At 48.4% G+C, this 139,639-nt stretch overlaps 6 protein-coding genes and 1 non-coding gene across 14 annotated transcripts; 5 read left to right on the forward strand and 2 right to left on the reverse strand.

The window, feature by feature from the left end:
* Positions 1-13,518: 13,518 nt before the first annotated feature.
* CUNH12orf71 (chromosome unknown C12orf71 homolog) lies at positions 13,519-14,886 on the reverse strand. Its single transcript, XM_040987418.1, has 2 exons — positions 14,236-14,886; positions 13,519-13,836 (listed from the first exon to the last, which is right to left on the reverse strand). The coding sequence occupies exons 1-2, from the start codon at positions 14,884-14,886 to the stop codon at positions 13,519-13,521; spliced, it is 969 nt and encodes a 322-aa protein (XP_040843352.1).
* A 15,785-nt stretch (positions 14,887-30,671) lies between these two features.
* Positions 30,672-71,635, forward strand: PPFIBP1 (PPFIA binding protein 1). Of its 6 annotated transcripts, XM_040987408.1 has the most exons (29): positions 30,672-30,735; positions 33,659-33,864; positions 37,206-37,292; positions 37,489-37,602; positions 38,051-38,182; positions 41,903-41,995; positions 42,305-42,397; positions 43,814-43,928; positions 45,483-45,515; positions 46,912-46,973; positions 47,774-47,849; positions 50,052-50,206; positions 53,936-54,048; positions 54,401-54,457; positions 55,657-55,717; positions 56,101-56,130; positions 57,163-57,334; positions 57,777-57,809; positions 60,197-60,341; positions 60,639-60,767; positions 63,160-63,310; positions 63,959-64,070; positions 64,186-64,274; positions 66,933-67,055; positions 67,924-68,049; positions 68,828-69,016; positions 69,797-69,976; positions 70,867-70,932; positions 71,069-71,635. In XM_040987408.1, the coding sequence occupies exons 1-29, from the start codon at positions 30,672-30,674 to the stop codon at positions 71,153-71,155; spliced, it is 3,093 nt and encodes a 1,030-aa protein (XP_040843342.1). In that variant the 3' UTR covers positions 71,156-71,635. The 6 variants fall into 6 exon arrangements, with proteins under 6 accessions (XP_040843342.1, XP_040843344.1, XP_040843343.1 ...); XM_040987410.1 differs by lacking the exon at positions 42,305-42,397 and having other exon boundaries at positions 47,774-47,858; XM_040987409.1 differs by lacking the exons at positions 45,483-45,515; positions 57,777-57,809.
* Positions 71,636-71,834: 199 nt separating this feature from the next.
* Positions 71,835-97,965, forward strand: MRPS35 (mitochondrial ribosomal protein S35). Of its 3 annotated transcripts, none has more exons than XM_040987455.1 (8): positions 71,835-72,585; positions 79,937-79,980; positions 80,916-81,083; positions 81,348-81,408; positions 85,339-85,478; positions 89,883-89,992; positions 91,294-91,363; positions 97,594-97,965. In XM_040987455.1, the coding sequence occupies exons 3-8, from the start codon at positions 80,940-80,942 to the stop codon at positions 97,861-97,863; spliced, it is 795 nt and encodes a 264-aa protein (XP_040843389.1). In that variant the 5' UTR covers positions 71,835-72,585; positions 79,937-79,980; positions 80,916-80,939; the 3' UTR covers positions 97,864-97,965. The 3 variants fall into 3 exon arrangements, with proteins under 3 accessions (XP_040843389.1, XP_040843387.1, XP_040843388.1); XM_040987453.1 differs by lacking the exon at positions 71,835-72,585 and adding an exon at positions 77,088-77,213; XM_040987454.1 differs by lacking the exon at positions 71,835-72,585 and adding an exon at positions 77,091-77,207.
* Positions 73,425-74,303, forward strand: REP15 (RAB15 effector protein). Its single transcript, XM_040987456.1, has one exon. It carries the CDS (start codon positions 73,528-73,530, stop codon positions 74,236-74,238), a length of 711 nt encoding a protein of 236 aa, XP_040843390.1. The 5' UTR covers positions 73,425-73,527; the 3' UTR covers positions 74,239-74,303.
* On the forward strand, positions 95,342-95,478 carry LOC121161164. The gene has a single exon (XR_005884647.1). It is a non-coding gene; the product is annotated as a small nucleolar RNA SNORA2/SNORA34 family (small nucleolar RNA).
* A 5,042-nt stretch (positions 97,966-103,007) lies between the features above and the next one.
* MANSC4 (MANSC domain containing 4) lies at positions 103,008-108,223 on the reverse strand. Its single transcript, XM_040987419.1, has 3 exons — positions 107,838-108,223; positions 104,961-105,095; positions 103,008-103,645 (listed from the first exon to the last, which is right to left on the reverse strand). The coding sequence occupies exons 1-3, from the start codon at positions 108,064-108,066 to the stop codon at positions 103,008-103,010; spliced, it is 1,002 nt and encodes a 333-aa protein (XP_040843353.1). The 5' UTR covers positions 108,067-108,223.
* A 5,888-nt stretch (positions 108,224-114,111) lies between these two features.
* Positions 114,112-132,664, forward strand: KLHL42 (kelch like family member 42). The gene is made up of 3 exons (XM_040987457.1): positions 114,112-115,086; positions 126,056-126,249; positions 130,722-132,664. Exons 1-3 carry the CDS (start codon positions 114,215-114,217, stop codon positions 131,171-131,173), a joined length of 1,518 nt encoding a protein of 505 aa, XP_040843391.1. The 5' UTR covers positions 114,112-114,214; the 3' UTR covers positions 131,174-132,664.
* Positions 132,665-139,639: the final 6,975 nt, after the last annotated feature.

The following is a 139,639-nucleotide window of genomic DNA, read 5'->3' on the forward strand; positions in this document are numbered from 1 at the left end:
GGGCAAGTCTTTGGGTGACCCTGAGGAGGAATGCACAGCCTGGCCTGCTTCCTGCCCTGGGTGCTTTGTGGCTCTTTGCTGCAAGGAATGCTTCAGCCCCTCCTGGGCATCACCGAGAAGTACCCGCTCACATGTGAGTGACCCAGGAAGCTCGGACTAACGGATGGTGGTTTCCCCGTTCCTCCTGCTAAGTCATGTCTATAATTTCTTGAGATTACGGCAAGCATGTGAGGAATGTATTTCAGTAGTCACCGCGCATCTGTGTTCTGAATGTTTGCCATGTGCCAGACGCTGCTGTGCCGTTGTTTCCATGATCTTGTGGCAAAGTAGGAGCAAGATCAGTGTGCTAGAGAAGGCTGAGGCCAGAGAGAGGAAAGGAGGTGGGCGGCTGGTCATGTGGCTGGTGAACTCGGCGTGGCCCATGTTGTGTGCTAGCCAAACCTTAAAGGCTGTTGAATGCTCATCCTGGCAGGGTCATCAGAAGGAAGCTGGTTCCTTCTGGGTCATGTTCTTAGTACTGTGTTCCCAGTCCTTCTAAATGAAGAAGCTACTTGCAGAAACCTGCTCCAGCAGATCCCAAAGGTTGAATGTTCAATTCCAGCCCTTACTGTGAGTTCCACTGTGTGGTACTTGAGCTCCTAGGCTAACCAAGGAGAATGAATAGGCGGGCTGTGTTCAGGGCGTTCTAGATCGGCTCCTTGTGGAAGTGTCCTGACACACAGGAAGGTGTGTATTGTGAGTGTGGATGGCTTGATGACCTGTGCACTGTCACCAGCACCTCAGTTATCAGAAAATTACCAGCACCAGGTGGTCCCAGGCATAACCCAAGTCCCGACTTGGTAGTGTTTCATTGATTCTGCCTCTTCAGATTTAAGTAGGATCGTACAATCTATATTCCTTTCTGTCTGGCTTGTTTTGTCAATGCTAATCGTGAAATTCACAGGTACTGTTCCATGTGGCTAACTTTTTTTCACTCTTCTAGTACGAATGATATTCTGTGTGTCTCCTATAGCTGCTATTCCTTTCGCTGGTGTCCCATTTGGACGTACCACTCATGGTGCCCTGCGGATGTCTTGGTAGCTGTCGACTGCTGATGTTTGCCTTTGTTTGTTGAAGGACTGCTTGGTTGTTTAGATTCAATAGCCCCAGGGAGTCATGTTGAATTACAGTGAGTGAAAATGGAGAAGCTGACTGAAGATGGCGGTGTGGTTTGTGTGACACTGGTGCAAACCTGTGTGCTCACTCTTTCCCTGGACAGGAGAGTGCTCTTGTATCGAACGCCGGGGGCAGGGCCAGATGGAATCCCTCTGTAGAATGGGTGTGGTCATTGTTGTTCTCTTTTAATTCATTGTACATATTTGAAAGACAGATATAAACAGATGGGTTGTCCATTTGCGGGTTCATTTCTCAAATGTGTATAACTGTGGGGCTAGGCCAGGCTGAGGCCAGGAACCCAAACCTCAGTCAAGGTCTCCCAGATGCGTGGCAGGAGGAACCCAGGTACTTGACCCATCAGCTGCTTGCTTCCCTGGGAGGTGCATCATGAGAAAGTTGGATGAGAGGCTAAGCTGGGGCTTAAACCCAGGCACGCTGGGACAGGATGCAGACTTCGCTAGTGGGGTCTCAACCTCCATGTCCAACGCCTGTCCCCAGGGGAGTTTTGGTCGCAAAATACAGGGAGAGACTACAGTAGAGGGGAGAAAATGGATCCAGAGGAGAGCTGCATCTGGGTCCCTTGAGGAACTGTCAGGCCGGCTTGCCAGCTCTGCCCAGGGCCTGGAGAAGTGGCAGCCCAGCTGCCGGAGACCACATGAGTTACAAGAGATGAGTAGAGGAATCAGCGCTGGCTGGGTGAAGCAGGCTGGAATTCCAAAGGAGCTCTGAGTATCTTCTCAAGCCATTCATCATATGTCTAACTTTTCTTTCAAGAACTCTTTGAATAACCAGTCCCTCAAGTATGAATCTTGAGATGAGATTTCATGTAGTGAGCCAAATTACCAAACCTGGAAAAATCTGTTTCCAGATAATTGGGATAAGTAGGCTGCTGGGCTTTGCTGGGAGAATATTCTACATTCGGATTACAGCTCTAACGCCTTTCTGGCCTATGGCCTCTTGGGTCAGCTCCCTCATCTGTGAAATGGGGATATTAATACGCCCACTCATGAGATGCCCTCTAAGTTTGCTGTGACTGTCTTCTGTAAAGGCGTTGGCAGTGTGCTTCTGGACACAGTGTCATTTAGCAACTAAAAGCCAATTGTTATTATTTTTCTCATTCTTTTTTTTTTAAGATTTATTTTATTTTATTGGAAAGGTAGATTTATGGAGAGAAGGAGATAGAGAAAGATCTTCTGTCTGCTAGATCACTCACCAAGTGGCCGCAGTGGCCGGAGCTGAGCCCATCCGAAGCCAGGAGCTTCTTCCCAGTGTCCCATGTAGGTATAAGGTCCCAAGGTTTTGGTCCTTTGTCTACTGCCTTCCCAGGCCACAAACAGGGAGCTGGAAGGGAAGTGGAGTAGCCAGAACCCAAATTGGTGCCCATTTGGGATCCCAGCACATGCAAGGCGAGAATTTAGCCATGGAGCTATTGCACCAGGCCCTATTTTTCTCTCATTCTTGTAACTGACATGACCTGTTTGTCACTAATACTTCATGAGGATCATCATGTTTTAAAACCACGAGGCTTACTGGCTTTGTGTTTGTGTTTTCTCAAGTGTGGTGAACACTAACAAAAATATTTTCCTATTTGCCTCACCTTACATTGAAACTCAGAGGAGGGAAGAAGGGAAACATTTGTTTCTAAGTCCCTGGCATAATCCCTTGGCAGGGTGAGTCAGGGACGCCACTCGTGGTTGGCAGAGCTGGTGGATATGATTTGTTTGTGACCAGAGTTGCTGAGCTTAGTGGGAAAGTCGTATCACTTTGCACAACAGAAAGCAGTCATCTTCTACATAATGTCCTGAACTCTGGCCAGGCATTCTGCAAACATGTGTCCTAGTTTATCCAGGTGTCCTGAGAGAGGCTCAGAAAGTCACGGCCACCCTCGTAGGGTGTGTTCCAGCGGCTATAATCCGTGATCCCTCTCCACCTGTTGGTGCTCTGGACCCGCTCTGGGGGCTTGTGGTGCACAAGAACCTTGATTTTCCCCGTCATTGACATACAATGTATGCAAAGGGTAGTCTAGTAATCTGAAAAGAAATCATTGGAAGAATTGTGTGTTTAGTTGCGTTTATTTACTTGAGATGGAGAGACAGACCGACCACTCCTGTTTGTTGGTTCCCAGGGCTTGGGGCAACCAAAGTTGGGAGCTAGGAGCGCTCACACCATCACCTGCTGATTCCCAGGATGCACATTAGCAGGACGCTGCAGCTGGAAACAGAGCTGGGTTCCAACCCAAGCACTCTGCTCTGAGATGCAGGCGTCTTAGTCCTCGGGCCAAATGCCTGCCCAAAAAGTGGTCAAAGAATGCAACTTATGTTCACAAAACAGTCAGTGCTCATAGCAGACAAAGTTCCAAATGAGTAGAGTGTTGTGACTGAATGAATGCGGTGTTGAGTACATATAGATTCACTTTCATGCAATTTTTACTTTACTTGGCACTACTGGACATTGAAGTGTTCATTATTGTGTGTGTATGCTGCTAAGTTGTGCGAATAGATATTTAAGACATTGTGCAGAAGTCTACAGCATTGTTGGATTGTGGAAGCTTCATGGGACTTTAGATTTTCGCTTACATTCTCCACATTATAAGCCCAGTGGGGAATATCTCAAACACAAATTGGGACTGCCATCATCCCACAGGAATCTCCATTCTAGTCCCAACTGCTCCAGTTCCAACGCAGCTGCCTGCTAATGTGCCTGGGACAGCAGTAAGAAATGGATCAACTGCTCGGGTCTCTACCAGCCGAGTGGAGCCCTCAGTGGAGTTCCAGGCTCCTGATTTTAGCCTGGCCCAGTCTCAGCTTTTGTGTTACAAGTTTGAACCAGTGGATGGAAGATTTATGTCTCTCCATCTACCATTTGAAAAAAAAAAAATGTCTTTAAAAACCCAGTCTTTAAAAGGTAACATTAAATGCAGGCTTGGCGCTGCAGCCTGGCACCTAAAGTCCTCACCTTGAACATGCCAGGATCCCATATGCTGGTTCTAATCCCGGCAGCCCCGCTTGCCATCCAGCTCCCTGCTTGTGGCCTGGGAAAGCAGTCGAGGACGGCCCAAAGTCTTGGGACCCTGCACCCTTGTGGGAGACCTGGAAGAAGCTCCTGGCTCCTGGCTTCAGATTGGCTCAGCTCCAGCCATTGCGGCTACTTGGGGAGCGGACCATCGGATGAAAGATCTTCTTCTCTGTCTCTCCTCCTCTCTGTATAACTGACTTTCCAATAAAAACAAATAAATCTTTTTTTTTTTTTTTTTTAAAAAAAGCAGCACTAAATGCATCCACAGAGAAACCTTGAACGACTTGCTGATGTTCTTTTGTTTTGCATTAGAATGTGAAAGGATCTGGAAACCTGGCAAGCAGGACCCTCAGAGCATGCCCCACATCAGGGACTTTGGGGTGGTCTCACGTGGCTGTGGCTGCCGTCCATCAGGGTGCGGAGGCATCCGGGAGGCTGGGTGTGGCTTTTCTGCTTGTCTCCCCCTTCTCCAGATACAGGAAGGAAAAAAAAGAGAATGGTGGGAATGCCAATCTCACCCGCCTTCCTGTAGCCCTTGACCCAAGTCACCCTAATCAGCTATGTAAAAATTGTCAAAAGTAAAAATAATTTTTAAAAAGAATGTGAAAGGAAAAAAAAGCCCCTACACTTTCAGTTTTTTTGTGGTGGCATACATTGAACTGGAAAGCATCTGTACAAGAAAAAAATTAAATGTTTGAATTAGCGTAATTAAAACAAGTAGGTAGAGGCTGCAGGCGTTTGGGACCTGCAGTCTCCATTTGGGATGTGCCTAGTTCAAATCCTGACTGCACCGTTTCTGGCTGATGCTGTATCTCCATGACTCAATATCGAGCCCCTGCTTACCCACCGGGAAAACCTTGATGGAATTCCTGGCTCCGGGCTTCGCCTGGCCCATCCCTAGCTGCTGCTGACAGCGGGCGAATGAACCTACACAAGTAAGTCTCTCACCTCTCTCCTTCCCCCACTCAAATGAAATGAAAATAACTAAGTCTTCAGCAGTGTCATTCTTTAATAATTCCTTTTAAATCCTGCCCTGTGTCCTCATTCCCAGGGGTACCCATGCTATGTTAGCAGAAGCAGTCCTACAGGAAGGAATTAAAAGGAACTGAATTGTGCAGGCTGAGTCTGTTTTCACCCCTGGGAACACTGGGAAGTGACACTGCTCACTTGCCTGAGAGTAGAGACACCGCCCTCCCCTCCCTCCCTCCTCCCATGTTGTTCAGTCCCCCGGGACTGTGGCAAAGCTGGCTGGTTAGCCCTCCTTGTAGGCTGACTGGACGCAGGCCCAAGGATGAGGTGGGGCTCCTGTCTGCTTTCGCCTCTGCCTCAACCTCATTAGGGCCGGCAAGCCTGTGGGGTTGCGCAATTAATGGTGTGCTCAGTCCGCCCCGCAGTGTAGTAGTTTGCAAGCAAGCAGTAGGTCGCCTCCTCTCTTCCCATCCCCCTCGCCGCGTGTGTCACTTCAATACTGTTAAGTGCCAGTGCATGTTTTCTGCCTCCTGTCGTCTGTTGCGGACCAATTACTGTTTATTTTAGGCAGTCGATCCTATAAAGGCCTGACAGTACTGCCTGGGCGTGGCTGGCCGACTGTGTGTCACATGTGTTAGTTGTGTACCTAATTGGCTTGTAAATCGGGTTAAGATGTAAATGACTTCATTTCTGTCTGCCACTCGCCACATTTTTCCTTTGGATTTTCGTTTCCCTCTTCCGCTGGTACCAAATGTCAAGGTTTATCTTTAGCAAGCCAGTAGAAGTTGGGTCAGGTCGTCTGGGCGCTTCCTTCTGGATGTGGATGAAGACAGAGGCGCTGCCGCCAGCTACTTGCTCAGAATACCTTGCCAAAGCCACGGCCGTCTTTTAAATCTCAGTCGCTTTTGTGTCTTCTCACCTCTCCGTAAGCTGGCAGTCAGTCAGCGACTCTGACTTTCTTGTTTTCTGTAAGAGACCGGTTGCTGGAGCGTGACTGGATTAGGAGAGAAGGGTTGTACACGTTGAGCCGGTAACTGAATCTGTCATCTGTGTATGTGTGTGCGTGCTTGCTTGCCGGAGCCGGCGCTGTCACTGGACTGGACGAGTGAGATTTTCGCTCATCACCAGGTATTTATATATTTAACGAGGAGGCTTTAGCAACTAAGATGGCTCACAGGTGTTTAATTCCAACAGTTTTTTTTTTTTTTTAAAGAAATGAGATGCGAATCTAAGGCAATTTTGTCCTTTGTGCTTCTGCGGTTTCCTGTGATGGGTTCCAAGGAAAGCATTTCAATGAACCGGGGTCTCAGCTCTCTGCTGGGCGTGGAGAAGTTGGGGGAGCGATGTCAGGATCTCCTTAGCAGTAGATCAAGGCTGCATAAATCACAGTTGCAGAGATGAGGCTGGACCCCAAGGCTGGGCACTGCGCTCCTTGCGTGGCCGGAGGCCGCCCAGTCTGTTGTAGCCAGCCCTCAGAAGCTTTTTGCTGGGGGGGGAGACGTCAGCTAGGCATATGAGGATTTGTAGCCACTTGCTCATGCAAGATTTACCCACACCATCTCCAGACCCATCCTGTTCTGAGCTGTGTCTATAGAAACCGTAGCTGCTTCTCGATTCAAGCAGTCCTGGTTTCCTTGCCTGCCCAGCGCAGTCCCCCAAGGACAGTAACCATCTTTGTCTTATTTTGTCCTTTCACTTGCGCCATCAGCTCAGCTTGTGTGAGTTGTGTGATTTGCTTTATTGCTTTACCTTAGTAGCTCTCACGATGTGCCTGGCTTTTGGATGCTAGGCCATTTGATACTGTGATGTAACGAGATGCTTCAGGAAAGGTCATCCGATGTCTTTCTGGGCTGTTCCAGGCATTTCGTGCTATTTTTATTTGGATCTAAGTTTCCAGGCCTTTGGTTTCTGATGCACTTGGTTCTCCCTCATGGCCTTGGCCTCTCAGCTTGCTGGGGAGCCTTTCAGCAGCCCCGCATGACTGTTTGGTTCCACATAGAAGCATCCTTTCCACCTTCAGCGGCGTCAGAAGGTGCGGGACAGGGTTCTGCATTCCCACTGCTGGTTCTCCCGGAGCAGAGAAGCTTCCAGAATACCACCCTTCAGAAGTGACCTCCTGCTTGCAGGGGATGACAAAATGTGATTTCCAAGGTGTTCTAAAACCTTGGAGATCTTACTCAAGTAATGATCGAGCAGAATGTGCACTTTACTTAGAAAAGTGGTACTCTGAGTTCTTCAAGACCTGTGTTGGTATGCTTCTGAGGCCTTTCACTCGGTCAGATGTCCCAAGGGTTTGGGACAGTTAAAACCTAGCCATCAAGCAGGGAAAAACAGGAGTGGCAAGTGCCTTATGGGAAACACCATCACTGAGGCCGGGGGTGACCCCTGCAGGAAGTCACACGCCCTCTGCCTAGACACCTCTTAGCCTCATGACCCCATCCCCTCCTTTCCCTTGGGAGCCAACAGAGCAAGTTTATCTTTGCAAAACTGCCAGTGATATTATCAGGACAGAGAATACCAACCTCAGGAGCAATGCGGGGATTCCAGGCAGGTGGGCAGCTTCCCAGCTACAAAGTGTGATATACGCAAAGTAATCCCAGTGAGTGTGGCAGGAAATCCCCGGCAGTGCAAGTTTACCACATACCTGGGGATAAAACTTATGCTCTCTGCACATGAGGGGATGTCATGCTGGCTGGGCACGAAAGAGCACGAGACCCTTTCTGCAAAGGAGCTTGCATTGCACCCGTGCTTTAGAGGGTGCGTTGGAATGTGGTATGGAACAGAGCAGATGGAAGCAAGGTTAGGACTGCTCCGAGGGGAAGGCACAGGATTAGCAAGAGCTTGGGAACAGGAACCCTTGGAGCAGGACCCTCAGTGGTCTAGGTGAGAGGAGTGAGGGTGGGGTAATGTCGGATATCAGGATCCTGTTGTGGGGTCTCCTTGAGCTATATTCTGTACTAAAAATGCAGGGATTGTGTGAGAGCCGCCACCAGCAGAGAGGTCTGTGCTACGGACCGGACCGGTGCTGCTACTCACTCCTCACTCTTACTCTCTGGGGTGGGTGTGATGGGTAGATGAAAAAGAGAAAGTCCAGAGAGGTTAAGTGGCTTCTCCAGGAAGTGCAGGCCTGGGATTTAAGACCAGGAAGTCTTATTTAAGAACTGTGTTGGAAGAGCATGTGGTGTGGTGATTAAGATGCTGTGTGGGACACATACACCCTACGTGGAGTACTTGGGTTGTAGTCCCAGCTCTTTTTCTGATTCTAGCTTCCTGCTAGCGCAAACCCTGGGAGGCAGCAGGGTATGCAGTATTAGATCCCCACCTCTCATGCGAGAGGCTTGGCTTGATATCCTGGCACCTGACTCCCACCTGGCCCAGCCCTACTTGTTGAGGCCATTTGGAGAGTGAACCAGCAGATGAAAGATCTCTTTCTGTCTCCCTCTTTCTATGTCTAGTAGAGATAACTCTTTAAGAATAAGAAAGGAATTTACAGGAATTACTAGTCTCTGAGTTATGAAAACAAAAAATGTACAAATAATTATTCTGCAGGTGCATATGAAATATTCAGGCCTGTATTTGTGACAGTGGCCTTGGGAGCAGGCAGGGGACCTGGCCCCTATCTGGGAAGGGAAGGAGATTCTTTTAGTCTCAACAGAAGCCAGATAAATTCTGGAAATCTTACACATTGTAGAGCAGTGCCTCTGATAGTCTGTTTTCAGCATGTCCGATTTGCATTTTAAAACTTGGAACTTGAAGGGGAATATTTACTAACTTATGGGATTGAACATTTTCTGCAGTTGGTTAGGAATCCAAAGCCTGGCGCTTGGATGCGTGAGTAGATCCGGATGAAAGTAAAGTTACTATCAAAGTTTTGTTTAGAGTAGATGTTCTATTTTAAATATGGGTCTTGAATATTAGAAGCACATAGTATAACAAATATGATCTGAATTCTCCCATTATTGGGGTTTCTCCAAATAATTATCCTGATTTTATTTTTGATCCTCTTTCTCTGTCTTTCCAATCCATCTGGAAGTTGCAGATATCATAATACATTCCTTTTAAATATTTTACCTTAAATTCCCTGTTAGCTAAGAACATTGTTACCCATAGCCATATTTAAGTTTGTGGAAAATAGGATTAAAAAGTAAATTTCTCATCATGCAAAACCAATTGAAATCTTTGCATAGGAGAGGTCTTTAAAAAACATCACAAAAATGAATATATGCAACTATTGAGGGTATTGACTTTCCTTTCATCAAAATAAGCATCTTTTAATTCCATTCCCACAGCATTTGTAAAGTATCCTTGTATATCCCGCCAATATTCAGGCTTAGGACCTCATGTGCCCTCTGTACTCAGATTTCTCCATCTGCTACAAACAGCGTCATTTTACTGTAGTTTTGTTTTGCTTCGTGGATGAGATGAAGGATTCTGTCAAAAACCTTGAACATCTGTCATCCACATGGTTCTTAAGTCTCCCTTATGAACCACGCCGTCTCCTTGCCTTTTTTGTTTTCCTGACATTAACCTGTGTAAAGTCTAAGGCAGTCTATCGAGGGCGACGTCCTACACCTTAGACTCTTCATGGCATTGGTTCTCATGTGAGTCAGTTTAAATTAAGCATCACCAGCAAGTGTGGGGACTAACCACTCTCTTGCCGAAGTGGGTGATGGTAGCCAGACCAAATTTAGTCACTTGGCTAAGAAGTTGTTCGCAGACCTTGCTGTGGTGACGGTACTGAATCCTCTGGAGAGCTAGCAGGTGGGGTGATTCTTGAAACTTGTGTACGTGCCTTGGGCCCTGGCAATCAGTAGTTGGACATGCCTTTTCCAGCGTTCTGTGGATCAATTATGATGTTGGTGGTTGCAAGGTGATGCTAACTGAATTTCTGAAGTTGTTTCACTGAAGAAATACTCTTCTTTCATTCCCATCCCATGCTTGGAGAAAAATTTCAGCCCCAAAGACAAATGAGAGGAGGAGCAATGAAAGTGAAAAGGGAACACAACCATCCAAATATATGATAGCCCGAAAGATGCATGAAGAATTTGCTTTTCATTTTGTAAGTAGATTTGCTGACAGGTTCTTTGAGAGAGAGCAAGTGAGTGAGAAAGAAAGCTCTTTTTTTGGAAATTTGCACTTAAAATGCTAAGTCTTTATTGATGCAGGTGAGAAAAAAAAAAAACTAAGTTATTTAGCCGTTCTGATTTTCTTCTGGACTGAAAGAATTCTCTAGTCTTGAGATAAAGTTCCTTTCAACAGCCACAATCTACACAGATATGTTGATCCTTCCATAAAGCATATTATATTGAAAACAAATGGGTATTAAAGCTAAGGGACTCCTTTGAAAGGTGGGATAAAGCGGAAATTGTTTAGTAGGAGGGAGAATTTGTGATCTAGGCTAATAATCATTTGGGGAATTCATTTGAAGGCTTTGTACCCACTCTACTGGTGACTGGCTCACTCAGTGAGTATTATCTGATGAGGATCTTATTTCAAGGCTGAAAGCAGAGCATTGTTCTGTTTGTTTGGATATTAGGGAGTAGATGTTAGGGGAAAGATTGAGTCCAGCCAGTGCAACATAACACCCACTCACCCATCTTGAAGTTAGCGATCATCCTGCATCCTAGGTCCTCTCCCTTGCATCTCAGAAAGAGAAGATTTCTATATTTGACGCTATTAACTGTCCTTCCTAAGTAAACATAGCTCTTCTTTAATATTGAAGCAAGAGTCTCACCGCTCTGAGAGTTCATCTTCACTTGCCTCCTGCCTCTTTGCATTGTTCGGTATGGGTATTTTCGACACTGTATTAGCTAGACTTGGCTAATGCATCCTGAGTCCTGCATTTACAATCTGTTCTTTTAGCCTCTGATTGGCATGGTGCAATTACACACTTTTTCTTTTCTCTCATTGGGGTTCTGCTGAGCAAGAAGTTGGCATGGCACAAATGGTCTAGAATGCATTTACATACAGCAGCCTCCTGTTCAGTGTGTGGAGGTAGCTGTGAGTACCGCTGCATTTACCTGGTAAATTCTCACACCGTGTTTCGGCTTCTATTACAATATTGGTTTGGCTCCTAGAATAAGGATCATTCAGTTGATCTCTAGCAAGTTCAAGCAGCTGGGCTTGACGAACCTTATGGTTGAAGAACTCACTGGGAAATGACATACTATATCCCAACATTTGATGCTTAATGAGCTGGGTGTATGTCTAGCAGTTACAGCAGTTGTATGAGAGGTTATACGAAAGCTGCTATCTAAGTGAGTACTTCTGGTTGGCCCTCAGTGAGTCTACTGAAACCCCACCTCTGATAGCAGAGGGCCTGTTTTCCTTGGAGCTCCATCGGGGTCTCCCACATGGGTGGCATTAGCCATCGTCTGCTGCTTTACCCAGATATGCTAGCAGATAGCTGGATTGATATAGCCAGAACAGGACCCGGTGCTCATACTGAATGGCAGTGTCAAGACTGTGGCTTAGCCTATTCTGCCTACCCTAGAACCTGATCATAGTTGAACAAGCAGCTAATAGCTTCAGAACAGCTCCATTGAGAGGCAGAGGGAGAAAGAGTGCACAAGTGAGCTGTTGTCGTTTACTCCCCGGGTGTGCAGTGTCCGATGCAGGACAGGCTGAAGCCAAGGACTCAGTCAAGGTCTCCCATGTGGGTGGCAGGAGCACGATGACATGTGTCATCTCGGACTTCCTCCCAGGGTCTTCCTTAGCAAGAAGCTGAAGTCAGAAGCTGGTGCTGGAACGAGAACCCAGCCACTCCATTATGGGATGTGTGCATATTAACTAGCATCTGCGCCACTATGCCAAATGCCTGCTCTTTGCTTATTTATTATTCATTTTTAAGATTTGTTTGAAAGGCAAGATTACACAGGAGAGTGATAGGGAAGAAGGAGAGAGGGGAGCAGAGAGAGAAGTGTTTCACTCTTGAAATGGCTGTAAATGGCCAGTCCAAAGCTAGGAAGCCAGGAGCAGCTTCTGGGTTTTCCACATGGGTAGCAGGGCCCAAAGATGTGTGCTGTCTTTGGCAGCTTTCCTAGGCACATTAGTAGGGAGCTAGATTGGAAGTGTAACAGGCAGGACTTGAACTGGTACCCACATGGGCTGCAGGCATGTCAAGTGGCAAGTTAACCCTCTATGCCACAACCCCTGCTTCCCAACCCGCCTGTTCTTTTAACTCCGTTGTCTACCTTTGACATTCTTATTGCACAAGACCCTTTATAACTGTGCGTTTATATAGTTTTTCTCTTAAATAAGAAACCACTTGAGTTCAAAGATTATTCTTTTGGGGGGGGGAAGCTAAGAAATTATCTGGTGCTTCTCTGTGCTAAGTATTTGTGGAAGGTGGCTAGGAAGAGATGAAGGGGTTAATAAGCACATGGAAATTGAGGGAAGGAAGGAATTGGAGACTATGGAAACTCATGCTTTTCCATGTGAACTTAAAAACTGGGGGAGGGGAAGGGACAGTGAATCAGCCTGTGGGTGGAGGTGACAGTGGTGCCGGTGGGGGGAGCAGCGAGGGATCAGGTTGTTGTCCATCGTAGGGAATGTCAGGGCAAACATGGGGAAAGGCTGATGACAGTTCTGGAGGAATTCCGAGAACGCAGTGGAATGGGTTGGGAAAGGCATCTGGTTAGGTCAACATCAGCCCATAACTTTGTGCTAAATACATTGCTTCTGCTGGGAAAACTGTTTCATTGCAAACTGACTCAGACTCTCCCTTGTGGATGTCCTGGGACTCACATCTCGTGGGCACATCCTCAGGAGAATGGTTGATAGCAAGGGCAGTGATCTGGATTGCTCATTTCTCACAGCGGCCCCAGGGGTGGGGTGATTGTCCCACCTTATGAATGAGGCTTCGAGTGCTTAAGTAGCATCCCGAAACCTCTCATTCCTCCTAAGTGGGCCACTCATTGCAACCAATGTGCCAGAGCATGCTAGAACCAGCCAGTGTGTACTAGCGCCAGTGTGGTCTTCCAGGACAGTCGGAGTTGTTGATGGGAAATTCCCGAGACTTCAGCCGTGGAAATGAGCTTGCTGGGACTCTCAGTGCCTACTCCTACCTGCTGCATTCTGAGGAAGTTCAGCTAAAACCACACCAACATGGGGATCGGACAAATTGTACCGCATTGTGAAAAGTGGATAAAATAGAACGGTGAAAGGAGATAAAGTTGGATGAAATATCGGAAGAAGAGGGGAGAGGAGAGAGAATTTTTGAATATCTCCAGCTGAAGAAGCATAATGCTACCTGTAATTACCCAAGAGTACTTGTTAGCCCTCCGGACAGTGCACGCCCCTTGAGCTGGAGCCAGGACGGAGCGATTCTGACAGATGTGAGAACAAGAGCACCCCTTCTGTTCACCGGGGGAAGCGGACCTATGGAGCTTGTACAACAGGAGCTGACAGAACGTTGAGAGATGCACAGGAGCCTTCTTCGAGGAAGTCTTGAGGTTGGATTCGCTTGCTTCTACAGCAGAGACTTTTCCTCGGCGCCTTCTGCTGGGGGCTCCCGGCGACCTTGGCGGGCCGGTCTCGCCTCAGCAGAGGAGAAAAGAGCTGCTGCCTCAGCCAGTGGAAGATCCTCCCAAAGTGCAGGCAGAAGAAGGTGTGAGCACCGCGGGGCGTGCCCTCCGTCTCTGGCTGTTCCAGTGAGATGCTTGTCCTTCTGCTGCAGGTCACCTGGGCTGCCCTCTGCTAGGAAGGCAAAAGATGAATCAGGTACACTTGTGACAGCGGTGGAGTCAGGACTTAATTATGTAGGAAACTCAGATCCTTTTGCCCAGAACAAACTCACTGCAAATGAATGGTGATAATACTCGTCAACGCTTGAACACATAATTCTGTTTTGGTATGATTTGTTAGCCCTTTTGTCTGGTCCTGTCCTTCTCCCTCCTCTGTCACTCTGTAATCCTCAGAATTGTCCCTCCAGCTGCACCCTGAATCCTTGGTTTGCTCTTAACACACACTCTTGTTATGTCAGGCACCCAAGGGGCCCATCCTTTCCCCACCACCAATAAGAAGGCTCCACGCAGTGCACCTGTTTTATGCCATACCTGTCCCTTAATCTCCCTGAGGGGACATCTTCATGCTCACCTGAGCAAGTTCATCTTCACTAAGCCTTAGAGAGTTCTCTGGGGATCGAGTGGCATCTTTCGCTTCTGAGCCTTTGAGCCTGGCCCAGTCTTGGCTGGAGTTGTGTTCCTGTGGACTGACCCGAGCCAGGTGTGGGGAGGTGCTGGACCCCTGGGAATCTTCCTCCTCAGTAGCCGCGGGGAACACCGAGTCCTTATCTTCATCATCTTTCCTATTTTCCAGGAGTGTCTCCAGCTTTTGCATGAGATTCCCCAGTTTGCTGAGAGTCCGTTTTGTACTCTCTACCGGACACTGGTCTGTCCACTGCTGCTCACCACTTAGAACCCAGTCTGTTGTGTCTTCAGGGTCGGAGTCCACATCCATGTCCCAGGCTGTAGCAATGCTCAGCTTGCAGAACTGCTCAGGGTTGTCGGGAACTTGGTCTCGTCTCAGCATTCGTCTCCTGGTGCTTTCCGTCTGCCACGTTCCCTGGATAGGAGGCAGCAAGTGCACGGAGGAACCCACGGAAGATGTGTCCGTGCAGGCGGTGCTCTCTGAGTAGCAGTCGTCCTCACAAGGGAAGTACCCTGTAGAGAGGCTCACGTTGGACTTGGATTCTGAGGTGTCGTTTTCTGAGTCACTGTAGTCGCTGATGGGCTGGGAGCACGCCATGGTTCAAGGGCTGGAAGTCACAGGATTCCCTTGACTCAGAAAGCTTCAGAGAAACAAAACAAAAACGTGGGTACTGGGGAGGAGAGGCACGACACTTAAGCACTGTCACCATACACCCTATTTTCTATTCGGGTTTCCCTGCATTGAATGTCATCCTGTTTTTACCATCTTTGATGAAGAGCAGAAAAAAGTATTGCTGTGTCTTTAAAAATTTACTTCCTGGACCTGATGTGGTAGCCTAGTGGCTAAAGTCCGTGCCTTGCATGCATTGGTTTCCCGTGTGGGCGCTGGTTCATATCCCTGTTGCTCCACTTCCTAACCAGTTCCCCGTTTGTGGCCTGGGAAAGCAGCCGAGGATGGCCCAAAGCCTCAGGACCCTGCACCCATGTGCAAGACCTGGAAGAAATTCCGGGCTCCTGGCTTTGGATCAGCTCAGCTCTGGCCTTTGCTGCCACTTGGGGAGTGGACCAGCAGACAGATCTTTCTCTCTGTCTCTCTTTCTCTGTAAATCTGACTTTCCAATAACAACAAATCTTAAAAAAAAAAAAAAAAAGCATCACTTCCTTGTAGAAGAACCCTCTGTCCTGGGCATCTCCACCCAATTCTTCCCTTTATTGGTGTGTTACTGCAGTTGGAGGAGCGTGTGCTGCAGAAGAAAAGGCTGAATGTGTTTAAAATTAGGAAAATGCAGAGAAGTGGCTTGATGGAAGGGCTTTCTCGTGATTCCACCGTCCAGTGGAAGTGATAGCCTTCAGGGAGAGGGATGGAATTCCGTACAGTCCCTTTTGTTCCTTTGTATATGAAGTATGTATCTAGGTATGTTCCCACACCCTTCCATATATAGATGTCACATCAGTGGAAACTCTGATTATTACATTTTTATATCATAGTGTGCAATAAGCATATGTATGGCTACTGTGTAGGCTTAAACTTACTTTCTCAAATGAAACATTTTCCTCATTATGAAATTTATGAATTTTCTCTGTTATGCATGACTCCTTGGAGTCACCTGTCAGTGACCAGTATATGGTTAAGATCACTGATGCTTATTAATGGTCTGTGGGTGTGAATGTGCAGTAAAGTTCCCGGTGCTTAGATCTCTGGCCGTGTCTCTGGTTATTTTCCTGTAGTTGGGATTAAAAAAAAAAAACAAAGATCACAGGTGTATTAAAGTTTCGTGGCAGTTGGCACCACATTGCTCTCCAGAAAGGTTATAGCCATTCCCATGCCCGTCTTCTCGTTACCTGCTGGCATTCTTCAGCGCAGCTTTTCCTGGGATGACCCAGAAGCCAGTGAGGATGGAAGAACACACACCATGCACATGTGCACAACATGCACAGGTACAGCACACATCTATATACAGAGACTGTGGCGCCCTGCTCTGATGGCTGCCCACGTGGAGGAGGCGTTGCCCACTCCTGAAGCAGACAGCACAGGTCCTTCTCGTGCTGCAGCTCAGCGGCTAGATGTCCAACTGTCATAAGCCTGTGTTCCAAGACTGTTGGTTACCATGGCAATGCAAGGACCCAAGTTACACTGTGTGGTAAGAGAAGGAAAAGGCTAGAAAACCAAAAGATCCATCCCCTTCTTTCCCGAATGTTCTGTAGCCATACATGTATGGCTCAAGAGGATCCCACTTGAGAACAGGGTGTTAAAGTAAGTAGCTCAGATGTTTCTGTCAATGGGAAACATGGAGCCTGTTTGGTGAGATGGACAAAAGTCAGACATATTGGTTGGTGCAATAACAGAGCTAATGCATGGGAGAGCGAAAGATACTTTGCCTCCAGGGCTGGGATGTGCGTGAAGTACCAGGAAAGACCTAGGGGAAATGCCTTCCAACCTGAGTGTTGATGGATGAGTAGGAGTTAGCTAGGTGAAAAGAGGTAGTAAGTCTTGGGGAAGATGGTGCCGAAGAGGGGAATTGTGCACTGATGTCGCTGAGGTCAGGAAGGCCATGAATGAATGAGTGAAATCCCCTGTTAAGGTTCCTGGTGTTTCCCAGCCTATGCACACCCATAAGTATTCTTGCATCTTCCTGGCAAATACTTGACAGTTTTTTGAACAAGATTTACGTTGTCTGGACAACATGAGCATGGTTAGTTGTCTTGAATGAGAATGGACTCAGTAGAGTTGTAGGACAGGGAGCCAAAGCTGCACAGGGTTGAGAAGTGAATGAGAGGAGTGGGATGGGCACAGTGGGACTGCCCGGATCTTCCCTAAGAAGTCATTCGGACACCAGTATCTTGGAGTGTTTCCTCTGCTTTTTCTTCCAACATCGTCATACTCTCAGGTCTTAAGTTCGAATCTTTGATCCATCTTGAGTTAGTGTTTTTAGTTCAGCAGCTGGCATTGTGGCACAGCAAGTTAAAATGCTGCCTGAGATGCTGATAGTCCACACAAGCACCATTTTGAGTCCTTGCTACCTCGCCAACCCCCTCCAGCTTCTGGGTAAGGAAAGTATGTCAGGTGAGAGAACTGAGTGGGGTTCTGGGCTCCTGGCTTTAATCTTGCACAGCCCTGCCTTCTACAACCCTTGAATAGTGATTCAGCAGATGAAGACCAGTCTCTTTCTCTCTCTCCTCTCTCTCTGCAACTCTGCCTTTAAAATACATAAATCTTTTTTTTTTAATTACTCTAACAACCTTATGCCTACCACTTGAGTGTTTACCAAGGTCCATGCCCTGCAGCCTACTGCTTCTAGGCAGTCATACATCCAGTGGTTTATATTTTCTGTTGATTTACGTGAGAGGAGGAAGGGAAGGCAGAAGCAGAGAGCCCTGTCTTCCAGTTCACACCGAGAAGCCTGCAGCAGGCAGAGCTGGACTGGGCTGAAGCTGGGAGCCAGCCAGCCAGCCTGGGTCTCCCACATGGGTTCCTACCCCAGGACCCTGATGCAGAATCTTGGCATGCTAACCAGCAGGTTGTATGCCCATTCCTATGGATTTGTTTTTAGCCTGTCTTGACTTCAGATCTGTGAAATACAGAGCTCACAGAGTTGGAGATAATCGCTGTAAGATGCTTAGTCAACGACTTAGGTTTTTTTTTTCTGTAATTGAGGAAGCCAACACCTTCCTTTGTCTATCAGTGGCAGTACTCCTGAGGGAAGGATGTTTTTATTTGATTCTAAAATTTTCATAGACTTTTTTTTCATTTTATGACAATTTCATAGGCTCTGGGATTCCCTCAGCCCCTCCAAAGAGCCCTCCCCCCATATTGAATTCCTACATATTGTTACAGTAGTACAGTTCATATCCAGTCAATGACATAGATTTTTTTAAAGATTTATTTTTTTTTTTATCAGAAAGGCAGATTTACAGAGACAAAGAAAGACAGAGAAAGATTTTCTCTGGTTCAGTCCCAAATGATTGTAATAGCTGGAGGCGAGCTGATCCAAAACCAGCAGCCAGGAGCTTCTTCTGGGTTTCCCATGCGGGTGTATGATCCCAAGGATTTGGACCATGCTCTACTGCTTTCCCATGCCATAAGCAGGGAGCTGGATGGAAAGTGGAGCAACCATGGGGCATGAAGCAGTGTCCATATGGGATGCCAGCACTTGGAGGTGGAGGATTAGCCAGTTGAGCCAGCACCGTGTCCCACAGATGTGGACTTTTTCCAACCATGATTATAGGCCAAAAATATGTGTAATATAATGTGTGCATTTAATGATCATACTTATGTGATCATCATACTTCTGCAGAGCCAGCAGCATCCCAAGGTTGACTGCTTTATTCTCTGTGATGTTTACATGTGCCAGCACAGTGTGTGATCTGCCAACCCCACCCACTGTTGGATAGTTGTGCCTGGTGGTTAGGCCTCCTGTCCTAATGTGTTTGGTGGCCAGCAAGCTTTTCCCCTTGCAGTGCACCCTGCAGTAGGGGTATACCTCCTGGAGTCGGGGGTGTGCACCCTGCAGTCGGGGGTGTGCACGCTGCAATCGGGGTGTACATCCTGCAGTCAGGGTATGCATCCCTCAGTCAGGGTGTGCACCCTGTGGTGTGGGGATGCCAGAACAGGATCCTGCTGGGGCTCAGCAGAGGTTTGAGGAGCTGAGCTTCCGCTCACTGGAGGTCCCGCTGGAGCTGTTGGTAAGGGTCATGTGAGGCCACAGCTATCCTGCTATGGACACCATTGTGCACTGAGGAGACTGTGGCCCTGTTGGAATGATGTCTGAAGGGACAGGGTGCAGACTTTTGAGGAAACACAGAGCCATGAACCCAAGGGAAGTGTACTGCCTCAAGGAGAGCTTTGTTCTGGTCCTCCAGTGGACTGGGCAGGAAAGGCGCCGAGGCAGGAAGTGATGGGGCTGATGCTCTGCATCCATCACCCAGGACCTCAGGAGCTCAGAAGCAGGCAGACCAGCATCAAGCTCCCAAACTAGCCTCAACAGGCAAAGTAGAAGGGTGGCTTGTGAAATGTTTCCTGCATTCTGGAAAATCAGAAAGGCATGTGCACTGTACCAAGAGTGAGCGAAGAGTGGACGTGAGGGGTAGGTGCATAGCAGGGTCAGCTGCCCTCAGGGATGTCTGCATTCCACAGTGCAGGGCCTGGGATTGAGGTCTGCTTCTGCTTTTGTGCCTAGCTCCTTGTTCGTGCACCTGGGAGGTATCAGGTAATGGCTTGGCTCCTGGAATCCTTGCCACACACATGGGACCTGGGGTTCTTGGCTTGGCCTGGCCCGGTCCGGCCGTTTCCAGACATTGGGAGAGTGAACCCACATATGGAAGATCTCATCTCAGCCTCTCCTCTGTCTTTCCAGTGAATGAAAACAAACAAGCGTGATTTCAGAAGAAATCAAATGTGCATAGAAAGGCGGCGGGGAGGGGTTGTCAAGAATTTGGTTTCATGGAAAGGGAATTGAGGAGAAAGAGTAGAACCTGGGCTGATGAGGCTCTCCGTGTCCCAGCCGCATCATCAACCCTGAGTCCCAGCGGCAGCCCTGGGGACCAAGACCTGCGCCTGTCCTCCCTGCCCCCACCTTGAAGCGATTTACCAATTTGTTGCTTTCTATCTCTGTCCAGTTACTCTTAGCACCCCAAAAGCTTCCTCTGCACCTGCCTGAGGCTAAGGACCAGGAAGCCAGAGGAGGATCCCGAATGATCGATGGGTGGTGCTGTGTGTGTGTGTGTACAATAGTCACCATTCAACTGGGAGCCTCTCATTTCTTGGAGGACAATGAGTTACCCAGAATGGATTTGTGGTGGCCTCCCCACCCAGGAACTGGTTAAGGAAAATACTAGAAAATAAAAATGTAGGCAGGGATTTTAAAGACCTTATAGAGTCAAAAATAACTGCCCAAGTTCTTGGGTCCCTACCATCCATTTGGGAGACCAAAAACAAGTTCCCGTCTCCCAGCTCTGACATGGCTCTGCCCCAGCAGTTGTAGGCATTTGGGGGAATGAATCAGTAGGTACAAGATAGCCTCTGTGTGCTTGTCTCTCTCTGCCTTTCAAGTAGATGTTTTATAAAAAGAGAAAGTGAATCTCAGGAATGGAATTTAGTAATCCCATCATCAAATTCCAGAAATAAAAATTAAGAGCATGCAATTAAACCACCCAAGGCTGATAATTTTCCTGGGTTTCAGGGTGCATGTGGGCATGTGGGTGTGGGTGGGTGAGAGAATGTTATGTGAGTGTGAATGTATGTGTGGGAGTGGGTGAGAATGTGTGTGAGTGTGTATGTGGGAGTGTGTGTGAGTGTGCATGTGTGTGAGTATGTGGGAGGAGAGTGGGGGTTGGCTGTGAGTGTGTATGTGTGAGTGTGTATGTGGGAGTGGTTAAGGGTATGTGTGTGCACGCATGCATGCACTTCTGTGTGTTTCTGTAATACAGCTTAGTTTAGAAAGGACTCATGAAAATTTAATCATTGCAATTTTCAAAAAAGGCTGTGCTTGTGTTTGCCCAGATAGAGATCAGTACGGATTGTTTGGACAAAGCCTTGGTGCTAATTTGGGGAAGGAGCTTGTCACTTTCCCTTTTGTTTGTGGCTACTTCCCTTGCAGCAGGATTGAAAAATCCCTTGTCGGTCGGCTCCCTTCTGCCTCACAGCGAGTGTTTAGTAGTAGCTCTTTCGACAGTGACCCTGTTTGAGGGCATCATTGGGGTGTGGAGAGGGTTGGTGATCATTGTCCAATTGATAGGAGAGGGTTTTGGGTGAGGAGTAGCCAGCATTCTCAGAACTGAAGCTAGGAAAGTTTCTGGGAACTCAGCATACATCACGTTGTTTTCCCTGTAAGTGCTGTTGTGATGTTTTCTTTTTTTTTCGTCTAAAATTCCATGTTTAAATGTGGGGAGCCAGGGACAGGAATGTGGCCGTGGAAGATAACGTGAGACCTCCAAGTATCATCTGCAGCCTGTAGCCACTGTGCCTCTCAACCCTGGTCAGAACTGCACATCTCAGGCTTGGCTTTTGTTTGCTTGCTTCATTTACTTTTATTGGAAAGGCAGATTCGCAGAAAGGAGGAACAAAGATCTTCCATCTCCTGGTTCACTCCTAAAATGACTGCAACAGATGGAGCTAAGCTGATCCAAAGCCAGGACTGGGTGCAGGGTCCCAAAGACTTGGGCCGTCTCCACTGCTTTCCCATGCTCTAAGTAGGAAGCTGGATCACAAGTGGAGCAGCTGGGACACAAACCAATTCCCATATGGGATGTGGGCGCTTACAGTCGGAGGATTAGTCAGTTGAGCCATTGTGCTCCTCCCCAGGCTTTACTTTTTTAAAAAATAAAGTGTGATAAACTACTTTTTTGTTTTTCTTAAGATTCATTTTGTTTTTGTGAAAGGTGGAGTGACGTAAACAGAGACGGAATCTTCTACCCACTGGTTTGTCCCCCAAATGGCCACTATGCGCTTGCTGGGCTTTGGCAGGCTCCCATCTCTCCCTGTCTTCCCAGATGCACTAGGCAGCTGGATCGGCAGTGGAACAGCTGGAACTCGAATGGACACTCCAACAGGACACCAGCATCACAGGCGCTTGTTTAACCTGTCAGCACCACGATGCTGACCTGGGCATGTTAAACTGTAGTACCAACATGTTCTAGAAAGCATCTCAGCCCTGCTTTGTGGAAGTCTCGGCCCTGAGGACCACATCTCTGCTTGCAGGATTACCCACATGGCCTTTGAGAGCCCAGGGTGACCCAGCTGAGCCTCAATGGGAGCCACTTCTCCACTGACTGTTTCAACGCCTAATGAACAGCTTACACCACTGTCCTCCACTGAGGTCTTTCTAAACCCATATCCGAGGGGCAGTGTCCCCAGGCTGTGACGCACTCAGATAACGTGATAGCTGACAGATGGCCCCCTTGGTTGCTGTTTGGAAAGCAGGTACTGAGAGAGAACAGCTTCCCGTCCGTTGAGAGCCTCTTCAAATCCCAAACTGGTGTGAGGTTTTGGCACTTGGCAGTGTTCGCTCTTGTGTCTCCTCACCCAGGGCCAGCAACAGTGCAGACTGTAACCTACACAGCCCGAATGGTGGCCTGGATCATTTGGTCACTTACAGAAAAGGCCCAGTGTCTCGGCATGACACAGGTATCATTCGCGGTGGGTCTTAGCAGCCTGCATGATAGTGTCCACTTGCTCAGGGGCTGGAGGCGACATGTGGTTCGCCATCCAGGATGTCTTGTGCTGCTGGCCCGGGTTTGGAATCAGTGCTCAGGGCATCCTACTGCTGTGGTTTGGTCCCTGGGGAGGAGGGCCTCTGACTTGTCCAAGAGGCACGGCATTCCTTCCTCTGACATGCTGGCTCTTGTGGAAGTGGCTGGAAGTGTCTGCGACCTGGCAGCAGCTGAAGAGGTAGGAGGAGACCTAGTTCTTAGCAGACATGAGTCAGTCTGTGAAAATGCAAGTCGCGCATTTGATTAAGCAGTTTCGCTGTTGGCACAGAAGCCTTCACCCGTCAGTAGGCGGCTTTGATGTGTGCAGCGTCTTTCTACATGCCCTGTGCCAGGATCCTGGGGTATAGCCCTGCCTGAAGAAACGGGACCAAGAGCTCGCACATCGCTTTTGATCTTCTCTTTAATTTGGGAGCTGCTTTAGTTTTATAAAGATTATGGATTGATTGATGGAGAGGTGGAGACGTGGAGAGGCAGAGACCCTGCCTGTAGGTTTGCTCTCCAAAAGCCTGGGATAGAGCTTGAATGGCAGTGCACCAGGCCAATGCTGGGAGCTCAGCCCAGCTCTCCCACGTGGGTGGCATGAACCTAGTAAATAGAGCCAGCACCATTGCCTGTCAGGATCCACATTAACAGGCTGGAGATGGATGCAAGTATCTTAGTTGCTAAATTGAATGCTCACCTCTGAGCCTTGTTTTTAAGCTCTGTGTTGGATGGTTGGGTTTTTTTTTTGGCGAGGAGGGATTCTTTTTTTTTTTTTTTCTGTGTATGCAGGTGCTTATACTTTGTGAGGGGTTGGGAGGTTGGGTAATAGAGTAGGAAAAGCAGCCACCTACAGCCAGCACCTCTGTAGTTTTAAACTTGAATACACAGTACTCTGGAGATCCTTGCCCAATCTCTAAGGGGCAGAATTTGAACCAGGGAGCAGGTGGCTGCTTTGTGAATGTCTGTTAGATGCTGTATCTGAATTAGTGTTCATGTTTGTCCCTGGGCCAAACAAGTAATTTGAATGTCATCAAAAATATATCATGGCCAGCAGATGGGTGGTTGTCTATCTAGAGCATGAGCTGGGTGTTTTAGGCCAGTTGCACTGTGGAAAGGTCTGGATGCTGGAAGTGTTGGCTGGGTTCCATTGGTCCAGGCTCCGCCTCTTGGCTTGCTGGTGGCCATCTTTCTCTTCTGTCTATGTCATCTTTCTTCTGTGTGTGCTTCTGCTCTGACTTTCCCTGTACAAGGACACCAATGGTGCTGGGTTAGGGTCCACGTCTGTGGTCTCCATTGAACATGATTTTCTGTCAAGGCCCCCTGTCCTACAGGGATCACATGCTAAGGCGTGGGCGCCGAGGATGTCACCCTGCGAATTTGGTGCAGCCATCCAAATGACCCCCAGGTGAGCCTGGATACCCATTAGTCTTAGAGCTCGAGCTGTGCTGGAGCTCTCATGTGATTGGGAATCTTCTCTCAGTTATTGGAGTGGCGATCACCCTGTATGTGGGCTGAAGTCCCCCCAATACCAGACCCGTCAGCGTTGCAGTGTTGGCCATCCTGGGTTGCTGAGTCACAAAGCCAGAAGTGTTAGGTGAGAGAGAACCAGCAGGAGATCAGCAGGCCGAGACCTGTGTAATAAATACCTCCTGCGTCCCGAGGACACGAGATGTGGCCTGCTCTCTGCAGTGCGTGTTCACGGGATCCCGGTCTGGGTGCTGTCATCCTCACCTTGTCCACAGTGTCCCTGAGCACCGTGATCCACCCTGCAGGTTTGTCCCAAAGCCCACAGCTGTCTTGTGCGGCATCTCAGCGGGATACTAAGCAAAGCTGCCTTCAGCGATGCTGGGCCTCAGGCCACAGGATACCTTCTTATTTTTCCCTGGGCTCTCCCCCACTGGTAGGAGAGCATTCTCCCAGACCCCTCTTTCTCTGCTGCTTCTTGGCTTCTGCCGTAGTTTCATGTCCCATTCCTACTTTGAGACTGGCAGCAAGCCTGCCAGTTGTTGATGCAATGGGAGATGCTGTCCTAGGCACCTGCACACTGAGATGCTACCTGTGTTATATTGCTCCTCCCCAAGCACATCAGGTAGGATGAATGAATGCTTTGCTCTTCCAAGTCAGTTTGTCTGCCCTTGGAACATTGTCTGTGCTGGCTGCACATGGGGACTTTCTGAAAGCTTGAAAAACAAACAAACAACAACAAAAAAAAACCCTAAAATACTCCCGAACAGCCAGGTACAACCTCAGCTCTTTCTTCCGCACACATGGCCTTCCTGGGGTTTGTACCCGGTTCACTTCACTTCGAGAGAGCCACATTCTGTTTTTGCTGCCAGACACATAGGCCACTGATGGGTCAGTCATCTGCTTGTATGGATGCAAAGAACGGTGGTATCTATGGAATGTACTGCTCATTCTCTGGCAGGTGCGTATTTCACACAGTGAAAGGAGCCAAACACACAGGCCTGGGATGCGATCCACCTTTCCTTTGTTGGCGAGTCCAGGGTGTGGTCCCAGGGATGGCATTGCTAACCAGCTCCCCTGGAATTAGCTGCTGTTCCTACACCTCTTGGCCAGCATGGACCCCCACTCCTCCCTGACCCTCCTGGTCCCCACGCTGGGCTTGTCTTTAGGAGAGTTACCTATCTGTTGTAACATTGCATTGGCGTACACATTCGAAAGCACTGAGCTAATTTGTTAACCTGGTGACAAGTCTGCAAATAGATTCCGTCTCTTGTAATGACCACAGGTAACCGAGCATCCCCAGCAGCCCAGTGGAATGTACGTGACCATTCTCCCTTGCCTCTAGGGAAATTGGTCTTTCAAGTATCTTCCTTAATCTCAGTGTATTGATTCTGTCTGGGGTGAGTTGTCTGAAGTTCATTTTCAAATCCAGACATGACCAATGTTATTTTTAACTCAGGTTTACAACATACTTGCTGATCTCCTGCAAGACTTTCTTTTCTTCTTCTTCGCTCAAAGACCGGGTGGCTCGCCTGACCTAAAACCTCCGCTCGTCAGCAGCTCTGCAAAAAACAGTGATTTGCTGCCAGACCTTGAGCCACCACACCCGTTGCTGGAACTTTCCATGATATTTTCCTTCCTTCAGAACTGCTTTAAATAGATCCCAGGCAAGTTTGCAATACATGGCTACTTCAGACGTTCGCAGGAAGTGGAATTAAGAGGTGGCTTATTTTGGTACATGAAATTGAAAGCCATTCATGAGAGGAGATTTTAAAAAATTAATGGAAAATGCACGTTATGCAAAAATACACATAAATTTCAAATAATTTTGTGCCCCAAAAACCATCTTTCTAAAAAAATCATTTTATTTGAAAGGCAGAGTTACGGAGAGAGGGAGAGACAGAGAGAAAGGTCTTCTGTCTCCTGGTTCACTCCCCAAATGGCTGGCTGCAAGTCAAGTTGAAGCCAAGAGCTCAAAGCTTCTTCTGGATCTCCCACATGGGTGCCAGGACCCAGAGCCCCGGGCTGTCTTCCCACTTCCCCAGGCATGTTTGCAGGGAGCTGAGTTGGAATTGGAGCTGCCAGGACTTGCACTGCCACGCATATCGGATACTGGCACTTTCGTGGCTTAACCCACTATACCACAGTGCTGACCTCTAAACTTTCCTTTTTCCATACATATGTTTGCCAGTCATTTATGATTAAGCAGTTTTTGTGTAAATTTTATGCTTTGAACATGTAGCCAGGCACTAATAGCTTTTTCCTAGTTAAAGAGATTACATGGGATTGACTTCGGCATCTTAATGCTTCCCAAGTTTGGAAGGCGATCAGTTAGTCTGATGAATTCTGACAAATGCACAGACTGCCGTAGCCAGTACCACAGGCAAGATGCTGAGCAGGGTCCCCAGAGTCCCCATCAGTCGTTTCTTGATTGCTTGTTCTTCAGTGTCGTGTGCAAGAGACCCAACAGTAGCCGATCCCCTGCTTGTGGCTGCTGCTCCTTGCCATAATGTTGCATGTGTCATTTGTTTGGTGTAACAGTGATCCACTGTGTTAGAACAGTCCCCCATTTCTATTCATTAGCTATGTCAGGGACCCCAGGAAGTCTTCCTCTTGGGAAATATTTTGAGAGTATGTAAGAAAATGTTTGACAGCATGAATTTCCTAAAGCCTTTATATTTAGCCTTTCCATTTTTAAAAATACTTCAGCCACACCCTGGAAATTAACTTAGCTTTATCAACGCACATGCTCTCTAAATTAGGCTGCATCTAAAATAGCTCAAGCCAGGGACAAGGCAAAATTTTAATAAATATGGAACTTCTCTTCTTAGTACCCCCACCACTTCTACTTGTAATTCTTACTCTCACGTGTATGCCTTTAAACATCCATCTGAAGTTTATTGAGACTTATTTTGTGGCTTCACATCCATGACTTATCCTGGTAAATATAACATATGCGCATTAAAGTAATGTGCATCTTGCTTTTGTGTGGTTTGCTCTGTAAATTGAGTTATGTCAAGATGGTTGATAGTGTTGCTGACGTCTTGTGTGTTACTGGTGTCTTCCTTACCTGTCTGGAAAGGAGAAGTGATGGAGTGACCACGCGGAGGGACAAGGGGAGGGCAGTAGGCTTATATCCAATCCTATCAACTGATCAGACTGATCCAATCCCAATCCCGATCAGACTAGGTTCGTCAGGTTTTGCCTCATAGATTCTGAAGATGAGTTGCTCTTTGCAGAAACATTTTTGTTTGCTAGTGTTCCCTAATAAGTTAGCTGTTTTCATGGTCAAGCATTCCTCTTTCTAGTTGCACATCTTGATTTGAAGTTGTTTTGTGTGTGTGTGAGTGTGTGTTATTATCACCATGTCCTGTGCTTACCATGTGTAAGAACGTATGGGAGAGGATTTCAAAGTTGGTAGAAAGTGGATTGGAATGGTACGTGGAAAATGTTGAGAAAAGGAGAGACAGAAAGATGTTCCATCTGCTGGTTCACTCCCCACATAGCTATAACGACAGGAGCTGAACTGATCTGAAGCCAGGAGCTTTCATCCAGGTCTCCCACGTGGGCACAGGATCCCAAGGACTTGAACCATCCTCTGCTGCTTTCCCAGGCCACAAGCAGGGAGCTGCATGGCAAGTTTAGCTGGCACCCACATGGGATGCTGGCGCTTGAAGGTGGAGCATTAGCCTGCTGAGCCAAAAGAGAATGCCATCCACTTGATCATGACATTTGGGGCCTGCACACCTTTTAGCTTAACCCCTTGTGTCCGCAGTTTTCTCATTTTGAGTTTTCCAAATTGAAGTATGATTGTGAAATACGTGCCCCAGCTCTCTGAACCATGCACTGAGTGGTGAGGAAACTTTAGGTCGATGACTTAACTTGGTCACTCCTCAGTTTTAGTATGATGGTGAAGACATATCTAGAATATTTCTGCACAGTAGAATTTCCACATGAAATGGTAGCAGTACGTTGTACCTTCCAAAGTGAATAAAGTTCTAAAGTCTTTTTAGCCAAACTGCCAAACCAGAGTGTGGCCTTCCCGTGTTTTGAAATGTTTCCCCTCTCAGCTTCCTGCTTGCTCTGGCTGCAGACTGACAGGTGAACAGTCAGAGTGGCTCCTTGCAGCCCTCTCCGTGGCGCTTACCAGGATGAACGTGTAGCAGAAAAGTTGTCCAGGAAGCCGCTGCCAGGGCTGTTAGTGGACTGGGGGAAATAAAGCGGGGTGCACATTCTGGCTGCTTGGAAACGGGGAGCAAAGGTTCCTGTGCGACAGCTGCCATTGGCGCCAGGCGTTTACTCCATCACAGGGTCGGCTATGCCGGACGACGCCTCCTCCAGGCCTGCCGGGAGGGTCTGTCTGAAACATCTATACATTACTGTTGTGAAATCACAGCATCTCGACATCTCCCTGTTCAGAACCAGTCTTTTAATTTGTTGTTGTTGTTGTTTTAATTTGAAAGGCAGATTTTACAGAGAGGAGAGAGAAAGTGAGAGAACTTCTTCCATCTGCTGATTTACTCCCCAGATGGCCGCAATGGCCAGAGCTGGGAACCAGGAACTTCTTCCAGATCTGTGTGAGTGCAGGGGTCCTTGCTGCTTTCCCACCTGTAAGCAAAGGGCTGGGTCGAAAGTGGAGCAACCAGGACATGACTCGGTGCCCGTAGGGATACCAGTGCCACCGTGTGGAGGATTAACGCACTGGCCCTCATAGCCCATTTTTCTTGCAGGCATAGTTTTCATACACAGAAATTCACTCTTAGAGAGGAGGTCAGGTAGACCTGAGTTAAAAAAACAAAAACAAAACCAAAAAAAACGGGTCTTTGCTATATTTATTTGCTGTGTGTCCAAGCAACTATCCACGTCCTTGATCCTTATTTATAAAATGAAATTGAGCTGATTCATTTTATTAGGGTTATTGTCATCATGATTAGGGCTTACAGGTAACTGATGTACATCTGCCAGGACAGCTTCCTGGTAGTTCTCTCCTGGTGCTATTGCTGCAGTGTGGAAAGCAGTAGGTGAGTGTGTGTGTGTGTGTGTGTGTGTGTGTGTGTGTGCATGTGTGTGTGCACAAGGCAGACTTCACAAAGCGCAGGTCAAAAACAACAGGAAAGAGTGTGTGCATAGAGAATGTACATAGACTGCCCCCATCACTGTTTTCTAAAACAACAGTTCATTCGTTTGAAAGGCAGAGTGGCAGGGAGAGAGCTTCCATCGGCTGGGTCACTCCCCAGACTTCCACGACAGCTAAGGCTGGGCCAGGCTGCAGCCAGGAGCTCAGAATCCCATCCAGGTATCTCATGTGGGTGGCAGGTGACCAAGCACCTGGGTCATCTTCTGGTTTCCCAGGCGCGTTAGCAGGAAGTCGGATCAGACTCGATGCAGCTGGGACTAGAACCGGCACTGTGATGTGGAGTGCCAGTGTTGCCATTGCCACTGAATGTGCTACACCGCCATGATGTCCCCTGTAAGAACCGTTCATGTAGCAAGCACTTGGAGTTGAGTATCATGGTAATCTAGAGAGGATTTAAAGTATGCAGGAAGATTGCATAGTTTATGTGCAAGTCCTGTGCTCTTTATAAAGAGGACTGGGTGAATATCCAGTTAATGTTACATGACGGTTGATCCTGAAACGAAACTCAAGTTTATGTTAGTGAGCCCTGAGAGGGAGAGCCAGAAAAGCAAATTTAAGAGATCAGAGACTGAGTGGGGCTGAACCAGGAGAAGGTATTGGCCACCCAGCACCCTCCGTGGCCCTCAGCAGGCTTCCCCAGCCTTCTCTGACGCTGAAGCTCTGGATGATGGAAGTCAGAAATGATACAGATAATCCATCCCACATCTACATGCCTGGTCCTGCCCCTGACTCCTGGTGCCTAGTCCTGCTCCCAATTCCAGCTTCCTGCCGATGAAGCTCCTGGGAGGTAACAGAGATAGCTTGAGTACTTAGGTTCCTGCTAGGTCCCTGGGAGACCCAACAGGAGTTCCCAGATTCTGGCTTTGGTTCTGGCCCAGCCCACTGGCTGGCATTTGAGGGGTGAGTCAGCTGCTGGGAGATTTCTTTTTCTCTTTCTCAATTAAATATCATTTAAAGAAAAAGATTTATTTTGTTTTTATTGGAAAATCAGATATATAGAGAGGAGGAGAGAAAGAGAGGAAGATCTTCCATCTGTTGGTTTACTTCCCATGCTGCCACAACGGCCAGAGCTGAACCCATCTAAAGGCAGGAGCCAGGAGCTGCCTCCAGGTCTCCTGCATTGATGCAGGATCCCAAGGCTGTAGACTATCCTCAACTTCCTTCCCAGGCCACAAACAGGGAGCTGGATGGGAAGTGGGCCGCCGAGATTAGAACCGGCGCCCGTATGGGATCTTGGTGTGTGCAAGGCCCTCAAGGACCTTAGTTTTAGGCTACTGTGCTGGGCCCTTAAATACCTTTAAAAAAAAAAAAGTATAGCTTAGAAAACATTTTTCTGGATTCTAAACACCTTAGGAGCAAGAGCTGAGCCTGATTTCGTTAGTTCAGATAAAACATGCAGTATGCTTCAGCTTGCTGCAGATTCCATTCCAGCAGCTCCAGCACGTGTGACATCCTCTGTGTAGAAGAGTTACAGTTTTCGGCTGAATTAGCAAACCCCCTCGGCACCTTGTATCACTGAAAGGATGTAAGGACACCGCCATCTGTTTTTCTTTTCAGATCCTGGCTGCGGTTTGCCCTCGACACCCAGGAAGATGATGAGTGACGCCAGCGACATGTTGGCCGCGGCCCTGGAGCAAATGGATGGCATCATAGCAGGTACCCCGTGCCCTCCGAGGTGCCCTCTGAGGTGGGGTGGGGGCGGGGTCCACTGCAGCTCTCCCTGGCTTTCCGCTTTGTCCCTTCCATCCGCTCTCTCTCTGGTGCCTCTCGGCCCCCCTGTGGGTTCAGATACCTTTTTCTCTGTTGTCCTTCCCCACCAGAATTATTCTCAAACATCATTTTTTTAAAAAACATCTGAAAACTGCCAGTTCCATCCTAAGTAGTTTTAGTCAAGGATTAAAACAAAACTTAATTCTGGATCTCCAACAAATTCTGATGTCATGGCTTGTGGCCTAGACTCTGAGGGACCGCGCTGTGGCCCACACCCGTGGGTGGGTTTCCTCGAGCTCAGCATGCTGCTGTGCCTTCTAAAATGCCTTGTGTTTGCATCATGTGCATTTCCCAAATATTATGAAATATATTTTTAAAGAAAAATTTCTCCCAAATAATCACACACTTTGCCTGGTGCTTTTCCAGGAGCCCTCTGACATGCCCCTGTGTTCATTTTCCCAGCTGATAGCTAAGTGGCAAGTCTCCCCAACTGCCAGCCGCATTTGCACTTAGCACACATCGCCAGGCCTGCCACCGTGGTGGTGTCGTCATTCTGGACTTCCCTTGCAAGTCCCTCTGGTGGTCTCGGTTCATTTCCTAACAGCTTCGTTCCCATTTTCCTAAGCCAGACGTCTCGGTCATCCTTCACCTTCCCCGTCTAGCTTATCCACTTGTCTGGGCTCCACTCGCCTCCAGCTTCTCTCCCCCTTTCTCTTCTCTGGACCCTGTTCTGCCGAGGCCAGCGGGGTCTGGCTGCGTCTTGGTGTCCCTCCTTCTGTGTGTCCTTGGGCCCTTGCTCTCCTGCCCTCAGTCTCCCCATCCTTAGCCCTCTGGGATCTCATCATGGTGCTCCCGTGCCAAGACCCTCCAGCAGACCCAGAGCGGCACCTGTGCTGCCCTGTCCTCTCCCGGACATGTCATGGCCCACACAGTACTTGGAGCTCCTCAGAATAAGAAAGTACAGAGTGTCTAGTGGGTTGGGGCTGTTGTCATCCACCAGAAACCACTGCTGCCGGTGGCCTCTACCTAGCACTGGTCAGCCATTTGGTGCCTGTCTACGCAGTGGCTCCAGCACAATGCGGGTGTTTGTTTATTTTATTTTATTTTTTTTGTCGAGAAGGTTCTTTCTCTCCCGCAGGCAGTGCTGTGCCATAGTTGGGCTTCTCGTGTTGTACTAAGATGCCCTGGACACCAGACTAAAGTGAGGCCTGCCGTGTAGGCATCAGCATTCCACATTGTTCTTGGGGTATCCTCTTCAAAGCGTCATTGCAGAGCTGTGCCTCATCCAGAGGACAAGGGCACATGCGCAGTTTTAGCAGCATTGAACTGGGAGAGAATGTTCTCACTGGAAGTGTGGTGGAGGACACCATTTCGGAAGATAGAACTAGAGCCGATTCCAGGCTCAGGTTAGAGGTGAGGAAGGCGGAGAGCCTGGATGGAGTCTAGCAAACAAGTGGTACTTCCGGAGAAAGTTCTTTGAAAAACGTGCATTTCAGATGTGTTACACTGGCAGTGTGTGTTTTTCAGCCCTGCCGGAAGCCTGGGGCTCAGCTAGGACCTGGGCTTGCATTTTTGAAGGTTCACCAGTCATTTTCCAGAGAGACTGCAGGCACCTGGGGATTGTGCCCACACCCCTTTCTTTGCGGAGGGCACGTAGACTCGGCGGTGCCGCTGGCAGCACTACCGGCTGGAATCCACAAGCCTGTCACGTCTCAGTGTCCCTCGTCCCCTCCTATCCTCCACCGATCCTCCAGGACCGATTCCTGGATGGGTCACAGGAAGCACTTGGCCTCACGTGTCAAGAGCCGCCCTTTCTGGAGTAGGACAGATTTGGGTGTGTCTGGTGTGGCGTGAGGAGGGCCCGGGCAGGGGACCAGCCGGGAATGGTTCTTGTCCCCCACCTTGGAGTGGGTCCGGCACTTGGCCAGCCGAGGAGAGGAGTTACAGGGGGTGCCGGGGCCTACATGGCATCATCACCAACAGGTCTGTGTAAAAGTTACATGAGTTTGACAGACTAGAAAGTAAGAGAAGATGAAGAGGTATACATGACTGGTCCAGAGGAGGCTGTGAGGAAAAGACGGTTGTGGACATTTAAATAGGAGTATTTTTTCCTGTGGAAGTGACAGAAAACAAACAAAAAAAGGCTGTGAAAGTTTGCTTTTCTGTTGGGTGCCAACAAGCGTTGATGCCTGGCTGCCCATACAACCTCTAGAGGGAAAACGCATGAAGGGACACATGGCATGTGCCACATGCTAAACGTTATGGTGTCAGCTCTGCTTAGTGAGCGAGCCCGTGCTGTGCCATTTCCAGCTCAGCACGTAACTCCTTTTTGGGGACTTTGATGACGCGTGGTCTCTGAACCTGAACTCTCCTGCCACCTGCCAGGCCATCCACACGCCAAAGGCTGTCAGCATTCACCTTTTCCGCGAGCCTGGCCTCCCTGTGGGAGTTGGGCCATCGGTAGCATTCTCCCTTCTTCATCCTGATTGTCCCTCGCCACGGCTGCGTCAGTTTACAACCTCTAGGATACTTTTTGTACCATAAATTCTCTTGCTCAGGGGTCGGCAGTGTGGTACCATGGGCAGCGCCAGCGTCCCATATGGTGCCGATTCTTGTCCCGGCTGCTGCACTTCCAGTTCAGCTTCTTGTTTAAGCCCTTGGGCCCTTGCACCCTCATGGGAGAGCCAGATGGAGCCCTCTGGCTCCTGGCTTCAGCCTGGCCCAACTCTAACCATTGTGATCATCTGGGGAATGCACCCACAGGTGGAAGACCTCGCTGTCTGTTTCCTTCCCTCTATAACTCTGAATTGCAAAGAAATAAAAATAACTGTTCAAAGCAGCTAGATCTCACCGTGTCTTCCCACCCCAGGTTCGAAGGCTCTGGAGTATTCCAATGGTCTCTTTGACTGTCAGTCCCCCACGTCCCCATTCATGGGGAGCCTGCGAGCGCTGCACCTGGTGGAGGACCTGCGCGGCCTGTTGGAGGTGATGGAGACAGAGGAGAAGGAGGGCCTGCGGTGCCAGATCCCAGACTCCACTGCGGAGACGCTCATCGACTGGCTGCAGAGCCACTTGGTGGGTGTCCGGGTGTCATGCCCGCCAGGCTTATTCCAACCTCTGGATCCTGGGAGTAGCTGATTAGAGCCAGAGAGGGGAAGGGGGAAATGATGGGGCAACAGGTTTGCTCCCTTTTGACTTAAAGATAATTTTTAAAAAGTGGGCACATAATATTTGTGGGTGCTTCTGGGTGCCAGTTTGATAAATTGCAAAATGTATCATGGTTGAAGTAGCATTTCAGACATTTGTCATTTGCGTGTGCTGGGGCTCATCTGGCTATTTGGAAAAAACACCTGATGTTGCTGCTGATGTTCTTCATGCGTCTGTGCTGTAGAGCTCTAGAGCTAGTCCCTCCTGATTGTGGTACCCGTTTCCGTTTCCCGCTGTCTCTCTGCGCCTCCCCACCCCGCCCCACTCTTCCCCAGTGTTCCTGCCTCTCCTGTGAGATCCCCTGCCTCAGCTTTTACAGATGAGAGATAACACGCGTGTTGACCCCCTCCCCCCGGGGGCTGAGCCGCTTCAGGAAGCCCGGCAGGCCTCAGGGACGCTGTTTGGGAAGGTGTTGTCCTTATCTGACTGTGAACCTGGGTAGGTCTCCCAACCCTGCCCGCTCAGTTGGTCTGGCCCCAGATTGTGCCCAAAGGACCTACGGTGACCGACAGCCTGATGGGTGGCCCTGTAAGGGCCAGAACCTTGCATGTTGTAGAAGTTTCCTCAGAAATGAGAGGACCCCAGGCCGGATGATCTGTTTGCACGTGTGGGCAGAGGAACTGTCTACATTGCTGGCATGGTTGGTGTGAGGCGCCACCTAGTGGCGAGTGGCCATCATTTCCATTCTGGTGATGGAGCTAAGGCGTGGCTTCCAACGATCTCAAGTTCACTGGCCATGTGGCCAGTTTGCAGGTCCTTCTCCAAACTGAATGACAAGGCAGAGCTGCCCTTTCTGTGGGCACCCCAGTGAAAGGCCTGGCCTCAATAGATGGTGAACACGTGCATTCTGGGGAGTGTCACAAATGTGAAAGGATACTCCACGTTAATATGCATATTTACAAACATGAGTGGAACTGTAATGGTGGAATTCAGGTCTGTGCTTGGACCTGGGGGAGAAATGAAAGCTTTTTGCTCCTGGGGAGCTTATTAGCACATTGTACAGCCAAAACATCCGTGTGCAAGAGTGGTGTTCTCGGTATTGTGCCGGTGTGCCTGGCAGCCCATGCCAGCCATTTTCCCACTTGAAAGGTGCATTGCGTGGTTACTGGTATAACTTCTGAGCCCCTGAGAACTATTTCAGGTGTATCTGAGCTATTGGGAAAGGCACCTTCAGATTTCCTTTTGCATTGAAGCCCTGTGTTTTGTGTGTTTTGTTGTTGTTTTTTGGTTGTTACTGTTTTTCCTGCTCAACTTGTGATATTAGTAGTTCTCAGGATTGAGCAGCGAAACTGAAGTGAGTGGGAAGTTAGACCAGGGATTCCAGTCAATCCTGGGAAAGCAGCAGGTACCGCACCAAGTGGGGCCCCTGGCAGGAAGGATGAGGCGGCCCTGTGTCTGGCTTCCAGTCTGAAGCGGGTGTCTGCTGTCTCCAGTTGAACCTCAGCCAGTCTGTTAAGCCATTGTGGATTCCAGCTGACTCTTACTTCTGTTGTCTGTGAGTGCAGAATCAGGAAATTCCTTTGTCATCGCATCATATGTCGTTCTGAACGATTTAAATGGGATCTTGAGAAACGTATCACATGTGTCACTGTGTTACAAAATGACATTGTTTTATTTTCTGCTTTCTCTAAATTTTTTAAATTTAACTTTTTTCTTTGTAAGAAAAATTTATTCATTTCTTGCAAACCATCATATATAGAGAAGGAAGCATAAAGGAAGAAAGAGATGAGGGAGAGAGAGAAGGGTCTTCCATCTGCTAGCTCACTTCTGGGATGAGCTTCATCCAGGTCTGTCATGTGGTTGGCATGGGCCGAAACGACTGGGCCATCTTCTCATCTCGTACTGCTTGCCCCATGCCATTGGCAGGGAGCTAGAGAAGAGGTAGAACACGCAGAATGTGAACTGCTGTCCATATGAGATGCCAGTATTGCAGGCAGCACTTTTACCCTCTAAGCCACAATGCCAGCCTTTCTTTTCATATTCTTTAAAAATTTATTTTCATTTTATTTGAAGCGAGGGAGAGAGAAAGTAAGAGAAGGAAATGGAGATGGAGAGAGACAGAAAACAGATGTTTCATCCACATAATCTACTTTCCAAATGCTTGCAACAGTAAGAGTTGAGCAAAATCAAGAATAGGAAACTCCATGTGGGTTTCCCAAGTGGGTAGCTGGGGCACAAGCAGTGGAGCCACCACCTCCAGTGTCCCTGGGTATGCATCAGCAGGAAGCTGGATGAGAAGCAGAGCCAGGACTTCAGTCTGGCCGAAGAGGGGACATGGGCCTTGTTACGGCTACACTGAACGCGTGGCCCACCGAGTCCTCTCCGACATGCTTTCATGGTTGCCTATAAGGCAGCTGAGAGGGACGGGGAGGGGAGAACTGCTTCCTTTCTCAGTGTGTCCTTCCCTGGGTATTTGTCCTGTGCATGTATGTTTCTATGACTTATAAAATGGAGGCAGGAGGCAGATGGCAAAGAGGGAGCTGCCATGCCATGTGTGCAGTGGAGTTCCAGGGTAATGCTAGTCTATGGTTGTGCCCAGGGGCAGAAGAGAACACTGCACAAATAAGGCACAGGTGAGTTCAAGACAGGCAATGATAAGCATGGCTGGGCAGTGCTCCCAGGAGGAGTCCCTGGGGACTAAGTGTTTAAGCTTTGGAGGAAAGAGAGATTTCAAGGACTCCACGCTCTCAAGATGGATCAGTACCTTGGAGACGTGAGTGGGCAGAAGGAAGTGTAGGCTCAAAGGGACTCATGCTGCTTCCCACCCAATGTTGGGCATTTGTGGTCTTCAATGTGAAACTTGGCAGTGGAGGTGATAGGAATGGGAATGCATCAGAGGTCATGGCCGCCATCTGCCACCAGCCTTGTGGCACTGGAGACAGGTGTTGGGCCCGATGCCACACTCTGAAGCTTCCTGTGCCCAATGTGCTGGCTATGAACAAGGACCATCACTTAGCCACTGTTCCTTTTGGGTCCTGAGATCCGCCCAGTGAAGACAGAGGTGAGTTTAGCGAAAGCCTGACCAGCTGCTGGGAGTGCCTGGCTCACCATCTCTTTGGAGCTGGCGGGAGCCAAGCTGTGCTCCTATGCTTTCCGGGAACGACAGCGACACTGCACTGCATCCAGGTTCTTAGATTAAAGACGGACGCAACTTGACTTACACTGGTTCTGCAGCGGATCCGCCTCACCCAGCTCGTTTGCTCTTTCAGACCAATGGACACCTCCCTGGCAACGGAGACGTGTACCAGGAAAGGCTGACACGCTTGGAAAACGATAAAGAGTCTCTCGTTCTTCAGGCAAGTGATCTTTAGACATCCCATTTCTCCGGGATGTAGTCACAGACTACTCTACAACGGCAGCCAGCCAGTAAAAGAATCAGTGCCAGGGGTGCACAGTGTGGAAGTGATGAGGCCTGGGCCACAACCAGGATGTGCACAGCCGGTCTGGGGCAGGGAGACACTGTCTCATTGCCCTCTCTCACTCTGCGTGCAGGTGAGTGTGTTAACGGACCAGGTGGAGGCTCAGGGCGAGAAGATTCGAGACTTGGAGTTCTGCCTGGAGGAGCACAGAGAGAAGCTGAACGCCACCGAGGAGATGCTGCAGCAGGTGGGTCCGGAGGCCGCCCCGCAGGCATCCCTGGGCCAGCGTGCGCTCCGATGCAGCGGTCGGCTTTGTGATTCCCGTAAGCCGGCACCGCAGGCAGCACAGACCTACGGCTGCAGGATCTGCAAACACACACACACACACACACACACACACACGCGCGCGCGCGTGCACACACACAAGTTCCAATGTTGTATGTGCCCTGAAGGTCGTTTTGCTTTTTTTTTTTCTGGCGTTTGCCTGGCTCGGGAGTGTGTCGGTGTGCATTATGTGTGCACAGGCGTTCCTTCCGCTCACGGGGCGGACAGTCCTGCTCCTAGCCCTGTTGAAGCGCGTGTCCTGGAGGCTGTTGGTCACTGCGTCCTCTGCGTGAGGGTCGCCGTGTTGTGACTGCAGCCACGCGAGAGCTGCTGCTGGTGACACATGTCCGACGCCCCCTCCGCCCTCACAGGAGCTCCTGAGCAGGACTGCTCTCGAGACCCAGAAGCTGGACCTGATGGCAGAGATTTCTAACCTGAAGTTGAAACTCACGGCGGTGGAGAAGGACAGGCTGGATTACGAAGACAGGTTCAGAGACACAGAAGTAAGTGACTCCATCTCTCTCTCTCTCTCTCTCTCTCTCTCTCTCTCTCACACACACACACACACGTGTGCATGCACACACATTGTCAGAGTCGGGCCTTGAACCCAGGCTCTAGGACACGGGATTCAGTCCTCCCAAGCAGGCTCTGAACTGCAGTGCCAAATACCCACGCCCCGCTCCCCTAACGCATACCTACCTGCGCTTTATCTGTCACCTGAAGAAACATGTTTTTAATCTCACACCAGGGCTCTTAAAACAGGACTCGGCAAGCTACTGAGTGTCTTTGAAATTCTTGCTTTTGTTCTTTCTGTAGCAGCCCAGCCCCATAGTTTCATGATCTCTCTCTTTCTACCCCTCCTCTGGGGACCCTGACAGAGCTCAATCCACCTGTGGACCACAGGGCAGGGACCACGAGGACACTGCCGGCACTTGGCTCAGTGTGGAGTCCATCTCCCCTGCATGGCTCTGGGCTGCAGGTGCTCACCAAACATCTGCAGATGTTGAAGTAAATGCGTGGTGATGTGGGGGCGGGGAGTGGGCATCTCAGACCTTTTTCCTTGATATTCACCTGTGTCACTCATGCATTTGCCATCCTAGGCCAAGTGAGCTGGGCATCAAGCCAGCAGTGTCCCCAGGCCTGCTGATTATGTCATAACCACTCAGCCCCATCAGTAGAGTGTGATAGGCCCGTGGTCCGAGAGAATGGGAACCTTGTGACATATGACGATAATTAAAATCATCTTAGAATTAAAACTGAATAGGGTCATGTTCCCTATTGTCGTTGTTGTCGTTTGTTTAATAGAAATAAAATTTTGTCCTGGCTGTTTCACTTTAACTGTAAGAACAGTGTTTTATTTTTCCTTCAATTTTTGCTTTGAATGTTTGTGAAGCAACGTGACTAGAAGTGTATAAAATTGTTTAAATGATTTTATAAGTTCTGTTTAAAGATTTATTTTTGTTTCTATTGGAAAGTCAAATATGCAGAGAGGAGGAGGAGAGACAGAAAGGAAAATCTTCCACTGATGATTCATACACCAAGTGGCCACAATGCCCAGAGCTGAGCCAATCCAAAGCCAGGAGCCAGGAGCCTCTTCTGGGACCCCCACACAGGTGCAGGGTCCCAAGGCCTTGGGCCGTCCTCGACTGCTTTCCCAGGCCACAAGCAGGAAACTGGATGGGAAACAGGGCCGCCGGGGTTAGAACCAGTGCCCATATGAGATCCTGGTGTGTGCAAAATGAAGACTTTCAACTGCTAGGCTACTGTGCCGGGCCCTGATTCTTATAACTTAAAAAATTTACTTGTATGCAAGTGAAGTTAAAGAGCTTCTGATTTGATTATTGTTTGCAGTTTTTGCCTAGTTTCTGTGGTCTTTTTATTTGCTGAACTCTTTTTTTTTAAGGCTTATTTTTTATTTGAGAGGCGGTATTACAAAGAAACAGAGGAAAAAAGAGAGAAAGGAGACAGAGCGAGCAGGGGCTTTCATCTGCTGGTTTCTCTGACTGGCTGTAACGGTGGGCTGGATTGGTCCAAAGTCAGGAACCTGGAGCTTCTCCCAGGGTCTCCCATGTGGGTGCTGGCCCCTATTCCTGAGCTCTTTGTGAAATAGAGCCATGAGGTACTTTAATGTAAATTTAAAAAAAAATAATAAAAATGAATAACTAGAACTTTATTAAGTAGAAAAATACAGAATAATAGTTTGGCACCCATTCAAAAATAAAAAAGGAGAAAGTGTTTTCCTGACTGCTTGCTTGCATCTAACATCATTTGACTTTGTCCTAGAACTTCAGATTTTTTTGGGAAGCTGGATTCTGAGGATTTGCTGGGATGGGAAGAAGTGCGGAGGAAGGCTTGGACGGTTCCTTCAGTAGGGTCCCCGGACAGGAGGTGGCTAGTGCTGTCCTACAGTGCCCCCTTCCGGTACGGACACAGATAACAGCGCTGAAGTTGCTGGTGGGAGCCCGGAAGAGGGATTTTTCCTTTTCTAAGAGACTGAGCTTCTGCTAAGAAATTAAATTCCATTAAATTTTTTTTTTTCTCATTAAGGCACTACTTCCAAAATTTCCAACATGAGCCCTCATGGGAATATTTGACTTCATCCAGGTTGGAAATCCCTGGTTTAAAACATCGTGACAGAAGAGATTTGGGGTAGTTTTCTTAAATAGGAAAACCAACCCAGTTTATCGAAATTGTATTTTTTTCTCTAAAAATTCCTCCCCTTTGCAAGTCACCAGTGTTTTCAGTACAAGTGGTAAAACACTGCACCACTGATAACTGAGAAACGGGAAAGTACGTGCTGATGCAGGAAGACCAGCAGGGACTCGGAAACACGGTGAACTCAGAAAAGGGCGAGGAGCAGCCTCGTTTGAACTTGGACTCTGAACTCGCCAAGCGAGGGTTTTTAGATCGTCGAGTTGTTGCTGGTCTCATTCAGTAGAGGAGAAAGCATCTTCTTTCACTGAAGCTTTATAGGATTGTTAGACATTATGCAGTCATGGCAGACAGCTGTATCTCCTGTCTTTCCAGAGATGGTGGTGTAAACGCCACGGGCTTCGCTGGGGAGTGCGTTTCTCTGCAGCTTCCTTTTGCGAGGCTCTGCAACTTGAATCTTGACACTCTGGAGCTTTGAGCCACCCGTGTCCACCAAGTTTTATTTCCAGTAGCGTTGTTGTGTGTTTTCCTCTAATTCCACTCTGTGGCGTTTTAAATTTGTGACTCTACAGCAAGTATCTTATCTGGGTTCCAGTTGGAGACCCTTGGTTTAAAAGATTTAAATTTTTTATTCTATTCTGCCAGATTGAGTTGATGATCAATCTTTTTTTTTTTTGTTAGAAAAGGAAGAAAGAAAATATAAGTTTGCACATATCCACAAATCACTGGAAAAGTACCTCAAGGCAAACGGTTTTGCTGGAGGGAGCTTGTGTATTGTGTTCGTAAAGATGGATTCCATACTGTCATAGTGAGTCTAGAAATACCTGAAAAATGTTAGGAAGGAATTAGCTATTCTTCCTCTTCATCAACATTTTCATATTTTAGTTATATAGCTTCATCTTGCTACGGTGGAGAGATTGTGAAATTACGGCAATCCTTAATGAAATGGTTTGGTTCCTAAAGGTTTATGAAAAACCAAATGATAGTCCAAATGATAGGAAAAGTGTGCATGGATTTCAATGTTTTGTTTTGGTTTGTTTTTTTGCCACCAAGTAAACTATTAATTCCATGTTCCATGGGGTTTTGCAGCCCCTTTTGTTAATTTATTTTCATTTGTCTGCTCTGATAAATGTAACTGTAATCCTAGGGCTGTGGAATTCCGAAGTTCCTAAGCTGCTCTTTACACACACATGTAAAAATATATATATATATTATTTAAAAGGCAGAGTGACAGAGGTGGAGAAACACACACACACACACACAGGAAGCTCTTCCATCTTCTGGCTCATTCCATGGGTGGCCACAACAGCCAGGGCGTCATCCTGACTTTGCCCGTGAGCGGCAGGGGCTATAGCGCGAAGGCCAGCCTCTGCTGCTTGCGCAGGTGCGTTAGCAGGGAGCCGTGTGCGAGGCAGGGCAGGTTCCCCATATGGGATCCAGCCTTGCAAACAGACCCCTTAGCCCGCTCTGCTTCTCTGCTTCTCTGCCTGTCCCCGGGCCGCCCATTTCATTGGGGTAAAATAACTGTGTGTACTCTTCCCTAATGTATCTCCTTGTTCCCTTCCAAACAGGGGCTAGTGCAGGAGATCAACGATTTGAGGTTAAAAATCAGTGAAATGGACAATGAAAGACTTCAGTATGAAAAGAAGCTCAAGTGTACCAAAGTAAGTGTTTCAAAACCTAGAGCCCCGATGGCTCTGCCGTTTATCCGTGACCGGCCATAGACCTGCCCCTTCTACATCAGATATGGTAAAGAAGTGATTTTGCAGGTGCATGTATGAAGATTTTCCCCCAAGCTGGAAACCTGGTTGAAATTAAGCACTCCCCCTTGTGAATCCAAACCAAGGTCCAGACAGAACCTGTCGCTTCAGTGAATTAGCTCACCTCCTTTTGAAACTGATGCTGTGTTCTCGGTTACTTAGCTTGTCTTTTTCTGCCTCTAGTTTTCTTTCACTCCTCTGTCTCTCTACCAGTCTTTAATGGCCAAAGTTTCTAGCATGAAAATCAGAGTGGGTCAGATGCAGTATGAAAAGCAGCGGATGGAGCAAAACTGGGAGTCCCTGAAGGTGTGGTACCCACGGGGCTGGGCGCCGTGGCCTGTCGCCTCGTGGCTTGTGTCGTCTTGCTGTGGTGGTGTGCCTTGTGGTGTGTGCATTCATCCTGTGTGTGTGTCCCCCACCCGTTGACTGCAAAGCCATCTGCTGCCGGCGGAAGAAGCCGTGTGATTCCCCAGTATTTTCAGATACGCATGAAGCAATGAGTGAAAAAAAAAGTCATAATTGAAATGAATCAAAATCTCCTACTCTCTAAAACCCAAACCTGGTAACATTAGGAGGATTTTTCAAAAGTTTGTGGAAAAGAGAATCATATAAGTTTGAGAGCAAAGACATTTTTCTTTGGGAAACTCAGGCGTAGTTTTCTAACCAATGTGTTCTACGAACTTTTGGAAGACCACCTGCGATTGGGCAGGTTCACCTCTGAAGCAATTCTACTGCATGTCAGCAAGAGGGGCCATTTTCCTCCATCAGGTGCATCAGTTAGCCTGGGATGGCAGGAGTAGAACCTATTACTTAGGAGCTACCCACGTAGTGGAGGACAGCCCTTTCAGAAATTCCTTGGGTGGGGCATCCCCTGCTGTCCAAAGTCAGAACTCCAAGGCTAACTTAGGCTGATTGGCGATCTCCATCCTCCCCTAGGTCTAAATGTCACAGCTTTAGAGATCCTGAGGGTATTATCTCCAGCTTAGATGTACCCCAGTGAACTGCACGGGCACTCTGTGTGTGCAGTGCCACCTACCAACCCGAAATTGGCTAGCAGGAATTCTTACCAAACCAAACCTAGAAATGAAAATATTAGTGAGTAGGACCATGGACATGGAATTGTGCACAGTCCTGTTGTTAATGGAAAGTGGGTTTCTGCATTTCTCAGTGGGTTTTCCCCCGTTGTTGTAGGCGACGCTGTGGTTTTACTTAGTCAAACGATGAGTCCCTTGGCCACACGAGTCGACTGTGACTGGCCGTCTTGACGTCTGCTTAAGCTCTGTGCTTGTCTGGGGATCAGGTGTGCCCTCTAAGATGCCAAAAAGAATTTCTCCAATGTCTTGTTCAGTTTGTATTTTATTTTGCGTTTATGACACCAAGTCTTTAATTCGATTGTCTTTATTGATTGACCTGGATGCATTGTTAAACTTGGAACGTTAGGGTTATCCCAGCCCTAATGGTAGTATAGAATGTTTCTTTTTTAATCCACTCACAGAGAATCTTGGAGTTATAGCACAATTATAATTGTTGGACATAATTCACAATCTGCCTTCCTGCTTACCATTGCCACTGTCAGATTTCTGGTGTTGGTGTCTAAATTCTTGTAGATTTCTGTTTCGTTTGTTTTAATTTCAATATTGATTTAAAGAGCTAACATGTTCCCCCTGTGCCTAGCATTGCCTTTTGATCTTATCTACTTTTAAATGACGTTGTTGTTTGTAGGAGGAGCTGGCCTCTTTACAAGAACAACTGGAGGAGAAGGAATCCGAAGTCAAAAGGCTACAGGAAAAATTGGTTTGCAAAATGAAAGGAGAAGGAGTCGAGATTCTAGACAGAGGTAAGATCGTAGCTGGCATCTGTCACCTTCTCTTGGGAAAATCTCCCACACTCAAGGAGGAAATGGGTGGGGCTGGACAATGGTAGCATCAAACAGGCCAGGTAGGCCAGGGCCCCACGGAACTCTCCAGGCATTGCACCGGGTCTAGGCTGCATCTCGGGAGTGTGTATGTCCAGTCACAATTCAAGCAGGTGCCAAAGGATCGAAGGACACTGTGTTCACCTGTGTCTCAGGATGGCTCTGCTTTGAGCTGGAGATGAGAGAGCACAAAGGGGTTTAGAAACCTTTCCTGGGGCTTAGAGGGAAGCGAGGAATGGCTCTGCATCTTTGGAGACTCTGCGTTTTTCAGTGTGAGTGAAAGCCTCAGCATTTTAGAGAATGAAAATAGACTCATGGCTGTTTGGGGGAAAACAAGAATTATCTGACATGTTTGTGCTTAACTGAGGAGGTTTGCTGTGAATACTCAGCTATGAATCGTCCTTTCTGATCGTGTAGGTTATACATGATAGAAAATAATTTGAATAAAGCATGTGTCTTAGAAAATTATATCTGCAATGTGTTTAACACCTGGCAAGGACAGGTGAAATGCGGCCTTTCTCTGTGATGCTGAATGATGACTGACACTGGAAGATAACAAAGCAACTTGTGACTCATTCAAAACAAAACAGTGTTGTTAACCAGCAGCTAACCAGTTAGCACAGGTTTTGGTGTACTGTTTATCTTTTCTGTGAACGTTACTAACATTGGGGTCTACACAATGAGAGACTTGAATTAGAGCACCGATAGCAATCTTTCTGGGCTTGAGTATACCATGGGTGTAATCAGTGTAGGTTCCACGATTCTCTCTCCGTTGGGAAACTTGATTCATCAAACGCGAACAGCATAAAGCCTTCCCTGAGCCCGTCAGCATATGTAGAATTATATGTCACTAAAGGACATTCAGAATAAGTCTGACTTTTTTGATGTGAGGATCAGAACTAGTCTGTGAACTGCTTATTGTCAGGGCACAACCACACAAACGCAAGAACTGACAGCCAGTGTTCTGAACCTTTGTGACAGTCTGACATTGGCACAGCAGGAACTGATCGCATCTCCAGGGGAAGCATCTCAGCTGACAGGGCAGACCGGGGCAGCGCTGCTGAACTTGAGCGATGAGTTGGATGTGTGTCCAGGTGTTCTGGCCACATTTTGTGTGTTGACCTGTGACAGAGACATTAAAAAAAAAGTATCCAGAGCAGCAAAATTAGCTTTTTTGGGTACAATGTGTAAAACACTGGCACTCCATCAGCATAATTTTAATAATGCAAAAACCTAGGGTTCAGACATGATGAGTGAAAGAGGTGATGACTCAGGTTGGGGCTTCTGTGCTGCCTTCTCTACTCCCCATAGGAGTCTTGTTCTGGAAAACACTAAGGTATGCATAGGATTCAGTTTCTACAAATTTGAATCCTTTTTTTTTTTTTTGGTACAAGGAAGTGAAATGATAGTGCTTTTACAATAATGTTTGCGGTTGTATGTTTGCTAACTTCCCATTCGATGGGTTTTCCTGCACAGATGAAAATTTTAAAAAGAAGCTCAAGGAAAAAAGTAAGGTTTTTAGTGTATTTCCATCAGTCTTTCCATCCCCTCAAGTCCCACCCGGACTATTCTTTGCATGTGTTTTAAACCATTCTCTGGCCAGTGGCACAAAGTTGCTTCATCAATAAGCCCTCCATTTCCTCAGAGGGTACCAAACCAGGAGTCGTCGAGGAAGTGGAAATTTGTTTTGTTTTGTTGTTTTGGGGCACATTTTGTGCCCAACCCAGTCCTTTTTTTCCTGTGAGATACGAGAGGGTTCGTGGGGTAGTAGAGTTCCAGAGATGTTCTCCCTGTGAGCAGAGTGCTAGGACCCAGAGGAGAAAAATGATTCTTGTCATCTCGTGGAACGTTGCTGTTTTTAAGATTTCGCCAGAGTTGAGAGATGGTTTCGAAGTTTGCTTGCCAGTTTCTCACGGCACCCTTGCGTTGATGAGACCTTCCGTAGAAGTGGTGCTAACACAGCCCTTGGTGTTGCCAAGGCTGGGGCCAGACTGCTGCTTGGAGCCTGATCATTCCTTGCAATGGAGAGATAAATCCTTCTTGGACTCTTTTCCTCCTGATAATAAATTGCTAAATCCCTTAAGTTTGTCTTTCAAAAAGAAGAAGGCCACTCCTATAGAATATATCTTCATTAAAAATGTAGCAGTTATCCAATAAAAGCTCTAGTAATCATAAAAATCATGCTAAGTTGTGTTTCAGTGTTTGAATTTATGACTTTGCTTGGGAGTCATTTTTTTCCTCTTTAAAATATTTTTTTTAAATTAAAATAACATTGTTTTGCCATCGAATATCAAGTGTTGAGGGAAAAGAGAGTCAGCCAGCGTGGCGTTGGTAGCTTGAGGCCTGCTTTCTGATCGTGTTGGAAATGAAGTTTATGGATGAAGCAAAGCCCTCACGACCCCCTGAATGGCACCCATGCCCACTGCCTAGCATGAGTTACATAAACGTCACGCGCTCCAGCCTCGTACATTGCTGCCTCCCTCGGCCGTGGCTGAGCACCGTTTCCCTGCTTTTGTCATGACGTCAGCCATCCGTCACCTTCACCCACTGCTTCCCAGGCTTCTCTTCCTGGAAACTCCGTAGTCGCGTGATGACGACACTCAGAGTTCGTCTGCAGCATCCTCTTGTCAGTGCCGCTGACACAAGGAGAGGCACTGGGCGGGAGGGAGAGGCGTGGGCGTCCTCACACCTTCCTTTCTAGAATAACAGATGTGTGTCGTCCACATTGCCCCGCAAAACTGAGTCTGGGTATCAGATGTACACCCCACACTTTTTTTAAAAAAAAAATCATTAGCATCTTTACATGAAAGCATCTCTGTGAGAAGAGGGCATACCTTCTGGTCATTGTCATCCGTGCTGACCATGGAGGTGGTTATGTGCTGATGTGATGTTGTGTGATTTCTAGATATCGAAGTTCAGAAAATGAAGAAAGCAATGGAGTCCCTGATGGCAGCGAACGAAGAGAAGGTATGTAAATGGCATTTGATGATCTATGTGGTTGTTGCCCCATTTTGATCACAACCGAGCAAGTTTCTTGAGCCCCCTCGCTTTGAAAGAACATGCCCCCAACATCACTGGCACTGATTGGCAAACGCCCTCTCTCCATCCCGGCAGTGCCATCCTCAGCCGTGACATCGTCTCCAAAGACAAGGTGGAGGGCATGCAGAAAGAGAAGAGGGTCAAAGATGAGATAGGTGGAAGAACAGGCATCATGGAAATCGAATATTAGACGAAATGCAAACAGAAGGGAAAGGTGGACACAAGTAGAAGTAGAGGGAAAGCCAGGGTGAGCCGAGTACCCCAGAGCCGAGGAAGGGGTGCAGAGTGCTTTCGTGGTTAGCAGACTGCCCGTGGGTCATCCAGGCAGTTCGGTGCGGTGTTCTAGGAAGGCAGAAACCAAGCAGTGATGACTAATAGCTGATGAGGACAGCAGGTGCAGGGCCTGCCAGATGCAGCATCAGCTGGACCTGAGAGTAATGAAAGCTGATTTTTCTGCCTTTTTTTTTTTAATTTGTACTTTATTACCTTGTTTTTTTTTTTTTTTAAAGATGGCAGCTGATGGCTAAGAGCTGTAAGTGTAGAGGTACTTGTTTCCATGTCTCTGATGTTACGTAGGAAAAACACTCTAGGTTCTACCCGTGTTACTAAAGTTTAGAAGTATTCTTTGAGTAATGTAAATAATTCGTGTCTGCTCATCCTTCGTGTCACAGTTGCCTTTGCTGCCTTACAATCATGAGACTAAAGATGGTCACTTATTTCATTCCTAGGATCGGAAAATAGAAGACCTGCGGCAGTGCCTGAACAGGTACAAGAAAATGCAGGACCCGGTGGGACTGGCCCAAGGTAAGCACGGTAGGGTGTAGCTGTCAAGGTTTCTCAACTTCAGTTGATTTTTCAGTGGCTGTGAGCTTGGGTTTACCCTGTAGTCTATTCCAGGGATCACATCCATGGTCCCAGATTAGGAAGCTTGTTCATCAACAGAATGCTGTTCTGAAGCTCTGCGTAACACACGGACCGTGGGGGCAGAGAATGTTCCAGAGAGCGGCTGTAGGGCCCACAGGAAATAACACCAGCTGCTCCCACACTGCTGCCCCCCTGGTGGTGCCAGTTGGGAATTCACCTGCAACACCAGGGTGTGGAGGATCAGACCGAGAAGAGGCAGATGCTGTTTGCATTTGCCACCAGGAATCGTGGGGCGGTGAGAGGTTGGTTTTGAGCACTAAGCCCTGTAAGGTTAACCTCAGGAAAGTGAGGAGTGCGTTTGGTGTGTTTATTGTTCATTTATCCGCAGGTTTACCTACTGGCCATGTGCAAATGTAAAAAAAAACACCTTGAAGAGCCTGCAGAAACACCAAAGCTTCGAAAAGGCTCTATTTGTCCCCGGAGCATAGTTAGCTCTGACGATAACCTGTAGGAATAGACAAGTGTTTTCCAAGGCACTCATTCAACACTCGGAGTCTGAAATTATAATTTTGATAAGTTCACACAGAAGGGAAAGCAGGCTTTGGGTGGAAAACCCTGCATCCCTTTGTGCACAGAGTCGGGCATGTTGTTACAGTGTCGGAGTACCAGAGTGTGCCAGTGAAGCCCTGCTCATCGCAGTTCTCACCACTCAGCGTTTCTCATGCCAACCAGAGTTTGCCTTTGAAAGACTGTTTCAGACTGTGGGGTGGTTAATTTTTATATTTACACAAAACCAACACATTCAATCACCTTTGCCTGAACTGCACTCCTAATAGTGTTTCCTTTAAGATTTATTGACTTATTTGAAAGGTAGAGTTAAAGAGAAAGATGGGGAGATAGACACATAGATCTTCCCTCCGCTGGTTCATTCCTCAAGTGGCCGGAATGACAGGAGCTCTCCCAGGCAGGAGTGAGTGGGTCATCTGCTGCTACTTTCCCAGGCCTGCAGCAGGAAGCTGGACCACGAGTGGAGCAGCTGTGGGCAGTTGATGGCTTCACCCGCTATGCCATAGCACCAGCCCCCGTGACATTTAAATTCTGATGAAACTTGACTAAAACATAAATTCTGAAGCTGTGGCGTGACTAAGCTCATTAAACAACGTGTGACTTGCCATTTAGTCCTGAGAGAGGACTGTTTACTGCATCATTTAGAGGTCTGTTTAAAACAAACAGGCACCCAGCCTTGGGCGGCTTGCCAGGTACTCCTTTTTATTTCTAGAGGTGTACAAACATTCTCAGGGTGCTACTCCCTGGGGGTGTGGTTGCTTTTCCCCCTCAGGTTGTTCTTTCTGCTTTAAAATGCCATGAGATGAGGTAGGCATTTGGCCTAACAGCTGGAATGCTGCTTAGAATTTCCATATGGGGCCAAGTCTCCTCTCTTCCCGCATTTGCTCCCACTTGCTGCTAAGGCGAGCCCTGGGAAATGGCAGATGATGGCTCATGCATCTGGTCCCTGCCACCCACGGGGGGAGCCCAGATGGCATTCCTGGCTCCCAGCTCCCACCTGGTCCAGCTCTGAGTGCCATGGGCTTTTGGGGAGTGAATCAGCAGATAGGAGTGGCACTATCTTTTCTTCTCTCTTTTGCTCTTACTCTCAGATAATTAAATAAAATTTAAAAAGTAAATAAGAGGGTTATCTAGAGATATCAGAAGTTGCCTGTCATATGTATATTCCTCCCCGTGATTTTTCCAGCGCATAGCTGTGATATTTAAATGATGAGCGTGTTGCTATTCTGCATGAATTTTTTTGGGGCAGCCATTCCTCAACTCAATTACGTTCAGGCTAAAATTCATAAAACCCCAAATTCTAATGCAAATCCAAGGGAGGGCTATGGAATAAGCTTAAGTCCCCTCCTTGCCGTCTGACAAGGCCGTGCTTGAATCAAATCCAACTTGCTCTGCAAGTGCCCTGGCTGGGTGCTTAGCAGGGCCCAACAAGCCTTGGGCCTTCCACACTCCAGCTGCTGCTTCCCAAGCCCCAGGCTGCTGTGTTTAGGTGATGCCAGGGGGTCTTGGGGACCGGAAACTTGTCAGTGTTTAGTATAAATGGGATCCCGCTCCTCCTTTGTCTCTGTCTTCCAGTCAAAGACACTGACTATGACGACCTGCTCCACTCCAGCTCCATCTCCACACTGCTGGACACTCAGGGCTTCAATGATGTGGAAAAAAGCTCGTCGCCTACCCCTGCAGCGGGCTCTCCCAGTCGCGACCTGTTTAACACAAGTGTCCCAGACGAGGTATTTATGGACTCTCAATGCTTTCTTCACGTTGATGTCATTGAAAGCTAAAGCCAAAAGGACGCAGGCTCCTTTTCTTGGTTTTGTTGCCAACTTGGGTTGCTGTGGACATTCCTGTGTCCTATTGGTCTTTCTCGTTTTCTTTCTTTTTCTTTTTTTAATGTGTGGGTTCCCCTCCCCCCCGCGCCTTTTATAAGTACCTTGGGTAGTTGTCAAAATTGCTTTTAAAATTCTGGAGAAACATTTAATCCCTAGGAGACAAAGATCATCTTTAATGTGAGATTGAAATCTACTTATTTAAGGATAAGTAGGGAGTAAATAAAGCAGGGATAAAAGTGGGATTGTATAAATAAATTGGCTTCAGTTGCCTCTGCTGGTGACACTGAGACACAGGAATAAAACTTTCTTAGCCTTAGGAAAAGCAACTGGAAAGGAATAGTCTTTAACTTTGCATCACAGAGGCACCAGAATCCACTATCCTTAAGCTTTGTGGCTTGAATGTCTAAATCTTCCTGATGAATCTGCAGCTCGAGCAGGGCTCCGCAGGAACAGCTCATCTTTGCTCCACTTGGTGTCAGTTGGAACCGTACGGAGGCTGCCGGGGGCAGGAGTCATCTGAAGGCTATGCACGCACGTGCATGTTTGCCAAGACCTGAACATAAGCCATGCCTAGAACATGCTTGATTTCCTCGCAGTAGAGTGCCTGGGTCCTAAAGGGACCTGGGTCCCAAGAGAACCCCGCAAATCTGCACCACCAACTTTTGTGAACTGACCTTGAAGTCACCAAGCAGCCCTTTGCCTATGTAGTTCTAGGTCACCCAGATTTATGAAGAGGGATCATGGCGCCTGGGACAGGTGACAATAGTGCAGGAAGCCCTGGGTGGGATGAATTTGTGTAGACATGTTGGAAGCCACTCTGGCTGCGACACCTGATATCCAGGGCTGTCACTGTGGCACAGCAGGCTAAGCCAACACTTGCAACACAGGCGTCCCATATCAGAGCACCACTTTGAATCCCAGCTGCTGTTTCCAATCCAGCTTCCTGCTAATGCACCTCAAAAAGCAGCAGAAGATGGGTTAAAATTTTAGGCCTCTGCCGCCCATCTGGATAGAGCTGGTAACCCTTTTGCATGGAGGCTGATTCCACTGGGCCCCCGCCCAGAATCTGATCACTCAGATGCGATGGACATAGAGGAGAACCCCTTGGGGTCCATTCCTCTGCTGTGGTTTCTTTAGTCACATCTGTTAGAGCTCAAGAACCAGGAGCTTAAAGGGCAGGTTACCTGCCCCTGCACCCAGCCTTCAGCATGGTGGGACAGGTGTAATACGGCTTTGTAGACACTCATCTCCCAGGAGGATGTTGGGAGGCATGCGGCTGTCCCTGATCCATAATGATTCCCCAATCCGGCAGGCACGTGGCATTTGGCCCCCTCGGCCTCCTGGATTTCCCGTCCAAGTCACCTCTCCTCTCTACTGCCTATGTGCCCCTTAGAGTCTTGCTCGTTCTCTAACGTTTTCATCATTTGGGGTGTCCTCCGAACCCACTGGGAACCCACTCTGTTAGATCCATACATATCCACAGCTGTCTTCATGGTGAGCTTTTCCTTACTTTTGAGGCCACTACAGGACAGGATGTCCCATTTGAATCAGCCAGCTCCTCATGACTTGTCCTCAAGTGCTTCTGAGGAGCCTCCCGGGAAGGAAAAGGCCTTTTGCGGCTCACAGGTGGGAGCTTGGCAGTTTAGGATCAAGTGGTCCTGTTAGGCTGGTGACGATGGAGGGGTGTGGGAAGGGGGTTCCTGTGGAACAAAGAAGCAGAGAGAGGTGAGGGAACACGCTGCACCTGTGCCCTGGCTGAGGATCCTCCTGACAAAGCTATCCTGATTCACACTCCCACCCTCACCATGTAACCCAGAGTGATCACTTTTGAGGCCTCCCCCAGCCCCCACCCAGTCTGTAAGCATGGATGAAGCCTTCATCATGATTCATCCGTTCACTGAACGTTGGAGGCTTAAATGAGTGTGTGGGGTTGGGGAGCCAGGTGCTGTTGCATCCCTTGTTTTACATGATATGCAGTCTGGCTGAGGTCCCTCTAGAGGACCCCTCAGGCTCACCTATGTCAGTTCTGTTTGCTTGACAGCCCCCAGTGCTGAATCCTTGCCCTGGACCCATGTCTTCAGTTGAGCATCATCTACTGTCTGGAGAGGCTTGGAGTGGGAAGTCGTTCTATCCAATAGCTTAGGTCCTTTCTGTTTGGAAACGTGGCCTCCTTCAGCCACTTCTTGGATCATATTTTATCCTATGTGGAGAGCAGAAACCCAGCAGCATCTTCACTTTTCCCGTCTGTTGCTAATCATTATGGGAGAAGATGAAATTTCAGTTGAATGAAGATGAACTCAAGTAGGAAGCAGTGAATGTGTCTCACTTGAGAATAGGAGAAGGCGAAGCTTTGTTACACATCGAGGAATTACTTAAGGAGTAAGACTTATTTTCAAGGGAGAAGTCTCCTAAGTGTTCAGTTTTTTTTTTTTAAAGATTCATTTATTTTTATTTGAAAGGCAAGCTTACAGAGAGAAGGAAAGACAGAATCTTCCATCCACTGGTTCACTCCCCAAGTGGCCGCAGTAGCTGTAGCTGAGCAGATCCAGAACCAGGAGCTTCTTCCAGGTCTCCCATGTGTGTGCAGGGTCCTAAGGGTTTGGGTCATGCTCCACTGCTTCCCCAGGCCATAAATAAGGATCTGGATGGGAAGTAGAGCAGCTGGGACACGAATCAGTGCCTATATGGGATTCCTATTTTCCTGGTAGAATTATTATTAAGTAAAATTACAGTCAGTTTTATTTACCCCTTGATCAGTTGCATTCTTCAGAACCATTGGACTAGTTCACATATATTTAACAATTAGAGCTTGACCGGTGCTCTATATAATGCTAATGTGGGAGGTAAAGTGAAGAGCACATGACCCTCGTCTTGACCTAAATCATTGCAGCCTTGGAAACTGCACACTGCATCTTTCACTGAGGCAAAGCAGGTGTCTGGAGAGGTAACTCAGGTGAAGGTCACCGAGCCATGTGTGAGAGCAGAGATTCGAGCCAGGGCTTCGAGTGGTTAAAATTTATCATTATTAATTGACTTACTATATTCAATGTCTTCTTTTTTTGAGGTTTTTTTTTTTTTTTTTTTTTTTTTTTTACTGTAAAGTCAGATATACAGAGCAAAGAAGGAGAGGTAGAGAGGAAAATCTGTCCGATGATTAACTCCCTAAGCGGCCGCAATGAGCTTAGCTGAGCCAATCTGAAGTGAGGAGTCAGGAGTTTCTTCCAGGTCTCCCACGCAGATGCAGGATCCCAAGGCTTTGGGCCATCCTTAACTGCTTTCCCAGGCCACAGGCAGGGAGCTGGATGGGAAGCGGGGCAGCTGGGATATGAACTGGCACCCATATGGAATCTTAGCATGTTCAAAGTGAGGACTTTAGCCACTAGGATACTGTGCCAGGCCCTCTTTAATAGCTGTGTCTTCTTTAACAGCTATCTCCCTATCTTCTTGTTTTCTACAATTCGTGCTTCTTTTATGTAGATGTTTATATTCTGAAGTAATTTTATCAACAAAGGATATTATTCTAAACAAAGTATATGCGATTTTGGTCAACAGCTCATTTGATCATCTTATGTCATGCATCTCTGTGGTTGGATTCGTTGATTTGTGATTGTTTTCTTAATTATATTACAGTTTCACATCAGCACCTTGCAAGTTTCAATCCCATCATTGGCAGCACCCATGGGCTTGGAGACTTCTGAGAAGAGCAAGCTGCCTTCCAAGCTAGAAGCTTCCTTCCAAGAGAAGTATGTCAGTTACGGGTTGGCCTGGTGGGAGGGCATCACGTCGGAGATTCTAAGGACCTTGGATCTCCTGTGCGAGGTCTTAGGCGGGCCAGCTGATGGTCGCCACGGGCCCTGAAGCTCTACGAGGATGGCTAGGAGGAGTTTGGAGAGGGTTACAGTGATTTCTTCATTAAGAGATTTTGGTCAGCATTTTCCCAAATTAATTTTCCCTGGGCCAAATCAAATGTGAGATTTGAAATCAGAAATAGTCTCCTTCGCACAAACTTTGATTTTTGTCACTTCTGTTCCCTTAGAATGGATAACAATCTTTCATTCACAAAGTTAACATCTTTTTTTTTTTTCTGCCTGCTAGTGATGGGAAGATAATCTCCGGCCATGCTGTGGACACCCAGCTGTGTGACGGTCTTTTGTAAGTTCTGTTGTACTGAGCCTGATTGAGACTTGAGGAAGAAGAGGCACAGTGACACACACACACACAAAGCCCCAGGGTCCTGGGAGCCATGAGGTCATTGGGTTATGCAGACATAGCTCCAAGGACTGGGTGTTCGGACAGAAATACTCACCCTGTGCCTTTAGCTGAGGCTGGGAGCTTGCAGCGCTGTCTCCCTCTGAGGTTCTGTGCTTCCAGTTCATTTTCACACTGACTCACTTCTGTGAATCCAGCAGAAAAAGAATAGCAGACACACATTGGGGTGGCGGGGGGTAGGAAAGCTGAAATGATTTTATTTTTTTCACTTTTAAATTTAGTATACTGACCTAATATCTATGTTTATCCAAGCTATAACCTGAATTAAATTTAAACAAGTCTGTTTTCAGAACAGTACTTAAAGATGAATTTTTTCGCACTGTTCACCTTGACTATTAGGTCTGCAGCTCCAGGACTGTATATATGCAGGAAAGCTTGTTTGTATATTATTCCAGTTCTTAGAACGGACTTGGCGCCTTCTGTGTCTTGTCCTTTTCTCTTTCATTAAGCTGATCACACATCCCCGCCTTTGCTTTTTGAGCAAGAACAGCTTTATATCATGGAAGAGTAATGGTGTGAAAGAGGAAGTACCCCGATGTTTATGGCACACTCTGCCATCCCTGTGATATCGTGAACAGCAACTGCACTCGCTCTATTTTCCTGTGCTCCATATTTGTGACGAAACGCTTTGCCAAACAGCAGGAACCGTCACAAAGCAACTTCTGAGAATTGTAAAGTAAAACTTGCATTATTTTATTTTTATGGGAAGAGCTAGCGATACACAGTGCCCGACTCCTCAGCGTCCCCAAGTGTGGGTGTACACGTGGAGGAGACACCGCGGTCCAGGGACACGCCTGGTGCATTTTCCAATATTAACATCACAAGGATGGCGCTAAGTGTTTTTCCAGCTTTTCTGACATTTAGCATTCTTGGCAGGACGCTTAACCACCCCTGCTTTTCAAAGAACTCAGTGTTATAATTTAGTTAAGCACATAAGTGACTGCCCCACTCCAGATTCCCTTTTATTACCCGGATTCAGTCCACACGCAGTTGTAGCTTTTTTTCCAAGATGGTCCCCTGGGGAGCGGCGGCGCTGGAGCCGCTTACGATTAATCCTAAGTATTCTTTATTGTTATTTTTAGAACTTCAAGTCTGCAAAAATCCAGCAGCCTGGGCAATCTGAAGAAAGAGATGGTGGATGGGGTAGGTTTGGGTGGTTATTTTTGTTTTGTTTTGTTTTGTTTGGGTTTTTTTTTTTTTAAAGATCACTGCTTTTCTTCTACTCTGAGAAGAAAATATTTTGGTATTTTCATCTTTGACTATTTTGCAACTAAAACTCTTGTGAAGACTTTGTGATTGCTTTCATGCAAAACTATGAGACAGCACAGGGATGAGTCCCAAGAAGTCTCAGTGTGAAGGGTGAAAAGCCGAGCATGGAATCCCAAACAGGGACTTTAATAAAAATATCTGAGGCATAAGTGAAACTAAAGTTGAATAGCTTCGAGATAGATATGTAGTTTTTAATTTCTTGAAGGGTATGTGACAAATTCTGAGTACGTGACAACCTTGTGTATTGCCTCTTACAGGAAAAGGAGTCACTCTCGAAGCCTTCAGAGGTAACCCAACAGCAACATAAAAATGCATGCAACATCCATGACCAGTAAACTACCTAAATGTCTCCAGTAGACTAAAGCTCTCAGAACCTCAAAAGTATCATGCTGAATGAAAGATGCCAGATACCAAGCCGGCCTGGGAGGCAGTTCCATGGCTAGGAGTATGCGGAAGGAAACTGCTGGCTGCCGGTGGTAGGAGGAGATGGTCAGGTTTTCCCTGACAGTGCTGGAAATGTTGAGGAGCTCCATGGGGACCGTGGTGCCACAGCACGGTGACTGTGCTGGAATGCCAATGGCTCAGGGCAAGGGAGGAAGTTCCGTGTTGTGTGGAGCTGACCCCAACAAGAAAACCAGCTTGTGCACCTGTGTCTCCTCTCCGTCCTCTCCACTTCAAAACGAACCAGAAAGGGCAAGAGAAATTAGAGAAGCAACTTAGTAAACGAACAAACAACCTCACAACAGCTCCGGTGCTGCCGTTGCCAGTTCAGTTGGCTAAACAGCTCAAAAATGGTTCAGGATTATCGTGTCACTTTGTCATCCTCTAATACTGAATATAGCTGGCATCAGATCTCGCTGTATTGCTCATGTGGAAGCTTGGGCCTGTATCGATTGTATCAGCGCCTGTGTGGTGTAGTTATTTGAGTATAAACTTGCTGCCTGGGCTGTGACGTGAGGATTAGAAAAGTGGGCAGTGTGTTCTCGGCATGTGATTCCTGTCCTTGGCAGCACACGGCAAATACAGTTTAAGCCTAAGACTTTCACTTGTCATAAATATTGACAGCCTAAAGCACACAGAGTTCAAATGGATGCAGAGCAGGTTGTTCTCGTTGCTGTTGTTTCTGACGTAACTGCCAGAACTGCCCTTTTGAACTGGACCCTCACTTGGTGTCGGTGGTCAGTGTGTCGATGCAGTCTTTATGTTAAGTAACCTCATGACTGAGCTCGTAGGAGGCAGCCTAGCCTGTCCTGATTCCGGCCCCACCCCCGCCACCACACCGCCGTGCCAGCTTCTGCCCTTGTCGTCCCTTTTCTCAGGACAAGCTTCCGGGGCAGAGCAACACGCTGGGGAGCCTGCCACCCAAGGCTCCGCGCCCCGAGGCCCCTGCAGATGATAACCCCTTTGGGACCCGCAAAGCCAGGGCATCCTTTGGCCGGGGCTTCTTCAAGATCAAAAGCAGCAAGAGGACAGCAAGCGCACCCAACTTGGGTAAGTGTGGTCGCAGCACCTTTGCTTCTGGAAGGAGAAGAGACGAGGCTGTCCTCTCCCCTCCCCTGCCCATTTCTTTCTCTGCAGAAAAGGTCAAGGGTGTAAGAGGGCGGGGTGAGCAGAAAAGGTGTCCTTAGATGGGATTTAGCGATATGAATATTCTCAGGCCCACAACCTTCTCTCTCTCGCTCGCTCTCTGAAATTGGCGGAAAGCCTCAAAACCATACTGGTCCCTGGCGTCCCTGCGGGTCCTTCAGTGGTGGGTAGGTAACTGCGTGGGGCAGTCCCAGTGGAATCTGTGTGGAACCTCAGGGCCAGGTGCCACCCTGCTCTTCCTGTCCCGTGCATCCTTGCTGGGAGTCTGACTGGTGTCCCTTCTGTCACCCCTGTGTTTTCTCCCTGGGGCTCCGTGTGATTGTGTGCGTTGTTGGGATATCTGAAGATCGTAAACGAAGTGCCAGTGCACCCACCTTAGGTATCGTACCCCTGCATGCCAGCCTTTGCCAGCGCTGTGCTGTCAGAACATTCTAACCCTTGCTCTCGCCATCTGCGATCTCTTAGACAAGTGAGCCAGCCAGCAGCAATCACAAAAACGAAAAACAACCCGCAGAGCTGTTTGTCCCAGAGCGTTGCTTATACCTGCTGCTGCCAGGGAGGCCAAAGAGCCTGCGCTGAATGCTACTCCAGGCCTGAATGCTACTGTACCAGGCGCTAATGATCCACAGCCGTGTCTGGGAGCGGCCCTGGGAGCAACAGCATCCCTCGGGGCACAGGGCAGGAGTGTGTGGATGCCACAGGGGTGTACTAGGACACCCACAGGGCATGCACAGCATCACACACTGGCTGCCCAGCACTCCCCTTGGCTCCAGAAAGAAGGGTTTCCTGCCAAAACAGAGAGGCTGTCAAGAGACATGGAAGATGATCATTTTTTAAAAAAAAGACTTATGTATTTTTATTGGAAAGGCAGATTTACAGAGAGAGAAGAAGAGTCAGAGAGAAAGATTTTATATCCACTGATTCACTCCCCAAATGGCCACAGCAGCGCAGCTAAGCCTATCTGAAACCAGGAGCTTCTTTCAAATCTCCCACATGGGTGCAGGGGTCTAAGGACTTGGGCCATCCACCCCACTGCTTTCCCAGGCCATAAGAAAGGTGCTGGATAAGAAGTGAAGCAGCAGAACCTGAACCAGCACCTATATGGAGTCCTGTGCTTGTAGCCAGAGGAATAGCCAGTTGAGCCATGGTGCTGGCCTCTAAGATGATCATTTTTCAAGACATTCTCTTAGGGGAACATTTTCCTGATCTGTCACTGCTTTAGAGGTAGCAGTCACCCCCAGGAAGGACAGAGGTCTGCGTGATTTCAGGAGACAGTCAGCTCAGTTTTCCTCTTTGTAGGCAAAGATACAGTAAGGGGGGGAAAAAGCCCTCAAAATCAAAAGAGAAAAACATACAACACTTTCCAAATGAGGACGACGAAGCCCGACTCTCAGGAACAGCTGTGCCCATCCTGGTGGTGGTGTGAGATGGAAAGATCCCATTAGGTTCTTCGCAACAGGTGCTGCTTCCTCGTACAGATGCCCACAGATCTGCCCACATGGCCCAACAAGGGCAACTACTCTGTTTAATAGTAGCAAGCATCTAGACCGAGCACTGGCTGCACAGGATGCACTGATCTGTCCGGGCCACTGAACCAGAGCCTTCCTGTCACTTTCCCAGAAGTGCATTGCCAGTGTCAGGAGGCCTGCGCTGCTTACCATAACCTCTGATCAGCCACAGCTCTGCTTTGTAGTGAAAGGCAGCCTCTGCCACGTGTGTGTCCTGCCGTAGCACTGTTCTGTGATGTCTGTGCAACTTGGACTCTCCTTGATAGAAAGTCTAAAACCTCACGTGCTGGAGAACAGCAGCCGTCCTGCTCCACAGAGGGACAGCTGGAAGGGCCAAAAAAACGTAGTTCACAAAAACTTAGGCCCACCCAACGCAGTGTTCTGTCAGTACCAAGGCCACAGTAAGTTGGAAGGTCTTCCTTAGTTGAAGGCTTGCTAGAATTAGGTGACTGATTCGTTATAGATGCCAAAGGGGAGGAAGGAATAGGAAGAAAGTGACCTAGGGTTTGAACTTGGGTGACAGAGAGATAATTTGGTTAAAAATTAATTGAATATCAAATAGAAAAAAGTGAGGCAGAGAAGACTGAGGGAAATTGAGTGGATTCGTGGAATCCAAAAGGCTCTGGATGCTCATTTGGCAGTGGGTACTGGAAGACATTGAAGCTGGATGGTGGGGTGGAAGGGCAGGGAGAGAGAGAGAGAAATAGAGAGAGAGAGAGTGTGTTTAGCCAGAGACTTAGGTGGCAGCTACTTAGAAATGAGCAAAGCTTTCTCTGGCTGCGCTGGCAGGAGATCCTTTCCTGGAACCTGGAGCAGGACTGTGGAGTAGAGGAGGAGAAGCAAGCACAGGCCTGCCCCAGGCAAGAGGCACTGTTCAGGGGACAGGCACAGTGTCAGGCAAGATGTGCAAAGGTGGTGCTTTTGAAGCTTGAAACATTCTACTACGGCAGGATGGAGACTAACTTCATTATGAATTCACATTGCTCAAGGAAAGAACATGGCAGCACCACCACATGTGTTTAGTTTCCAAAGGATTCCACTTTTGAGTTAATTAGCTTTGCTCTCAATGGTGTTGACTATAGAGTGGAACACATCTGGGTTACCTGTTTCAACGTGTACAGGGAGCTCTTTCTAACACACCTGCTTGTAGACCAGCAGCAGCAGAAGATTAAGTGGTGAAAACCGAGAAGGTTGACGTCTAGTCATGTTTCTTCCCTACTTTACGATTCATCAAGTCTTTATTCTGTTCTTGGAATAGCTGAAACAGAGAAGGAGGCAGCGGAGCACCTGGATCTGGCTGGGATGGCTTCTCGGCCAAAAGATTCCCAGGGTCCCTTCCAGCTGTCTCCCCCGTCTCCGGATTCCAAAAAGAAATCCAGAGGTATCATGAAGCTCTTTGGCAAGTAAGTACAAGTGAGAAGGTGGGGTGTGCCTTGTCTTGCATGTTGCTCCTGGTAGGCACGGGTGGCGCACTGGCTGAGTGTGAGTGCAAAATTATAGGGCTCTTCTGTCTCTCTTGTGGGAGCAAGATTGTTATTTGGGTTCATTCACTGTTTGCCTTCAGTCACCGTTTCCGTTAAGACATCTTTTAGATATCTACTTAGACTTCTAAGATGTGTGTGCCATTGTTATGCTGCCATTAACAAGCCCAAGGCCCCCTTGTGTCTAATACGCAGCAACGTATGTTGTGTCTTCTTCAGACTTAGAAGAAGTCAGTCCACTACATTCAACCCAGATGACATGTGTGAGCCTGAATTCAAAAGAGGGGGGACCAGGGCAACAGCAGGGCCCCGACTGGGCTGGTCTCGAGATTTGGGACAGTCTAACAGGTAAGAAGCCAAATGGACGGGCTCTTGTGTTGCATGCTTACACACCTGAACTTAGCCAAAGGCTGTGAAGTAATTTTGTGTTGAATCCTTGTGAACACCTGGCATGGTGGGAAAAGCGCTAGAAGCCCTAGTTTGAAAATCTAAAACCTTTTGCCCATCATTATGAAACTACAAATGGAAGAAAAAACAAAATCTCACACCTGAGCTCATGTGACAGGTTGAAGTCTAAATGCAGGAACACTAAAAATATTGTTAAGACTTCCTGTCGAAAGTGTATATGAAACAGAACTAGATGGCATACCTACACTTAGGATTCAGCCCCAAGGCATCTCATCATGTGCATGCAAAAATTTAGAATAACGAATACTCAGCTGCACTGTCCCAGGGTTGTACAATCAAAAGCATTGCTTATTTCTGTGTCTAATGGAAAGGTCTGTTATTTGCTAGAGTGCTAAAACTAGCCAATTTTTTGAACCAAGATAAACACAGAAGGTGTGGACTGTGTGTGCCAAGTAAGGAGTCAAGGCAAAAATGTCAGCTACATCCCCAGAGTGGTGGCCTAGTGGCTAAATCCTTGCCTTGCAACTGCCAGGATATCCTATATGGGTGCTGGTTTGTGCCCCAGTTGCTCCACTTCCCATCCAGCTCCCTGCGTGTAGCCTGTGAAAGCAGTAGAGGATGGCCCAAAGCCTTGGGACCCTGCACCCATGTGGGAGAGCCAGAAGAGGCTCCTGGCTTTGGATCAAGTTAGCTCTGCCCATTGTGGCTATTTGGAGAGTGAAAACAGCAGACTGAAAGGTCTTTCTGTCTCTCCTTTCTCTGTAAATTCGCCTTTCCGATAAAAAATAAACAAATAAGTAAGTCAGCAATGGTTTGGGAACTTGAATTTTATGTAGTCATTATATTAGATGTCCAAGAAAGCAGAGCCTTGAAAGATGGATTTCCATAGTGGTTAAGAGTAGCTTCTAGAATCAAACTCTTTGAACTTAATTTCTGGCCTTACTACTTTCCACCAGCTGACTTCCATGTTCCCTGCCTTGGTTTTCTTATCATCAGAATCATCATCACCATGCACATAATTAGTACCCATCCTGTGGGCCTGGCGGAATAGCCTATTGGCAAAAGTCCTCGCCTTGCATGCATTGAGATCCCATATGGGGACCGGTTCTAATCCCTGTAGCCCTGCTTCCCATCCAGATCCCTGCTTATGGCTTGGAAAGGCAGTCGAGGATAGCCGAAGGCCTTGGGACCCTGAACCTGCATGGGAGACCTAGAAGAGGCTCCTGGCTTCGGTTGGCTCAGCTCTGGCCGTTGCAGCTGCTTGCGGAGTGAATCAACGGGTGGAGGATCTTCCTTTCTGTCTTTCCTCCTCTCTGTATATCTGACTTTCCGATGGAAAATAAAATAAATGTAAAAAAAAAAAAGTAATAATAATTAGTACCCATCCAAAAAGGTGGTAGGGTGGATTAAATCAATTTATGCGCGTTAAGAACTACTGGCCATAATAAGAACTACTGAAGGCGCATAACGACATAAGTCCTATAGGGATTCTTGGGTTTACCAAAGGGATGTAATGTTTAGTCTGTTAGTGCTCTAAAAATTTGCCACAGTCATTATTAGGGTTTGGAGTGATCTGAGACTTGTGCGCCAACATACTGAACAGAAAAGGGCAGGGTAAACAGGCAGGGTCCAGGGCGTTGGTGCTGAATCTTATAGGTTGGGCTGGAAGGCTTTTCAACACAGTCCCTCCCACATGGGCGGAATGTTGTTTTGGTCAAGGGGACTGTGGCTCAGGAGCAAACTCTTTTTTCAGATACCAGTAGTATCGTTTGCCATCTGTCTTTGTACACAGGGGAGGACTTTGTTGTGCCATTTTAGAGTCATGAATATCTTTACATTTGTTTCCAAACAGCAGCACTATTTTGTATATCAACAAAATAAGAAATCCTGCCTGGGTGTCTCTTTTTTCTTGTGCTCGGTGGTGACATCTCCTTGACTGCTCTCTTGCCATCCGGAGAGAAACCGTAATTCTGCTAAAGTTAGGCTTACACTTCTTTTAGCATGAACAGTTTCTGGGGGGTATCCAGCCTTGAGACAGCACTGCCTGAAACTGGTGTAGTGGTTCATGCTGGTTGAGCTGCGTGGTCTGTGAAACACATCCATGTGAAAGCATGTCAAATGTTCTGTGGTTTCATGAGACACAAAGCAAGTGATCTTAGGGTACTTTTCAACTCCCGTATCGCTTCTTGCCGCCCAAGTAGGCATTAACCAGGAAGCTGTGTCGCCAGGGAATTTCCTTATGTACTGACCCAGTGTGCAGTTGTTTGAAACTGATGATAAAACATGGCTTGGCTTTCAATCGCTCTTTGTGTGGCTGTTTGCTTTCCTGCAGTGACTTGGATATGCCGTTTGCCAAATGGACCAAGGAGCAAGTTTGCAATTGGCTCGTGGAACAGGGCCTGGGGTCCTACCTGAATTCTGGCAAGCACTGGATCGCCTCTGGCCAAACACTTTTGCAAGCCTCTCAACAAGATCTAGAAAAGGTGATCACTTCCCTGTGTTGTTTACAGACAAGCTGGGGAAGCAAATGTGAACATAGGGTTGTTTTGTATTATAGAAAGTGGTGTGGGTGGAACCAGCAAGAGCTTTTGAAAAAGTCTGGGTTTCTGACTGCTTCCTGCTTGTTTTATATTGTGAGCTGCCAAAGAAGGACCTGGCCTTGATGCTTCTGTAGGGGACCCTTAAGCTGTGGGGCACTAAATTAAAAATGATAATTCAATCACAATAACCTTAAACTTATACCTCTTTAAAATCATTCTGTGGCTTTATCTTCTCCATGTGCAATTCTGTGCAAAGAGATAAAAAGATGTGTCCTGCATTTTATGTTCACATGTTACACATTTTTCCCCAGTTAGCACTTTGCACAAAGTTAAGAGTGAAATCATCATTGGGGTGCTTCAATTTCTTCCTCACAAAGAAAATGAATCACCAGGGAATGTCTCCCACAACCCTGAACTGTTTGTGGTGGTCTTGGCTTCCTAGGGGCCATTTGTTCAGCAACATTGCAACAAATCACTCTTCTAACTTCATGTAGAATTGGGTCTCTGATGCTGGAATCAGAATCCATTGATGGTGGTATCCAACCTGTGAGGATGGAACTGTAAAGTCGGTTCTTCCGTTTGTTGTCCCAGGAACTCGGAATCAAGCATTCCCTTCACCGAAAGAAACTACAGCTGGCCTTGCAAGCTCTGGGATCCGAGGAAGAGACCAATCATGGCAAGCTGGACTTCATCTGGGTCACGAGTAAGAGAGGTTTACACTGTTAAAAAAAAAAAAAATAAGTGCTGCTGCTTTCTCTTTGCTCACCAGAACAGGTGTTCATTCCTTGGCCTTGTGAACACTGCTTACTCTCCTTCAGGATGGCTGGACGATATTGGCCTGCCCCAGTACAAGACCCAGTTTGATGAAGGACTGGTGGATGGCCGGATGCTACATTATATGACCATTGTAAGTGATTTGCTCTGGGGTTTAGGGGAGTAAGCAAACTAGAATGTTTTCACCGTGACTTCCAGTGGACTCTTTTGGGAGGTGACAGGTGTACTTTGTGTGAAGTTGAAGTTGCCAGGGTTTGCAACAGCCTTGAGATGCTCTGAAGTGCCCGGGTAGGCTTATTTACACTGAGCTAGCCAGAAAGTGGATGTCTTGTTTATTCAGCAATGTAAACGTTGGAGTGTCCTCCCTGGGTGAATTTTACGGTGTGAATGACAGTTCATAAACATATTTTAAAGTGGAAGGTGGGGCTTGGAAGCCCTGGCAGCTTGTGGGTTATGCATTCTCGTATGCAAGGACCGTTCAGCAGAATTCTCCCTCTGACCTCACAGCCCATGGCTAGAAGGGCTGTTCCCTGCTCAACAGCAGTGGGAGCGATGGATCTCAGAACAACCTTATTATGCATTCTTCTCCCCTTAAAGATACTTTTGTTTAAAAAGCCTCTTGTGAGCTAGGCTAAGCACCAAGCCACCACGGGTATCTCCTTGAAATATGTGGAAAGTTTCGACCATCTAAGTTGTGTAGGCATTTCTCAACATCAGAAAAATTGGGAAGTGCAGACATTTGATCTTATGGCTGATAACAGCCTTGTCTCAGAGTGCTTGAATTCGATTCCCAGCTTCAGTTCCTGATTCTAGCTTTCTGTACATTCAGACCCTGGGAGGCAGTGATAATGGTTCTGGTGACTGGGTTGCTACCGCCTGCTTAGGAGTCCTGGATGAGGCTCCTGGCTCCTGGGTTCACCCTTTCCCCCTTCCCCAACCATTATGGGCCTTTGAAGAATGAATCAGCAAATGGGCACTCTCCCTTTCTCTGTCTCTCAAATAAGCAAGTTAAATGAAATATATTGACATGGGCTTCACAAGAGGAGGGAGAACTCTGAAACTCAGCTCTGGGGTTTGTTTGCTTCTCTTGGCGTTGGACCAGGGTCCCTCCCTTGGTGGGCACATGCTATAAGTCTGTGTGGATGACCCCAGGACATGTGGTACATGACATTGTGCCAGGTGTGCCTCCGAGCGTTCTCCTCATGTTAATACTCAACTCTGTTTATAGACAAGGAAACAAAGGAATTGAAAGATTAGAAACCATGTTTCCACAGTTAGAAAGTAGCAGAAACTAAGAGTGTTTTGAACCCGAGCTATTTTCAGATCCATGCTTATAATAGCTCACTGTTCCGTGTGGAACACATTCAGTAAATATTTGCCTGCTTATCTAGGTGGGAGTGTGTTTCCCTCCAAGTGTGAGCAAATTCAGGCTTAACATTACAGGCAGCACACAGACAGGTTATATGATCAAAAAAAGAGAATAACTCACCTTGGGAAAATCGACCCTAGATATTCCAAGTTAAAAAAAAAAAATCTATTTTTACTGTGGCTTCAAAGATTTGATCCTGGGACAGAAAAAGGACTTTAGTGGAAGAATTAATAATGAAGTCTGTAGTTTTTGATAAGTGCACCATGGCTATTTAAGATACAGAAATTGGGCAAAAGGTATACTTAGGACAATGTATTATTTTGGCGTCTTTTCTACACACCTAACACTTTTTAAAGCAAAGTTTTTAAGAATCTGGAGGTTTAAAAAGTTTCAAAACAAAGGTTGTTTTGACTTAAGTCTATGGTAAAAGAATCCCTCCTTTTAAAAAAAAAATCTTCAAAATATAAAGATTTCCCCAAAGGTTAGCATTCTGTTTACATTGCAATAATTATACACTCAGGTTTCTTAAAAACAAGAACCACCACCTCATAGATAAAAAGATGCAGTGAAGTGTTTGTAATACATTTCTAAAATGGTTACATTTATTTTTAAACTTCTTATAAGGTATTGCTTTTAAGAAATTAACCTAGAAAATTACCAGGCAATGATTTTTACTTAATAGCCTTAAAGATTTATAAGATTGCCTGATGTTTTTATTTGAAAAAAAAAAACATTTCTATAGTAGATTAAGAAGCATGTTATCAGAAAGGCACGCCTGAAGTGTGTGTCTTCCTTGTTGATGTTCTGGGTGTGTTTGGAAGTAGACAAGGGTGCTTATCGTTCTCCTGTTCCCCCTGTCTGTCTCTGAACTCATTGGTTTGGTCTGTTGGCACGTAGGAGAAAGTTTCCTTGCAAGGGGTTGAGATCAGTGTGAAACATCGATGGCTTGTGACTTGTCACTCTCCCCTTCACTTTCACCAACACCTTTGTGCTGGTTGACATTGAGTATCCGAGATGCGGGATCATCTGGGGCTAGAGCAGTTGTAAGGCCAGAGCACGGTAGAGCAAAAGCATTCTGAGTTACTCTCCATCTCCCGTGGGCTGCCTTAGTTAGCAAAGCCACACTCTGATCTTGGAGGAACTCGGTTGGCTCTGAGCCATGCACTGTGAAAGGGACTTGGGGCCGTGCCTTGAATTGTGCTCAAGTACCTGCTTTGTCTGCAGACAATTTTGACACTTGAGGAGACAAACCATAACAAGTGAATCTGAGCAATGGCCTGGCGCAGTGCAGCGTGATGGAAACAGGAATTGATCTGAGCCCCAGGAAGCTGTTGATTCAGAGCAGGAAGGGTGGTTCTGGGGTTGGCGGGGCTCCCTCTGCCAGCGGGCACAGCCAGCGCCTCCCTTTGCTGCTTCCCACAGGACGACTTGCTGTCACTGAAGGTCGTGAGCGTGCTCCACCACCTCAGCATCAAAAGGGCCATCCAGGTCCTGCGCCTCAACAACTTTGAGCCCAACTGCCTGCGGAGGCGACCCTCTGATGAGGTAGCGTCTCTCCCAGCCCCTCACCACAGGGAGGTGTCTGAGCATGCGCTTTGCACATTGGCCTGTGTCCAGCTGTGTGTGCAAGACTGAACGGAGGCCGAGGGGTGTCTCTGGGGGACTCAGATCCAGGCTCATTCACTCCAGAGCCCTGATGGTCACCACTATGGCCCTGAAACCCAAGTAGTTTTTCAGTTTTGCTTTCTTCTTCTGTATCTGTGTGATGTTTCCCTGGTGTGTGTGTGTGTGTGTGTGTGTGTGTGTGTGTGTGTGTGTGTGTGTGTGGTGTTTCCATGTCTCCTTAATCCACACCATGAGACCATCACCATGAAGACTCCCTCTCTTAAAGCAACATTTCCTTAGTGCATAAGGAAGCTGTAGGAACTCTGTGGCACAAACTCCTTAAAAGAAAATTAGGAAGCAGGCGCTTAGCCTGGTGGTTGAGACATGGGTGTCGAGAGTCCTGCACACATGTCAGAGTACCTGGGGTGGAGACCTGCCTCCAGCTCCTGGCTCCAGCTTCATGCCAGTGTGCACCCTGTGACGCAGCAGTAAACAGTAGATTAAGTCGTTAAGATCCCTGCTGCCCACACGGGAGTACCAGATCGAGTTACTGGTACCTGGTGTCAGCTCCCGCTGTTGCAGAGAGCAAATCAGTAGGTGGGACTTTCTCCGAGGAGTGTGTGTGTATGTGTCTCAGTAATCAGTGTAAAAGACTGAGAGTTTGGATTGGCAAGCACTTATTCCCTTCTTGGCACATTCAGCGGGATGTCGAGTAACTGCACTCGCGGGGGCAGGTTTTATAGAGCCTGCAGGTTTCCTAGTGAGGTTCCTGCAGGTGGCTGAAGCCGGTGGCTCTTTGTTCCCACAGAGCAGCATCACTCCCTCCGAGGTTCAGCAGTGGACCAACCATCGAGTGATGGAGTGGCTGCGCTCTGTGGACTTGGCTGAGTATGCCCCCAATCTCAGAGGTAGCGGCGTCCACGGCGGGCTCATGGTAAAACCCTGTTTCTGCTTTAATGCTGACCCCTCGTTTCCTTAGTGTCAGGAGTAGGGCATTCCGGGTCCCTGATCTGAAAGTCAGAATGCTGCAGAATGCGCAACTCTGTAAGTGCTGATGTGACAGTGTCAGGGGAACATCCATGCCTGACCTTCATGGGACAGGTCACAGTCCAAACATGGATGGCACCTGAAATACTGCACCTTCATGTAAGGTGTAGGAGGCGTCTGTGAAGCATCGAATTTCATGCTTAACCTTGGGACCCACATCCAAACAGCTCATTATATATTTGCAAATATTCCAAAGTTCAGAATCATCCCAAATCTGAAACCCTTCTGGTCCCAAGTGTATTTCAGAGAAATACTTGTGTGTTTGTCACAACACTAGCCTCATTTAGCCCAACTCTGCTGTGTTGTTTTGAGTGACTCTTTCAGAGTCCTTCCAGTCATAGCCATCACTGGAGATGGGCTTCAAACCCACTTCTCTTTGGTATTGAACACTATGTGGCCACGGTGCTTCTTGTGATCACATGGTAAAACCTTCAAACAGGTATAGACTGTGCTTCTAGAGAGCTCCCCTGATGTGGTACGGGCAGCAGTTTGCATTTCCAAATGAGCCCTGTCACTTGCTTGCTCACTCACTGGATCAACGTCCATGTCCCATTTGTCTCTCTCAGCGTAGGGGTTTGGGGAGAGGGGTAGTCACTGGAGGGAACCTTGGTGAACGACAGAGCACAGTGCACATGTGGCCCCATCGCGTCTGACTCCTCCCGCAGGTGCTGGAGCCGCGTTTCAATGTGGAGACAATGGCTCAGTTACTGAACATCCCACCGAACAAGACCTTGCTGCGGAGGCACCTGGCCACTCACTTCAACCTCCTGATTGGCGCCGAGGCCCAGCGCCAGAAACGAGACGCCATGGAGCTGCCTGATTACGTCCTCCTCACAGCCACGGCCAAAGTGAAGGTGGTTCTGGCTTGTCCTGTTCTGTGGCTGCCCGAAGCAGAGGCTTTGGTTGTGGCTGTTAGCCTGGGAGTTCTGTTTTCTGTGGTGTGTGGGTTAAATGACTAGGCATCGATAAGAGAAAGCATCTGGAAAGGTTTCTGCTTGAGAAGTGGGCTTACTTGGCATTAGCAACAACAAAGGAGTGTGATGCTGGCTTATGCCATTGACATGTTTCCAATGCAGCAAACCCAGGGCGTGGTTCCCGGTCATTTTGGTTTTTACATAATCAAACTAAGACACTATGGTACCTCTCTCAGCAGGTGCAGTATCTGTAGCTCATTTCTGACCAACCTTAAGTGTCAGGAGTAGATCCTGATGAGATGACTCCAGATAGACCAGCCAGGAAGGGCTGTTTCCTCATGCCTCTGGACTTGTGGGTCATCTCCAACTCAGAGGGCTACTTCTTCTTTTAAATGCTGCTGACATCAGCCCTCTTGCAGGTGCCACCTCAGTGGCTTTAACAGGAAACAGCAGGGGACTTCAGAAAGCCCCCTAGAAAAATGGAATTATCTAAGTGCAGAAAATGTTTGAAATCTGTACCTTTTTCATACTTCCTGTGTTCTATGAACTTTTTAAAGACCCTATGCATGTGCCAGGTTTTTTCTATTTGTGTTGTACCCCTTCTGCCTGTCTTCTCCTCACATCACTTTTCTTGTATCAACAACTCATCGTTATTGGTATTTTGTGCTGCGAGTTCTCTCAAATATCCAGATTTTTTTTTTGTTTGATTTTCTTTTAAAGCCAAAGAAATTGACCTTCAGCAATTTTGGGAATCTGAGAAAGAAGAAACAGGAAGATGGGGAAGAGTATGTTTGTCCCATGGAACTGGGACAGGTGTCGGGGAGTGCATCTAAGAAAGGATTCAAGCCTGGCCTGGACATGCGCCTCTATGACGAGGATGACCTGGACCGTTTAGAGCAGGTGAGCGAGCCCTGAGCACGGTGCACGAACGCCTCCTGGCTCCTGGCTCTGCACATCCCGCCATGTAGCACGTGCGCCGATGCAGGATGTCTAAGGAGAAAGCAATAGCAGTAACCAACACTGAGACTGCTTACCGCATTCTGGCAACCGTCTGAGCGAGTCCTCATGGCACTGGTGTTGCTATCCTCATTTTAAAGATAAGCCAGCCAGGTGTGAGGATAGGTAACTTGCCAACGTCCTCTTACCCCTCAGGCTGGCTCCAAGCCTGTGCTGTTCAAGTCAGTAGCCCATGATGTCCCTGCTCTGTGTCAAGGAAATGTAAACATTAAAGCAAAACCTCTGGGCAAGTGTTTAGCCTACAGGTTAAAGACATCCGTTGAGACACTCATGTCCCACATCCTAGTCCCCAGGTTCAACCTCTTGATTCCATCTCCCCACACATACAGACTCAGGAAGGCAGTAGGCATGGCCTAAGTCGTCAGCTTCGTCAGGTTCCTGTCACCTGGGTGGGAGACACGGCCTTTCTGACTCTCAGGCTGATTCATTCTGGTCCAGTCCCTGCACCAGCGGTGGCTGCTGGGGAGTGAACCCAGCAAATGAGTTCTCTCTTAGTCTCTGTCCTTCCCTCCCTCTCTGCCTCTCAGATGAATAAAATTTTTTGAAAAGTCCAGGCCTGGACAGATTGCCATCCACACTCCATAACCCTTTGATACCACCATGAATCCTGAGGCCAGCTGTGTCAGTACACCCCTTTCGCCTCGTGTCCCCTTCGCTTTGTGGTCACCGAGAAAGGGCCGTCGGCACATGTGCTCTGCTGCAGCTACCGCATCAATGCCATGGGCCCTTGTTTCTTCTCTGACTCGAGTTCATGTCCCCGTACTTCCTTCCAGATGGAAGATTCAGAAGGGACGGTGAGGCAAATAGGCGCGTTCTCCGAGGGCATCAACAACCTGACAGTAAGTCTGTGAGGTGAACGGCCAAGGTCATTCAGATAAGGCCACAGGACCGCCTGTGCGCCTGGGGCGTGGGGTGGGATGTGCAGCTCTGAGCTGCTGGCCCCTCTCAGTGACTCCCCGTCTGCGTGTTTTACAGCACATGCTCAAGGAGGACGACATGTTTAAAGACTTCGCCACCTGCTCCCCCAGCACCAGCATCACGGATGAAGACTCCAATGTCTGACCTTGGTGCGGGGTTGCACATTAGGAGCCCTTGGCCCTTCTCCCTCCGCATTCCTCCAGCACCCTTGGCATGCACAACCGGCAGTGGATTGCATGTGTCCATTCAGTCCAACTTCGGCCCCTCAGAGAGCAGAAATGAAAAGCAGAGGCCATGCACCTGTCATGACGTTACTGCACAAGGGGACGCTGGTGAATGAGGCTCGGATTGTTTTTTTGTCTATTTAATATAAAAACCTGTGATATGGTCTATTTAAAGCGTTGCATTTACACTGCGTATTTTGCCACGATGTCTGCATCCGTTCACATGCCTGGGATGGAGGAGCCATGAGGCAGTGACTAAGGATGGGATTGCTGAGGTCACATCAGGCCTCGATGCCGTCACACGAGTGAATGGCACGCCGCCATGCTTCAGTCGGCTCTGCGGATTGTCTCGAAGCAGTTGGTGTGCCTCCCCAGATGCCAGCCACAGCTCCACTTGCCTCTTGTCGTCCTACTTGTTTTTATATATTTTTTCTAAATATATGTGTGTATAATATATATATATATATATACAGTACATAGATAGAAGTTTTATTTTGTGACATAAGGAAGGTGGGTGGTAAGATCACATTTTTAAAAAACAAAAAGCAAAATAAACAAAAAAAAATTAGTCATCAAAATGTTCATATTCCAGCTGGTTCCAGAAGCATCCCAGTACTCCATCTTCTTCGATGACTGAATTTTAACCAAATTGATTCATCGGGTTAAATGCTTGTATATAAAATATTTTTATAGAGATGCATGTATAAAAAGTATTTTGTATACTTAAATGTGTGTAAATAAAATAGCCCTCCGGTGGCTCAGCAGGATGGCATGGGACAGCTGAAGGTCATCATGCCGGACCTGGGATCCCCTTAGCTCCTGATGAGGATGGTCACGGGACTTGATGTCTTAGATGTCCTTTTAGCTGAGATGCCTTCAGGGTCACTCTTCCCCCCACCAGGCAAGATTTATACACATAATTTTTAAACAAACCAAAAGCAAAGCAAAAACTTTGACAGTATTAAGCTTTTAATTTCCCTTCTTTGTTCAGTTCATCACAGTACTGGCATCAGCCTATGCACGTTGCTTGTACATTTCCTGGGCGATCAGCAAATGGGGCTTTTTGAACAAGCTAGCTCTTTGTCAGCTTGTTTGGATCAGAGTTCTAGCAGTGTTGAGGCAGCCAGGACGGCTCTCTGTTGGCTGTCTGGTGCAGATAAAATGTAGTTGGTGTTCTTCTGTGACACCAAGACACGTGGACATGTGAACGCTGCTGCGAACACTATGACTCCATTGCTTTTATATTTTTAGGAGTATTTGGAAGAATCTTCTGTTTCTCATTTAGTGCTACACAAGAACTGATTGGCAGCCCACCCCAGGAAAGGCAGGATTCCAGCAAATGGAGTGGAGGTGAGCAGTCTGGTGTATGCCAAGCGACTTTGCTTAGGAATTATGTTGAAGAGCTGTGGTCTTGTAAACTACCAGTAAGTAAGCAAGCTGTTGGGCAAGAAACCTGTAATACTGACTGTATTTATCCATAACCAGAATGACCTGATACTCAGTCGTCTCCTTTTGAGTTCTGCCATTCCTGATGTATTAATATTAGACTCTTGTTGTCTTTTGGGTTTTACTTGGCTGTGAATTTATGTCACTGTTTAAAAAGCTCCCTTTTCTTATCAGAACCTGGCTAAAAATACCAGGAGACTGTTACAAATGCCAAATATTCATTGTTCAGGACAATACAACATAACTGATGTAGTAAGTTCAAAAGATTTTTGATGATATATTTTATTTACAAAATATTACACATTGATGGTGTTGCCATGTGAAAGGAAATAAAGTCAGCTGATAATTGCCTTGTATTTTTGCTGTTGTTATTCATCTTTGGTCCAGGATGACAAATGGACTTTTGTTTCTGATTTGAAAAACAATAAGCAAATCTGTCTAAAGTTTGAATGCCTGTAGGCTTGAATGAGGTTCTGAATGTGTGTCCACACAAAGAAGTTTTTAAGCAGACTATTTGTAGAAAGGGGTAGATGGTTCTCCTGGTTGTAACCTTAGCTACAATTTGGAAAGAGGAAGTATCTTTTGGAAGATGAGTCAAGTGACTGTAATCCGGACAAGAACAGGTGTTTTGTACTCCAAGTTGTTATCTCCATCTCAGTAGACCAGGAGGAAAACGTGAGACTGCGACACACCCAGTGGGCAAACAGGGCGGCCCTGTGTGTTTGTGGAGTCAGATATATATAAGCTTAACTGCACTGAGTCAGCTGTAGAGTTAGGAGCCTGGGAGCACATTAACAGATGTGACTTCCGTGTATAACCTGATCATATTGATCAGGTGCAGACAGAATGGGGCAGAAAACCTCACAACAGCTGGCCCTGAAGGACGGCAAGGAGGCTGTCCGTGTCTGTGAGGTGGTCAGCGGAGCCATGGTCCACGCGGCCCGGAAACTGGAGGAGTACCTGGGCTTTGAATATCCCGTGAGTAAACTCCGCCCAGCTGCCGAGACCCTCAATGAGATCTTCTTAATCCACTTCATCACCTTCTGCCAGGAGAACGGAGTGGAGGAGTGGCTAACCACCACCAAGATGACCAAGCACCAGGCCCTGCTGTTTGGGGCCGACTGGGTCTGGACCTTCTGGGGCTCCGATAAGCAGGTGAAGCTTCAGCTGGCCGTGCAGACGCTGCAGATGGCTGCTCTTCCTCTCGTGGAACCCACACTCCACGACCTCCCCAGCCCAGGGCCGAGGCTGGAGGAACCATTGGGGAAGAGAAGTCGGTTGGAGAAGTTGGACGAGTTCTGCAGATTGATAGGGGAGGATTGTCTGGGCCTCTTTATCATCTTTGGTGTGCCTGGGAAGCCACGAGACATCAGAGGGGTAATCCTGGACAGCGTCACAAGTGATATGGCCAGGAGCCATCTGCCAGGACAGGAGGCAGTGGCACGATTTGTCCTTGACACGGAAAAGTGTGTCTCCATCAGAGAGCTGCTTGGGAACTGTCTGAGTAAGAACAACGGGCTGAGGGAGGTAGGCAAGGCTTACATTAGCATCCTATGAACTGCGTGAATGCGGCCTGGCAAAGGGAAAGAAACTAACGCTGGGGCCAGTGAGATGGCTCAACTGGCTAATCCTCCACCTTCAAGCACCAGCATCTCACATGGGTGCAGGTTCTTGTCTCACCTGCTCCACACTTCATCCAGTTCCCTCCTCCCTGCTTGTGGCCTGGGAAAGCAGTAGAGATCAATCCAAAACCTTGGAACCCAGCAGTTGTGTGGGAGACCCAGAAGAAGCTCCTGGCTCCAGATTAGCTCAGCTGCAGCCATTACAGACATTTGGGGAATGAACCAGAGGATGGAAGATTTTTCTTGGTCTCTTCTCTGTAAATCTGCTTTTCCAATACAAATAAATAATTTTTTTTTAAAGCATACATTGTATTTCAATAAGCAAGCTCATTGATGGGTGCAATTCTGGTATGGATTTTTTTTTTTCCTTATTGATTGACTGTGATTACCTGGGCCAAAATCTATTCATGTCACAGTTAATGGGGAAAAAGGCACTGGCTGTGTTTTAGGAGGTTTGTGATTTAACCCTTCATTCAGTTACTCAGTAATAAAGTGGAAGGAGAGAATAATAAGGTCATGTTTGGAGTCTGATTTTGGAAAAAAAAAAACACGGTGTCCTTCTTGGAGATGGTGAAAGGGCGAACTCTGAAGTGTGAGCTGTGTTGTCCCTGCTGGTGGATGGATGGAGGGTTCAGTGATGGGGTGGCGGGATTATAGGACAGGTTTCACTCCACTTGGGATTCCACTCCCAAGTCAGGGCTCCTGAGTGAGCCTCACATCACCCTGTCCCTCACCCTTCCTCACCCCTGTCTCCTCCCCCCTACACACACACCCTGCCCCCTTCTCTGCTTACTCCTGCTCTCCTGCCCCCTGGCTTGCAGTCAGAACACCCCATGGAGAGGACCAGATCAGAGGAAGGAGTCAGGAGTTAGCACCCTGTTCTCTCCCCATTGCACCATCTTAGCCTGGATGGCTCCTGCCCGTCTGGTCCTTCCCTGTCTCCATCAACTTGCTGGTTGTGTGCCAGCCTCTGTGAGCCCCTCAAAGTTGGCCTTGGTAGGTGCCCATGCTCATGCGCTAAGCCTTTCTGAGGGCAGCATTTGATTTCTTCCAGAACCTTCCTGTGTGCTGAGTTTCTGGAAACAGGAGATGACAAGGGCTACCGTGTAGGCCTGCTGTCTGTCACATGACATGAAGATGTGCAATAATCCCACTGCATTCTGGGCTATTTCACAGGATTCACAGGAACCAAGAGGCACGTGTGTAATTTCAGAGAGCTCTCCTTGGCCTCTGTAACAACCTTCCCATGAGCACTCTCTGACAGCATACCCAGAGACCCAAACACCTCTCACCAGGCCCACACTCCCCAACAGTTCTAGTGCCTCCCAGTACTGCCACCTTGGGGACCAAGCCTTTCACACATGGGTCCTTAGGGGATGTCCAAACCAATCTCCAAAACATAGCAGTCCTGGGGAAAGGGGAAAAAGGGCTGCTGTAATCCCCGCTTCCCACTGCACTGCAGTTAAGTGGGGGAGTCATATACAATGCTTATCTGTGCACACTGTAAAAACGACCTGTCGGTTGAGAAGTCCGTTTCTTTTCCCTGCTGGCAAGGTCTCTGACAGCACCACTCAAGCTCAGCTTTTGCGATCTGGGTGAATTCAAGGCTTCAAGGTGCAAATGCCAGCTCCATACTGTGTCCTAACGAGTTGAGCTGCTGCCTGCAGTGCCAGCATCTCACACAGGCAGCGGTTTGAGTCTTCCCTGCTCCACTTACGATCCAGTTTCTGTTAATGAACCAGGGAAAGCAGCAGCAGGTGTCTCAAGTACTTGGGTCCCCGGACCCAACTGGGAGACCTGGAAGAAGCTCCTGGCTCATGGCTTGTATCTGGCCCAGATCTAACCTTTGCAGTTATATGGGTAGTTAATCATTGGATGGAAGAACTCTTTCAAATAAATTTTTAAAAAAGTGTAAATGTCAATTCATGCTATGTTAATGGTGGCAGATAAACATTCTATGCATACATTAAAATGTGTATTTAGAACACAGGAAGGTAGGTAGCAGGTACTGGCCTGGCAGCCAAGACACTGGTAAGGATGCCGCTGTGTCACACACTGAATTCCCGGGTTCAGCTCGTAGCTCTGACCCCAGATGCCCACTAATACACCCTCGAGAGGCAATGGTGATGCACTAATACTCAGGACCCTGCAGCACACACAACAGACCTGGAGGGTTCCTGATGCTCAACTTCTGCTGTCCCACATCCATGAACATGTAAGTGAAGTACTGGCTCAGAATATTCTTTCTCTGACCTCTAATGATGATGGAGCGGGGGGTGGGGGGAGGAAGGAATCATCAATGCTACATACATTGTTATAGGTGTGTATTAAGGGCGCCGTTAAGGAAAGGTGTGAGCTAGAGGTTAGAGGGCAAAGTGCTTTACTGTGTTCTATTTTGTAGGAATAACGGGATGTTTGTGCGGCCAGCAGAACCAACGGACGGCGACTGTTGCCAGTACGTGTCCATCTCAGTCCTGTATCAAACACACACCAGCCTCCATTAAGATCCCACAGCTCCTAAAACGCGGAGGTTTTAAAACTTGAGCGTCTGTCTTTCTAATCGCCACGGGTCCCGCCTCTCGCCCCTTAGCGCCGATCTGTTTTGCACTGGCTAAGTTCATGTTGCTGTCGCTCTTTTTACACGACGTCTTCCGACGTGAGGGAACATCTGGGCTCCTTCCGGCTGCCAGGCTCGCGCGCTTCCTGTCGCTCCACCCTAAGGGGCGGGGCCAGAGGCGCGCGCAAGCGCCCTCTCGCCGGGTGGCGTGTGTCCCTTGCGGCGTCCCGTCCTCGCAGCCATGGCGGCCGCCGCGCTCGTGTGGCGGGCCATCCTGCACCCGCGGGCCCGGGTCCTGCGCGCCTTCTCCGCGGCCGTGTCGCCGAGCGCTCCTGCTGCGGAACCTAGTCCGCGTGAGTGCCTGCCGCGCCGCGTCCGGGGCTTTGGGGCTGGCCCGGCGAGCGGGAGAAGCGCGCGTGCGGGGTGACCTCTGCGCTCCCCTGCCCGGTGCCCTGCGCTCTCGCGGTCACACACTCTTCGGCCAGGGTTTTTTTGTTTGTTTGTTTGTTCTTTCTTTTCCTGAACATGAAGGAAGGGCATGCGGCCGCATGGGGAGGCTCCCACGCAGCGGACGAGGGGCTGAGGTGACCGGCCGCTCCTCAGGCAGGCGCCAGGGTGCCGGATGGATGGCGTCGGGTGCCCACGTGGACGGAGGGACGGAGAAGGGGATGTGGCGGCACGGGGTCCCCAAGGGCCTGCTCTCGTTCTGTTCTGTGGGTTTGGACTCGCCCGGGAGGCTTTGAGCAGAAAGGTCATCCGTTGTGAGGGAGCGGAGGCCAGGGACCCAGTCGAGGCTGGTGTTGGGGTCCGGTGGGTTAAGGAGGTCTAGGCGGTGTGGTTGGGTAAGGGCGTGCTTTGAGGTGCACCTGACGGGGCTGGCCCGTGGATTTGACGGGGGACGACCACGTCTCAGGCCGCCGCGTGTTTTTGTCCCGCACAACTGGATGCGGCGCTCTTCCATTCACAGGGGTCAGGCAGACTGGACGAAAAGACAGCCAGCGCTCTGCCGAGCTCGCACGGTGGCTGATAAATTTGTTAACTGCCTTTCCCCCCCTCCTCAGCTGTTTCTTCTACTGTTAAATTTCAGCCTTGTTGAATCTTTATTTTCTCTGATTTTCTGTATTCTCTTGCACTCGAAACTTTTCTCCCCTCGCCATCTCTGTGGCTCCCCTCTTTGCTCACCCTGCAGGTGTCGGCTTGAGGTTTACTTTCTCCCTGGAGGATTTGCCTAACTCTGTTAGAGTCACACTGGAGGCACAGTGCTGGGTCCAGGGGCTGGGGAAGCCACAGTTCTGACGTCCAAGGTGGCAGAGGGAACCCCAGCTCCAGGGCAGAGTGCCCATCACCGGCTTTTTGTTCTGTCAGGGTCCCAGACCTCGGGGATGGTGCCCACCCAGCTTGTCCATCCTCTCCCTCACCGTTATTCTCTGGAGACACCTCCCACAGCACCCAGACGTGTTCCCAACTCCCTGGGCATCCCCTAGTGGAGGCAAGTTGACACTTGAAGTGCATGCACAGTTAACACACCCGCACACAGACTCGGTTCATTTCCCTGCTCTCCATGTTCCACTTGATGGAAATGACCTGTCAGAAGGATGTTTTGTGCGACAGGCTGCGTTGTGGAGAGCAAGGATTGACTGGGTCCTGGTTTCTCACAGCATCACTCATTGTAGATGAATGAGCACAGAGACTTGTCAGAGGAAGGAATGGGAGGAGAAAGGAACAGGAATGAGGCGGATGGAGTGGGGAGTATATTGCAGGCAGAGAGCATAGCAAGTCCTGAGATGGCTGAAGGCCGGGTCTGGGAAGGCTGGCCAGCTGTGTAGCATTCCTCAGAAAGGGTGGAGGGACTGGACGGGACACCAAGTCTGACGTCCTTAGCCCCTTGCTCCTCACTGGTTTCCTGATGGAAAGTGGTCTCCAAGTAAGGATAATATATTTGTTTCAGTGAATAAAATTAAAAGGAGATACTGAAGGGCTGGTGTTGGCAGTGTAGCTTGGTAACCCTAGCTGCTCCACTCCCTCTCCAGCTCCCTGCCGGTGGCCTGGACGGCAGTGTAAAATGGCCCAAGCCTTTGAGTCCCTGCCACCCAAGATTGGCTAAGCTCCAGCCGTTATGGCTGTTTGAGGAGTGTACTAGCAGATGGAAGGTCTCTACTCTTTCTGTGTCTCTCATTCTCTATATAACTCTGCCTTTCAAATAAGATGAATTTTTTTAAAATTTATTTTTATTGCCAAGTCAGATACAGAGGAGGAGAGACAGACAAGATCTTTTGTCCGATGATTCACTCCCCAAGTGACTGCAATGGCTGGAGCTGAGCTGATCCGAAGCTGGGAGCCTGGATCGGTCTTCCACGCAGGTGCAAGATACTAAGGCTTTGGGCCGTCCTTGAGTGCTTTCCCAGGCCACAAGCAGGGAGCTGGATGGGAAGTGGGGTTGCTGGGATTAGAACCAGCGATCATATGGGATCCTGGTATGTTCAAGGCAAGAGCTTTAGCCGTTAGGCCGCCATGCTGGGCCCTCAAATAAGATAAAATCGTGTGAAAATTTTTCCTTAGATGATGAGTTTGCTGTAGCAGCAAATATAATGAACTATGTATTTAGGTATAGAATTTTCTGAACTCTATTTTTTTTTTCCATTTGAAAACAGGAATAGAGAAGGGGGTATGGCATCTTCCATCCACAAGTCTACCCCCCAGATGGCAGCGACAGTCAGATCTGGCCCAGGCCAAAGCCAGGAGCTGGGCACTGCATCCAGCTAGCCCACGTGGGTGCTGGGGCCCACCACTTGGGTCGTTCCTTGCTGCTTTTGCAGGTGCTTTAGCAGGGAGCTGGGTTCCACTAGGACTGAAACTGGCTCTGCAGGGGTGTTAGCGTTACAAGTGGTAGCTTAACTGGCTGGGCTGTAGTACCAGCTTTTTAACTCTTTTTGACTTTCTGCAGATTTTTTGTGTCTCAGTGTACAGAAAATTATTGTTTCATGCTCACGAAATGCATTTGAATTATGGGATCCTGATTGGTGTTGAAAGTCTGTGTTAATGAAATTCTGTTGCTGTGTTGTTTTTTTTTTTTTAGGAACAACAGAAAGACCCAGAAGTGAGAGGACACACAGAAGAAAGGTAAAGTCTGTGACAATTCAGAAGTTGTAATGTGAGCTGAATCTTCCTTAGAGGGCGTCAGGGGTGTCCCGGGAGACTCCTCCGGTTATGTTGACTGCATAGAACCTCCTGAAGAGGCTTACTTGCATACTTCCAGAAGACAGGTGTTTAAACCAGACAGAGCTGTTCTTGATGATGTCTGTAACAGTCGTGCAGCCTGTGGTGTTACATCCTTCTCAAGGTGCCTTATGGGCGTGTTTATAGAGGCGTCCAGATCGTAAGATCAGCAGCTGAGCGTGGGGTAGTAACAAGGGCATGCTGTTGGCCATTGAATGGGCCCAAGTTACAGTCATTTAGAGGTGACTTTCACAGTAATACTACTTGGTCACCTTTAAGTGCTATGCCAGATTTGATATTGCTAGATTTTTCCACTTTAACTGTCTTCTACTTCATATAATGCAGTATAAAAGGCAAGCCAATGTGATTGCCGGAGTTTTCTGTGGGCTTAGCAGATAGTTCTGCTTTTGTGTTTACTCAGTCTGTGGAGCCTGAATTTACTTATTTCTATGATTGGATTTTTTTTATTTTGCTTATTCCTTATTTTCAAGTTTTTAAATCTTTCATTGTGTTCCATTTTACATCAAAGACATTTTAAATATTTCTAAAGCATGTTATTAATTCATCTGTTCACCAAAACAATGTTAAAAAAAAAATGTTGCCAAAAGTCTGATTAAACAGAGACATTGTAATGAGAGGATGTGATTGTGTGGATGGTTCTGGCCAGAGTTTTGGGGGAACTGTGCAGACTTGGTTAGGCTCCTGTGCCAGAACTGCAGCAGCTTTGTGGGAGGTACACTTCACGGAGGTTGCAATTCTGCTTTTGTTTCTCATAACTGCAACATTTTCTTTTGAAATACAAGAATATGTTTATATTTAAATGGTTGTGTGTTTCTTAGGCACTGCCTCCTAGGACCGAGAAAATGGCAGTTGACCAGGACTGGCCCAGTGTTTACCCAGTTGCAGCACCATTTAAACCGTCCGTGGTCCCTCTTCCTGTTCGGATGGGTTACCCTGTGAAGAAGGGTGTGCCCATGGCAAAGGAGGGAAATCTGGAACTGCTCAAGGTAAGCGGGGTGCTGGCCCAGACCTCAGTGAGTGCCTGTGGGAGCCCTGCCCATGCCCGCCTTCTCCCTGAGTTCACGAGCAGTCTTCTTATTGTAATCCAAAAGTTTTTCCACGGGATAATGCAAGTTAGTCCGAGGTGTCAGGATAGCGCCTGAGGTTGAGCACATCTGTGACAGAAAGTTTGGTTTAACAAAAAAGGTGGATTTTATTCTTTTTTTTTTCTTCTTGATATTTAATTCACCTGGTGCATTTTTCTGTTTTAGATCCCCAATTTTCTGCATTTGACTCCTGTAGCAATTAAAAAGCACTGTGAAGTTCTTAAAGGTATGTGACTGTTTACTTACATAAACTTTGTATTGCCTTTCAACATAAGAATATGAAGTCTGATACACAGCCTTACATTCTGGTTAGTCATTAGCTTTTTTCTCTTTTAACAAAGCTGAGCATTTTTATTTGAAGCGCAGTGTGACAGATTCTGTATCCTTTGATTCACCCCAAGTGTCTGCAACAACTGGGCCAAACTAAACAAGGCTCTACGCACTGCGCTTGGGGCTTTGAGGGGGTGACAGGGTGCCAGGCGCTGAGCTGTCAGCTGCTTCCGCCATGGCGCCTGTTAGCAGGAGGCTCAGCTGATCCTGAATCCTCTCGTGTGGACATAGCCATGGTCCCTGTTAGCAGGAGGCTGAGCTGATCCTGAATCCTCCTGTGTGGACACAGTGTGCCACATGGGCCTAACCTCCTGCACCACGGTGCTTTATTTTTTTAAAAGAAGACATTTTAAAGTTTTTTCAGTGAATTGTTAGCTGTTGCATCTGATTGTGTGTGTGTGAGACTCCTTTATAAGCGATTGTCACTATGAAAGTAGAATTCGCAGTCCTTGCTCACAGCTGCTGTTGAATTATAGAAGGCACGTAATGAAAGGGCTAGCATGGTGGCATTGCATGCAAATCCTCTGCCTGTAGCGCCAGCATTTCAGATAGGTGCTGATCCATCTCTGCTGCTCTGCTTCTGATCCAGCTTCTTGCTTATGATCTGGAAAAGCAGCTGAGGCTGGCCTAAGTCCTTGGGCTCCTGTAGCCACATGGGAGACATGGAGGAAGCTCCTGGCTCTGGTTTTGGATCTGCTGCTCTCTAGCCATGGTGGACCTCTGTCTGTTTCTCTTGTAGCTTTGCCCTTCAAATAGAAGTGAATCTTTAGAGACCACATGAATGAAGATTAAGGGAAAAGTGTGAGTTAGGTATATTGGTTTTGGTTTTTTGTTTTGTTTTGTTTTTGGCACATTGGTTTCACTGCCTTTTGAGTCACCTGTGTTCCACAATAGAGAGAGCTTCTGAGTGGGCTCTAGCTGTGCTCCTGGTGCACTCTGGGAAACAGCAGATGGAGACTTGAATACTTGGGTCTCTGCCACCCGCATAGGAGATACAGCCTGGCCTGGAGGGGACACCAGGGAGTGGATGGCTTGCTCACTCTGTCTCTTTCTCCTCTCCTCCCTCCCTCCCCTTCTCTCTAATTCTTTCTGCTTAATAGTTATTAAGACTTTTCAGGAGGGAAAAATAAAAATGAAAAGGAAGAAAAAAAGAAGCCTGGAAACTCTCCACAGGTAGTCCGGTCCTGTTATGTTGCAGGACAGACAGCGCTGATGTAATCTTTACACTTGAGCTTTAGGGAGTCCTTTCCACTCAAAAAGGAGAAGAGGATATAAAAAGGTCTGAAACCTGGGAGTAATGACCTCATTTGAAATGAGGGAGAAGAATTAGTTTCATATATGTAGCCCAGTGTCGACGGATGAGAATACTTTTCTGATCCTAAAGATTGTGTTTCTGTTTATCTGGGCCTAGAATTGAACTGAAACTGATCATCATTCCAGATTTGTGCCCCATTTTGCACAAATGATGGATCACCTTTTGATCATTTAGATAACTAGTAAAATAAATGTGTTTGTACATTGTTCTCAGTTTCTCTCCTTTGGAAATATTTTTAATGTGAAACATCCAGTGTGTGTAGGTACACCTTCTGCGCGTGTTGATAATCATGAAACTGACCATTTTAATGCGGCATTTCTGTAAGACGTCCTGGTTTGTGATGCACGGTTCTTGCACAGCCCACCAGGAGGGCACAGCTGTGTTTCACAGTGCTTCCAGGGACTTTTGAGTCTTTCCTTAATTAGGCCTTTACACTCTGCCAAGCTCTGGATTTAGGTTGCATCTTCCACATAACTGCAAGGCTTTTCAAATGTCTCTTCTCAGTTTTCTTCCAAAGTGGGTCAGCTCAGGCGTTTTATCTCACTTGAGATGGAAAAACTGAAATGCAGGAAAGTTAGGTAATTTACCAAAACTTTAATAATCAGTGTCAGAAGTGAAATAAAAATCAGTCTCTTAAAGTCTAGTCTTTGCCTTACCTATCAGATAAGTAAAGCTAATAGGAGTCTATTATGTGTTTTCCAGCTAGCTGAGTTTTTTAGACATGTAATTTAGGTAATTTAATTTAAAAACTGTAATCATCATCTGGTGATTGAAATGACTTATTCACGGTTAACAAAATGGAGTGCAAACCCAAGAGTCCACGTGACTCCCCGAGCAAGTCTGTCTTACAAGGTGCCTGGTCTGACACTCTTCTGTAGAATCACTCTGGGAATAAATTTCCACTCAGTTACTTTCTTCTTCTTTTAATGTTAAAATTTTTTAATTTACAGAGTGTTCTTATTCCCTTGAAGTAATTTAGGATTGGCTTTTAAACAGGGTGTTTAGGGAGTAGTATGGGTTGTTCTTCATTTGCACATGCGTATTTATTTAGTCCTAGGTGTCAGAGAGTGATGGGTGAATGGCTAAATCCTCGCCTTGCAAGTGCCAGAATCTCGCATGGTTGTCAGTTCCTGTCCCGGCTGCTCCACTTCCCTTTTAAATCCGTGCTTTTGGCCTGAGAAAACAGTAGAGGACAGCCCAAAACCTTAGAACCCAGCAGCTATGTAGGACACCCGGAAGAAGCTCCTGGCTCCTGGCTTTGGATTGGCTCAGCTCTGGCCATTGCAGCCCTTGGGGAGTGAACCAGTGGGTAGAAGATCTTTCTCTGTCTCCCCTTCTCTGTAATTCTGTCTTTCCAATGAAAAATAAAAACATCCAAGGGGGTGTTCAATCTTATATAAATCTTTGATAGACTGAGCTAGACAGCAGTAGTCAGGAGAGTTTTTACTGGCAGTGCAAGTAAGCGAGGCAGGGGCCATGAGATCATTAGGCTTTTTGGTCTTGTAAGTGGCCATCCCTACATACAGTCTAGAGATTAAACCATAAAGCCCAAAAGGCCTTTTAGAGTTTTAGAGAGGAAAGCAAAGAAGTAAAGAAAGAAGTTAATTCTCATATTTGTTACTCTCACTAGCAATATCAAATGAAAACTATTAAATAACAGCTTCAGAAAACATTTACCCAGAGGTCTGATGTTAGCTGTAAATTTGAGATGGAAGTACAGGATTATAATTGATGTAAATAGTACATCAAAGAGAGCAATGAAAATAACATGAGTAACTTGGTTGATTAATGAACTTGAGCACAAACATGTCAGTGACTTAAAAGGATTTTCATCGTCTCTGGGTACTGGGACGTGTAGAAAGTCATGTGTGGCTTCCACCTTTGTCTCTCCCCTTTCCCCAGAACAAGAAGAAGAAATAGCAAAATTGGAAATAATGAGTTCCCAGTTTTCCTTAAATCTTGATCCTTCCCATTCTGATCAACCATGTAATCATTATAAAAAATAAAGTTAATTAAAAAAAATAAAAGCATATTAAAAAAAATGGATTACAGCTCTGTTCAGCTCAGGTTCTGAAGCATAGTTAACCACATTTCCGTTTCCTGCAAATAGCTTTTCCAGAGATGCTTTTAGCTCCTCTCGGCTGCTGTTTAGAAGCCTTCCTCTGGGAGTGCGTTAGCAGTATCTGGGCACTGTGACTTGCTCGCCTTGGCTGGGAAGGAACTGGGTGTGTGCAAAGCTGCCCTGTGCCTGTCACGCTCTCTCTTTCCACTGCGAGCCCTGCTTCCCACCACCCTGGCAGTACCCAAAGCATTCCCCTAATTGGATTCCCTAGATAGGTACACCTGTTTGAGCTAAGGATTGAAGGATGCTCATACAAGCTTTGGAGCAGAACCTGCCCTTCCCTTTGATGCGTGTGTCCTATGAGAGTTCAGTCGTTTGGTGTTGTCTGGTGCATGGGTTACAATTCAGTTTATTTGTGAAACCATAATTGAGATTTTTTTGAAAATCAGAGTTCTGCACCGAGTGGCCAACTGCACTTGACACTGATGAGAAGTGTGAGAAGCATTTTCCAATCGAAGTTGACACAGCTACCTATGTCTCATCAGGACCGTCCATTCGCAACCCCAAGGCACGCATAGTAACCTTGAGGGTAAGAAGCGATTTTCTTTTTTCTTTTTACTCTAGTTTTTCATTTGCTAATAAAAAGATGGTAATTTTATCCTCTGGTTCATTCCTCCAAATACCTGCAGTAGCCAGAGTTAAGCCAGGAGCCAGGAACTCAGTCTGAGTCTTGCACGTGGGTGGCAGGGACCCAAAAACATGTGAGCATCCACTGACGCCAGGATACACAGCACAGCAGCAGAAAGCTGCATGGGAAGCAGGGTGGCTGAAGCTCAAACCACCCACTGCAGTACAGGGTGGGGCTGAGGGAGACCCAAGTAGCAGCGTTAAGTGCTGTGGTGAGTGCCTGCCCTCAAGATTTTTTAAAATTAAGAAATACTACAAAACATTATGTAGAAATACATGCTATAGTTGTGCTTAAAAAGCATGTATTTACCATAGAAAATTTGGAAGACAACAAAAGCTTAAAATGATGAAATTGTTCATAATTTTTCTATGAACAAATAAACTTTATCAGCTCATTTATTTATAGTCAGTGTCTTTTTTTTTTTTTAAGATTTGTTTATTTTTATTGGAAAGGCAGATGAGATTTTTCAGAGAACCATCAGCTGATTCATTCCCCCAGTGGCCACAACAGTTGGAGCTGAGCCAATCCAAAGCCAGGAGCCAGGAGCTTCTTCCGAGTCTCCCATGAGGGTACAAAGTTCCCAGGCTTTGGGCCATCCTCTGCTGCCTTCTCATTTCATAAACAGGGAGCTAGAGGGGAAGTGGAGCAGCCGGGACACAAACTGGCACCCATCTGCCATCCTGGGCATGCAAGGTGAAGGTTTAGCCTTCCAGCTATCACACTGGGCCCCCGTTTCTATATTTTTAACAGTGACAACTAAATATGTGTAGTAATCTGTTATTTTTTACTTGGTGAAAATGTTTTCCATTATTATTGGATATTCCTTTAGTAAAGATTTATTTATTTGAATGACAAACTTTAAGAGAGGGAGAGAGAGAGATCTTCCATCTGTTGGTTCACTACCCAAATAGGTACAACAGCTGAAGCTGGGCTGGTCTGAAGCCAAGCACTAGGATTTTCTTCTGGATCTCCTACATGGGTGACAAATGTCCAAGCACATCTCCTGCCACTTTCCTAGGCATGTTAGTGGGGAATTGGATCAGAAACATAGCAGCTGGGACCTGAACCAGTGCCCACATGGGATGCTGGTGTCACAGGTAGTAACTTTACCTGCCACCCTACAATGCTGACTGCTAATCTTATTTATTTTAAAAAATTAAAATTTTATTCTAAATATTGTTTACAAAGTTGAGAGGAGTGTACGCTCAAGTGAGTCTCTAATTAGGGTGGGGAGAGTTGAGATTATGGTTGAAAGTGGGAGGGACAAATGTTTCAGTTACTTTCTTTTATTCTCCTGGTCTGCTAGGGGGTCAAGGAGAGGGGGACCGCTGTTTGTTGTAAAACTACATTGGCACCTGGGGATGAGATAGTCATTTGATGACACCTTAGAGACCCTGCTGTGATGAAGAGTGTTGGCAGTGTATTACTTGAGTGGTTTTGATAGTTCTGAAACGTTGTCATCTTCACTGTACCAGGGTCAAGAAAATCTTTCCAAGATCTATTGGCTGACCAAGCCCACCTCTCTGCATCCATAGACTCTACTGGCTGACCAAGCCTACCTCTGTGCATCCATTGGCTCAGGCATTTGCTGCAAAGGTTGGCCAGGAGAGTTGTCCAAACTGTTCTGCTTTCTATCCTCTGATAAGGCACTCAGTTTCTTCTGCTGGCCTAGGTGAACTGGCTGCCATGTCCCTCATTTCCATCTGAGCATGCTGACTACTGCAGAGGCATCAGCAGCTGAGGAGGCCCAGTCCTGACAAATGCTCTCCAAGGTTAGATCACCTGTGTTGTGATTTTTTCCCTGTGGTATGGATTTGAGTTCAGCTGTCTAATTGGGGAGTCCAAAGAAACCTCACCTGGGGTGACCTCAGGCTTGACTCTTGTGTGCGCCAGCTAGTGCAGGGTCATGATTGATCATTACCTGCATCAGCCAGTACACGTACCATGGATGCAGCTGCCTGGCCAGTTTTGCCTCCAGCCCCATCTCTCACATGGATTAATAGATGCTACAGCACCTCAGGCCTGACAGGTGCAGTGGCCTTGTCAGGGCAATCCCCCAGTAACTTCCACCAGTCCTGCCCTGTCTTGTTTGTGCGTGTGGTGGCATGTGCTATGGCCTAGCCCAGTCTGTCCCACATCTCATCTTGGTCTCATACACACCCTCGGATGCAGCAGCACATCCCAGCCTGGCCTGTCTCCAGACCCAGCACAAAGGCCAGCTGATAGATACTGCAGCCCTGCCCAGGCCAGTACACCCCTATTCCCAGCTCTCACACTCACTAGTGGAAGCACCAGCCCAGAGGGGAGTCCCGAAAGTTCCTCTACCAGACACACTCCCAGCCCTGAGTCTTCCTTGTAGCAACAGGTGCTACAGCCTGGTCCATCCCTAGAACCAACTTTGATGTGACTAGCAGGTGCCATGGCATAACCAGCCTTTCCTATACCTATGTTGGCTCTTGCAAGCACCAGCAGATGCTGGAGTCTAGTTCAGTCTGGTGTCATGGTGTAATTAACACAGATTTTGTGTTAACCTGGCTCAGAATGTTTGCTAACTCTTGGCTGCTTTTCTGCCAGCAGTGCAACACTTGCCTAGGTACAAGGTGGCCTAGGCAGTTGCCTACAGCTGGGGTCCTCATTTTACTTTTAATGGCCATTTAATGTAAATGCATACGTTAGTGCTGTAACATTATTTGTGGATGGTGGTATATTTTGATCAATTCCAGCAAAGCACATTTTCTGACACTGAAATCGGAAATACAAATAAATTATCCCCTAATGTGGAATGACATCAGAATTATGAGCTAAATAAGCCGTCTTTGAGGGTTTCATTATGACAAACAACAGAGTAATACAATGTTTTACCTTATTTAGCTGTATTCTGGCATTTAAAGTAATCTGTATTCCTGTGCCAAATCCGTTCATCTCTAGGTAAAGCTCCTGCTGTAGTTCTGTGTAAATACGTGTGTTCAAGTGCAGGTATTATGACACAGTGTGTTAATGAGCCCCTGCTTGGAACATCCCATATGGGAATGCTGGCTCTGGTCCCAGCTGCTTGCTTCTGATCCAGCTTCCTCGAATGTGCCCTGTGTAAGTGGCAGGCAGGACATGTCTCAGGTGCAGGAGTTCCTGCTATGTGGGAGAGCCAGATAAAGTTCCTGAGTGCTGGCTTCAGCCGAACCCAGCTCTGACTCTTGAGGGGAATGAACCAGTGGATGGAAAATCTGTCTCTCTGTTGCTCTCTGCCTGTGTAGTAGGAGATTTAAAGAAAAGGGGTGAATGTTGTGGCATAGCCGGTTAAGCTATAGCTTGGGGTACTGTCTGGGGACTGAGTCCTGCTAACTTCACTCGGACTCCTTTTCCTGCTTGTGTGTCTCGGGAGCCAGCTGTGACAGCCCAGGCTCTTGGCTTCCTGCGCTCCCTGTACATGATGGGCTGGAGCTCTGAACCCAGCCCAGGTTGTGGCCGGTGTTTGACAAGTGAACCAGTTTGTGCGGAGGAGTCTTCTCTTGCTCTGCCTTTCAAATAGAGGAATAAAGTTGGAAAAATACTCAAAGTATTTAAAATGTATGTTTATTTAGTCTGTATTTTCTTAAGAAAATTAATTCCATGAGCTGTCAGAAGTACTACTTTTCAAAAGTAGAATCCTAAGTCTAATCATTTACACACCAAGCCCAGATCTTGGAATTTCAGACTGCTCATTAGCATATTGCCTGCTGTAAGAAGTGGTACCATGAAGAACTCAGATTTACTTAGGACTTGTCTAATCTGTTCAGAAGAGATCAATAATTCTCTGTCCATGCCTGAGGGACTAGCGTTAGCATTTGGGAAACGGTGAGCTGAATTACTTTGGAAGTTTTGATTCTTCCTTGGTACATCAAGCTTCTACGAAGTAGCGAAGCTTTTAAAAAATAGATCTGCTTACACCCATTGCAGAGTCAGGCCTCAGAATTGCATGGTGGCAGTTTCTTGGAGCTCTGAAGGTTCATGCCTGTATTTCCGCATTCCAGCTTTCCTGACACTAACGGGGTGGAGTTCTGTTCGCGCTACTCCTCAGCACCCTGATTTTGCTCTGTGCACAGACCCTTCCCGCTTCAGGGAAGCTGCCAGTGCCCAGCCTTCAGAGCTTCGTCTCTTCCCCTCCTGTTTGCCCATGAGTAAGATCAGCGTGCATGCCAGCCACTGACTGCAGAACACAGCTGGGAAAGCTTGCTTTCTAGTGGGTTTATTGTTCATGTAAATAACATGGCTACTTTATTTCATTAAATTACATGAAGTAATTTTTTTTCCCAAATGTTGTTTTTTAAGGTTAAACTCTCCAGTTTGAATTTAGATGACCATGCAAAGAAGAAATTGATTAAACTTGTGGGAGAACGGTACTGCCCGACCACCGATGTGCTCACCATCAAGACAGACAGGTACGGAGCGAGCAGCTCAGCATCCTGTCTCATGCATTCCTTTACTGTCTTATAGTCCCCTGGTGGCTTCTTCAAAGAAGTTACCTGCTCTGTGCCAACCTGCTGTGTTAGAGCTTGTCAGATTTGTGTTTTTACTATCCTCAGAACAGCCAACGTTTGTTGTGTTCTTTATGCATATAGAGAGGATTGCTGGTCCAACTGCACTTGCTGTTTCTTTTAATCTTAGTGTTGATACATGCGTGTATATAAAATTCAGGGATGATGTTAGAAGACAAAAGTGTGGTTTGCGTAAATTTTAAATTATTATAGATGAATTGATAAATTATTTTCATTTGATGCTGAGAAAAGTTACTGATACATTTTCACTATATGGTTATTTTTCCTCTAGAGTTACACTTTGGTTGTTTCTGAGTTGTGTCAACACACAAGACTTTTCTTAAAGGGGAAAAAAATAACTTGAGAAAAATGAGTGGGCAGGTGTCCTGTCAGCCTGCCTTTTCCAGTGTCAGAGCATTTGCAAATCTGGGCATTAACTGAGTCTTAGTTCAACATACTGACTGTGGGAAGAGGAGCGTTAACACAAGGGAGTCTGCAGGGGTGGGACAGCTTAGGAGCCAGGCTTTCCCAGCATGGAGTTCTAAGGTACTGTCTTAGTCCTTCCCTGGTACTAGAAAATGTGTGTTCCATGTTGAGGTGTTAGTTTGTGCAGCTGAAAAATCACTGTTAGCATATATGTTATCCCTGAAGCTTTTTAAATATCTGTTAATGTCGCTTTCTTCTCAGGTAGTTGTGTGTGTGTGTGTGTGTGTGTGTTGGTAACCATTCAGTAGTCATCTCTGTTTTATTGCTCTAGAAGATTAGCATGCCATCTCATAGGTATGTAGATGTTTGAATCAGGTTATTCCATCTTCAGTACACCAGCAGCAGTACAGCATTGTGTGGGTTAGCTCAGTGTTCAAGAACTCAGCCCAGGCGAGACAGTGCTGACATTAGGGTCCCATCTAAACTCGTTAGGTCCCCGAACAGACACAGAGGGTATATTCTTATTGTCAAATAGGTTCTTAGCACTACAGTGGTGAAGAGAATTTAGAATCAGTAGTAATTTAAAATAGCATAAAGTTGTTGTAATGTACAGATTATTGATAAAGAAAAAGTAACATGTAAAAATATTCAGTAATGAAACATCTGAATTATTCTAAGGAGAATTTTTCAAAAGCAGAAAAATAATTGAAAATCTTGTCTTCTATATAATTTTGCAAATTATTCTGTATATGTTTTAATTTCTCTCTTCTCTTCTAAAGGTGTCCTTTAAAGAGACAGAATTTTGACTATGCGATGTATCTCCTGACAGTTTTGTACCATGAGTCTTGGGTAAGTAAGAGCAGGTGCATGTTGACTGGTTTCGTCATTGTGATTTAGATTGTGTTAACCTTCCAAAATGTCTGTGTGTAAAGTTCTCAGTTGAATGATTTGGGAACAGCACTGAGTAAGGGAAGCAAGGGAAATGTCCCAGGGCTTGAATACAGAGGTGAAAGGTGAAGATTTAAAATAGGTTACTCGGTTCATCTCTGGACTTACATGTCCAACATACCTTAAAATTCATAGCTTTTCATATTGCCTGGAAACTTTGGAGCTTAGTTGCTTTTGTTTTGGTTTGGTTTTTTGCCTTTTTAAATCTGACTTCATTTTTTTCTGATTAGGAAGAATAAAATCATTATATGTATGACTTGAGAATTTCTGATTTGTAAATAAACCACGGAACAAAGTTCTAAATGTTTGTAGGAAGCTGTTTTAAATGCTTATTAAAATTTTTAGTTAACACATAGCCTTTGTGTAAACATTTGACTGGTATGGTTCAGGTCAGTTATGGGCGGTTAGTTCTGTGCTGTGGAAAGCAGGCATGGCCTGGCTTCCTGAGTATCGCTCTGTGCTGTACAGTAGCATTAGCTCTTGTGACGAGAGTCGCTAGCCCTATGCTTAGGTAACTCAAAATTTTAAATGTTTTTAAAAAAATTTTCCAGTATGCATTCAAATTACATTTTTGTAGGTTGTGTCCAGCCGAGGCATCTCAATAGCATTTTCTCTCAGGTATTGAACACACAGAAATTACTGAAAATGTTTGAAGGACAGATTGCTTTTCTGTGCCTGAGAGCACACTGAGGTGAAGAGGTAGTGAGACCTCTCTGAGAGAGCAGAGGCGTGGTGGCTGACTGGCTGTGAGACAGCATGTCATCCCTTCCACTGAGTGTGGGGACGGGCGTAGCAGCCTGTCTGTGGAGTGACAGTGACAGCTCTTGCTTTTAGACTATCCTTCCAGCTTCAGGACACCAGGATTCTGTGTGCTCATACGGCAGTTGTTTACCCTGTTGGTAGCGTTTCCCCCATCTTCTCCATTCCCCTCCCTGCCTGCCCCTCATCTTCTGCTCTTCATCCACTTGTTCACTCCTCAGGTGGCTAAACAGCTCAGTTTGAGTGGGTGAGGCCAAGAGCCTGGGACTGTATCCGCATCTCCCACATAGGTGACAGGAACCCTAGGGCGGGCTTCTGCCTTCCCAGGTGCATCAGCAGGGAGGCAAAAATCCAGGACTGGACCCAGCACTGCAGTACGGGATGGCAGTGTCAAAAGCAACAGATGTGCTATGACACCAGCCCCTCACAGGATTTTCATTGTATTAGCAATTAAAACAGTTTTAGGACAACAGATAGGTGAAAGGGAAATATGACTTTATTTCAAGGTCAGTAAAGAGTGAAAGCCACCTGTTAGCTCTTTTGAGTTGTTGTCATTATCGTAATTCATCTGGAATTTCTAGTTCCTGGCTTCAGGAGCAACCTCATAGTGGCTGGTAATGTGTTTCCTGTCTATTTATTGTAGGCATGCTTTGGCTTAAGCTAATTAAGTTCCTTTTTGAATCAGCAGCATGACTGAGTTAACTATATCTCTGGGGCTGCTGCATAAAGAGCTAATAACGAACAATAAAAGCCAACTTGTTTTGAGGTTCTTGTTTTGCCAGCAGCCTATAAAGTGAATTTGCCCTGAAGGAGATTGACAGCGATAAATAAATTCAATGAAAGTTGACTTACTAGATTCTGTCTGTGCTTCCATGACGTAAATCCAGGCAAGCTGTAATTTGGATTTGTGCATGGAGCTTTGATTTTTTTTTTTTTAGTACTAGTTACTTTGATGCCAGGATAAGACATCCTTGCTGTCCTAAGTAGGTAGAATTGAAGAATGTCTTGGTACCTTTCAAACAAATACATTGGTGAGGATGCTTAAAACAGTAAATGCAATGAGCCTTGGGAATTTACAGAGCTACTGCAGCAGAATTGTTACTGGATTGAAATTGTCTTTTTTCATTCACCAGTATGGAATTCCTGCTTGACGTGGTTGTTACCCCCTGATCTAGTCCAGTATTGAGTCATTCCTTAATTCAGTGTCTGGCTTCTAGCACGTAGTGTCCAACGGTGTGCTGCTCTTGGCTCTGTAACACATTGTTGGAAGTTACTGCTCAGTAGCATTTGAGAAGAAAGTAATCACGGTTATGTGGAGCACATAGCACTGAAACTCAGAAAATTTCCATCTGGATCTCAGTAGAAGGATATTGCTGAAGTACAAAATCTAGAGCAGTTTAAATTTTTTATTTTATTTTAATTATAAAGACAGATTATTACAGAGAGAAGAAGAGACAATACTCCATCTGCTGATTCACTCCCCAAATGGCTGCAGTGGTCAGAGCTGAGCCAATCAGGAGCCAGGAGCTTCTTCCAGGTCTCCCACACGGGTGCAGAGTCCCAGGCCTTTGGGCTATCTGCTGCTTTCGCAGGCCACAAGCAGGAAGCTGTATGGGAAGTAGAGTATCCAAAACACGAACCGGTGCCATTATGGGATCCTAATGCTGGTGAGGATAGGATTAGCCAGTCGAGCCGTCATGCCAGCTTCCTTTCTCCTCTTCCCGCCTCCAAATAATGTAAAGGTAGGGTCCTGAAGTGGACATCAGTGGACACTTAGGGTCCTGAAGTGGACATCAGTGAGCCTGGCTGTCAGGAGGCATGAACGTCACACGGCCTCAGCTGTGGGCTGTGGTGATGCTTTAGAGAGTGATTGTTCAGTGCCTGGAGGTGGTAAGGGATGTGATGGAATAAACACACCAGACCAGTTCTCCCCGGCTGCCCAGGGCCACAGGAGGCCATTTCAGCCTTACTGTGGCTGACACAGGAGTGAAATGCGCCTTACCCGTTGGAGTCACACTTTTTGGATTTGGAATCCCGGCTGCCTGTGTAATCTTAGCTCACTCACTTCTGCGTCTCCTCTGGGGGATGCTTGGCTGCATCAGGGTGAATTTATGGAAACTAGCAAATGTCATTATCTCAGTATGGATTTTAAAAAATTGCTTATAATACAGAGATGAAGAAGGCTTTTTTCTTAGATCTTCAAGTGCATGTATTTCCAGTTTCTATGTACAGTATATATTTAGTATGACAGTTTACACAAGGTGAGATCTGTACTCTGCTGTCTTTGAATATTCAGAGCATGTAATCTACTCATCTAAATAACCGACAGCAACAATTACTACATTTTAGTTTTTATTCCTTGATACACTGATTTTAAAACATTATTTATTTGAAAGGCACAGAAATAGGAAGGGAGGGAATGAAAAACAGCTCTTGTGTGCATTTGGTCATTTTCCTGATGGTAGTAGCCAGGCTGGACAAGGCCAAAGCCAGGAGCCACGAGCTCCGTATGGATCTCCTTCCTGGGTGACAGGGGCCCAAGTGCATGGGCCATCTCCCGCTGCTTTCCCAGGTGCAGTAGCAGGACAGCCAGGACTCCGGCTGGTGCTCCCAGGTGGGATGGTGGTGGTTTCAGCCATTGCTTCATCCTGTGTGACACAACGCTAGGCATTAAGTGATGAGATGAAACATTGTGCAGAATGAATTACAGAAAAAATAGATAGACTAACATGGAAGCAAGGAAGAAAGTGCTTGGCTGTGTTGTGTTGCTCCTCCTCCCTGGGAGGATGGGAAAGGTGTTGTAAAGTCTGGGGGGTCGGGAGGGTGAGGGTGCTGTAAAGACTGGGTACTTCTGCCCTGCCCTGTCCTGTGGTTTCTGTGCTCGTGCCTGACTACCTCCCAGCAGCCCCATCTGCGTGCATCCTTGTGACAGAGACTGGGACTTCGGCTGTGGTAGACAGTGATGGTCCCACGTGGTGTTTTGTCTAATCTGGTAAGGCCTTGCTGAGCAGGGATCTGGTGTTACTTCTCAAGAGTTAGAGTTTTCAACGTATTTCCAAAAATAAGTTGACAGATCAGCAGGTAAACTCCCTTTTCAGTAATGTAAGATGTAGCTTTCTGTTGGCTCCTAATCAAGACCAGCAGTTTGCCGAAGCTGTTGGTTTCAAGCAGGAGCCTAAAGGAATGTCTTTCTCTGGTCTGTTGACCATTTCAGAACTTCGGATATGTAATGGTCAATTCATTGGGAAGAAACACAATAATAGTAAAAGATGTAGCACTCTGGTTAGATGTTGGTAATAACTAGCTTGCTGGTGAATTACTAATGATTTTTAAAAATATTTTTCTTATTTGAGAAGCTAAGAGAAAGACACACAGATGTGCAGACAGAAATCTCTTATCATGTGATTCACTCCAAACCCTGCAACAGCCAGGGCTGGGCTGGATCCGAGCCAGGAGCTGAGAGCTGCAGGTTCGCTGCAGGCCGCCTGTGGCCTGGCAGGAGCTAGGAGCTTGATCTGCTGGCTCCGCAGGGCTGCAGTGAGCAGCTGGTGAGAGGAGCCGGCGCGTGGTGCTGGACCCAGTGCTCTGACGTGGGACTGAGACATCCTTGCTGCTAGACCACACACTGACCCCAGTTAGGACAGTCACAGAATGACGTAAAGTTAGGCCAGATTTTACAGAACGACTTCTGTTTCTGTTTGAGATTCTCAGTTTTTGTAAATGTGTGAATTATTTGGATTATGTTACAGATGAAGTTTTTTTCATTTATTTGTTTCTATAAAAAATTTAAAGATGGTGCTCATTGTACATTATTTTGAAAGTTATACACAAACATTTGCTTCAATGAATTTGTTTCATGATACAAATCTGTATTTCTGAAATCAGATGAGAAAGAGGGGATATACTGAGGGTGGTATGGCTGTAGACATCAAATCTGCATTTCACAGTGCTAATGTAAAGACTTCCTGCTGGTCAAGATGCATCTCTTTAGCATGAAAGATGGGATTTTACTCTTTGTGCAGAAATTAGTGTTATGTTATTCATACACGAAAAACAATTGCAGTTGAACTTCAGGAGGAGTCTGAACGTGTGGTAGAGCAGAGGTGGGGAAGTCACCGCGTGCCAGTGTCCCTGGCTCCAGGCAGAGCCCACGGGGAGAGGGGTCAGTGCTGAGACCACCCGTGTCCCGCTGCCCTGGCAGTCTCTGTGCTTTGGAACATCAGCGCCTTGGACTAACACAAAGGAAACCCAAGCAGGGGCGGGGAGGGTTACTTCATTCTGTGTTTGTACGTTTTTGTCCTTTTTTTTCATTCCAACTCCCCTTTTTAAAAAGTGTTTTAAACAGTATATCTTTTGCCAAGGCCCATGGTGGGGTGTTGATGTGATGTGATTTCTGCCCAGTGCTCTGCATGTCAAAGTGAAGGAATTCAATGAAGCGCTGGTGAACAGCGGGAGTAACTGTGACTCTTAAGGTAGCCAAAGGCTGTGTCATCAATTAGTGGCACACGTGAATGGATGAACAAGCTGCCCACTGTCCCTACTTGCTATCCAGCGAAACCACAGCCCAGGGAATGGGCTTGGCAGAGCCAGCAGGGAAAGAAGAGCCGGTTGAGCTTGACTCGAGTCTGGCACGATGAAGAGGCATCAGAGGTGTAGAATAAGTGGGAGGCCCCCGGCGCCCTCCCGTTTTCCCGTGAGGGGATGGGCCGCCAGTAAAATGCCACTGAAGCTGGCAGCAGTGAATACATGATGCTCGCTTTCGGTGTTCCTGAAGCCGGGAGCCAGGAGCTTCTTCTGGGTCTCCCATGCGGGTGCAGGGTCCCAAGGCTTTGGGGCTGTCCTAGACTGCTTTCCCAGGCCACAAGCAGGGAGCTGGAAGGGAAGCAGTACTGCCGGGATTTGAACCGATGCCCATATGGGATCCCAGTGCATGCAAGGTGAGGACTTTAGCCACTATGCTACTGTGTTGGACCCCTGTTGTGTTCATTTTCTTTGAAAATCAGACAGAAAAAAAAAAGGAAGAGAACTCTTCCACCTATTGATTAGTTATACTCCCAAATGCCTACAGCAACCACAGCTAGTTAAGGCCAAAGCCAGGAACTTAGAACTCTGTCTGCCATGCAGGAGGGCCACCCTGCTGTCCCCCAGGAGGGGCCTGAGCAGGAAGCTGTTCTGGAAGCAAGAGTGGCTGGGACTCTCATCGGGTTCAGTGGTCGGGATGTGGGTGCCATGGCCATGCTGCGAGATGCGGGCACCATAGGCCGCTACTTCATCATTGTGCCACATGTCCACCTCGCATGCTTCTCTCAAATAAACTTTCTCTTTTGATATCTTTTTCCCAGAATTCAGAACTCATTTTTCTTTTCTTTCAGAAAACTGAAGAATGGGAAAAACAGAAAACTGAGGCAGACATGGAAGAGTATATATGGAAAAATAGCTCTTCAGAAAAAAACATCCTGGCGACGCTTGTGCAGATGAGAGCGGCCGAGGGCAGCGCGGGCGTCGGGGAGGAGGAGCTGCTGGCCACCGAGGATGTGCAGGCGTACGCGCGCTCCGTGGCCAGCCTGAAGAACGAGGGGGACAGTGAGCAGGCCCTTTGCCAGTACAAAGAGTCCGTGAAGAGACTCTTAAACGTGACGTGAATTGCCAAGTGGAAGAATCTGCCTGACGTGTTCATTTTACAGCACATGTAATCAATATGTGATTTGATATAAGATTGAAGATATTGGAAGACTGTTGTTTTACATCAGGGTTAAAATTATTCCTTCCTTGCTAATGCACAACACTGATGCTTATTCCAAAGTTTTCTTGTTTATATGCTAGCACGTTTAGACTAATCAGAAGGTCTGAAGATATATTTATTGAAAGGCAGAGTTACAGAGAGGGAGAAAGCAACAGAGAGAGATCTTTTGTTCACTGTGTCACTCTCTAAGTGGCCGCAGCAGCTGGGACTGGGCCAGACTGAAGCCAGGAGCCAGGAGCCCCATCCAGGTTTTCCATCTGAGTGGCAGGGGCCTAAGCACTTGGGCCGTCTTCTGCTGCTTCCCCAGCAGCATCAGCAGGGAGCTGGCTGGGAAGTGGGGAGGGGGAGGTTGTGGTAGTGCTAACATGGGATACCCTTGTCGCAGGTGGGACCTAAACCATTGTGCCCTAACACTGATCCATGTGTAAGTACGGAACCATTGGTTTGTTGCCAGCCACATTTGCTTCTCGACAAGTGGCATTTAGTGGTCGCTTGAGGGGGCAAGGCCCAGGGCAGAGTCCCCTGACTTGCAGACTGTTGCTGTCCATGGGACTGCTCTCTGTCCTTTCCATCTACAAGCTCCGATTCTGGTTGGAAATGAGTGCCCAGTAATGAGTTCAAACAAAGCTTGCTACATTCTCTGTTTTGGGAGTTTTCTAAGTTGACTGAGTTCATGTAGCCTGCTGTTCCACTGTTCCAGGGCTTGCCTTGCGATGCTGAAACTTGCAGAAAGGAGTGCACATGACCTGGAGTCATCCGTCTGTGTGTCGCAGAGCCGCCCTTCGTGGCAGGCAAGCCGGGAGGAGGGCCTCTGATGTGGTCAAGGCCATTCCGTGTAGCTATAAGTCATTTCTTGCCACTTCCAAGGGTGTTGTTGGTGATTACTTTAGAATCAATGTAGAGATGGGTTTGTGGCATAGTTGCCACTTGGGGTACCACATCCCATATTGGGATGCCTTGGTCAGGCCATGGCCACTCTGCCTCCTATCCAGCTTCCCCCTCGTGCACATTCCTAGGGACGTAAGGGGTGACCTGCATGCATTTCCTGGCTCTGGCCTTCTTACTGGCCCAGCCCAGTGAGCCAGCTGATGAAACAGCTTAGTCTGTTGTTCTCTTTCTGTCATTTTGCCTTTAATTTTTTTTTTTTAAATATTGGAGTTTGTTTTGCCTTAACTAGAAACTACAAATGAAATCTTCTGGTTCTCCCCCCTCCCTTTTCTTTTTTCCTAATTGCCTGGGACATTTGTCAAACAAATTTGTAGTTTGGTACCATCTAGGAAGTAGTTTATAAAGAACATCAGTATGGCCCAAGTTCAGAAAGGAGGAAGCGTTATGTTGTATTTCACCAGCGAAGAATAGAGAATGAAAGTAGATAAAAGTGCATATTTTTGGTAAAGATTTATTTGTATTACAAAGTCAGATATACAGAAGAAGAGACAGAGAGGAAGATCTTCCACCTGTTGCTTCACTCTCAAGCAGCCGCAATGGCCAGAGCTGAGCCAATCTGAAGCCAGGAGCCAGGAGCTTCATCCGAGTCTCTCACGTGGGCGCAGGGTTCCAAGGCTTTGGGCTATCCTTGACTGCTTTCCCAGGCCACAAGTAGGGAGCTGGATGGGAAGTGGGGCCGCTGGGATTATGGAACCCATATGGGAACCTGGTGCATGCAAGGCAAGAACTGTAGCCACTAGACTATCGCACTGGACCCCAAAACCATGTTTTTATTACTATACCAAATACTCCCCAGCTGATTTCCTGATCATGTTTAGAGCATACTTGAAGACATCTTAAGTATCAAAACAGTTAGAGGTACGTGCAGAGTTAAGGACAGCTGTTATGAAAACAGGCTAAAGAAGGAGGTGTGGATGAGAATTGGTCACCTAGGAACCTCTCAAGAGTCGTCTGTCTTGTGTGATTACTGGGTATAGTGAAAGCAGAGCCAACATGAATGTGTAATAGAGTTTGACGCTGCCCAAAGAGGGCCTTGCCTTGGCACTGGCCTCTGGGAGGTAACATGTCATGCCAAGAGGATTGCCTTAGTTTGCGGGTGCGGGGGGCAGCCCCTGGAATAGCTGACAGTAGGGCCAGGCATGCCAGAAAGGCAGCTAGGATGATTCAGGACAGGGACTTTGGGTTACCAGTCATTTGTCTGTCCCTGTTTCGTGGAGCCCCAGTCATCTGAATGCTGAGGCTCAGGCCTTTCTCTTTGGCTGGCAGCACTCTGCACACTGACCCGCAGGCGCTGTGGGAGCAACAGGTCCTGCCTCGGGCAGACATTAAAAGCTAAGGATCTAGAACCTTCCTGGCCTCTAACCTGTGTGCTTCTTACGTTGGGTGATTTAATCTGTATCATTTCCCTGTAATAAGTCCTGGTTGTTGGTCTTAATGGCTTTCATTGACTTCCAAGAGTCGACCTGGAGGGTGGTTTGGGGGAATATACCCACATTTTAGCAAAGGAGTGAGGGCAGTCCTATGGAGGGGCGGGCAGTCCTATGGCAAACTCTTAGAGCGATAAGATTAACACACAACTGCTGCACCAGGATAGCAGTGACTGCTGTAGTTAGTACATGTATCATTGCCTAGGCCCGTGTATAACCTTTTTGCCAGTCCAGTGTGTACTCGGTGAATGCTGCCATACTCGTCCTTGGAATGAGGCTGTGAGGGTACACTGGTGCTTCGACAGCAGTTTTCTCCGACTTCAAAATCAAACTGCAACTCAAAAGTTGCTAGGACACACAGAGAACTGAAAAACTAGATCGTCTCTTCACTGTGGGGGACTCTAGTTCTTTGTTTATATATTTGCTTGCTAGGTTGGTATTTCACAATGATCCTTCCAGTTACAGTGTTGAAAGGTTTCCTGACTACTGGCCAAGTGATTGCTTCTTAATAAAATTAGGAATTCTACTCGGAATTTCTTTGGTCCCTCTGGCTTTCAGTAAGAAGGTCTTCTCTTGTCCCACTTGTTTTCTTTTTGCCCAATTCTGGCATGGGCCGCTGGTGCCGTCCACATCTGTTCAGTTTGTCTGCTGGGCTGAAGCGGGGTGTGGAGCTGGCATCTGGCAGTTGAGATGCCCGGAGTTCAAGTCCGACTCCTGATTCCTGGGATTATTCACCCTACGAGACAGCAGATGATGCTTGGGTGTCTGCCACCCTTGTGGGAGCCCCTGGATGGAACCCCAGTTCCTGACTCCTGGACCACCTCTAGCTGTTGGGGTATTTGGGTAGCGAACTAGTGGATGGGAGATCTCTTTGTCTTTGCATTTCAGTGACATAAAAATTTGCTTTTTAAACATGAAAATATGTTTTAAAAATAGATAAGAGAAGTAAGTTTGTTTTGCACAAAGGTAATTAGGTGTATTCCTCAAATTATGGTCATTTCTCTGAAACTATTAACCTTAAGGTAAAATTCTGAAAAATCCCAATAAGGAAAAACATGGAAAGACAATTTACTGATTTATTTATGCAAATGTGATTTTAGGATGATGTAAACCTTAATATAACCCTACCCAACATGGGTTCTCTCCCCGCAATGGTTCAGAATAGATATTGATAAAATTGTGATATCTGCTATTATGAGTCAGTAACTTAAACTGACATAAGCTTTAAAATTTCTTTGTTTTATTTATTTGAAAGGCACAGGCACAGATCTTCCATTTGCTGATTAACTCCACAAATGTCCATAATGGCCAGCAAGGGCTATTCCAGTCGAGAAGCTGGGAACTCAGCCCATGTCTCCCCTGTGGGTGGCAGGGGTCACAGTACTGCAGCCATCGCCTGCTGTGTCACGGGGGTGCACACTGGCAAGAGGCTAGCGTCAGGAGCAGAGCCAGGAGTCAGACCTGGGCCTGTGGAACCAAACGTTGGTGCCTCCAGCAGCATTGGAGTTACCGATTAAATTTTTAGATTGGATTTTGATTTGTTGTTAATATTCCACCAGCATAGATCCTGTATGTTTCTTTTATATTGGAGGAAACGGTTGATCTCTTTCCACCCATTATCCATCTTGGGGAAGGAAAAAGAAGCATCTCTTAAGCAATCGGACAAGTGACCATCTAAAGCAGTGGTTCTAGTCATCTATCTGAGATTTCCCCGTATCTGTTCTCCAGGCTTACCAGCTGTGGTTGTCTGCTCTCATATTAACACAGTTCAGGAATGAGATGAAGGGACTGGATTATGGGATCATTAGAGTATGAGTTTTCTGCATTGTGAAGCTCTGAGCCTTAAAACTATTTGAATGGATTAGGTATTTGAATGGATTAGGTCTGGGCACACCTATGTGTACCTGGGAAGACTTAGTGCATGAGTGAGGGATGTCAGCTCAGATTTCTGAGCTTTATTCTCCAGTAGCTACAGCAGACTCAGAACAACATCGCCAAAAGGCATGGCAGCTTCTGAAAAGGAAGTAGACTGAAGTTGAGAAAGGTTATTAAACAGAAAGCTAGATGTAAGTCAGAAAGTTTGTTTATGACTTAGAACCACAGTAGTGATGATTGTCACCAGCAGATACATCTGATATATTGCATTGTCTTAAGTATTTATTTCTTTTCATGCTCATTACAATCCAGAGGTCCTTAATCTTGGAAGATTCTGACAACAGATTTTGAACTAGATTGCTTGCATTGACTTAAGTTCTGGCTTCACTACTGAATAACTGTGTGACTTTAGACAAGATCCTGAGCCTTTTCTTGCCTTCATCTCCCTGTCAATGTAATGAGCTGTCTGTGTATAATGGTTAGTGACGACGGACCTCACGGGGGGCGGGGGGGCGTTAGGATCCGTCAGGTGTGACAGCTGCAGCTCTCACCTGGCTCCGCTAACAGTCATGGAGCAGAGTCTCAGAACACGAGTGGAGGCAGACTACCCTGAAAGCAGTAGAAGAGGACAGAGAAGCAGCCAGTTCGTAAAGCATCTGCCGTTCTTAGAGATTGGCAGAAGGCGACATCCCCTGTGATTATTTACTTTTTAACCAAACCTCCACGTCTTACAGAAACCTAAACTGGATACCCTTGCAAGTCTCCACTTGTGCCAGCACTTTGGAGTTGCCCCTCAGTGTATATGTTTTTCACTTTGCCTGAGTCCTGGCTTTCTCTGGCCTGGTCTGTACCGCCCCTGCTGCCTACGACAGCACCCACATGCCAGGAAGATTGCACAACAGCAAAGCAAGAGGGCGGAGCTACCCAGGGCCACAGGGGCTCGCCACATGGTGACAGAGGCAGCACCCCACTGCGGCGTCTCCTCTCCGCTGCTGGGCGTGTGGTTCCCACTGTCAGACCCCTTGGTCTTGTTAGGTGACTGTTTGCTGCTGTTGATGCGGAGTGGGACAGGCATGTGGGAAAGGGCTGTGTGTGGAGGCCCAAAGGAGGGAGGGATGGTCTTGTTGTCAATGTCTTCTCTGCTGGGTGGTCCTGCGCTGACCTTGGTGCTAACAGAAGTGAACTGTGTCCATGACTCTGTGTCTAATTCCTTGGAATAAGTGGTACTGCTTGTGTTTGCAGCCAAATCCCAAGGTGTGGTTGGTGGTGGAGTGTCAGCTGCCGGTGTCATCTGCTTGGCCCTGGGGGGCTCCTGTTGGTCTGCATTCATGGCTTTGAGGATCCTTAGTCGGTCCCAGCTGTTAGGTGAAGATCTCGTGTGCAGGTATGTAGGTGGTGACTGGCCAAAAACCAGCAAATCTGGGTCGATAGCTGAAAGAGAAACAAGACATCATTCCGTTTAGTATTTTATTTTAAGGAATTTATTTATTTGTGAAGCAGAGACAAAGAGATAGATACCCAGAGAGCTCTCCTCCGATAGTTTAGTCGCTGAATGCTCACAGTAGCCAGCCAGGCGGGGCCAGGCTGAAGCCGGGAGCCAGGAACTCCAGCCTTGTCTCCCTCGTGGGTGGGAGAAACCCCAGTCCTTGAGCTGTCACCTCTGCCTCCTTGGCTCTGCCTTGGCAGGAAGTGGGAGGAATGAAGCATGAGTGCTCAATATGGAACGGGAGCCTCTTAACCACTGGCTACAGGTGTGACCCTGTTTTTGTTTTTCGTTGCAAAAAGAAAGCCTTTTGGCACAGTTTGGATATTGCCGCTGTGCCTTAGCGAGCTAAGTGCAGTTTAGCGTCTAGCATCTTGTCCTTCCAAAAGGCTCTGAAGCATATTGGCTTTACTGTAGTCTATTCTGACTCTCCATGATACTTCCTGTTAGAAACAAGTGCAGCCATAGCAACAGAGTGCTTTGTGTCCATCAGGACATTCACACAGCTATGGCCAGTGTTAGGCACATCTGAGATAAGTCATTTTATTGATGTGACAGGCAGAGTTACAGAGAGGGGCAAGAGACAGAGAAGTAAGAGAAATCTTACATTCTTTGACTTAGTCCCCAAATGGCTACAGCAATCTGGAACTCCTGGTAGGGCTGCCTCCTGCTGCTTTCCCAGGCACGTTAGCCCGGAGCTGGCTGGGAAGGGGAGCAGCTGGGAACTCGGCCCAGCTCACCCCTGTGAGTGGCTCCTGGGTCCCAACCGTTGCTGCCTCCCAGGGTGTGTGTTGGCCAGAAGCTGGGCTCGGGAGCACCCTCACAGGATGTGGGCATCCCAGGTGGCAGTTTGCTGCTGCACACTCCCTGTTCCCAATCATAGTATAGAGCCCTCGCATGCAGACTCCGTGAACCACAAAGCAGCCGTTTTCTTGGTTTCCCAGCAGCACCCTCGGCCACTGTGGTAGAAATCCCCCACTTGGTCTCTTCGTGAAGGTTCCCGGGATAGAATTCAGTGCTTAACCTCAGCACAGTCACCAGCAGTTTGTTCGCAGATGGAATGAACTCTTTCTTCCCTGAGGAGCATTGCCCAGCTAAGGGGAATTTCCCTAGACTTTCTGATCCTGACTGAGTTCCCTGGAAAATGACACATCTGGGCCTTACACATGGCTGTTGCCAGCCAGATTCTAGGCTCCGCCATTACCGATGCCTGAGTCTCACCCACCCAACCCCCTCCACAGTCTGGAAGTAGGTCAGCCTTACCGCCTGTGATGTTGTACAGGATGGCACCAGGTGCAGGCTGCAGGACGCAGCTCTCCAGCGTGGGGCAGTGGACATGGAGGCAGTTGATGCTGTCATGAACTGGGTCGTGGTGGAAGACAGCCACGTTGCAGGAGACTGGAAGGGATGCAGGCAGAGCTCTTAAGCAAGTGGTCTTTTTTACCTGTTATTGGAGTTTATTCGTTGAAAGAGTAAGAGGAGAGACATAGAGATCTTCCATCTGCTGGTTCACTCCCTAAATGGCCTCAATGGACCTGGGTCAGTCAGGATCTAGGAGCTTCCTGCAGGTCTCCCACGTGAATGCCACGACTCAAGCATTCGGACCATCTGCTGCTTTCCCAGACCATCACCAGGGAGCTAGATTAGAAGTGGAACAGCCAGGACTCAAACCAATGTCCCTGCGGAATGCTTGATGCTGTGGCTGGCGGCTTCACATGCCATGCCACCATGCAAGCCCCTGTGTGTGTGGTCTTGATTGTAGCAGTAGGCTGAGCTCTGGCTAACTTGCATTTCCCTCAGGGGCACTGAGCTATTGTTAGACTTCCACAGAAGAGTCCGAACCACGGGCACTGCTGCTAGGAGTGTGGACAGTGCCTTGACCCAGAGTGCACCTCTTGGTTTTCTGTAAGTAATGGTTGGCTCTTTCCATTCCACGTGGGACTCCAGTGAGGTCTCATACCCTACCTGCAGGAGCAGTGCCCTCCTGGAATGCCATGGGAATCACCAGGGAAAACAATAGGTGCTATTGCAGAATTGGGAATATTGGGAAGGATGTAATGAGTAGTGAGTCCTGACTGTTCACCAGAGAGGCTGCCTAAATTTGACCTTGGCCCCAGCTGTGATGTGCTGCAGCCCCATGTGCAAAAAAAAAAAAAAACACTGCAGGAAGCCCAATGGGGCCATAAGCGGAGGCAGGGAGAGGACAAGGCCAGGAGGTCAGCCTGTGGAGTCCAGTGGCTGCGGGCATGTCACTCATTTGTGCCATCTCCCCACTTTATTATTATTATTTAAGATTTATTTATCTTACTGGAAAGTCAGATTTACAGAGAAGAGAGACAGAAAGATCTTGCATCTGCTGGTTCACTTCTCAAGCTGCTGCTATGGCGTTGCTGAGCTGATCTGAAGCCCGGAGCTTCTAGGTCTCCCATGTAGGTTCATGGGCCCAGGGTTTTGAGCCAGCCTTGACTGCTTTCCCAGGCTGCAAACAGGGAACTGGATGGGAAGTGGAGCTATCAGCACATGAACCAGTTGCAGCATATAGGATCCTAGGAGTGCAAGGTGAGGATTTAACCTCTAGGCTATCGCAACAGGCTCTATCTCCCATTTTCTAAGCAATGAAACTCCTTGTGTTATTTCAGGACAACCTGAGTCTGATCTGCCCAGTGACAGGAACCATGGAATATGAGATGCCCCTTGGTCAAAGGCATCGACTTTTTTTAATAAAGTGGGATTAGAGAACGATTGTGTGTGATTGCTAGGTCCCAGTGCCTGGTGCTGCAGCTACTGCAGACTTTCCGCTGGCAGTCCCATGGGACTTGTGAGGGTGGGGTGCGTGTGGCTCGGTGCAGCTGCCCCTGACTTGTGGCCATCCTCCTGTTTCTGCATCCCATCTGCTCCCAGCAGGACAAAGTCCAGGATGACAGTGAGCAATACTGCTTCCCCAACACACACATTCCCTGTGTGCTGCTCTGCAAGGTGGAAAGGACATGAAATACCACACAAAATCGCCTGTGAGGCAGGGAAGGTTTCTCAGGAGAAAGGAGCCGCTGCCGTCGCAGGTGAATGACTTTGAGTCTTGGGTTCCTGAGTGTGTTTCCGTCCCGGCTCCCAGAGGAGCTTCCTGCCCCTCTGCAGGAAGCATGTGGCCTGCTCAGTAGCTGCAGGGACACTGTAGGTGCTGGGGCCACAGCTTGGAGAGGCTGGACTCCTGATGCCCTGAGAAAATTCCAGGACGGTCTGGCCTCTGCATCCCCCGGGAATCAGAAGCAACGAGGAGTTTCATTATTGCCCATAGGGGTTCCCTTTATTCGCTTCCTTGCCCTGTCAGTGCCTGCGGAAGCCTTGGAGGCGCACTGTGCCCCTGCGTTTCCCATGCCGCGGCGGAGGTTCCTTGGCACAGAGTTGGCTGTTTCCTAGCTGCCCCTCCAGCTTCCCCCTTGGAAATCGTGTCTGCAGGAAGGCACCGAGGACTTGGCAGCTCCAGAGCAACTATGCAACTACAGAAACGAAGTGTGGATTGAGCAACCAGGGAATTACTTAAGGGCTGTCTTCCTTTTGTTCCTTTCCAGGTAGCTTTAAAAGCTTGAGGGGAAAATGAGGAAAATAAAATTAAAAAAAAAAAATGTTTAGGCAGTTGCAACTTAGAGCTGTTTTCCTAATTGTAGGTGCTGACCAAGTTATAGAAGATGCTTACACCCACACCCTTTAGGACAGAAAAAACTTGTCATCTTTTGAGAAACTTTGGAAATAGGTTTACTTTTGTATGTGTGGTTTCTGGCATGTTATGTCCCGACTGCCTTTAGTAATATGAGTAGACCTGGATTCCTTTCACTAGAGCCTAAACTTGGTCTTTTTCAACATCTGACCTGCAACCCCGGAGCACTGCGTGCTGCTTGGAGAGGGAAGGAAGCAAACTGTAAGGTTCTTCCTGTACTTGAGATCACAAATGCATCCTGAGTTAAGCTTCCACCCAGCCATCCAGCAAAACCAAGGGGTCATGGGGTCGCGGCTGCTGCTGCCAGCCCGTCAGGATTCCCCAGGGGCTCCCTGGTCTCCCCTTCCTTCCCAGCGGCGGCATCCCGGGTCCCTCTGAGCGCCAGGCTCGCGAGCCTGCCTGAGCAAGCACGTGTGTGCACTCACCATCTTTGTGGAGACAGCAGCTCCTGCTGCAGCGCTGGCCCGTGGTCTCGGAGTAGTACCGCAGGAACTGGGCGCCCAGCTTCTGAGACTCCTCCAGGTCGATGAGGAGCCCCGGGAAGCGTCGGATCCAGCAGTCCCGGTAGAAGACAGTGGGTGAGCAGAGGGCACCCCATGCCCCTCCAGCGGCCAGGAGCAGGAGTCCCGCTGCGGCCACCGTGGCCACGTGCATCTCTTGGGGATGGCTGGGGACAGCGAGAAAGAGGGGAGCTCTAGACAAGGGCGGGCATGCACAGGAGGGGGACTCACCCCAAGAGCCTGTTCCCAGGCCACCAGCTGCCTGCAGAGTGGCTTCCCTCGGTCCCCTGGTTAAGGCCCCACGCGGCCCAGTTCCTGGACGCCTCCCAGGCACAGATCCTCTGCCTTTCTTGTTCCTGTGACACTGAAGTCACAGGCACCTCCTCAGAGCCAGCACAAAGACAGGTGGAAATCCTAGTCGAAGTCTTTCTGAGGAAGACAATCCCGGAGCCAGAGAGCTCAGATAAGGTCCTGCAGAAGCAGGCTGGTTCCTGAAGGAGCTTGCTGGACACTGCAGGCCTCCAGAGCCATCTCTGCTGCATGTCCTGGTATGCATGCGCCCTTCACAATCACTTTCTGTCCTGGCTTAGGATTCCTTTCTTAATTTTCTTTTTAAATAAAAATCTGAAGAAGTCAATAAAAAGGGAAAGTGAAATTTTAAGCTGGCAATAATTGCAAAAACGTTGATTACAGGCCCTGGTCACTTCTTGGGGGACAGCCACAAGTTTTCATTAGTAGGAGACTAAAGATCCAGCCACAGGACTGTGCTCAAAATACAGAGGGCAGACACCACGACGACCGTGTGTGTGTCAGCCAGCCGAGAACAAGAAGCCTGCTGAAGGGAGAGAGTTCTGAAGAGGCTCCGTGTAGGCTTAGCTGATTAATCCATTTTCTGATATCCGTGTTTGCAGGTTGCGAAGCAGACGGCCCTGAGAAGTGAGTGCAGAAAGACACAGCGTCCGACTGGAATGCAAGGAGTTGCTGAGACATTGGCACGCTTCAGAGCTCCCAGTTCCCAATGAAATCGCTGCCCTTGTGATGCTGAAATGTTAGGACAGGCAGGGAAAGCGGCGTCTTGGAAGCTCGTGGGCTCCTGGGCTCCGTGTCCCTTGAAATAGCCCGGAGCGTGACGCTGATGTTTTTTTTTTTTTGTACCTGATGCATTCATGATAACTTTGGCATCAAGAACTGTACTTTTAAAAAAGCGAGAGAGAGCTGAACCTGTGCAGGTCAGGTGCATAGGCAGGACAGCATCTCCCCTGTGGCCCGTACCTCACCTGCCTTCTGCATTCATCTCATGAACCCCAGACTCTGTGTATTCTTTGAACCTTGATTTCTTGGTCTGTGTCCTAGTAACAGGCAGCGTACTGATTGCATATCTTGAATTTTAGAAACATAAAACACTAATAATCATACTGAAGAGGAAGACACCTGCGGCTGAATAACTTTAAAAATCTTTTCACTTTTCTAGGCAAAAATTGTATATTAATTCCTAGCCTTGCATAAGCACATATGTAGACTGAACACACAAAGCCGAACTCTAGCAAGGTTCTTTTAGAAAAAGCGGATTTCAGTGGCTCACCTGCCAGCAGGCTCACTGGATTGGCCCGTGTGCTCTGAGAGGCAGGGTGTTCTGGTGGCCAAGTCTAGGGTAGAGGAGTGATAGAAAGTTCCTGCTGTTCCTGTTAGGACATGCCCTGGGCGCATAAACTGGAGAGACCACATTCTAACCCTGTGACCTCCTAGTCACATCACTTGTCCTTTCTCTTCTGTGATACTCGATTCCTGGTAGCTTTCCTGTGCCCTGCCCGGGTAGTAAAACAATCCACAATTGTTTAACTCCTTTGCTGGCACAGGATATTCAAGTGAATGCCAAAGTGTTATTTCAGTGCATTTATAAAGAAGGTCTTACATTGTTTTACTCTATTTGATGAGGGGAGAGAGGGTAAGCTGACAGCTCCTGCATCTCCCCTGGCAAGCAGGTTCCCCTCCCAAATGCCCATAATTAAGTCAGGAACTCAAGTCAGGTCGGCTACCTGAGCGGCAGGAACCAATGGCCAGAGACTGCTGAAGTCATCGGCTGGAGCACCCCAGGGTGCACGTTAGCCGGACGCTAGAGGCAGAAACTGGAGCTGGAAGTGAGCCTAGGGCTCCACGTGGTGTTCTGATTGAGGTCTTAAGCTCTAGGCCAAAGACTCACCCCAAAACTTCATTTTAGAGAATTAACGAGTTCCAGTATGAAAGTACACTTAAAAATCTTTCAACAAACTTCATGCTGTGATGACGTAAGCATTCAGTTTGGAAGTAGGTAACTTCATGGGTCCAAGTTTTGTTGCACGCGCAGGTAGAAAGGGGAGTGCAGAGAGGAGGGAGACATCAGCCACAGCTTCACAACTTGCCCTTGGAGGAGGAATTTACTTCTTACAAAGCTTCTCAAATTCACAGGACCCTTGCACTGGGACAGGGTGATGACAGCACTGTCATTCTTTCCAGTGATGTGCTCTTGAGAGAGGTTCACCAGTGAGATTCAGTACTGTGCTGTTAGCCTAAGACTTTGCTAACCCCCAGCCCCGGGCACCTGCGGAAGCGGCAGAAGGTGGCCCACCACCACACCGGGGGTAGCCATGATAGTTCTTTGGGGAGTGAACCAGAGAATGGTTCCCATCACTCCTCTGCCTCTCTTCAATCTTCCCTCCTGTCCTTTCTTCACCTCTCCCCTTCCCTTTCATATAAACCTTCTTAAAGTTGCTTTTAAAGAAATGAGATTCATATCTTAAAAACCTCTTATCCCAGTGATTCTGGAGGCCAGAACTTTATTTGAAAAACACAGCCAGGTGACAGAAATTATTTGGAGGTTTTGTCTTCATGAGGATTCTCAGCTTGAATTGAACAGTTATTAAAATAACTGTTAAACACTGTGAAACACCCGATGTGCTTTTGCTTTTTTTTAAAGCAGAGTTTACAGAGGTTCTGCGGTGGCGGTGGGAGGAAAAGATTGTCTATCTGCTCCCCCAAATGGCTGCAGAGGCAGTAGTTGGGTCATTTGGAAAGCAGCAGCTTCTTCCGGGTCTCCCACGTAGGTACAGCAGCCCAAGCACTTGGGCCATCTTCGCTGCTTTCCCAAGCATGTTAACTGCATGGGAAGTGGAGCAGCCAGGACTCAACCCAGTGCCCTTACGGAATGCTGCTGTCATAGGAGGTGGCTTTACTTGCTATGCTGTGACTTTTGCCCCACCCTCATATGCTTTGATTATATTTCTAACTTTAGGAAGCAATATTTTCTTTTTTTTGTAACTTTTTTCAAAACATTTTTCCATTTTTTAAATTATATTTTTAACAATCTTTGCATAGTTAATTAAGGTAAAAAAAGGTTCAAGGGCTACAGGAAAGTGGGTAAGACTATTATTTTCATATTGTTTCTTTCAGGTATCTGAGGTAAAGGGGGATATTAAAGGAGAAGCCCCATCCAGTCTCCCACCCACCCGAGGTCTCTGATGTAGGGCATGCTCTGAGGGTCTTGCTCAAGTGGTTTTGATAGTAGAAGCAATATTTTCTTGAAGCCTAGAGATAATATTTCAGGTAAGGAGTTTCCATTGCTTTTACATTTCCAGTTTAACAGAAAACTTACTGTGTGATTTATGGAAACACTTTATCCTTTAGGACACTCCTGAGCTTGCTGTCACTGCTGGGAGCCAAGCGGCTGGCAGGATCAGAGCCAGACACCCTAGATTCCCCATCCCATGAGGGATCTTGCTCCAACAATGTGACTGCCCTCAAAGTGCCCTTCTAACGCACATCATTCACTGAGTGTGATTCTTTGCTCTGTTTTAAAAAGGAGAGAAAACACCGCCCTGAAGCCTATCTGTGACAGCCGGGAAACAAAAGAATCCTTTGGAGGAAGAGGGCAGACTAAGGGCCTGTGTTCGTGGCTGACCGCAGGATCTGGCATGGCTGCTCACTGGGCACAGCACACTCGCAGGCCCAAGCATCCCGAAGGCAGGGCTGCCTCACAACACAAGCCTCCCCGGGGCAGTGTCTGGCACCTGCCCTTCCCTAAGAGGCAGTTCACTCACCCCCTATCCCCCTGGACCCTGCTCTAGGGGGTAGAGGTGTGACAGGTGTGTGTGTGTGTGTGGCACGGGATTCAGTCAGGATGTCAGGTGACAGGATTCCAGAAAAGAACTGGGCAGGACACAGCACAGATCCAGCCTGCTGTCCTAACTTGTGTCCAAGGAGGCAAGAACCTACTGGAATTATTTCTGTGTCTCTTACATGTTAGTTCCTTGTTCCTGGTATATTATAAAGCAAATGGAAAATGCCAGCACTTCACTATGAAACAGTTAAAATTACAAAGTAAGAAGCAAAAATGTAATCGGAAGTCAAATTTCTTCTTTCACTGATGACTTTCTTCTCTAGAGCCGAACCTTCCCCTCTTCCTAACATCAGATCACCAGCATCTTGCCTGAGTGCTTGGTTTGAAGGGGAGTGACAACTCGCCATTCAAGAAGAAAACTCCAATCTGAAGATGAAAAACATAAATCCAGATACCTGTTTTCTGCAAGCTGTAAGCATTATGTGTGTGCATATACATATATACATATATAATAATACTGCATTAGTATTACACAGTTCACAAACCTTGGCCTGGAAAAGTTTGCAAGTTTTGTTGTTAAAAGAGTCAACAAACTTTCTGTGCCTTTGAATCCTGGTCCCATATCCTTCGCCACGTCAAAGGACAACCTTAGAACAAATCTAAACACCTCAACTTTAGAGTGGGTGCTGAGAACGGATCTACATCCCATGCTGGAAGGCATGGATTCAGCCTCATTGCCACTTCCAGTCCGGCTGCCTGCTAGTACACATCCGTGGAGGAAGAGGGTGATGACTCAGGTACTTGGACCCTTGCCACAGATGAAGTTCCCAGCCCCAGCGGGGCAGCTTCCCCGCATTGGAGAATTGAGCCAATGATCGGAAGATCTTGCTCCTCCTCTCTGCTGTCAACTCTAAAAAAGAATAAATGAGGCCGAGAGCTTAGGTTCTGAGCCCCTAGGTGGGACAGAAGCCACCACAGGAGAAGGCTTGGCCTGCTGCACTGGCCCCTGCAGTCCTACATAGTACCTCTGTAGGGCCCAAAGCCTACTTCCTGGTTGGCACCAGGTTATTGCTCACTGTGGACAAAGATTGCCATGTCACAGTATCTTCCTGGGATCCTCGTTTTGGCTGTTAAGCAAACATCCCCTCCTCTCAACCCTTTTGCTTCCACTAGGGTGGGCAGAGCCTCCACCGCCATGGCTAGCCCCCAATACTCCTTGATTTGGCCTTAATTTATGTGGTTCTGTCAACAGCTGAGAGGAGATGGAAAAAGACAGGAAGCGGTGGGAAGAGTCCGCACTTGGGGCCAATGTGGCCACATCTTCGGCCTGCTGAAGGCCTTGGCACTGACCCAGGCACCCAAACCTAAGCAGGCAGGTGACGGCTGTCAGAAAGCCCGACCCTGAAACACGGAGCATGCGGGCTAACTTCACTGACACGAGTGGTCCCTGAAGAGAGGGGGTGATGGTCCCCCAAGGTGGCCGCCGTGCACCCAGCCGCAGCGCGCCCTGCCCCACCTGGGCCACCGCCAGGCCTTTCCCGGGCAAGATGGCTGCTGCCCGACGACCACACCCACCAGGACGGCCGGGCAGGCCGGGCAGCCCCCTCTGCCACACGACGCCGGCCCGGGCGTGACGGGGAGACCCCCTAGGTGGGCGTCTCTTTGGCTTTCCCATCCCGGAACTCTGATCAGTCCTTCCCTGCTACGCTCGCTTCTCCCGCCCCCGGCGAGCGGCGCTGAGGCGAAAGCGGCGGGTTCCGGGCTCCCCCGTGTGCGCGGGACGCCGCAGCCCTGGGCCCGCACCTGCCCGGCCGCCTCACGCGCCGGGTCCACCCGCGGCAGCGCGGCCCGCGGCGGGGTCCGGCGGGCGGAAGTGCGAGGGAGGCGGCGGGTGGAGGCTGCGGGCTGCGGGCTGCGGGCCGGGATTCCCTCCCCGCCTGACGCGGCGGCGGCGGCCGGGGCAGCCCGAGCGCGGCGACCCGGCCTTTTTTGGTGCTGAGGGAGCCCCGCAAGCAGGGCCGCCCTCACGGCGGGGGGAGCCCGGACCGAGTCGCCGTCGTCGCAGCAGCAGCCGCCGCCCCGGAGGAGGGGCCGCCCGGGGAGGCCGGGTGCCGCCGCGGCCGTGTTCCCGCGGCGCGCCCCGCGCGGCCCCGGCGAGCGAGCAGAGCTGGCGGGGAGCGACCCGGCGTGCGGCGGCGGCGGCCCGGCCATGTCGGCCGAGGAGGTCGTGCAGATCCGCCTGGAGGACCGCTATTACCCGGTAAGCAAGAGGAAGCTCATCGAACAGAGCGACTACTTCCGCGCGCTCTACCGCTCCGGCATGCGCGAGGCCCTGCGCCCCGAGGCCGGCGGCCCCGAGGTGCAGCAGCTGCGCGGCCTGAGCGCGCCGGGCCTGCGGCTCGTGCTCGACTTCATCAACGCCGGCGGCGCCCGCGAGGGTTGGCAGCTGGGCCCGCGAGGCGACAAGGGCAGCCCGGGCGATGGCGAGGAGGACCTGGACGAGGCGAGCCTGCTGGCCGCGCTGGTGGAAGCGGCCTCCTTCCTGCAGGTCACGTCCCTCCTGCAGCTGCTGCTGTCCCAGGTGCGGCTCACCAACTGCCTGGAGCTGTACCGCCTGGCACAGGTGTACGGGCTGCCCGACCTGCAGGACGCCTGCCTGCGCTTTATGGCCGTACATTTCCACGAGGTGCTCTGCAAGCCCCAGTTCCACCTCCTGGCATCGCCTCCCCCGCCCCCGGGGGACGTCAGCCTCAAGCAGAGGCTAAGGGAGGCCCGCATGACGGGGACTCCGGTCCTCGTGGCCCTGGGGGACTTCCTAGGCGGGCCCCTGGCACCACACCCCTACCAGGGGGAGCCACCGTCCATGCTCAGGTATGAGGAGATGACCGAGCGTTGGTTCCCGCTGGCCAACAACCTGCCACCCGACCTGGTCAACGTCAGGGGCTACGGCTCGGCCATCCTGGACAACTACCTGTTCATCGTGGGCGGCTATAGGATCACCAGCCAGGAGATCTCCGCCGCGCATTCCTACAACCCCAGCACCAACGAGTGGCTCCAAGTGGCCTCCATGAACCAGAAGAGGTAGGCGCCTGGCCCACGCCTTCCCTCCTCCTGGCTCTGGGTGTGCTGGGAGTGGGAGAGGGTTGGCACCCCCGGGGGGGCGTGGCTGACCCTGGCTCTGGCAGAGCAAGGCCTCAGCATGAGGTCCACCAGCCAGCCAGCCTGGGTGGCCCACAGGGCAGGTGTGGTGTTCTTGAGCAAGGATTTTGACTCCTGGTGGCAAAAAAAAAAGTCACTTCCTAGAAGGGTAACTTACTCTTTTTTTTTTTTTTTTTGTTCTTGCTCTTTAAGTTTTATTTTTACAGATTTTTATTTTTCCTTTTTTTAAGTTTTCAGGTTCTGATGGTGATTCTAAAGACACGTGGGCCAGTAACCTGTGGCACTGACTGGGGGTGCTTGTTAGGTTTTAATTGTTAGTGACTTTGGAGCTTTCCACACTGGGGCACTGCTCGGGTACACAGTTACTGGACAGTTACTAAAGTTCACTGTCTATTTCTCATTCTTTTCTGCTTCTCACTTCCCCGTTTGCACCGATCCGAGCGGACTGGCAGCGGTCACCTGTGGAGCTGGAGCCCAGCCTCCAGGCAGTCCACGGGGTACCAGGCCCCAGTCGGATACCAAATTCTGCACTGGCTAAAGCCCCTTATAAAAGCCTTCTGTGTGACGCCAGTGTCGTCCCATTACCCTAGGCACCCCCACAAAACTTTACGTCACCTGTAATTCCTAGTTCTGTGGTGGTGTAAATTATTGCATTCCTTTTTTTTTTTTTTTTCTTTTTTTGTAGGAAATAATGACAAGAGAAAAAGTCTGTGCATACTCACATACACCTGTGAAGTTTGATTTGGGTTTTTTTTTTTTTTTACCCTCTTTTGGCTCCACAGAGCTGACAGGGCCCACTGTGTTTCTGTCACCTCGGCCGTCTCCCTTCCCTGCCCTCAAACGCCCACCGCTGTGAGCGTGGGTGACTTGAGGAGAGAAAGAGAAGGAGTGTGGTGGTGGGAAGGGAAGCAGAGCAAGGAGCCGGGATGGAATCGACAAGTGAGGGTGGAGGGCTGGATCATGGCCTTTTCCGCAGCCCCACCTTCCTCGTGCCTGCCGTGCTGTGGAGTCGCAGGGCGGGCCTTGCCGCGTGTGGCGGCCTTGGCATCCAGGTGCTGGGCTCTGCGTGCTGCCCACACAGCGCTGTCTGGGCCACACTGGCTTGACTTCCTCCACCCTGCCTGGTGCTCTTTGGGAAAGTCTGCAGCTTTCCTGAGGATACAAAATAACACTTCATCCTCATCACAAACGGAGAAAAGGGAAGGTCGGGAGGAGTGGAGAGGCCTGTTTCCACTCCCTCCTTGACTGCAGGGTGATGTGTTTTCCTCTAACACCTTCTTTTTCTTTTTCTTTTTCTTTTTCTATTTATGGTTTATTTGAAAGGCAGAGTCTCCAGACACCGTTCACAGCCAGAGCTTGGCAAGCCAGAAGCCAGGAAGTCCATGCTGGCCTTCTGTGTGGGTGCAGGGAACCATCCTCTGCCGCCTCCCAGGGTGTGTGGTAGCAGAAAACTGAATCAGACGCAGGGCATCCAGGCACTGCAGTGTTGGATATGGGCACCCAGAATGGCAGCTCAGCACACCTGCCACAGTGCCTGCATTTTTCCATACACAGTTTTCCTGCCTCCCCAGGGAGACTGATTTTTAAAAATGATTTATTTATTTTTATTTATTTGAGAGAGGAGAAACATAGAGATCTTCCATCCACTGATTTACTCCCCAAATGGCATCAGTGGCCAGAGCTGGGCTAGGATGAAGTAAGGATCCTACAGCTTCTTCTGGGTCTCCTGCATGGGTGCAGGGTCCCAAGGCTTTGGACCATTCTCTGCTGCTTTCCCTGGCCACACGCAGGGACCTGGATGGGAAATGGAGCAGCTGGAACTTGAACCACACATGGCACTGGTCCCCAGGCAGTCCTTTTTAAAATGTTTTTTGAAAAAAATTATTTATTTTTATTGGAAAGCTAGATTTACAGAGAGAAGGAAAGACAGAAATATCTTTCATCTTCTGTTCACTGCCTAAGTGGCTGCAATGACTGGAGTTGAGCCATTCCGAAGCCAGGAGCCCGGAGCTTCTTCCTAGTCTTCCACGTGGGTACAGGTTCTCAAGGCTTTGAGTCATCCTCCCCCAGGCCACAAGCAGGGAGCTGGAAGGGAGGTGGAATAGCCAGGATGTGAACTGGCATCCAGATAGGAACCTGGTGCATGCAAGGCGAGGACTTTAGCCGCTAGGCTACTGTGAAGTGCCCTAAAATAATTTTTTTTACAGGTATATTTATTTTTATTGGAATGGCAGATTTACAAGAGAAGGAAAGACAAAGAGAAAGCTCTTCCATTCATTAATTTACTTTCCAGATGTACAATGGCTGGAGTTAAGCCAATCAGAAGAAAGGAGCTAGGAGCTTCTTCCAGGTCTCCCATGTGGGTGCAAGGTCCCAAGGACTTGGGCCATTGTCTGCTGCTTTCCCAGGCCCATAAGTAGGGAATTGAATGGGAAGTGGAGCAGCTGGAAGATGAGCTTGCAACCATATGGGATCTTGGCACTTGCAAGGGTGAATTAGCCAATTGAGCCATTGCGCTGGACCCTAGAATAAATACTTACTTTCATATTTTAAAAGAGATAATCTATTCCTACACCAGCCTGGACTGGACCAGCCCAAACCTGGAGTTGCAGATTCAATGTATGTCTTTTGCATGGGTGGCAGGATCCAAGCCCTTGAGTGTCAATTGCCGCAGGAAGGTGCAATGTGAAGCAGGGCCAGGGGCCTGAATGAGGTACTCCGCTATGGGCTGCGTGCATGCAAACACCAACCCTCCTTGCCAGGAATTGCCTTTCTGTCCGTTTAAAAAAGCATTTGGATAGCATGTCTACATACTTTTCAGAAGGAACTGCTAATGACATGAAGAAAAGTATGTCTGTACACATGTCTTTATTCTGAATGTACGGACACCGATGCATTGATCGTCGCAGCTCCTGTGAACAAACACACAGGATGATGGACAAAAAGGAAGAACTTGGAGGCCGTTGGCCTTGTGTGTGGGGCACTGCCAGTTTGGCTGTGCCACCAGGGACTGCTCTGCAGTGCACTGCCCTGAGTCGCTTCCCCTCTCATCAGGTGCCCACCACGAGGTTGTGACCTTTGGTCTGTGAGATAGTGGGATGAACCTCTCCTCAGCTTTGCTTTCTTTTTGGGCTCCAGGAAAGGAGCTCCCACAGCGAGCAGTCAAGCAAAGTGGAGGGGTGGAAGCCGGAGGGAGGCCACATTGTCCATGGACCTACTTGCCACCTGCAAGGGAGCACTCTGCCACGGCTGGTTATTTCCAATGGCAGCAAGACCAGAATGCTGCTGGACCAGATATCCTGATCTTTTTAAGATGTATTCATTTCTTTGAAAGAGTGTCAATGACAGGCCACAGCAGCTGCGGTTGGGCTGGGCTGAGGCCAGGAGCCTGGAACTGCATCTGAGCCTTCCACCTGGGTGGCAGGGGCCCTTGTGTTCAGGCCATCTGTTGCTACTTTCTCAGGCCCATTTGTGGGGAGCTGACTCAGTAGTGGAGTAATCAGGACTCGAACTGGTGCTCTGATGTGGGTTACCAGCATCTCAAGCAGTGGCTTGACATACCGTGCCACCATGCCAGCCCCTAAATATCCTAATTTTAAAATGTTGGCAGCTTACTCTGAGTGAAAAGGGGAGGTTTTTGGCTTAGTAGATAAGCTGCCAGTTAGAGTGCTTGTGTCTCACATGAGAGTGGCAGGGTTTGAGTTCCAGCTGTGCTTTGGATCCCAGCCCGTTCCCTGAGGGCCAGTTGGTAGGTCCCTGGTGCCCATGTGGAAATCCTGGGTTGAACTCTTGGCTTGCAGCTTCGACTTCAGCCTGGCTTCCCCATCTAGTCCTGGCTACAGCAGGCATTTAGGGCAATGAACCAGCAGATAGCAGCCAAGTGTCTCTGTGCTTTTCAAAAACACAAACCAACCAGCAACAGCAAGAACCAGGCTTGCATTCTTCTAGGTTTGAGTTTCAGGTGTGCGTTGTGTTCCTGGAGGAGCAGCAAGCTTGGTTTTGTTTGTAGTCAGGTTACGTTTGTCTTTCTGGTTGTATGTCATGGGTAAGAAAGGCGCCTGCGAGCTGGGCATATAAAACTACTGGGTATCAGGTTCTGTTGCCACTCTCTCCATCCAGCAGTTACCGTCCCATGATGCACAATGGAAGGTCACAGCGTTTTTCATAGATGTCTCCCCAGTCCCCCTCCTTCTCATGGTGATTCGCAGATTCAGTCCTCATGGCTCTCCTGTTTCCAAGCTAGTGGACTTCCTGTTGTTGCATCATGACACGTTTTTATGTTGTGGCGGTCTTGTAGAATTGCCTGACTTGGCTCTGCTTTTATTCTCTTGGTTATTTTGTTGGGTGGGGCGGTACACATTTTCTTCTTTAGGTCTGCTTTACAGTTGGTGTGTCCTGTCCCGTTGGAATTCCGGATGAGACGATGTGATGTTTGTAGGCTAATACAGAGACGGGGTCTTGGTGTTGTGATGCGGTGCCTCCCCACCGCCGATCCACGTTTCAGTTATAGGGGTCACACTGTGGTCCTTGTCTCCATTGTGATTTTGCTACGTTTTTTTTTTTTTTTAGGGTTAATCTTAAGTATTTTGCAGTTAGAGATTTTTTTTTTCAACAGATGTTTTTATGATACATTTTCATTGGTCATTAAAAATCATTTGAGTGGCAGAGAAAGGCATAAGAGATGAAGAGAGATGACTGAGGAGAGTTCCCTCTTCCTCACCAGTGCTCTGGGAGGTGGCTTCCCTGAGACAGAGGCAGCAAAGGGAGGCATGATAAAAATAAGTGCCCTGCTCCGCAACGTGTGTGGGCAGTACGCTCATGAAACGCAAATGTCCACTGACATCCACAGGGTCCCTAAATTTTTGGCTTGTAGGCAGGCCGTCTTGATGCAAATTCCTTTTCTTCTTAAAAAATTTTTTTTCCTCTCCAGAACAGGTGCATGAATTCCTCCTGGACTGGGGTACCTCAGCTGCACCCAGCTCCTGAAGGCCCCAATGTCTTATGGGTTATTATCAGGTAAACAGAAATACATAGGGACGTGCATGGAAATGGAATTGAAATCTGAGGTGATTTGCTGCAACCAGTTGTGGAACCCAGGGCTTGTTTTGTGTTCTCTGAGTTTCTTGAGGCTTCCTAACACCTCACCACCTGCCGACCCCTCATAGATGATGTGGCTCCTGCCCCTGGGCACTTAAAGTAGAAGAATGTAGATGCTGATTCAGATGGATGGGAACTAGTGCGGGGGTGCTTCCAGGTGACGCTCCTGGGACAGGTACTGTGCTAGGAGAAACTTGGCACATTGGCTAATATAGGCTGGTTTTGGCCCCTGGCTATACCTCAACATGCGGCAAGTCCCTCGATCCAGAGCAGATGGAGACTGTCACTTGGAAGATGGGTGGAGGCAGTGCAATGGGCAGGTGTCATCCACAGCAGGTGAGACTGGAGGGTTCCATGAAACCCTTTGCTTTCTTGAGAAAGTGGTGCTGGGCAGCGAGTGGGAAGGAGATGTCTGGTGTCACACCTGTGTGTTTGGAGCTGGCCAGAAGTGGCACAGAGTCCAGATTTGCAGCACTGCTCTCTGGGGCAAACGTGGCGGGGATTTAACCTGCAAACACTGCTCCCATGACTACGAGGTTGCTTGCCTTCTGCAGCACTGTCGCCAGCGACCCTGGAAGGGCCTGGCTGCTGAGTCCTTTGTCTCTGGTTTACTCCACAAATGGCTGAGCCAGGCCAAGGTCAGGAACTTGCAGCTACATCTGTGTCTCCATGTGGGTTAGGCAGCCTAAGTACCTGGGTCATTTTCCACTGCCTTTCCAGACACACTAACAGGGAGCTGGAATGGAAGTGGAGCAGCTGATACTTGAACCAGCACCCATATGGGCTGCTGGCATTGCAGGTGGTAGCTTAACATGCTGTGCCACAAAGCTGTCCTGCAGGATTTGTTCTTCTATCATTTTCCCTGCCCTTCTAGCTCCAGGCTAGTGGTGGTGGTTGGGGCTTGGAATGGGAGGTGGTTAGTACCTAGCGTAGTGGCAGAAGGCAGGCAATGGGGAAATGGGGGCCCTTTGGCTGGGTGGTCCACAGATAACACAGAATGCTTTGGGCAGCTAAGAACGGGTCTTGGCATTGTACATAAACCATCTCCAGAACCACTGAGTCGCAGCTCAGTGCGTTCATGCTCTGCACCCCTTTAAGTTGTCACTTCCTGTTTCCCCCTCGCAGCCTCCCTGTGATGGATGCCATTTCCCAAAGGGGAAGCCGAGGTGTTGGGTGCTCAGCCCCTTCCCACATCTTCATAGGGCTGAGCTGAGTCACCTGTCGGAGCACCCCATGGCTGCCACAGCTACTGCTGGTAACTGCTCGCTGCCCCCTGATGTGGAGCATGTTTCCCATGACTTAGCCTTAAGAATATAGAAATTATTTTTAATTATGTTAAAAAAATTTATTTGAAAAGCAGAGAGCTAGAGAGAGAGAGAGGAAGACAGAAAGATCTTCCATTTGCTGGTTCACTCTCCTCCCCCCCATGGCTGTAACTGTCAGGGCCGGGCCAAGCTGAAGTCACCAGCCAGAAACTCCATTTGAGTCTCACACATGGGTGGAGAAACTTAGGAGTTTGAGCCATCAGACTGCTGCCCTCGGCATTAGGACGAAGTGGGATCAGAAGTGGAGTGAAACTCCATCCCAGCTGAGCAGGGTGGGGTGCGGCATCCCTAGGGTGCTTGCCCTGTGTGTCACAGCGCCTGTCCTAGAGAGTGTCCTGTTCCTTACCAGTGAGTTAGAAGATCAGTCACTGCTGCTGCACCTGAGTTCTCGTCCGCGTCCCTGCTGACTGGGAGTAAATCAAGTCACTACAAGTTTTAAATCCGTTTTACCTGCTGAAGATGTAGGGGATGGAGATCAAGAAATCCAAGGGGAGGTGCTATTGTTCAGAAGCAGTTGGGGGCTGGGATTCACTGTTTAAGAGGGGAAGTACAGAGGAGTTGTTTTTGGAAGCTTGGAAAGAGGTGCTGGGTGGTGAGAATTTGTGGATGAGAGGGGACGTTGTGGCTGGAGCCGTGGAGCATGGCCTGGCCAGCTGCTGCTGCCCTGCCAAGTGATAAGCTGGCCTCCGTGAGCTGCAGAGCATGGGCTGTGGCACACAGGAGTCCCCTGGGGGCCTACAGGGAGCACCTGCTTCCCAAGGGTCCTCCTTTTCCGCTCTTACTGCGCTACCCTACCCTATCCTCCTTCTCTGTTTTTAAGATTGATTTATGTATTTGAAAGGCAGAGTTGCAGAGAGGGAAAGTCGGAGAGTTCTTTCAGCCCCAAATGACCATGGCAGCCAGGACCTTGGACCTTCGTCCGGGTCTCCCGCATGGCAGCGGTTTGCCTGCCTGCTAGGCACATTAGCTGGGAGCTGGGCTCAGAAGCAGACTAGCTGGGGACTGAAACCAACGCTCCTAATGGGATGGTGGCACTGCAGACTGTCACTTAACCCAGGAGTCATGACATCAGCCCTTGTGCTCTGATCGCCACCTTCTAGGTGGGGAAACTGAGGCAGAGATGCCCTGAGAGTGCATAATCACCTGGGTTCCCCCAGCTCTCAGTGGGGCCGTGGTTGCCCTGTGCCTGCCAGGACTCATGGCCGGGGGCAGTGTGGGCCTCTTTAGTTTGAACAGCAGTTTCTTAAATTCAGCAACCAACAGTTTTTGTCTTCCCTTCAAGTGAATTTGAGCGTGTTGGGGTCTGGAGAAACAGAAATTGTTTATTTTTAACTGCCTGTTCATGGCCCTCCATGCTTGCTCAGGACTGGTGATTACACTAGATGAATAAGCAATTGTTTTGATTTCATGAAATTTACTATCTGTGTACCTTGGGGAGCAAGCACAAACTGTGGGCTGCCGAGGTTTGGTGCTCACACCCCAGCATTATTTCCTCTGGCTCCTCAAATTTGCACACATGGAGAGAGAGCGTCATGGTTGGATTTTAAGGCCCATTGGCTACAGGAAGGGTTGAACAGCCCAAGCCATCCCAGGCACTACCACCAGGGAGGTCTGTGGGCATGGAAACTGCATGGCCACCCGGGTGTCAAGGACAGTATGGGGCTCTAGGTGAAGACTCTGTAACTTGAAAAATAGAACAAAACTAAACAAAAATGCGCTTAAGTGCGAACATTGTCAACAAGTCTTGACTCTTCAGTGGGTGACTGTTACCCATTGTCTCAGGCTGTTTGCTGCTGCTGTAACTGAAGACCACACACCGGCTCATTTGTAAAGGACACAGGTTTATTTGGCTTGTGGTTCTGGGGACCGGAGGTCCAAGGGCAAGGCGCCAGCATCTGCTTGGTGACCCCTGAGGACCTCCTTGTTTTTCTGTAATGTGATGTAATGTCATGGGTGACACAGAGCAGGTGCGCTACCTTGGGTCTCTCTCTGCCTCCTCTTGTAAAGTCACTCTCGGAGAAGAGAAAGAAAGAAGAAAGATAAGGAAGGAAGATAATAGCACCAGTGTTGGGTGTGGGGAGTGGTGGGAGCCTAGTGTCATGGACTTGACCCAGCCCTGGTTGTCTCTCCCCAGAGCTGCTCACATGGGACCTTTGGCAGGATACACTGAGACCGGAGCCCTGATACAGTTCCTGCTTTATGTGCATCTCTGTGTGTGCTGAACACCTCTTAGGTCAAGCATGGGTGTCTTGTTCACTGTCACATTTTAAAGATTTCTATCTGAAATGCAGAGTGATAAAGAGATCATCCATTAGTTGTGTCACTCCCTCTGCTGGGCCAGACAGGAGCTCTGTCTGAGACTTCCACATGGTTGACAAGCGCCAAAGAAGGCCATCTTCGGCCTTCCCAGGTGCCCTAGCAGGGCGCTGAATCAGAATTAGAGCAGCCAGGACTCAAACTGTGCCCTTATGTGGGATGCCAGCATTGCTGGTGACGACTGAATGCTCTGTGCCATAATGCCAGCCTGCTGTCACATCTTCATCTACCCTCTTATGTACATGCATTTTCGTCTGTGGTGTCTTCTTCCATTCTTCCTAGAATATTGTTACTTTTGAAGTTGTCCTTGTGTTGGAATTAGATATGGCCCTAGAATTCACTGCATTTAGCATCTTTGTTTTGCAGTTAAAGAAAAATGCTGAGAAGTTGCAATAGTACTTGTATTATGTGTGTGATCCACCGTTGATTTCAGATGTATTGTGTTTGTTTGTTTGTTTGTTTGTTTTTCTTCAGGAATTTGATGCTCAGCCTGGTTAAGTGGTCACAAAAATAATTGAATGGCAGATTCAGACTTGAGATCCAGGCCTGTGGAGGCCTGCTTTAGTGTACTTACCACACTACACAGCCATGGAAGAGGTACATTAGAGGGGCTCCCTAGCCTGCTCTGCATGGCTGTTCATGCACTGTTTAAGTGCCCAGCCACCTTGCCAAGGATCTGGTTCCCATTGTGGAGGGTGGAGGTGAGGAGGTGACGTGGCTGGAGTGAGGTTGATGGCTGCTTGCCACAGAGCTGGGGCTGGGACTGGGGCTCTTCATGTGGCTGCACCCCACTGCCTCAAGTGCTGTGGGAACTGTGGCTGAGGCCTGTAGCATGGCCAACTGTGAACGCCATCTCCAGTGCAACCCTTCCTGGCTCCCAGAGGGCCTGTCAGTTCCTGTGTGTCACAAAGAAGCAAACCAATTGCTCGATATACCTGACAAGTGTCCAGAGCCTCTGGGCAGAGTTTCGTGTTTTGCTGGACACAGGGCTCAAAGTTAGTATCTGAGGGATGGGTTCCAGAGCCTCCATGATTCCAAGATCCATGAGTATTCAAGTCCTTTCTTGCAGTGAGCTAGTATTTGCATATAATTTGCATATGGTTTATGTACATCCTCCTGTATAATTGTAATTATCTGTAGGTTACTTTTTCTTTTAAAGATTTTTAAAATTTTTACTGGGAAGGCAGATTTACAGAGAGAAGGAGAGACAAAGATTTTTCATCTGCTGGTTCACTCCCAAGTAATTGCAATGGCAGGTACTGAGCTGCTCCTGAGCCAGGAGCTTCTTCTGGGTCTCCCACATAGGTGCAGGGTCCCAAGGTTTTGGGCCATGCTCTACTGTTTTCCCAGGTCACAGGCAGGAAGCTGGATGAGAAGTAGAACAGTTGGGACATGAACCCATGCCCATATGGGATCCTGCTGCATGCAAGGCGAGGCACTAGGCTGTGTGCTGGGCCCTAAAGTTATTTTTAAAAAGTGTATATTTATTCATTTGAAAGGCAAAATAACAGAAGGAGAGCAGTAGCTTCTATCCACTGGTTCACTTTCCAGATGCTCACAGTAGCCAGGGTTGGGCCAGGTGGAAGTTAGGAGCCAGGGATTCCATGTGGGTCTTCCACAAGCCCTTGGACCATCCTCCATTGCCTCCTAGGCTCATTAGCAGGAAGCTGGACTGGAAGAAGAGTTGGGACTCCATTTCCTGTGCTCTGCTATGGGATATAGGCATGCCAATCAGCTGCTTAAACACACATTACTTTCAAAACTCAGCACTGTGTAAATTGTTTTACTCTATTGTTTAGGGTATTATGGCAAAAAATAGGTCTGTACGTACACGGTCAGTATGTTAATTGGGTTCAGTGTATGCCATGTCTCTTAGTTTCTTGGCCTATGGCTGTGTACGATTAGTGCTTGCTGTACTGCTAACCTTCAGAGAGTGAGCTGTTTCTGGGGACTCCCTGGGACAAGGGTGACATTTTAAGAATCACCCCATTGTTCTTCTGTCCTCTGGCTGAATGGTCCATGGCTTCAGAGAAAGACCATTTAATCATCTCCATAGGTCTGGCTGATAGAGTGCTCCCCTCTTGGCCTTCATGCTGCCATTCCATTTCTCAGGGGTCAGAGGACTGAGCAGGCTGTCCGTGTCTGTCTTCCAGGTCCAACTTCAAGCTTGTGGCCGTGAATTCCAAGCTGTACGCCGTGGGCGGCCAGGCTGTGTCTAATGTGGAGTGTTACAATCCCGAGCAGGACACCTGGAATTTTGTGGCACCCTTACCCAATCCTCTGGCCGAGTTCTCTGCGTGCGAGTGTAAGGGCAAGATTTATGTCATTGGAGGCTACACCACCCGAGGTACGTGAAGGGCCCAGCATGTGACTGCTGATGCATTCACATGGGTGGCCAGGCAGAGGCTACAGGTGGAACTTTCCACTGCGCAGGGCTGTGAGTCGATGCAGCAAACACCAAATAGTTCTGTGCTACTGATAGCCAGCGTGGCGGAGACCTTGTGTGAGTGGTTGATTTATTCGGTGTGTATGATAGCATTTTTTTAAAAAAGATTTATTTATTGTCTTTGAAAGGCAGAGTTATAGAGAGAGAGAAGGAGAAGAGAAATAGAATCTTCAATCCACTGGTTCACTCCCCAAATGGCTGCAATGGCCTGAGCTGGACTAAGCTGAAGTCAGGAGTCAGGGATGTGAGAAGGGAGCTGGATATAAAGTGGGGCAGCCAAGACTTCAGTAGGCTAGCACTGGGATGCTGACATTACAGGGAGCAGCCTTACCTGTTAGGACATAACATTGGCTCCAGAAGATTTCTTTTCAAAGATTTATTTATTTTTTAAAAGTTATAGACATTGAAGGAGAAACAGAAGAAAGATCTTCTAGCCACTGATTTTTTCCCCACATGGCCACAATGTCCACGGTCAGACTGAAGCCAGAAGGAACCAGGAGCTTCTTTCATGGATGGAAGAAGCCAAAACACTCTGACCATCTTCTCCTGCTTTTTGTAGACCAGTAGCAGGGCACTGGTTCAGAAGCATAGCCGCTAGAACACAAACTTATGGGGTGTTGATTTCTTTACCTCGTGTGCCACAACTCTGTGCCCCAGCAGAGAATTTTGACAGAATCATGGGGGGGACATGAGGAAGGGAAGGTGGGCCATGTACTACCTTCCTTCCTGGGACTGGCACACAGCTTAACAGGAACTTGTTGGCCTACGAACACAAGAATGCGTTAACTCAGTTTTGTGGACTCACAGAAAATGAGGTGTCAGCTAGGCCATACAGCTTGGGGATGCTCAGGGGAGGACCCTGTTTGGCCTCTGCCAGCGTGACAAAGCTGGTCTGGCCTCAGTCTTCATGTGGCCCTCGCCCATGCACACATCTGTCCTCCTTTGTCTCCTGGGCTCAACCCTGGGGGAGCTCATCTCAAGAGCTTGAACTTGTGTTTGTAGAGAACCTGTTTCCAACCCTGGTTCCAGTCACAGGTTCCAGGGAAGAGGAGGGGAAATCTGGGGGACCACCTTCATCCCCCTGAGATTGGAATGTGTCCAGAGAGAGAAGAATGTGTTGGAAGTATTGTGCTGGAGAGAGAAAGAGCATCCCACCTACTGGTTTCATGCGCCAGTGGCCCACAGCCATTGGGATGGGCCAGGCCCAAGCTGAGAGCTGGATTCAGTCCAGGTTGGCCACATGGGTGGCACTGGTAGGAAACAGGGGCTCTTCTGGGAGGCACTGGCATTTCAGCATCTTAACCCCCCGGCCAATGCCCACCTCTGTGTGCTTTCTATCACTCCATGTTGTCATCATTGTGGGGTATTCTCAGAGCTCCATCTGAGTTCCTGTCCACTTTTTTCTCAGGTAGCATACTCACCCCTGAACCCCTGAATCCAGATGACTGGGTGACATCTGCATCGTGTGACTGAGTCATCATATTGACCTGAAAGTCCCTTGTCCCTGCTGAGTGCTGATGTCATCACACCATCCCTGACTTCCTGTCCTGAGTGCTGACATCATTACACCATCCTGTCATTTCCTATCCTGCTGAGTGCTGACATCATTACACCATCCTGTCATTTCCTATCCTGCTGAGTGCTGTCATCATCACATTGTCCTTGACTTCCTGTCCCTGCTGTGTGCTGACATCACACCATCCCTGACTTCCTGTCCCTGCTGTGTGCTGACATCACACCATCCCTGACTTCCTGTCCCTGCTGAGTGCTGATGTCATCACATTGTCCTTGACTTCCTGTCCCTGCTGAGTGCTGACATCATCACACCATCCCTGACTTCCTGTCCCTGCTGAGTGCTGACATCATCACACCATCCCTGACTTCCCTGGCCCTGTTGAAGTCTCCCTATAACTTGAAGGATATGTGCTGGTAGATTTCCTAGTTTTTCCTTGACCCTGGCTGAGCACATGTTCTTAGATGTGACCTGGAAAACCTTTCTGGTGTATTATGTAGCTTCATAAGCCTCCCCTGGTGTGGGGCTCAGGGCAAAGAAGTCACTAAGTCAATAAGATGGCGACTAACAGTCCAGGTCACTGGCGGGCAAGATGGCAGCCAAGGACAGAGCCCTGGGCGTGAACCAGGGCAGGAGTCACGTAGCTCCAAGGAAATACTCATTGACCAGGGCCATCTCGCTCACCCACCCCTGGCCTATGGGAGGTGGCTTCCGCAGTTATTCCCCTAGTAATCGGCTGCTAGTTTCTCCCCTCCTGGAATTCCTGAAATTCCTGACCTGAGGCTATCCCTTACCCTATATAAGAATCTGAATTTCCCCAATAAGTAGGAACTGCTTAGACAAAACTCCTGTCCATCTGTTTGTCTCTTGTGGGTGGAGAGGCTGGGTGGCAGGCAGCAGGCTCATCCCCTCCGGCAACGGGGTACTAAAGGAATTTTTGGGGGGAGACCCTGCACCCTGGTACCTCGTTCTCTCTTGGGCCACCCACTGTCATTTCTCTTCGCAAATCCCTGTGCCAAATCCCAGGCAGGGATGGCTATGGCCCGGGTGCAGGGCTGTGTGTGTGGGCTGAGGGCTTCCTTTTGGGGGTTCAAGGGCAGTGGCTTGTGCTCTGGAACTCTGCTTCAGTTCTTCCTGCATACCCTAGTTTATTTGTTCTAGAAAGAAGTCCTTATACTCATTCCTAGTGTGCCCTTGGCTTCCTGCCTTCCTATGCTGGCGAGAGTTTTATAATCGGGAAATCATAGCTTATGATTTCTATGGAAGCTCTTGAACCAATTGGATACTCTGCCAGCACTGGAGTAGTGAACTTATACACAGTGGCAGACTGTAGTAACTAAAGGGAAGAAAGGTGAGCTGGTCAAACATCAGAACCAGCTGTCAAGACTGTTCCCCATGGCTCGAACCACTGTCTGAGCCCTCATGAACAAGCAGAGAAGACACCATTAAAACCCGGCAAAGCTGGATGTTGCATCTGGGGAAGCTTCCCTGGAACGACTCCTTTACTACCTGGGTTGCAAAGGGCGCTGTGATGGACCGGCAACCCAGATTCCCCCGGGGCTGACTGCTGGTGTGAGCATGACCACAGCCGTGGAATCCCGAGAAATTACAGAGAGATGTGCTTTGGGTAGAAGCCTGCAAAACAGACAGGTGCAGGCGTGCGGCCAGGGGCACATGCAGGACGTGGCCTCCGCCTGTGCCCTCCTAGGAGGTACCCTGGTTGTGACCAGCTCTCTGGGCACTGCCCGCTGTGTGTGTGTGTTCCTTCTGTTGCAGGAGGAAGAGCTGGGGAAGAATGAAGCCAGAGAGGAGGAGTCATGGTCTCCCGGCAGCTCTCGTGCTGGTTCCAAGCCGAGCCTCCCTCCTCTAATTTGTGGGGTTGTCCGTTTAAACCACAGCAGAGCAGAAGCATGCTTTTTCTGTAACTCAGTGCATTTTTTCCCCTGTCCACTGAAGCTAAAATATCCCATTTATTCTTTCATGGAGGAAAGAGAATAATTTCAAATATGAAAAGCAAAACTAAATATTATAAAATTTACAAGCATTTTTCTCCTTTAAAAAAGATTTCATTTATTCGTTTGAAAGGCAGGGTAACAGAGAGCCAATCTTCCATCTGCTGATTCACTCCCCAACTGACCACAACCACAGGGACTAGGCCAGAAGGAAGGCAGGAGCTTGAAACTCCATCTGGGCCTGTGGGACCCAAGCTTCTGGGCTCTCCTCTGCTGCCTCCCAGGCGTATTAGCAGGGAACTGGGGGCAAGTGGAGCAGCCCAGCACCACAAGTGTTTTTGCCTAAAGAAGACAACTGTTAATTAAAAATCCGGTCAGAGCATCCTCCCTGTAGCATTTGGTTTTTATGCATGCAGGAGTGATCTACCACTCAAGCCACAGGGAGGACAGAAGGAAGAACTCTGGAGTTTCTATGGGAACTCCAGGCTTGGGACTAGGCGGCTGTGAGAGCGTGTTTCCCCTGACGTGTGTCAGCGTTGTTTCCTCCAGCTACCCTGAATGTGGGGCCCTGGTGCTTGTCACTGTCACTGGCTGTGCAGCTGTTGATGAGGGCACTGTCTTCACACTGATCCCATGGCTGCAGGGCCTGCAGCTGCCAGTGGCATGGGGCTGCATCTGCCTGCCAGCCGTTCATGCCCCCTCACTAGGCCATGACCGTCTCTAGGAGGGATGTGCTCCAGGAGCACGTGGGAGAGGCTGAACCCTAACAGGTGTCCTCCAAACTGCACAGCCTCCAGTTCTCTGAAATCGCTTCGGTGCCTGGTGGTCACGCTGCGCCTGCGGAGGCTTAGAGTGCTGTCTCCGGGGGCCTGTGTCACACACCTGGCTTCTCTCCTTCTGTATTGCAGATCGCAACATGAACATCCTGCAGTACTGCCCATCGGCTGACATCTGGACGCTGTTCGAGACGTGCGACGTGCACATCCGCAAGCAGCAGATGGTGTCGGTGGAGGAGACCATCTACATCGTTGGGGGCTGCCTGCACGAGCTGGACCCCAGCCGCAGGGGCAGCCAGAGCGAGGACATGCTCACCGTGCAGTCCTACAACACCGTCACGCGGCAGTGGTTCTACCTCAAGGAGAACACGTCCAAGTCGGGGCTCAACCTGACGTGTGCGCTGCACAACGACGGCATCTACATCATGAGCAGGGACGTGACCCTGTCCACCAGCCTGGAACACCGGGTTTTCCTCAAGTACAACATCTTCTCTGACAGCTGGGAAGCCTTCCGCCGCTTCCCAGCCTTTGGCCACAACCTGCTGGTCTCCTCGCTGTACTTGCCCAACAAGGCAGAAGCGTGACCAGGGCTGACGTTATGCTGTGGTGGTGACAGGGTCCCGTCACCTGGGAAGGTTGATTTGAAAGGGGAGGCGTGGGTCACACGTGTTTAGTACCGGCTGTAAATAAGCTTCCTTGAACTAATTACTTGAAAACACGTAGGCGGGAGGGTCGGGAGGGGATGAAGGATGGAGACCAAAACAATGAGTTTTTAAAGGATTGATTCTGAAATGGTGGGAGCAAGTCCGCCAGGACACGTTCATGCAGACACGATCCCCTGGGGCCCGTCGTTCAAGGGTGGGACCCCTGAGTCTGCTGGCTAGAGGACCAAAGGCAGGGAGAGGGCTGTGAGTGAGGAGGTGACTTGAAAACTGTGTCACTGTGGTCGCTCGAGATCTCTTCGGTCCCTACAGTGTGAGGTCTCTCTGTTGGTCAGTTTACTTGAAGGGCCTCCCATTGCACTGCCGTCCTCCCTCCTCTCCCCCGTGTCCCACTCACGCCCACTCGTGCTTCTAGTGTGTTTACAACAGGGTTCCGTGTTTCTATAGTTGACCTGCCTGTGACCGTTCAGGACACATAGGCCCAAGAAACCCTTCGGAATCCTCCCCAGGACTCAGGAGGGACCATCCTCTGCTGGCATGCCAGGGTTTTTTTTTATATGATTGTGAATGCTCCACCCAGAGGTGAGTGGGCAACAGATGTGGTCATGGCCACCAGGCATTCCGAGGGGGAGCTGTGCGAAGGGCTGACACTCTGCGGCCTTCTCAGACTCCAGGTCTAAAGTTTCAATGGGATGGCAACACCTAGTAAGAAAAGCAGTATTTTTTTTTTTAACCTGTAAAAATTACGTTATGTGGAATGTATCAAACTTAGTTTTTAACACCCGAAACACAATGCTTTCGTCTCTGCATCCGGCTGCATCGATTGGAGCTTTGTCATTTGTGTTTTGCCCTCTTGCGCTGAGGTGAGAATGGCATAAAACGTTTCTTTCAGAGAGGCAAGCTGTGTCCTGGACAGAATGGCTCGGCCGCTGAGGATATTTCTGAACTGGATTAAGTGCTTGCCCTGGAGCTCAGGACAAGTGGGTTAAGGCTTCTGCCAGGCCTAGAGCAGCGTTCCTTGGCATATTGCTAAGGAACATGGAGAGGATTATATTGTGAATGAAAAATACCCTCGATCACTCGCTGAGACTTTCTAGCGGAATCAGGGAACCTGGGAGCTGGTGACCCTGTTTCCGCACGAGCAGCAGGTGGATGTCCTTTGACCACAGGGAGGCTTGCTCTAGGAGGTCCCTTAGGAAAGCAGTCGCCAGGGAACCATCACAGTGGATTCCTGTGTTCAGCAGCTCCAGGATGTCGGCACCACACAGGTGGGTGGGGGGCTCTCTCCCCTGTCCCTGGGAGAGGTGGCCCCAAGTTCTGTATGCCGTGGCCTCAGTCAATGTAGAACAGGGGTCTAGCTGTAGAACTGCCATTTGCACAACTTGTCAGGAGCACTTCTATTCGGGAAATGAGGCCGACCTTTATGTTAGATGCGGATACAGGTCTACATATCTCCTCACCATACAGTCTGCTTGGCAGTCCACGCCAAGCCCTGGGTAAGGGTTTCTAAGCCATATCCATTTATGCTCGAACACTAAGCCTTTAAAAAATATGAACTGAAATTTTCCTGGGTATAAACCAATAGGTTTGTTTTAATTTATAAATAGAATTGAATCCCCATTCACCTATTTCATTACATAGATTAATTAAAATTAATTTATTTTAGGTAGTTCTAACTTTTGTTGTAGAGTGTGTGTGTTTTTTTTTTCCTTCTAGAGGCAGAGAAGAAGGGGAGAGACAGAACGCACAGGTGAACGCGTGTATCCAAGCTCTGCCTCATCCCGCAGGTGTCCACAATTGCTGGGACTGGATTGGGCTAAAGCCAGGAGGCAGGAACTCTAGGTAGGACTCTGACCTGTGTGGCAGAAACCCCAGCTGCGTGAGCCCTCACCATTGTCTCCCAGGGTGCGTGTTTGCAGGAAGCTGGGAGCTCGAGCGAGGTCTCTAACCCTGGCACTGGGACATGGCGTGTGGGTGTCAGCTTACCTGCCAAATGCCTACCCCGAGCTGAACCTCCTCAAGGCTCAATACGCTCTATATTCAGAATGCCTTAGCCAGTTGAGTTAGTACTGGACAGACAGTTGGGAAATCAGCTTGCACACGACCAGGTTGTATGCAACACGATATTTCTGCCAACCAGTTAGTCTTTTTCCTGATTACATTCTTTGCGTCTGTTAATGCCAACAACTAGATTCTTGGACCAAGTGAAGGCCTATGCCGAGCCACAAGCTCTTTTATAAATCAGATTTAATATGTGTGTACACATGCATTAACGGTGCATACTATAGCTCTCCGCCAGATACAAGAGTTTACCAAAGAGTTGAGTCTGGGACCCTAATGGTGCTGGAGCCAGGTGGGTTGTTTAGTGCAAGCTGGCCCTCGGGTTTTAGGATGGCATCCTTCCTGCTGTGCACATCAACCCCACTGACATGTTGAAGCTGTTTTAACCTAGTTCTGTTCTTTTGTTGCTGCCACTGTCTGGCTGACCACGCTACCTGTGGCAGAAAGAGATGTGCCATTGAACAGTTCCTCTTGGCCCCAGGGTGATTCTTCACATTTTGACCATGTCTGTTTTCTGCCCCATCGCCTCCTGTGAGTGTTCTGTCTTGTCAACTAGGAGCCCTTCCCCACCCCCCGGTTGGAGTTCCTTATTCTGTGGAGGCTGGCTGGGGGGTAGCACCACTCCTTTCCAAGGCCTCTCCTGTAAACATCCTTTGAAATGGTTTCTGATGAATGTGCAAGAGTTGATTATTTACACAGGAGCGGTGAAGAACTGACAAGATCATGCATAGTAGTAAGAAACAAACAGAAAGCTTAAGATGAACGAAAACCAAAGAGAACTGAACTGCTATTTTTAAAGCCAAGACTCCCAAGTCATTTCAATTGCCTTAGGTACCACATCGAATTGTACTAAGATGGTCTGTGTTCTTTGTCTGAGAGTGATCAAGGAAGTGCTTGGTCTCCTTAGTAAGCAGTTGCACTATGAATGCAGCATTTTCAGGTTTTCTCTTAAAAGTGTAACCTTCCCGATTTGGCCCAAGAGGCCAGTTTGGGTGGAAAAGTCTTGGTTTTCCTGGTGAACCAGGCACGCAGCAAGCTGGGAGTGGGCAGGGTCTAGGTGACACATGCCCAACCTGCCTTGCAGATGGCATCCAGAAGGAGTGTGGCATCCCTTTTCCCTGTGCCAGGATTTGGGCCCAGAATCCAGGTCAGCCCGGCGCTCGCAGGTGTCCCTCACTAGCATTGCTGTGGAGCCTGTCTGCTGTGGCTCCTTGGAGATGGCAGGGAAGGATGCTCACAGTGGCTGGGAGAGCTGTCCAAGTTTCCTTCCCTGATGGCCAGAAGCACTCCCCAGGGTTCTGTCCCATGCAGGACGGTTGTGCCTCAGCCACAGCTCTCGCCTTCAAAGGGCTCATGGGCTTGTGTCCCAGCCACCTCCTGTCATCAGGCACAAGTGCGGTTGTCAGTCTAGTGGCCTTTTTTTCTCCCTCTCCTGAACCAGTCTGGCCTTGCTTTGAGAATTCCCATCGGTTGTCGTGAACCAGTGTTTCAGCACACATGGCGGTCCCGTGCTAATTCCAGTGTTTTCGCTGTGGGATTTTGATTTTCTGGCTCCTTTTAATAGTGTCGTCTATGCTCCACCCACATGTACTGAGAAGTTCCCAGCAGCACAGCCATTGCAGCAAGGGCCCAGGGCGGGACGCTGGGGTGACGCACACCTCCGTGAACCGCGTGGCCCAGGACCACGCACAGGCTAGGATGGACTCTGTGTGGGTTGGTTTTGTCTCTGTGACAATGGTCGGAAGAGCATTTGCTTGCATTTTCTTGTGTAAATGTAAGACCTCAGCGTGAAGCACACACCCACCGAAATGTACCAGCCTCCTTCGTACTTGACGTAACCTTTTCTATCCATTCCTTTTGGGAGTAGCAAGTGGAAAAGACAGGCCGTTTTGTAGGGCAAGTAGGGTGCTGAAATGACTTTTGTAGGGTTGGTTGATGGGTTCTCAGATGGTTGACATAGGTTTATTACTAGTACAGAAAAAGAAAATATGATTTGAATGACTGCGCTATTTTTTCCTGGGGGGTGGGGGAGACTTCGGAGTAGGGCACTTTATAACCAAAATGTACGTTGTGTTCATACCAAGTAGTCACTGTAGGGGAAGCAATGGTAACCTAAAGAATGAATACAGTTATGTTTCACATTGAGTCTTGGAGTGCAGCTCCGACATGTAAATGAGACATGTAGACATGCGCCCGAGCGCACTGCTGAGGAAGTACTCCCTGTAACAGCGTTCACTCTTCGTGTAGCTCTAGGACTATCGAAGAAAACTTCTTCAAATAAAATAGTTCTAAACCAGTCCTCGTCATCGTTTGGAAAGTTCTCTGCCACCAGCCGTGTGCCTGGGCGCTGTGCCATAGCTGGAGAACTCGGGGACACCACTGGAAGTGAGGAGCGCGCTGGGTGACCCCAGGGTGTGCTGGGCCCCCAACACTTATGAACCGGGGAGGGAGACAGGGTGGCGAGCCGCACGACATTCAACAAGGCAGCACAGAGCCCGAGAGCCCCTTGTAGGGGTGGGGCTGCATCCCTGCTCCCTGCGTTAGCCCTGTGCTGTGTCGGAGTCCTGCTAACTCTGAGTGAGGTCTGAGTCCGCCACCGGGATCTCTTGCCTCCCTGTGCTTGCTGACTTTCCCAGGTTTCCGTCAGGAAGCCTGAAAATGTCTTCAGGGCACCCAAGCATCCCAGGCTGGGGTTTGCAGGCTGTCAGCTATTGTGGTGGCAGTACAACCCCTGTGATGTGCAGGCGCGAGCTTGGGTAGCTGCGTGCACTTCAGGCACAGACTTGGTGAAGTCTGGGTTCTGGGGCTCAGTGCCTACCTCCACCCTGCACGCTGAGCATGGCCATGCCAGCCCTTCTCCCTCTGGGAACCACAGGAGTGCCTGTGATGCCTTCTGCAGCAGGAGCAGATGGGTGGAGTTGGAAGAATGACAGCCTCAGGCTGTGGCTCTGCAAGGCAGGTGCACACAGGCCCCATCTTCAATCTTCCTGCTGAAGGCAGAGGTGGAGATATCTACTTGCATAGCCATCGTCAAACTGAGCAACCTCTCTGGACCTGCATTGCTGTACCTGTGAAAGAGAATAGCATCCCCTCTACGTTGTTGTTGTAGTAAGCCCAGTGTGAGAGAATCGTGGGAAGTACCCTGAGTGGCACCCCGATTCTGTCAGTGCGCAGCCAGTGTTAGCTATACCAAAGCTGGAGGCCTTCAAGTGGACCAGCCTGGCTGGAAGCTTATGCCTCCAAGTGTGTATGGTTTTTATTTTTTTTTTTAAGACTTTTTTGCTTATTTTATTTATTTGAAAGGCAGATAGAAAGAGAAAAATCTTCCGTGCACTGGCTTATTTCTCAACTGTTCACACAAGGCAGGGCTGGATCAGGTCCAAGGTGAAAGCCTGGAAGTCCATCTCAATCTCCCACGTGGGTGGCAGGGAGCCAAGCACTTGAGCCCTCAGCAGCTGCCTCCCCCATGCATTGGCAGGAAGCTGGCTCAATAGCAGCCAAGCTGGGATTTGAACAGGCACACTGGTCTAGGACACAAGCAGCTAGGAGGTACTGCTACGGTGACCTACCTGCAGTACCCCCTAGCTGCCCTGCTTTTGTATTTTGTTATTTCAAGGGATGAGACAGATTGGCACACAGAGTGGTTTTCTCTGCACTGGGTTATTTCCCAAAGGCCCACAACAGCCAGGGCTGGGTCAGACCAAAGTCGAGAGACTAGAATGCAGTTGGAGTCCTTCATGTGGGTAGCAGAGACTCCCGTATTTAAAGCATCACCTGCTGCCTTCCAGGGTCTATGTTGGCAAAAAGCTAATACCAGGAGCAAATCTAGGCACGGTGATTGCAGCCACAGTGTGCCAAGTGGTGCCTTAACTGCTGGGGCAGGTCCCTGCTGCATCTGCCTTTCTTAAAATACCTCGCTGAAGCCACCATTGTATCTGTGTGTAGAGGCTCCTGGGGAATAAGATTGGTTAGCTCCAAATGGTGCCGTGAAAGGTGACTGGGTGCTGCAGCTCAGTGCTGGTGCACCTTATCCTTGCGTCCAGGAGCAACGACATCATCTCAGTTCCTGTCCCCAAGAAGCCATTGACAACTGCTACACTTCGGCTCAGGGGTGCACCGCCGCCTTGGACAACTTCACCAAGGCTACCTTCGATGCCATCTCCAAGACCTGCACAGCTACTTGACCCTCAGCTTCTGGAGACAGAGTGTGTTCACCAAATCTCCCTACCTGGAATTCATGGACTATCTGGTGAAGATATATACCCATGTGTCCATGCAGAGGCCCCGGGCCCCAGGCCCCAGTTGTGGCTACAACATAGTAAAACTGCAGATGTGGGGGGAAAAAAAGTGGCAGGCAAATTCTAAGTGCTGACCCATTGCCATTTGTGAAGATGTAGTCCAAATCCCAAAACACAGCATGGCGCGATCGTTTGGCTTTGCTTCTTGCATGAGCACGGCACAGAACAACACTCCCTGTCTCATCTGTCACCTTGATGTGTCTGCTTTAACATTCAGCTTTGGATACTTAGCCCAGCCCAAGTACGAAGCCCTTCAGGACACTCTGACAAGTGTCCATCCTCAGAGGGACCGTCGTGGCAGGGAACAGAGGCCAGAGGGGTAGCTTCCACTCAGCCGTGCTGAACGGTTGCATCTCTGATGACAGGACTCCTGCTTCCCAGACACCGGAGACGGGGATTCTGGAAGTTCTGGGCCTGAAGCAGAGCCAAGCTGGCTGAATGCCCTGCAGTGTAGGACACACCATCTGGACCATTTCAGTGTCATCCCTGAAGGGGGACAAACAGCAGGAGTTTGGGTCTAGGCTGGGGTGGCTTTAAGGCAGCTCTTTCAACAGGCAGGGGTGATGATGTAGGGACTTAGTGAGCCCCATGTAGGGAGGATCCCAAAGCCAGGGCTGGTCAGTCCACAGTGTTATGGAATCTATTCCCGGCTAGGACAGTTCTGTCTCCCAAGCCCACTGTATTTGTTCAATGAAACGTCTGTAGAGCTAGGCTGTTCAAGACTGTAGTTCTCTTCTATGATAGGTCAAGTGTTTTTATTCATTGTTTTACTACCTGTGTCAGGGCAGATGTTTCAAAATTAATTTTCACATATTTGAAAAGCAGAGATGGGGAGAGAGATGAGATTGAGATCTTCCATCTGCTGGTTTCTTCCCCAGATGCTCACACAGCAGCAAGCCGAGCCCGGTTGAAGGGAGGAGCCGGAAACTCAGTCTGAGTCTGCCAGGTTACTGTCAGGGACCCAAGTTCCTGAGCTGTCGCCTGCTGTCGGAATTGTTGTAGCTGGGCCTTAAAGCCAGGCATTCTGATATGCAATGTGGTCTCCCCAAGGTAAGGTTCATTAACTGCTCCACACAGCCGTCCTTACTCCTATTTTTAAAAATGTATTTTCATGGTATTTGAGAGGCAGAAAGAAAGCTATCTCAAGTACTGGAGCCACTGTGTCCCAGACAGATTTCTACAGAAAGGCAGAATTGAGAGTGGAGCTGGAAATCAACCCTAGCTGCTCTGATAATACGTGTGGATATTCTAAGCAGTTTCTTAACCACTCTGCCAAATGCCCGCTCCTGAGCTTGGGTGTTAGAGGGGAAGAGGTGTGACAGATTACGGGCTCTTGTTGCCAGGAGGTGTGCTGGGTCCGAGACCAATGATCGGTTGTGGTCCCATCTCTTTGGCCTCTTTAGGAAGTAGAGATATCTCTGCTCACACCACTCTGAACCCAGAGCAGGGGTTTGGGGGACGACGGTTTGTGCTGGTGCCATGTGTCAGCACAAGAACAGACGCCCAAGAACTAGAAAGAGGCAGTGTCGTACACTTGGTGTGTGGCTGGAGGTGATTTTCCTCTGAAAGCCTGCTGCGCATGCATGTATTTGCTGATTTTGTTTTTCCCACATTTCTGCAATGGAAGTGATGTTGTTTTGAAAGCCACGGGCTGCCAACACAAACTATTGCCAACAATAAAGACAGAGTGTCTTGAGGTCCTGGGGGCTGGCAGGACTGTGGTCCCGGGACACATAGGAGAGCCTCCCTTGCCTGCTCTCAGCATCTGGGGGCTTGCCGGCGATTGGCTTGCAGTGCATGGATCTGTGGCTTTGCGGCCACAGGGTGCTGTGCTTGAGTTTCTCCTCTTCCCTCTGCCATTGCTCAAGGACAACAGTCATGCTGGATTGGCGGTGTGGTTCCAGCTCTCTGCTTGGAGCATGACCAGATGTGTCACCCATGTACTTGTGCCACAACTCTGCTCCCATATAAGGCCACGTGTGGAAAATTCCCATATAGCTTCTGACTGGGGACACATTTTAACCCAATA

The sequence above is a fragment of the Ochotona curzoniae genome, unplaced genomic scaffold (genome assembly GCF_017591425.1).
Source record: "Ochotona curzoniae isolate NIBS_2020 unplaced genomic scaffold, NIBS_Ocur_1.0 contig_4645, whole genome shotgun sequence".
Classification (NCBI taxonomy): Eukaryota; Metazoa; Chordata; class Mammalia; order Lagomorpha; family Ochotonidae; genus Ochotona; species Ochotona curzoniae.

Excerpts from the sequence above, each read along its gene's own strand:
- CUNH12orf71 (XM_040987418.1), bottom strand. The coding sequence starts at position 14,886 with ATGGCGTGCTCCCAGCCCATCAGCGACTACAGTGACTCAGAAAACGAC. Across the intron at positions 13,837-14,235 it reads GTGAAGATGAACTTGCTCAG|CAGAGGGCAGCCCAGGTGAC; the intron begins GTGAGCATGAAG and ends TTGCCTTCCTAG.
- PPFIBP1 (XM_040987408.1), top strand. The coding sequence starts at position 30,672 with ATGATGAGTGACGCCAGCGACATGTTGGCCGCGGCCCTGGAGCAAATG. Across the intron at positions 46,974-47,773 it reads TGGCAGCGAACGAAGAGAAG|GATCGGAAAATAGAAGACCT; the intron begins GTATGTAAATGG and ends TTTCATTCCTAG. Across the intron at positions 57,810-60,196 it reads TGCCAGTGCACCCACCTTAG|CTGAAACAGAGAAGGAGGCA; the intron begins GTATCGTACCCC and ends TTCTTGGAATAG.
- REP15 (XM_040987456.1), top strand. The coding sequence starts at position 73,528 with ATGGGGCAGAAAACCTCACAACAGCTGGCCCTGAAGGACGGCAAGGAG.
- MRPS35 (XM_040987453.1), top strand. The coding sequence starts at position 77,102 with ATGGCGGCCGCCGCGCTCGTGTGGCGGGCCATCCTGCACCCGCGGGCC. Across the intron at positions 79,981-80,915 it reads AGAGGACACACAGAAGAAAG|GCACTGCCTCCTAGGACCGA; the intron begins GTAAAGTCTGTG and ends TGTGTTTCTTAG. Across the intron at positions 81,084-81,347 it reads GAAATCTGGAACTGCTCAAG|ATCCCCAATTTTCTGCATTT; the intron begins GTAAGCGGGGTG and ends TTTCTGTTTTAG.
- MANSC4 (XM_040987419.1), bottom strand. The coding sequence starts at position 108,066 with ATGCACGTGGCCACGGTGGCCGCAGCGGGACTCCTGCTCCTGGCCGCT. Across the intron at positions 105,096-107,837 it reads CTGCTGTCTCCACAAAGATG|TCTCCTGCAACGTGGCTGTC; the intron begins GTGAGTGCACAC and ends CATCCCTTCCAG. Across the intron at positions 103,646-104,960 it reads CCTGTACAACATCACAGGCG|CTATCGACCCAGATTTGCTG; the intron begins GTAAGGCTGACC and ends TTTCTCTTTCAG.
- KLHL42 (XM_040987457.1), top strand. The coding sequence starts at position 114,215 with ATGTCGGCCGAGGAGGTCGTGCAGATCCGCCTGGAGGACCGCTATTAC. Across the intron at positions 115,087-126,055 it reads GCCTCCATGAACCAGAAGAG|GTCCAACTTCAAGCTTGTGG; the intron begins GTAGGCGCCTGG and ends TCTGTCTTCCAG. Across the intron at positions 126,250-130,721 it reads TGGAGGCTACACCACCCGAG|ATCGCAACATGAACATCCTG; the intron begins GTACGTGAAGGG and ends TCTGTATTGCAG.